Source organism: Bos grunniens, chromosome 21 (assembly GCF_055505025.1).
Source record: "Bos grunniens cultivar Pamir isolate PY7600 chromosome 21, Bosgru_T2T1.0, whole genome shotgun sequence".
NCBI lineage: Eukaryota > Metazoa > Chordata > Mammalia > Artiodactyla > Bovidae > Bos > Bos grunniens.
In genome coordinates, this window is record NC_141185.1 from 49579683 (window position 1) to 49701578 (window position 121896).

Sequence of the window (121896 nt, forward strand, 5' to 3'; positions counted from 1 at the left end):
TAAAGTGGTGCTTAAGCCAAACCGGCCTGGAAGGAAGGAGCCAGCACTATAGGAACTGCAGCGGCCCATTCTCAGAGCCACTGACCAAGGTTTTGTTCCAGGCACAGCCCCTCACCCCCAACTCTATTTTGAAAAACCCTCCCCTCCTCTCCAGTTCCCAGCTGTCTAGAAGAGAAATGAAAAGCTGGCTCTAGGAAGCCATGAGACACCCAAACTTGGCTACCCCAGACAGAGAAGACATCCCTGAGTTCTGTCCCCAGTCGTCTTGCCCTCCCTGCTAAAGGAGGAGGTCTAACATTGACAGAGCTCCCACTATGCACTCAGTATGTTCCATCATGAGCCAGCACACCAGCCCACCTTATGGATGATATTAAATCTAAGAGGAAGTGACTTCCCCAAATCACAGCACCTAAGACAAGGCAATTTGGTGGGGGGGGGGGGGGGGGGGGCGGGGCGGAATCTCTGAGAGCCCCAGAACACCACTCTCTGAGGAAGAGAGACACAGAAGAGGGTAAGAGGTTGACCAAGATGAGAGACAGAGGGGAATACCACCTGGAGGAATGGGAAAACCCCTGAAAGAGCAATTCCCAGCACAAGCTCAGGTCTCTACCAAGGCACTGCCCACGTCATCCATTCTCCCCCTGCCTGACTCAAGCTGAACTGACCCTACAGAGAATGGGATAGGAGTAAGGATGAGGTGCCACAGCCTTCCTCCAACCCCCCACCTGTCACCACCTTCCTGTCCAGGCGGATTGAAGACTCACCCTCTGTGATGGGCGGCACTGCCAGGGCGCCCTGACTGTCGCCATGGTGACGCGCATCCCACCCTGGGCCAGAGCTGATTGGTCACTCCATCCAGGCTGATGGAGGGGGGCTAAAGTCTAGGTGGGATGGGGGACCGAGACACCCCGACACACACACACACGCACACACACACACACACACACACACACACACACGAGAAAGAGAAATGCCAAGGGGGAACTGAAGGCTATTAAAATGGCGCCGCGGCCTCTACGGGGCCGCTGTTCTGGGTGCGCATAACCGGGTTGGAGAAATCCGGGCGGTTTCCTTGACCGCGCCGCGTTGCCTGGGACCTGGAGGGCGCATAAATCCCGCTGGGGCTGCTCCGGGGTTCGGGGCAGACTACTCCCTGCCTCTCCCCGACCTAGGCGTACAGGACTGCACACCCCAGCTGGCCGGATCCGCCTTGCGCACGGCACGTTCGGGCTGGGCGAGCGCGGCGGATTAGCCCTGAGCCCGCAGACCCGAGGGCGCGGGGCCCGCGCGTTTGGGGGTGTGAGGGCGGGGCGGGGCGGCGGCCGCGCCTTTAATCCCAGCGCTGCGTGTGGGAGCGGCCGGATCAGGGAATTAGCGCTGTAACTTCGGATTAGTAACGCTCGCTAAATGAGCGCCTAATTCCGACCCTTCATGCTTTTCAGCGTCGCGGCTGGGCCCTGAGAGGCCTTCTGGCCTCGCTCCCTCCGCGCTCAGGTCCCATTTCCCGGGAGGTCGGCCCGCGACCGTGGAGAGCTCCCTGACCAGCCTAGATCAGGCCTCTAGCCGCGCCGCAGCCTGATTTTCGGCGGCGCCCAGCGATGCCAGCTTTTCATTCGCTGGGCAGAGATCCCGGCAGGCATTCCCGGTTGGGAGTTCGTGGACTACTGAGAAGGCAACCCTTTATGTCTCACTCACCACGGTGGCTACCCTGATCCTTGCCCTACTAGTGGCTTGCCGTGCGACCTTTGGCGAGAAACCGGGCCTTACCGAGCTAGCTGTTATAGATGTCAAATGAAAGAGGTTAGGTAAAGAGCATCTTTGAGACACCAACCACTCCCAGCTCCCAAGCTCCATCTTTAATTGCAGTTCTCAGGCTCCCTAAAGCCTTTTTGAGTGGGTAGCGGAAACATGGGGCAAAAATGAAGCCCAAACATGGGGAGCCTAGTGGCCAGAGGAGGCTTGGGGGAAGGCCTCCCTGGGGCATGGAGAGAAGAGTCAAGAAGGGCCAAGGCCCAGCCGGCTCCTCCAGGCCCGGGCAAGCCAGATAAGGTTTGATGGGGTGAGGCATCGATTTTGACTCTGTGCTTCAGGCTTTCAGTGTCCAGAGGGGATGTCAACATGGCTCTGTTAGGGCCGGGCATTCATACTCTGGAGCGAAATCCGGCAGGTTGGCCTCTTTACGAGGGCCACTTCTTAGTGGGTGTAGGGTGGGGTCCGGGAGATTAGGATGCAGGCGCTCTCTGTCTGCCAAAGCCCCGCCATGATCCTTTCCCTGACCCAGGGGTTTGCATCAACGAATTTTCGTAATAAGCGGAAAGAAAACCGTATTCTCTCCTGCTCAGACTCCTCCTCCCCTGACCTAGATTTCAGGACTGACCAGAGGATTTGGGACCCTAGTGTTTAAAAACAAACAAACAAAAACTCATTTGAATTGTGTAGACACAGCTGTGAAGGTGCAAAGCCATCAGGCTACTAGAAAGACTAGTTCTTGCAAAACAGCAAAGGATAGGGATGGTGGGAAGGGAAGATGGAAGCCCGGGACCCAGGGCCAGCTGGCTGGGAACGGAGGCAGGAAGGGCTGTTCTGGTTTCTTCCGAAATGGGGTCACGATCATTGCACAGACTCCCAGGTGTGCTGAGAGGGGAGGGCCGACCCCAGGGATGCTGCCTGTGGCCTCCAGGATCCTGAAACAAGATAGCCATCCCCTCCCTGCCTCTTCCCAGGAAAAAAGGGGAGAATGGCCTTTAAAAATGGGAGGCAGATATCACACAGGATCCGTGAAAACCTTCTACCTGGTGATTATCTCTAGGGAGGAGGAGAAGGGGGACAGAGGGAGGGCAACTTGAACTTCCCTGCCTAATCTTTTGTTTTCTTCTTTAATTTTATGTTCAATAACTAACACATTCAAGTGGTTCATAATTCAAAAGGTGATGTAGTGGAAAGTCTCCGTCCACCATTCATCTCAGCCTCACAGTTCCTGTCCAGAGGGCTGATGGATTTCCCTTCTGTACTGTTTGAATTTTTGCATTTTACACATATAACCCATTTTCAAAAAAAATTTTTTTTGTTAAGCAAAGACAAAACAAAAAGGCTTAAAGGGATGAAAAATGGAAAAAGATTTCTGTAATTAAAAGAGGACTGGGCAGGTTCTGGGTAAGAGGATGGGAATGATAAGCCATATAAACACCTGAGGGAGATGGTCTGGGGAGTGAAGTGGGCAGAGGTGGGAACAAGAGCTGGCCCAGCTCCGCAATTCTGAGCTGGGAGACCCTGCAGGAATCACTCTAGGCCTCCTGATTTGTTTCCTCCTGTATAAAAGGGAAATAGGATGGAGGGCCATGTTTAAACAGTGGCTCAAGTTCATTCCAGCCTGCCTGTCATAGCACTCACACACGTACATTCCTAGAAAGCCCCCCAGACCATCAGGAGGTCTGAACCCACATTGGCTTCTTTCTTCTCTGAAGCATGGCAGGGTGCAGGGCTGGGTCTACAGCCACTCATCCCTGGGAGCCCGGGAGGTTCCAGGGCTTCCAGGACAAGTCAGTTGCCAGGGAGGAAAGTGACCTGGAGGCAGATGAGGACCGCAGGAGGGACCCCAGTGCTGTGTGCTGTGTGGGAGCCTGATGCCCATGCAGTGAGCAGGGGTGCATCCCCACACCCCCACACCCAGCTAAGAGGGGCTGGGAGCCTGAGTGGCCGGGTGTGCTGCATTGGGTTGCCATGGGAACGGAATGCAGATTTCCCCCAATTGCTTTTTTATTTGCTAGACATTGTAATACATCTTATGTTGCAAAGGGGTGGGGGGTTAGGGAGAATAGTGGGAAGGCGCCGGGAGCCTGCCTGCACCCTAACCACTCCGGGAAGTTGGGGAGGCGCGGGCAGGAATGGCCGAGCCAGGGCTAGTGCAGAGGTTGGCGGGGTTGAGCTCCGTCCTTCCCGCCCGCTGGCTGGCCAGCGCTCGGTTTGTATGCAGGGCAGAGCCGGCCCGTCGGGGAGGGAGGCCCCCCACCCCAGCCCCTAGCCATTGAGCGCACTCCTCGCCGGTTCTGCTCCGCTTCACGCTGCACACAGACCCCCCAACTGCACACAAAGGCAGCTGCCAGAGCCCGTGAAAAGTGATCAAATTATCAAGAACTTGACCTCACCGAGGGGCGAGGCTCCGGCAACCCCCAAGCCGTATGCTAATGACGCTCAGGGACTGACTCGTCGAATAATTCGATAAAGGGCGCATTGTTAGCGGCAGGGCAGCCCCCCTGCCCACCCTTTCACTTCTCCCCACTCCCACCCCCTACCGGCCACTGTCTCTCTCCGTCCACATTTGCTTCCCAAAATCCCCGTCCGCAGCTCCGGGAGAGGATTGTTCCAGCCTGATTTATGGGGTGAAGGCGAAGGCTGGCGCCTTCCCCGCCAGCGACCCCTCTGCAACCCCAACCCCCTCCCTTCCCCCGGCCCTCTCCACTTTGGGGTTCCAACTTCGGCGCTGGGGGATGGGTGGGGGCGGGGAAAGAGGAGGAGGAGGAGTGGGGAAAGCGGGCGAGTTCCTCCAGGGTTCGGAAAGTGTCTCGGGAGACAGCCGAGGTCAGGTACCTGGTCCGGGCGCGGCCGTTCCGCCGGGCTGGAGTCCGCTGGGCCAGCACTGGGCTCCTCCTGGGTTCCTCGGGCTGGTGGGGGCCGGGGCGGCCGGCGGGACGGGCGCTCGCACGCAGAAGTTGTGAGAGTCATTTCTACTTTCGGTTATCTAGCTTTATGACGGCTCTGTGGCACTCATACAGCTAGATAACCAAAGAGAGAAACGGGCCTCCCTTCGCCACCGCCGCTGCCGCGCCGCTGGCCCCACGTGCCGCTGCCCACCGGGCGCGGAAACTGGAGCGGGCGCCGCTCTGAGAGCCGCGGGCGCACGCGGAGAGCCGAAGGGGACCGACAGACACACAGACACACTGACTCCCAACAGCCGAGGCCGGCAGCCCCCGCCCAGTCCCTTCCACCCCTCCCTCCTTCGCCCTCCTAGAGCGTTCCTGCCCGGCTCCCCGCGCTGTGCGTCCGGGCACCGGCGCCGGCTGCCCGCTCCGACGGCTCCCCGGGGCGCACCGAGGGCACCCGCGCGGCGCGCGTCGGCAGCCCCGGGCGCCCCGGCCGCCCCCAGCGCTCTGGACTGCCAGCCCTCCTCTCTCAGGCTAATCGCCCCGCGGGGAAGTGACGTCAGTCCAGGGGTTGACCAATCACCGGCTCTCATTCAAATCCCAGCCCCCTTCCCGCGCTCCGTACCACCCAGCCTTACAATGGCCTCGGCGTTCACAGCTTCCCCTCGGCGAGCGCAGGGAGCGCCCCCTCTGCTCTCAAAAGCGCTGGGGCTCTGCGCCTGGGTGCGCACCGTCTATCCTTTCCCCCCAACTCCTTTGCCTTCCCCCAAGTCCCTGGGAGCCTGGCAGCCACCGCGGACCAGCAGAGTTAGGGAGCTATGGTGACAGGTTTTGGGGACGCGCTCGTGGGGCGTGGTGAAGGTCTCCCTAGAACGGCCGGGAGATACGCGCTTGGGAGGCCGAGAGCCGAGACTAGGCGCTATTTCACCTTTAACTTCCCTTTCCCTCCCCCACGCCCTACCCCTTACAGTCGACCCAGCCCACGCGCCTGCCGAGACTGAGTGAGAAGGGAGGGAGGAAGTAAATGTCCTGGTGCGCGTGGGTCGGTGTCCCACCCATTGGTGCGTGCCTGGCACCCAGAGGCTCCGGAGCCGTGCGACACTTGGGCCAGGCCCTGGAGCTCAGTACCAGGCTGCTGGGTCCCTCCTCTCTCTGAAAGCCTGGAAACATACAACCGATTGTGCCCGACCCCTTGGAGATGTCCTAGGCCCGAACTACGATTCTGGTTACATTTCTGTGTCAGTGAAAAATGAAAGCACAAAGCCTTGCCTCGGCCCTCCTTCTAGGACTCTCAGCACCCGCCTGGCCTACTCACTGCAAGTAGCTCCACAGGGGAAGGGGCTGCCACCCAGGACCTCCCAGAATCACCCCCAAGTAAGCCTGACACAGACCTGGAGGCCCCACTGTAGCCTTCCAGAGGTGCATGGCCAGGGGCGGCCCTTCTCACTCACTCCAGCCATCATCCCTTTCCTCCTTGATGCTGTGGCTACCCTCCAACCTTAGGCACTGAGATTCACCTTCCCACGCCAGCCATCCCAGGGAGGCAAAAGATTAAATGTGAAAAAAATGTGTTATATTTGCTCCCAGATACCCCCGGGGCGGGTAGTGAGTCCAACAGCTAGGGAGAGATTTAGCAATGGACTAGGCAGGTGGATTCTCCACTTTCAGCAGCCAACACACCAGTTTTCTCCGAACAGAGACTGCTGCCACTGAGCAGAGCACCGGGGAGGTTGTGCGGAGGTACCCATGAGGATCTATTTTCCTGGGATGCAGGGGTGCTGAGCCACTCTCAACCAGGCAAATCTCCACAGGATGTGTTCCAAACAGGAGGGCCAAAGCGGGTGGCTTGGAAAGGATTTCTTGATTTTTCTAAATATCCCTGATCTCCCTGATCTTCTCCTAAAAACATGACACATTTCCATTTTTCCAAGTTCTCAATTTTGTCAGTTCCTGTTGCCCCACCACTTGTCTCATCCTGAACCTAAATCCAAGGCAGCCTGCATCCCATTCCCATCCCAGTCCGCTTTTGCCAGACCAGACCTGGTGTTTACATATCTCCCCCCAATCCCATTTTGCACATACATCCCTTTTTTCCCAGAACGTGAACAAGAACTAGACAGAACCACAACGGGTGGAGGAACAGAGCATCTGACAGCAGCCTCCGGGAAGGAACCACCTGAATTTGGGCCTGAGACAGTTAATTCCAAAGGATTACCATAATTGGGAGGCGCCCCTTGCTTCCCCTCCTCCAGCAGCTCCAGGAACCCGCACCATCTCCCCTTCTTGGTGTGTGTGTGTGGGTGGCCTCCAGAGCCCTAGTCCTCTGGGCCACCCCAGGGTGGGAAGGGTGGGGCTGCAGAGGCAGGAAGGGGTGGAGAAGCACTGCTCACCTGCGGGAGAGGAAGGAGAGAGAGGGAGCGTGGGGGAAGAGAGCGAGAAAGGAGCCCCTCGGAGTGTGATTTAACCAGGATGCTGCACAAAATGGCTCCTCAGCGAGGCTCACGGTAACACAGCGGCGGTGCCGGAGGCCCGACTGGCCTGCTGAGGGCGAGTAGGGGCTCTGGGAGGAAGAATTAAAAGCCTGATTTAGGCTGAGTTCAGATGTGAGAGGCCACTGTCTTCAGGGCCACGTATCCACTCCCTTTCTGAGAAACTGAGTCCCTTGGCGGGGAGCAGATGAAACCAGCCAGCAAAGGTCCCAGGCCCTGCCTGAGCGGGATGCTCCCAGAATGAGCGACCCCTACACTTCACTTGCAGCTGGCCCTTTGAGCTCTGCTCCTAGGAAGGAGACTACAGAAAAATCCGACCTTGAGGGCACAGGCATTGGGAAGGAGACCACTCTGCGGGGTCAGGGCTGACCGTGTTCTCCTCAGGCTCGTGGCCGGCCTCCACGCACAGCTTACACTGGGGCCCAGGAAATGGTCCAGGTTGGAGCCCTTCCGGTGGAGGTGCATTGTGTGGGCCTGACACCGACAACTGAGGTGGCAGGCTGTTGAGCAGGCCGATTCCAAGCCCGACTGGGGAGAACCCCATCTGCCCTGGCCCGGATTACTCTCTTCTCTGCACAGTGGACTGGGTCTAGCATCTACATACTTTGTCCCACGCCAAGCCTTGGCGCCAGGGCCCCAGCACAGGCCTTATGGGGAAGCACACACTGGGGCTGACTTGAGTGCTGGGCGGGGAGATGCAGGCGGCAGTGGTGCAGCTGGGCCCTGGCCATGGTGCTGAGAAGCACCGGCCGGGTCTCTCTTGCCCCCACTCCCTTTGCCCTGATTGTCTTCAGCCGCTTCCCCAGTCCTAAACCAAGCTCCAGGGACACAAGCAGCTACCAGGAAAAAAAGGGAGCGACTCCTGAAGAGAGTCCTGTTGGCAAGTGACTCCTCAAGAGGAGGCTTCCCTCCTAGGCACCTCCCCCAAGGGCCAGAGATTCCATTTTTCATACTTGAGTCTAGCCAAAGGACAGAGAGGCTCATGGGCCCCTCACACCTGCATCTACAGAAATGCTCATTCCTGCTTCAGCCACACGTGCCCTGTAGCCCTGCAGAGCCACGCAACCCGAAAACCCCACCTTCAAAACCTGGCCCAGGCACCCATCTAGCAGCCGGCCTAAGGCAGGTGGCAGGTCCCTTGCCCATCCAGGCACTTCTGTGCACCAGCGTTCTCATATCCACTGGCAACCTCAGCTGCTAGGGCTCCGAGCCGGCTTTGGCCCAAGTTCCTGTTTCCTCTTGGTTGTTATACCAGTCAGTGTGAGGGCCCTAACCATCCCACAGGAGTGTGACCCCCACTTTAAGACACAGTGAGTTAACTGGTTACATGGAAGGAGAGCAAGCAGTCCTGACTCCAGCCAGCAGCCTGTGCCAGGCCCGTTTTACCTGCTGCCAGACTGGCCCTTATCCAGAGGCTGGGAGCCTGAGACCCACAGGGCTCCCCAAGCTCCAGCCCAGGCAGATGCAGCCACCGGACCTGACATTCAGCCTGGCTCTTGTGCTCCCTTCCTGAGCTCTGCTGGGACTTAAATAGGAGATGACATCCCTGGTCACAACCCAGGCCAAGTCCAGAATGCCCTTTTCCCACTCCCTCTGTTCCTCCTCCCTCAGGCTCAAGCTTTGATTAAAATGATATTCCTGTTGTCTGGAGTCTGGAAGTCCAACAGTGAACTGCCTCGGATGGACCCAGCTTCCTGCACCCAGGACCTCCACATCACCTTCATGTCCACGTGGTCAGCAGAGCTGTGGTGCTCTCTATGGCTGCCACATCCAGCCTCCCTTTCCTCAGCAGCTAAAGCTTAGACATCCAGGGTGTGGGCGCTGGGGTGACCCAGGAACCCGGAAACAGCCCTTCTGAAAAGATGTGGGCAGAGCAGCACCCCTCTCCGAGGTCCAGCTAGCATCTTTGATAGAAGCTCCTGCGGTGGAGCTTTGCATATTACCCCCACCTTAGTGCCCACCTGTCTCACCTTCTGGCCTCTGTTCCTTGATTGAAAGCCAGGCCTCCAAACTCCATTCTCTCCCTCTACGTAGCTAGAGAAACCACCTTTTTCAGGGTAGGGGTGGGGGGAGCTCAGAAAGGAGTTCCCTTTCAGCCCCAGCATCTGTTTTTCAGTCACAAAGAATCACACTGTGTCTTTTCGGATGCATGTACAGTTCCCATGAACTGGCTGGGAGCCACTCCCAGCTTCTTCTACCTCCCTGCTTTTCTAGGGGGCCAGCCTGGCTACCGCCCCCACCCAGACTTCTCCCAGAGAAGGCCCTCACCAGAGCCTCAACCTCCACTGGCACCCTCATTCTTTCTCAGTTCACTGGAACCCAGGCTGGAGAAGGCTGCAGACACCCCCAAACAGATCCAAGAGGCCTGCTCTGGGGCATGGAGAAGGGAACAGACCAGAAAGGGTTTCCCCACAACTTCCCATTACAGAAGGGGACAGCCTGCCATAAATCTTGTCTAGAGTGGGTGCTGTGGGTTGCAATAGTCCTTAAAATATTTTTCCAGGAAACCACTTTCTGGATTGTTTTCTGTGAGGGGGGGGGGCAGGGATAAGAAGGAAGAGGAGCTTTAGGGGCGGGGGTGGGGTGGGAAAGGGGGTGGGTCGGGGACTCCAGGGAACCTCACTTCCGAAACATTGCCTCCTCTCTGCTCAACCTGTCGGCCATCCCACAACTTCCGTCGGCCGTGCGCCCCTCCCCTCCCTGCACACCCAAAGTCCTCACCTCTGGGCTCTTCCCACTGCCCCATGACCCTTGACCTTGGCCTGGGTGATTTGTTGGGGATGGAGGGGGGCGGTCAGGCTCCAGAGGCCGATCCTGCCTTCCACCCGCAGTCGGAGCGCACCCCTCACCCCGCCCGGCGCCAACGGGAAGACTGGAGCCGCCCGTGCTGCCCAAAGGGGCTGAGCAGGGGCGCCCCAGGCCCCTCTCCCAGTCCAGACCAGCTTTCTGACGCTGCCCTAGGCGAGGCTACCGCCCTGGCGCCCGAGACCCGGCTCCCCAGCTTCACTGACACACAGCCGGCAGCGGCACTTACGGACCGGGAAGGGGGCCGGGGGCCCGCGAGGCGGCGGCGGGGGTGGGGCGGCTGCGGGGACGGCGGCTCCGCGGTCCCTGATGTGGCGCGTCCCCGGGCTCAGGCCCGGCTCCGGCCGCTCTCCGGACGCCCCGGCCCCGGCGGACGCACGGCCAAGAACCTCCGGAGGCGAGCGTGGCAGCGGTGGTTTGGGGGCTCCCGGCGGTACGCTGCTTCTCCGGCTCCTCCGAGCCGCTCTCAGCGCCGCCTCCTCGGGCGGGCACGGCCCGCAGTGACGTCAGCGCGGCTCCCCCCCGCCCCGTCCCCCCTCCCCTCACCCGGACCAGTGCGGAATGGAGGGGGCGGAGGCAAGCAGCGAGGGGCGCCCAGCCCCGCGCCCCGGCGCTTGCGCCCCCCGCCCGGCTCGCCTCTCAGCTTTTCCCGGGGAGTCGCGGCGCCATTCGAGCCCTCCTTTCCCCTCACGCCGCCTGACTCGTGCAGAGCCGACAACTGGAAGCAGCGGGCTGGAAGCCTCGCTGGCAGCTCTGAGCTCAGGGACCCGCGGAGAATGGAGAGCTGGGAAGATGGGGACGTCTCCTCTCCGGGCTGGAAGGGGACGTCTTACCTTGATCCCTACGCGAGTGTGGGTTAGGGTGAGGATATCCACGATGATAGGCCGGAGCCCCCGTGGGAGCTCAGAAGGGGTGTTTTAGCATGGGGAAACGTGTCCCGTGCGGAGCGCAGAGAGCCCTCCAGCCTGGGTCTTGCCTCTCCAACGCCCAAGGCCTCCGCCTCCTCTTCCTTGCCGGCCCGCCCGGGGCTGTGCACCTGCAAACTCCACGCGCTCGGCCGACGGCGCCCCGGAGCCGCTGTCCAAATGCTGAACCCGGCCTCCTTAGAGGCTGGCTCCTGATGCCTCGTTCCCCTCGCCCAGAGTGCTCACAGGCGCCGGCAGGGGGTTCTGGGACACCCAGCGCGGAGTCCCGGGAAACTTTGGTGCTCCACGGAGAGGTCGGAAAGCTTCAGGGAAGGAGGCGAGCGGTTAAGGAAAGGAGGGAGCCGAGAGGGCAGGCAGAGCCGCGCGCCGTGTCGGTCGCCCTGCCCTGTCGCCGAACCGCCGTCTTTCCCCGCGCGCCCTGGCCGCGCGTCCCGGGTCCTCACTGCTTGTGTGTTTCTCCCGCCGCCACAGCAGGGGAGGTCCCTGCGGCTGAACTTGTCAGCGGGTTTCACCATCCATCACAAGCCAGACAGACAGGCCAAGTTCACGAGCAACGCTGTTAACCCCTTGCAAACCGAGCGCCTCCCATAAGAAGGAGCTGCCTGGCTGGGGCGCGCTCTCTCCGATTCTAGAGGCATTCATTGCCTCCCCAAAGCTGTGGTCGCCACAGCACTTTTTTTCTTTCCCATTTCCCTCTTTCCTGAATAACTCGGGAAAAGGGCTGGAAGAGAGAAAGAGGATTTGTCTCCCCATCCCACCACCCCCAACGCATTTCCTGACCATTTTCCTCCATCATTTTGTTTACTGTTTTGGTCTCCATAATCTCTCCAGGTTCTCTTCTTCTAAATTAGTTTGACAGCAGTGTAACTGAGTGCTTTTCTAACTGACTCCCCCTTTTTCTGCTTTATGACTGTTCATGGTGGGGGGAAATGAGATTTAGAAAAATATGAGATAAAAATAATAATTGGCCCTGATTTCTAGCCTAGAGGCCTGACTTTCAAGGCAAAAGATATAGAAAAAAATATTTTCATTAGAAGAATCTCGATTGCTGGTCCTGTGGGGGTGGGGGTGGGGTGAGCCGAGATGGGGAGGGCACCCATCCTTCCTGAAACGGATGGAGAAAGGAAAACAAAAATAAGCTTTGAGGAAAGGATCATAGAGGGAGACCTCTCCAGATACATCCTGCTAGAGGAGCCTCGGAGAGAAACGGGGAGGTAGAGGGCAAGACACAGGGACCCAGAGGGAGAGGGTACATTTAGAATCTGTACTGGAGAACAAGGGCCGGGCCCAGTCACTCCATCCCCCCTGCCCCTTTGAACTCTAGCATTCAAAGTTCAAGAGAAGCTTTTGTAGCCTCTCTGGGAAGCCCAGCTCCTGAGTCTGGTCCACAGAGAAAGCCTGGGGTCTGGATCCCTGCACTGGGCAAAGACTCAGTCCTGCTCGGGAACCCTAGCTTCCTCCAGGAGAACTTTCTCAGCCTCTCCCTGCCGTCCGGCAGACTTGGTCTCCCCCCATCCCCATTTCCTATTGAATTCCTGGCGTCCGGTAGCTGGCGGCAACTAGGGCGACCTACCAACTTTTCCCCTGGGCATTTTCTCACCCCCTCCTCCACCCCCCAGTGCTTTCTTTTCTTCTCCCAGAGCTCTTTTTGAAAGGAGGCACCCAGGCCCAGAACGTGTTCTGCAGTTTAACTACTTCCAAATTCTTTGTTCAGGTCACCCCGGGACTCCATTGTCCGCTATTGAGAGCTGGGGCAGGCGCTCTCTTGCCGGCGGGCCTGAATCCATTAGGCCGCTGCTCGGGTCCCTGCCGCCCATTGAGGCACCCGCCAAACCCGGGCTCCTGCCCCACTCTGGTCCTCTCCACTCCCGCGCCCAGCTGCCCTTTGTGGAGGCCTCGGTGGAGTCCGCCCAAGGTTATATGGGTTTCTCCCCTTCCGGAGGGAATGGGCGCGGATGCAGGCCTAGTATGATTCTTGCTGACCCTGTCCCAGCCTGCGGGTTCTCACCCTGGGGGTTGCTGAGACCCTGTCGTCTGCCCCGCGGGGCAGCTTTTGAGGAGGCCGCAGTCTCGGCCTCAGGACTGGGCAGTGAGGGGACAGCCAGCACACACCACTGCGACTTCGCCACCCTCCCCTGCTCTCCTGCAACCCGAATTTCCCTTCCTCTCTTTCCTCCCAGCCCAGACCCCCAGCTTCCAGTCAGTTCAAGCCTCTCCTGAGTTAAGGGTGTGAAAAAAGGCAGCCCAGTGTTAGGGGAGAAGCACAGAAGGGCACATCAGCTCTGTCCTGCGCCCGCCTGGTGCCCCGTGTTCCCTTCGAAGGCCCGTCTCCTCAGCATGACAGGTCTCTCAGATCACTAGGAAAAGGATGAGAGAGAGATGCTCTGGTCTGAGGCATGACTTTCAGGCTCCCAGGGTGCCAGAGCGGGCTCCCCAGTGGCCTCACCTCTCCTGCCTCAGGACCCGAGGAGAGAGAGTGCCCAGGAACCCCTCTGAGAGCTCAGCTCGGTGGTGCGAGCCTGGGAATCCGACTCCGATGCCTAGGGCCTACCGAGCACTCCAGCGAGTGTCCCTCCCGGTCCTACAGGAAGGTGTTTGCACTCTGAGCCCCTAAAAGCCCAGGAGAGACTGAGAGTTCAGCTTGAACCCACGGGAAAAAACATCGAGATTCCAGAACCAGTGCCCACTAAAGAAAGGGTCGATTACTGTTAGCACTTCTTTTCCTGGCTCCCAGCCAGCCCTCCAGCCAGCCCCTAGCCTTCCAGCAGCCCCCAGCCTTCCAGCAGCCCCCATCCTACCCTTCTACTCCAGGACTATGGAGTCCCTGAGCCCAGGGTGAATAGACGCCTGGCCCCAGAGGTCACTCAAACCTCTGGCTCGACCTGCTTCGTCCATTTCGAGGATTGGCACGCCCTTCCCAGGAGCAGAACTGGAGGGAAAGCGGTTAGATGAGCTCATAGGCGGGCCGGGGATAGGAGGACCAGACCCTTCGTGGGAGAAGGGCCCGGGAGCGCAGAGGAAGAGCGCTGGATAGTGGTCTACGCAGGCCGCGGAGGGAGGGAGGACGGGTGGGCGACCTCTTTTGCACGATCTCCCCCAGGAAGCCCCGCGACTCGGACCCCCGGGCGGGGACCCCGGAGGGACGGGGAGACTTCGAGGAACCGACTGCGGCCTAGATGGATGGCGGAGAGGCCAGACTAGCGCTCCTGGAGTCTCTGCTGCAGCCCGCGCAGTGCCACCTGGTCATCCTCCTTGCCACAGGTTTCAAGACCCGAAGCTGGAGAGGCTGAAGCCCGCTCACGCCCAAGACCTGGCTATGCAATGCCAGGACTCTTGCAGGACGCAGGAGTTATGAGGATATCCCGGCCTCCCACCCTAAGCCCTCCTCCTGTTCTTTCCGTGTGTCCGCTGTCCTCCTGTTCACTGTACTGACCTCGCCGCCCTCCGGAGCGCGGCTCGGCGCGCTGTCCAACAACGCTCTCTGGCGGCAGTTTCCGGGAAGTACAGGCGCACTGTGGCCCGTGCAGGAAAGCCTCCAGACCAGCCTGATGGTTTAGGGTTGTCTCTTCTCACCCCTGGCTCCTCTAGTCTTCTCAGCCTGCACGTACATCACCCGCTCGCGTGCACCGGACCCTCTCACGGGAAACAGGCACTCAGGTAGTGGGAACAACAGTGAGGCAGCCAGTCTGCAAGCCTAAAGCTCACCTGTTCTACCTGGGACTGGGGTCTCTGCTATCCTAGCCTCCTTCAGGAAGATCCCATGAAGACCGAGGGGGATCAGGCAGTCTCAGGACTTCCCCCCCAGGGTTCTTGCAGCCAGGCAAACTGTGCTGCCCGTCACTTCCCAGCTTTCCCCTCCCCACCTCTGCAAAAAGCCTGAGGAATGAGATTAGGTCTGAAGAATGAGAGATGGGCCAAGGGAACGGTGGGACCTGTGGGCAAAGCCTGGGGTTTGGAGTCTTGAGTTCTAAGAGAGTTGGAGAGTCTAGGCTCACACCTCCAGTGGTAGGAGCATCTCTGCCCCTGCAAGCATGGTGTTCTGCTTTCTGCCTGACCATGTTTTGATAGGTTCTTGACATGTATTCAACAGAGCTGAGCTCCAACTACATGCCTCTGGGGACAAAACTCAGAGAGGGGAGGTAACTTGCTGGAAGTCACACAGCTAGAAATTGCTGGAGCCGGGATTCAGCTTCAGAAGCATGCCACCCTACCTCCATCTCTTGTCTTTCACCTGAATGATTTCAGAGGTCTCCCGGCTGGGGCTCCTCTTCAGAACTCAGCCCCCTCCAATAAGTCATCCACACTTCTGGATGAGGACCCTTCTAAGATGCCAGTCTGATTGGTCATGTCTCCTCCTTGCTCAGAATCTTTCAGAGGGTTCTGTTACTTTCAAAATAAAAGCCCACGTTCCTCAGAAGCATTCAAGCTCCCCCCATGACCTGATCTGTGACCTCTTCCCTGGGTTGCCAACACTCCCGCCATCTCAGATGTCTTCATTTCCCCAAGGCCCACACTTTTGCACCACTCACTCCCTGCATTTGTGTGACCAACCCTTCCTCTGCCTGTAATACTCCTCTCTCCTGAGTATCTTTTGGAATCTAGGCAAATGTCACCTCCTGCATAAAACCTTCTGACTCAGACATGGCTCCCTTCAGATAAAAGAACAGATGGGCCTAAGCGGCCAGTTGGGGCTACTCTCTAGTTGCAGAGTGCAGGCTGCTCACTGTGGTGTCTTCTCTGGTTGCAGAGCACAGGCTCTAGGGCACGTGGGTCTCAGTGGTTGAGGCATGTGGATTAGTTGCCCTGGTGCACGTGGAATCTTCCTGGACCAGGGATCGAACTTGTGTCCCCTGCGTTGGCAGGCAGATTCTTATCCACTGGTCCATCAGGGAAGTCCTAAGTGGCCATGTCTGCACCTCCTGCATTCTTTCTTCTCCACGATGATCCATTGATTATATCAGGCATGGCCACTGGCCCCCTGAGGCTAGTTTCTGGCCCAGGTGGAGTCTCTCCTGAGCACTGAAGTGAGAGTAGGCTGAGCAGGTCTGCATGGGCCTGATGGATGCTGCATCAGCCCAGGCAATGGGAGCAGAGACGCTGAGAAGAGAATGGAGCCAATGGACAGAGAAAAGGTCCCAGGGCTCCAGGATGAGAGAGCCTGAGACTTCTCAGAGGGTTTCCGCCCCTCCCTGGCAGGAGAGTCTTGCAATAAGCCTGCATCCATTGGCCTGATTGGCATAGGATTCTGTTCTCTGCCCCTGACAGCTTCCTGACCCAGAAAAAAAACCCTCTTGTCAAGCCTGGCCTTCCTCCCTCGTGTGCGTGGGCACGTCCTGGCAATGGGCACATCTCGCGGAAGCGGCCCTCCTGACCACCTGGCAAGAATCACACCTGGCGTAATGCGGGCGCTTCTGTTGCGCCTGCTGCATAGCGCCACCGTGTGGCAATTCTGAGAAACACAGCCTGCCGTCCACTCGAGAGCCAGCCCGGGAAAGATGTGCTTATTGATTAACGTTTAAAATGTTTTAGGGTTTGCATTTTTCAGATTTGTTCACGGGGTGAGAGTTTGCTAACAGTTAATTGAGTGAGAACAAACCAGTCGATCCTAAAGGAAATCAACCCTGAATATTCATTGGAAAGACTGTTGCTGAAGCCAAAGCTCCAATACTTTGGCCACCTGATGCAAAGAGCTGAATCATTGGAAAAGACCCTGATGCTGGGAAAGACTGAGGGCAGGAGGAGAAGGGGGCAACAGAGGATGAGATGGTTGGATGGCATCATCGACTCAATGAACTTGAGTTTGAGCCAACTCCTGGGAGATGGTGAAGGATAGGGAAGCCTGGCGTTCTGTAGTCCATAGGGTCACATCCAACACAACTTATCGACTGAAGAGCAACAGTAATTGACTGAGTGTGCTGTCCTAGCACTTTATGATTAATCTTCACAGCCATCCTTATTCCAAGAGGTTCTTTCTCTCCTCATTCAACAGATAGGGAAACCGAGGTACAGAGAGGTTAAGGCGTTTGCCCCATCACAGGTATTCAGTCAGTGGCTGACGGGATGTGAATCCAGGGTCCACGTTCTTTACCACTACATTACACTGCCTCTTAGTAATAGTTTTCCATTGTTCCACTTCCTGTTCAAATCATCCAAATGTTCTTTTAAAAAAATAAAAACCAGGCAACACTTTTTATTGTTGTTGTTTAATCGCTTCAGTTGTGTCCAATTCTTTGTGACCCCATGGGCTGTAGCCCGCCAGGCTCCTCTGTCCATGGGATTTCCCAGGCAAAGTGTACTGGAGTGGGTTGCCATTTCCTTCTCCAGGGGATCTTCCTGACCCAGGGATCAAACCTGCCTCTCCGGCATCTCCTACATTGGCCGGCAGATCCTTTACCTTATCAGACTCTGTTGTACACCTCATCTGTTTGCTCTACACGACTGTGAGCCCAGTGAGGGAAGAAATCCTGTCTCATTCATCTCCACATTTTTGCTCCTAACACAGAAGACACAGGCAGCATCTCTAACAAATTACTTTTTTTTTTTTTTTTTACTCTTTTATCGATGGCTGCTCTGAGTCCTCGTTGCTTCTCGAGGGCTTTTTGTAGGTGTGAGCAGGGGGAGCTCTTCATCGTGGTGCGCAGGCTTCTCATTGCGGTGGCTTCTCTTATTCTGGGACGTGGGCTCCAGGGTGTGCGGGCTTCAGCAGTTGTAGCTCTTGGGCTCAGCAGTTGTGGCACACGGGCTTCAGTTGCTCCCACACATGTGGAATCTTCCCAGACCAGAGATTGAACCCGTGTCCCCTGTATTGGCAGGTGGATTCCCATCCACTGTACCATCAGGGAAGTCCAGGCAACATCTCTAGAAGCTGCACCCTTCAAGAGATAAGAAGCTGCCGAGATGCTCTGCATATTTCTGCTTGTTTTCATTACTCCCGTGGCAAATTCTGGCATTTCTCTTCTAGAGACAGCAACAAGTCTTTGAATTATTGTTTGTAAATTTCTTCACGTGTTGTACTCTAGAGGAAAAGAAAAAAATCGGAGTGGAGCCTCCTTGTGGACCACGGTCTGCCCTCTCCTTCTTAGTGCATCCTGGGAGACTAGGATTATGCAAGTCAGAGATTTCAGGAACTTGATCTGCACAAACAGGAAATGGGCTTCCTGATGAGGTAGTGAGCTCCCTGTTGTTGGAGGTATGTAAGCAGGGTCAAGAGGTTGGGGGAGACAGACAGGGATGCCCTCAGGCCACAGTTCATCTGGGGCTTCAGGAACCGTGTTGAAGTTCATGTGTTAAGCATCCAGCCCGTGCAGACCCCTCCTGGCTTCATTCTTTAATGGGTTGCTGGTCTCCATCTCCTTGCTTTCATGCCCTCATTTTCTCCCTGCCAAGCCCTTGTGATTTGGCTGCCTCTCTGTCCCTTTTGGTGATTGAAGTCACCCTCTCAGCGAAGGCCAGGGGATGCCAGCCAAGGCCTGGATACCTCCCTCAGGCCTGAAACAAGGAGCCTCAGGTCCTTGCTCTGGCTTCAGAAGGAGCCTGGCAGGCACTCTTTCTCCCTGTCTGCAGACATCTCTGCCTGTCTTGGTGATTACAGCCCCCACACCTTGACAGTCCAGCTTTGACAGCTTGTAGAGCAGTCATGTTCAGCTAGGATTTCCTCCCAAGCCAGGGTCACAGTTGCATAGGTTAGGTGCTGCATTTCTCCAGGGGGTGCCATTCATTTGCACCCCAGTACTTCCCCCCAGGGTTGCATATTGCAGAGGGAGGGAATCCTATCAGAACAATGGTGGTGGTTTGGTCACTAAATCATGTCCAACTTTCCGACTCCATAGACTGTAGCCCACCAGGCTCCTCTGTTTATGGGATTTTCCAGGCAAGAACACTGGAGTGGGTTGCCATGCCCATCTCCAGGGGATCTTCATGACCCAGGGATGGAAGCCGGGTCTCTTGCATTGCAGGCAGATTCTTTACCACCGAGCCACCAGGGAAGCCCCTTTACTGCTGCCACTGCTAAGTCCCTTCAGTCGTGTCCGACTCTGTGCGACCCCATAGATGGCAGCCCACCAGGCTCCTCTGTCCCTGGGATTCTCCAGGCAAGAATACTAGAGTGGGTTGCCATGTCCTTCTCCAATGCATGTGCAACCCCATGGACAGCAGCCCACCAGGCTCCTCTGTCCACGGAATTCTCTAGGCAAGAGTACTGGAGTGGGTTGCCATTTCCTTCTCCAGGAAGCCCCTGTAGATAAGGAGAAATGTCATTAAAAAACATATATACCCAGGGTCTTCCCTGGTGGTCCAGTGGTTAAGAATCTGCCTTCCAATACAGTTTGAAACCTGGTTGGAGAACTAGGATCCCACACGCCGAGGAGTAACTAAGCCTGAGCACAACTTCTGAGCCCACGTGCTGCAACTAGAGAGTCTGTGCACCACAGCAAAAATCCTGAGTGCTGCAACTGAGACCTGATGTAGTCAAATAAATCGATAATATTTAAAATATATATATATCCATTATTGGGATATAATTACCTTTTCAGAAAAATTAAATCCTTCATTGTTTAGGCAAAACAACCATACAGAGTAAAGGTGGACTAAGTCTTCTCTTCTGATGGTTCTGTGGAGAAGATCTTGATTTTCAGTGGTGTGTGCAGCTGGCAGGGGAGGGCAGGAGATGTGTGTGTCTGTAAAAGGTGATCAGAGGGGCTTCCCTGGCAATCAGTGCTTAGGACTCTGGGCTTCCACTGCAGAGGGCCTGGATTTGATCCCTGGTCAGGGAACTAAGTTCCCTGCAAGCTGTGTGGTGCAGAATGAACCCCACCCCCAAATAGTGATCATAGAAAAATGTTGAGAAATCTGGTTGTCCCAAAGAGTGGACAAGCTCCTGGCTGACACCTCTGAGTGTCCAGCAGGAAGTGAATGCATTTTGGAGGGCACTGGACAGGCTGGGTGGGGGCCAAATGTGGTAAAAAAGCAGGGGGCCCAGCCACCAGCAGGAGAGGTCAGCCAAGGGGTAGCTTTAGGCCCCATGTAACCTCCAACAGCCTTCAATAGCCCCCCCAAAGCATACCGATAATCACAATCCTACACCGTCTAAAGGAGGAGGAAGAAAAGAACCGGCAGGGTGTTCCTGGCAGGGGTCACGTCAACCTATCCACGCTGCATCTTGCGTGCCCCACATGGTTCCAAGAACAGAGTCAGCACTTCGCAAATCAGAGTTGGTTTCCCCTGAGGCCCCCTCCTTGCGGATGGCTGTCTTCTCTTCCCCAAGTTTTCACATGGTCTCTCCTCTGCACTCTCTGTGTCCTGTCCCCTCTTCCTATCAGAACACCAGTCAGACTGGATTACAGCCCACTCTGAGGACCTCACTGCAACTTGATTACCAGCCTGTCAGGGCCAGTGTGGATTTGGGACAGAGGGGTCATCACCATGCAAAGACCATGGCCATCCATGTCCTAGGGCGTGCAGTCCACGTCCACAGGTCTTACCTGGTCACCAGGTCACTGGACTCTCTTGCTCCCTCTCCCCCGCGAGTCCCCACCAGCATCCTTGCCTGAAGCCTGGTGTGTGTGGCTCCTTGAGGGACCTGCTGTCATTTCCTGATCTACACTCACCTGTCCTCACCCTGCATGTGCTCAGAAATCTGCCATTGGCTCCTGTTAGCCCTCAAGTCCCACATTCACCCTGGAAACTGGGACGGTTCCAGGCTGACCCTGGCCCTGGTTTCAGCCTGGTTGAGAAGAGAGATTCTGTTATTTCATATTTCCCCTGTCCCGTCCCTGCTTGCTGGCCAGCCAGGGCCAGCAGTGGGCCCCACCTCACTCCTAGCTAGAGCAAGTCATAAGATGCATCCCCCCAAAGGCCTGTTTTCATCTGTCCAAAGCCCTTCTGTCCTAGAGACAGGCTGGTTCTAGATCAAGACAGATTTTATGGCATAAACCCGGGCCACATTCCCAGCAGCCTGTGCAGGTGGCATCCGTGGGTGTTTGCGTCTCAGCTAAAGGGAAAGGCAGCAATACCACCCTTCTGTGCCACTCGGGCGGCTCCCAGCCCTGCTCACGAGTTAGTCATCACCTTGGCAGAGCCCACGGATCCACATAAACCATCTGGAATGAGGAAGGCCAAGTGAAGCGAGAAATCAGTGGAAAACAGCAGAGTGTCCAGGCAGTCGCAAATATGCTTGTGTAAAAGAGTACGTGCAGGCACAGAAAAATAATCACTCGATAGTGTCAGATGACAGACAGGGGTGTGGGTGCACTGCTCACACTGAAAATGACAAATATAGCAACTTCACAAAGTGCACCCACCGAAGCGTCAGCTGTGATTATCTCCGGGTGATGGGCTTGGAATATTTGAATTCTCTTTTTTTTTGTTTGTCAGTGTGGGGGTGGTGGTGAGGACCAGCTTGGGTCTAAATGGGATTCAGACAGTCTGGGCTGGACTTGTGGACTAGGCTATTTGCATGTGACCTCTGGGAACTACAGTTCTAGTTCCGCAATCCCTCCAACCAGGATTCTTCTTCTTTTTTTAACATCTATTTGTTTATTTGGCTGCTCTGGGTCTTAGTTGGGTCATGCAGAATCTTTGTTCTGTGTGTGTGATCTTTACTTGCACCACATGGGAACAAGTTCTCTGGCTAGGGATTGAAGCCTGGCCCCCTGCATTGGGAGTGCAGTCTTAGCCACTGGGCCACCGAGGAAGTCCCCACCAATCAGGATTCTGGTCACTGTTTCTAGTGTGTGTAGGGAGTTCCCCCTCATCACCTGGCAATTTGTTGCTCACCAGCTGGGTGTCGTGTAATTCCACTCAATATGACACTGTGGAGATAGCATCAGATTCCACAGGTTAAGGGCTCGGTCCCACAAGATCACCCTCCACTGTGGGTGTCCCTTGCAAATCCATGTTGTCACCTGGGCTTCTGACCAACTGGCTATAAATCAGAGGTTTCCATGACCCCTTCCTTGGGTTTGATGAATTTGCTAGAATGGCTCACAGAACTCAGGAAACTCATTGACTCACTAGACCACTGGTGTGTTACAAAGGACATTAAAGAATGTGAGTCAACAATCAGGGGAAGAGATTCACAGGACAAGACCCTGAATAAAGGAGTCTGTGTCCTCGAAAAGTCTGGGGAGTTTGGGGCCCAGCAAGGTAGCATGTGGAAGAGTTCTGGTTCATCAACCTGGAAGCTCCCTGAACCCTCTCCTTTTGGATTTTTCTGGCAGCTTCATGGCATACGCAGGATTGATTAATGCATTGACCATTGGTGATTGATTCCTCCTCCAGCCTCACTGTCCTTCCTGGAAATCAAGGGGTGAGACTGGAAGTTCCACCTCTCTGTTCAGTGTTGGTTCCTCTGGCCACCAACTCCCCATCTTTAGAGGATTTCCAAAAGTCACTCCATTAGCATAAACCCAGTGGTGGTGGAAAGGGGCTTGTGAATGATGAGACAAACATTTATCTTTTACAGCTCTGAAGTCATTTCAGGAACTGAGATTGGCTTGGTGATGTTTGGTCACTAAGTCGTGTCCGACTCTCACATGGTTCTCACGTGAAAGCTGTGAGCCAGGAACCATGGATAAGGACCAAATGCACATTTCTTACAAATCACAACATCACAGGAATCTTCGAAAGTTTACAAATTCTATAATAATAATAGCTAACCTCATTATAAGGGTCTAGGTATTTGCCAAGCAGTTTGTTTGATTTTGATGCCTACATAACCTTGGTATGCTTATCTTACAGATGAGGAAACTGAGGCCAAGAGAAGTTGAGTAGCTCATCCAAGGTCACACAGTGCTAAGAACCCAGCTTTTAACCACTCACTCTGCATCTCCATGCTCAGTCATGTCAGACTCTCTGTGACCCCATGGACTGTAGCCCACCAGTCTTCTCTGCCCATGGGATTCTCCACGCAAGAATACCAGAGTGGGCTGCCATTTCCTCCTTCAGGGGATCTTCCTGGCCCAGGGATCCAACCCACGTCTTCTGTGTCTCCTGCATTGCAGGCGGGTTCTTTACCCACTGAGACACCAGGGAAGCCCCACTCACTCTGACCACCCTTCAGGTTCCCCCGTGGTTTTGAGAATGACCTCCCTCCATCTTCCCATCAGAGAAGCCAGGCACTCGGGGTGCCATGCTGGGGGCCAGCTGGCATGCAGACAGGCCTCAGTGAACTGACGGTGTGACTTGTCCTTGAATCCATGTGAGATGTCCCCAGAGGTTCTGAGGAGTACCTGGGGGTAAGGGCTGGGGTCATGGGTGATCTCATCCATCAGAGGGCAGAAGGAATGAAAACCACAACCACAGAAAACTAAATAAACTGATCACATGGATCACAGCCTTATCTAACTCAATGAAACTAAGAGCCTCACCAGGTAGGGAAAATCAGTAATGTCAGTAATTCCATCTGTACCCACTAGGTGCCGCCACTAGCAGAAAGAGCTTACTGCTTTATTTATTTTTTTTTTTTTCTGTTGTATGGAACTTTGTTCAGTCGCTCAGTCATGCCCAACTCTTTGCGACTTTGGACTACAGCGCACCAGGCTTCCCTGTCCTTCACCATCTCCTAGAGTTTGCTCAAGCTCATGTCCACTGAGTCGATGATGCCATCCAACCGTCTTGTCTTCTGTCGTCCCCTTCTCCCCAGTCTTTCCCAGCATCAGGGGCTTTTCTGATTCAGCTCTTTGCATCAGGTGGCCAAAGTATTGGGAACTTCAGCTTCAGCATCAGTCCTTCCAATGAATATTCAGGGTTGATCTCCTTTAGGATTGACTGGTTGGATCTCCTCGCTGACCAAGGGACTCTCAAGAGTCTTCTCCAACACCACAGTTCAAGAGCATCAATTCTTCAGTGCCTAGTCTTTTTAATGGCCCAACTCATCCTGATCCATCAGAGGGCAGACAGAATGAAAACCACAATCACAAACTAACCAAACTGAGCACATGGATCACAGCCTTGCCTAACTCAATGAAACTATGAGCCGGGCCGTGTATAGGCCACCCAAGACAGACAGGTCATGGTGGAGAGTTCTGACAAAGTGTGGTCCACCAGAGAAGGGAATGGAAAACCACTTCAGCATTCTTGCCTTGAGAACCCCATGAACAGTATGAGGAGGGATGGAACTTCAAAAATTCACAAAAGTGACACACACCTCTCATAACAAAGCAGAGGTGTATAAAGAAAACACTTCATCGTCCCCTCACCCCTTATTCTTCCCCAGGAAAGTCAGGTTGAACCTCTCCACTCTTCTCTGAGCTCCAACAAACATAAAACACAGAGGTGGAGGATTAAAAAAAAACTTTGCTTTATTTGTTTATTTACTTTTTACAATATGGGGTCATCCTGTGGTCAGTACTTTTCAGCCTTCAGTCTTCACTGAACTGTCACGGGCATACCTCTAAATTAGAGAGCAGATGATGCTCATTATCCAGTCGTCATGCTCTGTAAAGACTCTCGAAAACAGGGAAGAAGCGAAGGCTGACCCAACTCTCCTAGGGTAACGTGGAGTTGGATTCTTGCCAACCTTGGGTCACTGTATTTTTCTCAGTGGATCAATAGGTAAGTATATAGCCTTGTTTGGGGGGATGTTTCTACTTAAAGACATCTTTTTAATGTGTACTGCTGGTTCATTAATGTTGCACTCAGGGTCAATAGCTCTATGACTTATGTCTGAACAGAGCTAATTGAATGACCATATTTTCGCCTTAAGGCCCATCGCATGCTGAGTCTGCTTAGGAACACCTGATGGTACTTCATTCACCTTTAGGCTTGGGGGTTGTTATAAAGACCAAAAGGGAAAGGGGAAAGGGAAGTCGCTCAGTTGTGTCCGACTCTTAGCGACCCCATGGACTGCAGCCAACAGGCTCCTCCATCCGTGGGATTTTCCAGGCAAGAGTACTGGAGTGGGGTGCCATCGCCTTCTCTGATAAATCACATACCAAAAAAAATGCATAGATGTGAAAAAAGATCATCCTGCATAAAATACCAAAAGGACACTTGTTTGGGATCTGAGAGCTGAAAGGAGAAGGCAGAACTCTGTCTTACTGGACCTCAGCTAGAAACGCCAGCACCTGGCCACTCAGGTTCTTCTCAGCTCTGCCCATGTTGGAGAATGACTGTGAAAATCCCACAGGTATCGATCTTGGGGGTTACAAGTAAATGCTAGAGAATGGGTGAATTCACAAACACAGAATCCATGAATCCACGAGTATGGATTGTGTTTTTTTTTTCTTTTTTCCTTTTTTGGCTGCTCTGGGTCTTCCTTGCTGCGTGTGGGCTTTCTCTGGATCCAGTGAGCTGGGGCTGCTCTCTAACTGTGGCTCGCGGGCTTCTCATGGAGGTGGCTTCTCCTGTTGCCGAGCCAGACTCTAGGTGTGCAGGCTCAGCAGTTGTGGGTCACAGGCCTGGTAGTTTGGGGCATGGGATCTCTCTGGACCAGGGATTGAACCAGTGTCCCCTGTATTGCCAGGAGGTCTCTTTTCAAAAAAGAAATGTGTCTATTTGCTTTTGGCTGTGCGGGTCTTCGTTGCTGCACAGGCCTTCGTTGCTGCACGGGCTTTTTCTCTAGCTGTGGCGAGTGGGGGCTGCTCTCTAGCTGTGGCGCTCAGGCTTCTCTGTTGCAGAACACAGGCTCTATCTAGGGCATGTGGGCTCAGTAGTTGTGGCACATGGGCTTAGGTGCTCCTAGCATGTGAAATCTTCTGGGACCAAGGATCAAACCCATGTCTCCTGTTTTGGCAGGTGGATTCTTTACCACTGAGCCACCAGGGAAGCCTGGCAGGAGGACTCTTAACTGCTGGACCATCAGGGAAGTCCAGGATTGTATATTGATTAAGATATATTTTCAAAAATTTCTACAGTTCATCTGTGGGTTTTTTTTTTTTTTTTTGAATGGGAGGAGTGGTAAACAGAGAAAAAATATTGCTTACTTAATAAAAAAAAAAAAGGCAAGGGTTGGGGGAGTGGGTGAGCTTTCGCCTCCGCTATTAATTCCATTTGCCACCCTGGTCCTCCATGCAGAATTAAAGTGGAAGCAGTCGCTTCAAATGGAGGTGGCCCTTGGCTTGGGCTGTGGCCAGGGCTGAGGGGGTTGGGGGAGTGGGAGGCCACAACTCTGTCCACAAGGCACAGAGAACTCTGATGAGGGCAGGGAGCTGGGCGGTGTCCCGAGTCTTCCACTCCTGAGGGCTCAGCTGGTTGTGAGGGAGGCAAGGAGGCATTTTCTCCCCATTCCACAGATGAGCGACGGTGGTTCTTAGAGGTCCCCTTCTGCGGTCACGTAGCACTGGATGTGGCCCACCACTGGCTCAGGCCTTTCACTGTGATGCTTTCTCCCAACATCCATGGAGTCAGTGCTGCTCTGGGGCCTCTGGGGGCTAAGGGAAAGTCGCTCAGTCCTGTCCAACTCATTCGACCCCATGGACTATCCATGGGATTCTCCAGGCCCGAATACTGGAGTGGGTAGCCTTTCCCTTCTCTAGGGGATCTTCCCAACCTAGGGATCAAACCGAGGTCTCCTGCATTGCAGGTGGATTCTTTACCAGCTGAGCTACCAGGGAAGCCCTTGGAAAATTCTGGGGGCTAATAGTGGATTTTCCCCTTTCCTCCTAGGTGGGTCTGGCCTGGAGGGCCTAAGGGATTGCCCCCAAGAGCAACTGAGCCTGTAAACAAGGCCAAGTAGAGGCCTATGAACAAAAGGAGTTTGAACCCTGACACCACCTGTTGAAGCCGTGTGACCTCCAACAGAGTATGCTGGACCTCCCCAGGCCCGAGCCCTCCTCTCTAGAAGTGAGAGCTTGTGAGGTTTCACTGCAGTAACAGGGGCTGATTCCCTACTCGGAAAGGCTCTGGTTGTGTTCCCCCTTCTCCAGAGCTAGCTGGCCCAGCAGCAGGGCAGGTGATGGCAGGCTGGGGCTAGAGAAGGTGGCCAAATGCCTTTTCGTCATTTGGCCCATCCTTCTGAATGCAGTGTCCCAAGAATGAGCCATTAGGCCCGACACAGAGGGGGATGGTTTGTGTCATATCCAGGTCACACCCCGGCTCACTCCAGGGTGCAGGGCGTGGACTTTACAACGCCTGATACCAAAGCCACCAGGACACCCCCCTCCCCCACTCCCCAAAGCAGCCTGTCTAGCCCCTTTATTTTACAGAGGGCAAGACGAATCACTTACAGTTCTCTTGGCTGTAAGCACCAGAAACCTGATTCACACCAGTTTTGGCAAGACAAAGGGAAAATGTATTGGCTTTCTCAGCCAAACTGCAGAAAGGGAAGGACGACAGGAACCTGACGTCATCGGGGTCTCATCCGGCTCTCCTCTCCTATCCCCTCCCTGCAGGTCAGACCAGCTTTCTCCACACTGCAGATGCACGGCTGCAGCAGATTTGAGACCTGACCCCCTCTTCTAGCTGCCGTTTAAAGAAATTCCAGGCAAAGAGCCTGGTGGGCTGCCTTTGGTTCACCTGCCACCTTTAGATCAGTCCCTGTGGCCAAGGTGGGGTCTGCAGATCTTTACGGACCACCTGTGGGAATCCATGGCTCAAGTGGTAAAGAACCCACTTGCTCGGGTTCAATCCCTGGGTTGGGAATATTGCCTGGAGAAGGAAATGGCAACCCAGTCCAGTATTCTTGCCTGGAAAATCCCATGGACAGAGGATCCTGGCGGGCTACAGTTCATGGGGTCACAAAGAACTGGACACAACTGGACACACACACAGGCATATTGTGGGAAGCTGGGTGTGTGCTCAGGGTGGGTGTGAAGTATAGCATGGAGGGTCCTGCTTGAGGAACCATAGTGACTTGACCATTGCCTGCAGTTAAGTTGAATGTATGTTAACCATGGAAGTAAGTGAACGTTGCTCAGTCATGTCCAACTCTTTGCGATCCCATGGACTGTAGTCCGTGGAATTCTCCAGGCCAGAATACTGGAGTGGGTAGCCTTTCCCTCCTCTGGGGGATCTTCCCAACCCAGGGATTGAACTGAGGTCTCCTGCATTGCAGGCGGATTCTTTACCTGCTGAGCCATAAGGGAAGCCCTAACCATGGAAGTAGATAATAATAATATATGGAGGGGGGAAATCACTTCTTTTTCTCTTTAATCACTTCTTTCCTTTTTAGTTTTCTTTTTAGTATTATTTTTGAACAATAACAAGTTTATCATTCAACATTCAAGAGCTGGGAATTCTCTGAAGGTCTGGTGGCTAAGGCTCCACGCTGTCAACACAGGGGGCCAGGGTTCGATCCCTGGTCAGGGAACTGGATCCCACATGTCTTATATAAGAGTTTGCATGCCACAGCTAAAGACCCCACATGCCACAACTTAGACCTGGTGCAGCCAAATAAATACTTAAAAAACATTTTTTTTTTTTTTAATTCAAAAGCTACCGCAAGATTGAAGTGAAGATTCTCCCTGTGTCCCACCTGGGGGCATTGATGGCGCCAGTTTCTTGCATTTTGGGGGGAGGCGAGGAGCCCTGAGAGCTCCCCTCAGGACGTCCAGGGTGGAGGGGAGGTCACGGGGAGAACCAGGTGCCAGTGTTCGCCGCTCCCATTAGGCCCTGGATGTGTCTGCTTTCTTGGTGGCCCAGGCTCCCCAGTTGAGCCCTGGGAGAAGCGTGGGAGACCCTGGTGCTGTGGTGTGTCAGCAGCTTCCACAACGCCCTTCCCTTCCCACCCCTGCCTGCTGGGGAGCTTAGGTTCTAATTCCTAAGGCTGACCTGATCATGGCCTGCCCCACCACGGGGGCTCTTCACTGCCCTTCAGACCCAGGACTGGCAGGAGGCTGAAGCACCCAAACTGGTGGTCAGACTCTGCCATCTACCAGGTACGGGTAGCCGAAGGGACCAGACCCACTCAGGAGGCGCTGAAGCAGAACAGCCAGACCCCACACACCTCGATGGGTGAGGGGTGAGGAGCCCTGTGCCGGTGGGTAAGGGTGGCCGCCTTTGCTCTCTGATCCTGCAGCGAGGCCATCGTTTTCCCCTGGGTTCCTCCCTCTCAGACACCAGTCACACTTCAGTGACCTTGGCTTCCATTTGGGAGTCACTGAGTCTCTCTGCAAACCCAGGGAGGGGCAGCTGAGCCCTGTCTTCTCTTGCTGTGGGTCCTGGGATTACACACCCTGCCCAGGACCCCCACACTGGGGGCATAGCCCTTGTCTGGAACCACCAGGCTTCCCCAGCAAAGTCTTCTGAGTTCTTCTGTTTGCTTGAGCCAGGCCTGCCCTCCTGCCCACTTGTGTGCTCTGCCTTCCAAAAGGTCACTGGTCCCTGAGCAGAGGTGCCTCAGGCCAGGCCTTCAGCTGCTTTTCCTGCCGCCTCTCAACTCCTGTGAGTAGGGGTCAGGGGATAGGGGGTGGTTTGCTGGCACTTTTTAGGAGTAGCCCAGCAGTCCCTCTCCTAGATCCTCATGCTTGGGAACCCACAGAAATTTGTGTGAGAACTTGGCCAGAAACCTCAATGGAGCTCTTGTTGTCCTCAGAGCATGGGTCAGGCCCAGGGTAATGATGAAACAGCTCCTGCCCTCAATGCTGGGAGCCAGCGTGCAATTCCCAGAGGCCCTTGCAGCTGGGGTTCTGGCTGTAATTTATATTCTTCCTGTGAGACACACATACGAGAGGCCTGAGAGGCCAGGGAGAGGCAGGGACCGCCTTCCTGTGGCCTCTGCACAGACCAGCATGCTCTGGCTGACATGATGGCTGTCAGAGCCCAACTCCGTGTGTCACCCTCTAGTCGCTGGATTCGCATTGTGGCAGCAGCCACAGTGGTAGCCGTGGCAACACTGGCCTCCTTCCCTCTAGAATCTGGCTCCAGGTCCCCCGCTGCAGTGGTGTGACCTTGAAGCAAGTCACCCGAGACACCCACTCCGCCAGCCCGTCCGCCATCTTTATTCTTGCTGATGAAGTTCTGTACCGAATCTCCTCTTGCAAGAAATAGCCAGGGTGTTCTCTAGTTCCTACTCTGAATGATGTGGCTATGAAGGTGAAAAAGAATTTATTCTCACCGGGAGATTCATTGGTCCATGCAACAAATATTGGCCGGGCACCTTCTTCCTGCAGATTCTGTGCTGGGCGCTAGGGATGTAAGGGAAACCAGACACAGCTCTCAGCGAGCTTGTGGCTGGGGTGGGTGAGGGCAGCAGGGAACTTAAGCACCCCATGGTATGTGATCCACACCAGAGAGCGCGATGGGAGCCCAGAGGAGGGTCCTGGCATCAGTCAACGTTCAGTTTCAGGAAACAAAGGGCTTTCCAGATATTTCTGTTGTTTGTTCAGGCTCTTAGTCGTGTTTGACTCTTTGCAGCCCCATGGACTGTAGTACACCAGGCTTCCCTGTCTTTCACTCTCTCTCGAAGTTTGCTCAAACTCATGTCCATTGAGTCGATGATGCCATCTAACCATCTCATCCTCTGTTGCCCTCTTCTCCTCCTGCCCCCAATCTTTCCCAACACCAGAGTCTTTTCCAATGAGTCAGCTATTCGCATCAGGTAGCCAAAGTATTGGAGCTTCAGCTTCAGTGTCAGATTTTTAAAAATTTATTTTAATTGGAAGATAATTACAACATTGTGATGGTTTTTGCCATACATCAATATGAATCGGCCATAGGTATACGTGTGTCCCCTCCATCCTGAGCCCCCCCTCCCACCTCCCTCCTCACCTGATCCCTCCAGGTTGTCACAGAGCACCAGCTTTGGGTGCCCTGAGTTACACATCAAACTTGCACTGGTTATCTGTTTTACATACGGTAATGTATATGTTTCAATTCTTTCCCTTTCCAGATATTTTAATACACAGGGGACTTAGAGAAGGGAATTAGGTGCTTACAAATCTTAGGAAGGGCTGGAGGGTAGATTCTTAGTTGGGCCTCCGGAATGAACTTCCAGAACTGACCCTCCAGCAAAGCGACCATCCTGCCACAGTCACGGCCAGGCCGGCAATTCTGCATCACTGTAGAGCACCGAGCATCGTGGGGAGAGCTCACAGGGGTACAGCGGTAGCTCTGGTGACCTCGGGCCTCTTGTGTTCTCAGATGAGAATGGCCAGGGCCCCGTCACACTTCCTGAAAGAGGATGCAGCAGGGACACTTGGTCACTATTTGGTTTGGATCACCCCTGTGGGCTAAGCCTCACTGCATTGACATCTAGTCTCTTTCAGACCTGGCTGGTCCATAGCTACCTTGGCTCGGGTACCTGCCTGAGCTAGTCAGTTGTGGTCGGGGGAGCACAGCTGGTTTCCTGAAGGGTGGGTCTTTGGGCACGGCAAGTCTTTGGGCACCTTCTGGCAGGACCCCCTCCCCTGTGGCGGCTGACCCCACCAGCCACTAACCTGAGCTGCTTCCTGGTTCTACGCTCTAATGATTACCTGATCACAACTAACCTTGTTCAGTCACTAAGTTGTGTCTGATTCTCTGTGATTCCATGAACTGCAGCACGCTAGGCTTCCCTGTCCCTCACCATCTCCTGGAGTTTGCTCAAACTGATGTCCATTGAGTCAGTGATGCCATCCAACCATCTCATCCCCTGTCATCCGCTTCTCCTCTTGCCCTCAGTCTTTCCCAGCATCATGGTCTTTTCCAGCACAACTAACCTCTGCCATTTTAAAGTGTTTCTGGGACAAAGCAGGGAATAAATAAATAAATAGCCACGCCAGTCCAAACTGAATGGCACATTACAATTACCAAATATGTCCATCATTTCCCCCGAAGGACAACAGACAGAATCTTCTCTCGAAACCCTGACAATTAAATGCCAAGGCAGGATGACCATTTCCTTCCAAGAGTGGGGTACTAGAGATGTCCCCCTACATGAGAAAACCTGCTCTCAGAGTCTTGCTCTCATTTTTCCCCCATTGAATGAATACCTTGTTTGTTACTGGGATGGAATGGGGTGTGTCCTCTTTTAATAGGAGAGCAAGACTGTCTCTACAAAAATTCTTGGTGCTTGGAATTTAGCCCAGTATGACCCATAAATCCCATTACTGGGCATATATACAGAGAAAACCATAATTTAAAAAAAACATATGCACCCCAGTGTTCATTATAGCACTATTTATGATAGCCAGGACATGAAGTGAAAGTGTTAGTTGCTCAGTCGTGTCCAACTCTTGGCAACCCCATGGATTGTATTCCACCAGGTTCCTCTGTCCATGGGATTCTCCTGGCCGGAACACTGGAGTGGGTTGCCATGCCCTTCTCCAGATCTTCCTGATCCACGTCTCCTGCACTTCGGGCAGATTCTTTACCATCTGAGCCACCAGGGAAGCTTTGCCAGGACATGGAAGCAACCTAAATGTCCATCAGTGGAGGAATAGATAAAGATGTGGTTCATATATACAATGGAATATTACTGAGCCACAAAAAGGAACAAAATTGGGTCATTTGCAGAGATATGATAAACCTAGAGACTGTTATACAGGAAGTCAGAAAGAGAAAAACAAATATTTTATGTTAATGCATGTATGTGGAATCTAGAAAAATGGTACAGATGCTCTTATTTGCAAAGCAGAAGTAGAGGCACAGACATAGAGAACAAGTGTGTGGACACTAAAAGGGAACACAGGGTGGGAGGAGTTGGGAGACTGGGATTGACATATCTACAGTATTGATAGGATGTAGAACATAGATGACTAATGAGAACCCTACTTGATGTTTGTGATGATCTAAATGAGAAGGAAATCCAAAAGAAGAGGGGATATATATGTATATATATATATAACTGATTCACTTTGCTGTACAGTAGAAACTAACACCACTTTGTAAAGAAACTATACTCCAAAAAATTAGCTTAAAAAAGTAAAAGAGTTCAATCCAACATACTCCTCAAAGGAAATGTCTCTGCAAGAGAGAAATACACATTTCTTTTAATACCACAGCTTATATTTTGAGCATAAAGTCTTTAGAGACAAACTAATGGCAAGAAACGCATTTGCCGTCTCCGGCGGGCAGGTGGAGTGGCCACTGCGGGTCTAGGCTCTGTGCTGTTCTCACCCTGCAGGGGACACTGCTCGCCAAGCCAGGCCAGGCCAGGATCTAACAGATTAGGACGTGGGATTCGAAATTTTGCAGCTGGCAAAACATGCCACGGGGCCTTTGCCAGGGCTCCGAGCCCATGGATATTTCAATCCTTCAGGAGCTGAGGGTTTTGCCCTTCTCTGTCTGGAAGGACACATGGCACTGATGCCATGGCCCCCAGGGTGGATCCTTGTGGGGATTTTTTTTTTTCCCCAGCGATTTGTAGAACTGTCACTTCCAGAAGTTGGCATTTGTTTAGTATGTGAAATATGTGTAAGGATGCTAATGTCTGTCAGAGAAGGCAGTTCAGTTGCCTTTCTGGTGGTGTGTACATGTGGATTGAGATGCTTGGAGCTGATTAATATTATCATTATACATATATATATGAAATGAAATTATCTTGTTGACCCAGAATGTCCTCTTTATCTTAAACTAAGATATGTTAACTGTCTCCTTTCTGCAGAGTGTTCATAACATTTCATTCTTCTGATGGAAGAACTTACTTTCAGGAGTGTGTTTTTTTTTTTTTTTAAGGATTTTAAAAAATAATTTTATTTTTGTCTGTGCTGGATCTTTGTTGCTGTGAGGCATACTCTCTAGTTGCGGTGCGCGGGCTTCTCATCACGGTGGCTTTTCTTGTTCCAGAGCATGGGCTCTAGGGCACAAGGGCTTCAGTAGTTGCAACGAGTGGGCTCAGTAGTTGCGGCTCCCGGGCTCCAGACCGCAGGCTCACTAGTTGTGGCACACGGGCCTAGTTGCACGCGGGATCTTCCCCAATCAGGGATCGAACTTGTGTCCCCTGCATTGGCAGGTGGATTCTTTAACTACTGAGCCGCCAGGGAAGCCCTCAGGTGTGGGTTTTTGTAAATCAGTTGAATTTCTTACTGGTGTTTGTTATTTTTAAATTTTATATGTTAAATTATAATTCAATGTATTTTAATGTATAAATTAGCTATTATATAGTCGTATATGTTGAAATTATATTTATGATGTGACAATTTTCAGCTTATGGTAGAAATAAATCGTTTTCTTTCTGAATGCTTCTCTGTATCAGAGATAGCTCCAGTATCACAAATCGTTGTGCAGCGAAGGTGAAATTAACAGCTGCAGAGCACATTGCAAATGGAAGAATCTTGTGTATTGGCCTGGAGAAATTTACTTCAGTGAAATTTAACTAAAGATATTTTTTAAAAAAAGCTCAATCATTTATTCAGCAAGTATTTAATGAGTGCTCAAGCTTGCTGGTTGCGACCACTGAGGCCCTGTGCCACAACTAGAGAATCCATGTGCTGCAACGAAAGATCCGACATGATGCACCAAAACCCTGTAACTGAGACCCGAAGCAGCCAAGTAAGTGATTATTGAAAACAGTTACCCCTCTGAAATATGAAGCACATTTTGAAACTAGCCTATGCCTCTCATCCCGATTTTTACACCCATGCCAAGGTGATCCCACGTGTGGTAGACAGAGACCTGGGACTCCACAGGAGCTGACCCCAAATGAGCACTCGACTCCCTTTACCATGTGTTTTTGGTAGAAACAGCTCAAGAGAGATGGTTGCCTTCTGCCTTCTGAAGCCTGGTAGTGAAGGCCTTGTTATTTCAGGGACAGACGCCCCGGAGGTGCTCATAACGCTGGTGCAGCTTTTACAGAGGTGCTGACGTAAGAATAATCACATGCTGTATTTTGTGAGCGATTACTCTGGGCCGGGCTGTGTTCTCAGAGCTTTACACTTAGAACTCATCTGACCCTCACAGCAACTGCATGGTGCTGATGCTATAACTGTCCCGTTTTACGGATGAGGAGGTTCATGAACTGCATAGTAAATAATATTTGGTTAAGACACCTCCCCTACCCACTGCTTCATCCTGGTCCTCTCGTTCAGCTCCTTGCGGGGGGATCCCACTGGGTCAAGCACAAAGGAGGAAGTCTCATGAAAAATATTGCTACATTCACATGTAGTACACAATGCTATCTTTAAAATGAATAACCAACAAGGACCTACTGTATAGCACAGGGAAGGCTGCTCAATATTATGTAACAACCTAAATGAGAAAAGAATTTAAAAAAGAGTAGAGACATGTATAACTGAGTCATTTTGCTGTATACCTGAAACTATCATGACATTGTTGATTAACTATATCCAATATAAAAGAAAAAGTCAAAAAAAAAAAAGACCTATATCACTCAGATACAAATGTAAAATGTTTTTTAAAAAATAAACTCACATTTGCTTTCTGACAAATATCAGAAGGGCCGCTATTGCTGTGACCTGGGGTCTTATGCCAGTCATTCTGGGGCGGGCTAGTAGCAAACCCAGGATCAGGGCTGGCTTTCTGTCTTTTCAAACTCGCTTTCTTGCTTGTGGGGGCTTTAGTGGGCTCGAAGAAATGCCTGGTGGGTTGGGAATCATACGGTGCTTGGGTCCTAAGCCAGGCCCTGCACTGACTGTATGATTTTTGGATAAGTGAGTCAACCTCATACTTATTACTGGAGACTTTCTTTTCTTCCTCTGGTTCTCTGAGATGACCTAGAGGGGTGGGATGGGGAGAAGGGAGGGAGGCTCAAGAGGGAGGAGATATATACATAATTATAACTGATTTGCATTGTTGTAGGGCAGAAACCAACACAACATTATAAAGCAATTTCCCTGCAATTGAAAAAGAAATTTTTTTTAAAAGCAGAAAGACTGGGTATTAAAAAGAAAAAACAATGAACATCAACCATACCTTTCTAAGATTCAATTAGTCCAACCCCAAATTATTACTTTAATATAAATAATATTAATATAACTATTATAGTAATATAGTCATGCTAATAAAATAGTTAATATTGAAACAAACTAGTATTGTGTGCATGCGTGCATGCTTAGTTGCATCCAGCTCTTTGCAACTCCGTGGACTGTAGCCCACCAGGCTCCTCTGTCCATGGGATTCTCCAGGCAAGAATACTGGAGTGGGTTGCCATGCCCTTCTCCAGGGTATTTTCCCAACCCAGGGATAGAACTCAAGTCTCTTATGTCTCCTACATTGGCAGGTGGGCTCTTTACCATTAGTACCACCTAGGAAGCCCCATAAATATAGTAAAAAGAAAAATCAAATAATAATAGTACCCATGTGCTAGTGGTAAAGGACCCGCCTGCCAATGCCAGTTAGACATAAGAGACTCGAGTTTGATCCCTGTGTCTGGAAGATTGGCTGCAGGAGGGTATGACAACCCACTCCAGTATTCTTGCCTGGAGAATCCCATGGACAGACAAGCCTGGTGGGCTACAGTCCATGGGGTCAGACAGAGTCGGACACCACTGACTTAGCACACACATCAATAGTACCAAAGGGGTCATTGAGCAGATGGAAGGAGAAGCTACTCTAAAGCGTTTAGCTTGGTTCATTTGGCAGTGGTAGCTTTTGTTAAAGGTAGAACAGTGATAGTTTCTCTCTGAGGCAGAAACTGCTGAAGCTGGGCTTGGCAAAGATGACACAAAAAGGTCATCAGGAAGGAAGCTCCCTAGAGGGACCGTGGAGGAGAAGGCAGTGACCGGAGAGTCCCTTAGTCAGCAACAGTGATGCAGAGTCGCCCCAGCCTGCATCTCCAGCCTCAGCCTGTGTCTGGCCCACAGCCTAGGAGCAGGGGTCCTCAGCTTTCAGGGTTAGTGGGTGGTCACTGAGTAATACAGCAGAGCAGGTTTCCCTGGGTTCAAATCTTGGGGAAGCTCCACCACTTACCTGCTGTAGGGCTTTAGGCTCCCTACTTTATCTCTCTGGGCCTCAGTGTCCTCATCAGTAAAAGGGGATAATAACAGAATCTCTATCCTAGGGTTAATGCAAGGATTAATTAATTTAGATGCCACAACCTGACATCTTAATATGTGCTAGTAGTTATTACCAAGCTCCAGCCAGGTCCTGGAGCAGAGCATCCAATGAGACACAAGGTCAGTCTTCCTGGGTATTTAACAGCAGTGGAAGGGGAGATTAAAAAAATAAAATCAGCTTTTGTTACACCTGAGATTCGTGCTTTGCAAGAAAGTACAGAGTGTTTCCATCTGGGCAGGGGGTTCCTAATGAATTTGTCTCTTGCTCTGTGGGAGGAGAGGTCCAAGAAATTGTAGGGAAATGAATGTGGTTTCTCAGGTATTACTCCCTTGGACAGCAAGAAGATCAAACCAGTCAGTCCTAAAGGAAATCAACCCTGAATATTCATTGGAAGAACTGATGTTGAAATTGAAGCTCCAATACTTTGGCCACCTGATGAGAAGAACTGACTCAATGGAAAAGTCCCTAATGCTGGGAAAGATTGAAGGCAGGAGGAGAAAGGGATTACAGAGGATGAGATGGTTAGATGGCATCATCGACTCAATGGACATGAGTTTGAGCAAACTCCAGGAGATGGTGAAGGGCAGAGAAGGCTGGCATGCTTCAGTCCATAGGGTCACAAAGAGTTGGACAGGACTGAAGCTACTTAGCACAGCACAGTATATATACTAAATACATCTAGAACAATGTATAAACAAGGTTTCTTTTCTTTCTTTTTTTTTTTTTTTTTACAAGGTTTCATACTTAAAACTAAAGAAAGGGGAAATGTATGGGAGGATCTAGGTTCAGTGCTACTGTGCAGTCTTCAAGCCTTGTTCTGGGGCTTCTCACTGCTTCCCTGGGCGCGATCAGTTCACAGGACCAGCGGGGCAGCGTGTTTTCCCCCTTGTTCAGTGGCTAAGTCGCATGGGACTCTTTCTGACCCCATGGACTGCAGTGCACCAGGCTCCTCTGTCCTCCACTATCTCCAGGAGTTTGCTCAAATTCATGTCCATTGAGTTGGTGATGCTCTCTCACCATCTCATCCTCTGCTGCCACCTTCTCCTTTCCCTAGATGTCCCCAAACCACACCCCTGAAAAATACCGAAGTCCCTTGCTCAAGTCAGTCAGTTCAGGGTGTCCTGGCACACCTACGGCCTAGGAAGTGGGGGCCGACTTTCTGCGAGGCCTGAATTTTGTCCCTAATCAGCTGTGTGTCTTCAGGCGTGTCTCAAACCTCTCCCAGCCTCACTTTCTTCATCCGCGCGGCCGAACCTCCAGGATCCAGCCTCCAGGCTCTCGTCGTCTGCGTGGGCCTGATTCTCTGCAGCACTTTACAGTATATCAGAGGCACGTGGAGCAACAGGCGGTGGATTGCAGACAGGAGACCGCGAAGATGGAAGGCTACCTCTGGTGACTCCTCGGGCCGGTGGGGTGAGCCAGAAGCGTTGGCTGCGGCTGCTGCTGCTAAGTCCCATCAGTCGTGTCTGACTCTGTGCGACCCCATAGACGGCAGCCCACCAGGCTCCTCCGTCCATGGGATTTCCCAGGCAAGAGTACTGGAGTGGGTTGCCATTGCCTTCTCCATAGACGCGTTGGATGAGAGCTTAATACCCGGCGACAGATTCGGCTTCAAGGGAAGGCAGTATTTTTACTCATCAGAATTGTCCAGGATGAACAGAGGGAAGGGGCTTGCCTTCAAATGTGAATCTCTGTGATTCCCACGTATCAGTTCAGTTCAGTTCAGTCGCTCAGTCGTGTCCGACTCTTTGCGACCCCATGAATCGCAGCACGCCAGGCCTCCCTGTCCATCACCAACTCCCGGAGCCCACCCAAACCCATGTCCATTGTGTCGGTGATGCCATCCAACTATCTCATCCTGTGTCGTCCCCTTCTCCTCCTGCCCTCAATCCTTCCCAGCACCAGAGTCTTTTCAAATGAGTCAGCTATCCGCATCAGGTGGCCAAAGTATTGGAGTTTCAGCTTCAAATCAGTCCCTCCAATGAACACCCAGGATCCAGTTGATTTAAAATCGGAGTTCCCGCAAAGGATGCTCCTGCTTCTCTACCAGTGTGGGGGTATGAACACGGATGGTACCTTTTTAGAAATGGACCACCACTTCCGCTCACCTCCATGTAGCTGTAGCAGGTAGAGGAACAATTTCACAAGGACACTGCCGGGTGGGATGTGGGTGCAGTTACTTCTTCAGATCTGGGTGTTCCCAGACATGAAAGAGGGGTGATAATCCGCAACAGCGTTTCCCTACGGTCCTATTACTTGAATTCCTAAGAAAGGATAAACCAAAAAGCAACTTTCCCCTTTGCGACCGCGGCAGGACTCGAACCTGCAATCTTCTGATCCGAAGTCAGACGCCTTATCCATTAGGCCACGCGGCCGCCCGCTAGCTAGTACTCTTTGGACAATCTAAAAAGTATTATTACCGCCCACCGGCTTGCCTGGGACTAACCCACCTGCTTCTTGAGCAGGGGAGGTCGGACCTTGATTCCCAGAGTTCCGCAGGGGAAGGTCCATCCGGAAGTCCTTTTTCCCCCCTACGGGCGGACCGGTCTACTTGTGGCTCTCCTATTGGTCGCGCTAGGAGTCTCCGGCCTGCCTCTTGGGTAGCCGCGGGACCTAGCAGGGTACAGACGGGAAGTTGCCCCTGCCTGTGAGGCGGATCGTTCGGGTGGAGGCCACAGGCCACCCCGAGGCTGCACAGGCCGCGCGGAGGGAGCCGGGGCGTCGCCAGCCTGGGTTCGGGAGCCGCAGACCAGAAGGCACCGGGCGGACTGAGGTTTCCGGCGGGTTCGGCGCAGGGGGGCGGGCGGCCGGGTCGCTGAGCGGCGGCGCGGCCCCTCCCTCTCCAGTCTAGGAGCGCGGCCCTGGGCTGGGCGGAGGCTCGTCCCAGCGCGCACCGCGGCGCGGCCGCCGGGCTCAGGCTGGCGGCCGAGGGCCCCTGCGGCGCGCTGGGCCAGGGCTCGGGCGGGGGTGGGGGCCCCGCGGGACTGCGGCCCCCTTGGCGGGCTCGAACCCGGGCACCGGCCCCTAAGGGCGCTAGGCCCTCGGGCTGCGGCGATCGGGGGGCACCGGCAGCCACCGTTTGCTGAGCACTTGCCGAGGGCCGTGCCCCGCGGCAGGTTCGCCCTGTGTCACCCGAACAGCAGTCCTGTATGACCGGTAGAACCCAGTCACCCCATTTTACAGAGTAGGGAAATGGGGGCCTAAGCCGCCTGCCCAAGGTCAGACGTCTCGGAAGAGCTGGAGCCGGGATTCAAACCCTGGTTGTCCCCACCAGAGTCTTGCGCTCTTAACCACTACCGTCTTCTTCTCTGATGAACTTAACGTGAACCTCGGTTTTCCGAGGGGTATTGGTATTTCCCAAGGTTGCTTGATGATCAACTGAGAACATGCACCTAAAGGCGCTAGTCACCCTGCTTTGGGACGCAGGCAGTGCTCGCGGAAGGAGGGCTGTTAAGATCGCACGTGCTCTGCATGTTGGTAACACTGTACATCTGTCTCCTTTAGGATTTGTGGGTGGAAGGCAGGCATGGTCAGAACCATTTCCCTGGCAGGAAAGCGGAGACAGGACGTGTCCCTCTCCACGTCTCTCAGCCAGTGAACGCTGCCAAGCTGGAGCCCAAAGCCAGGTGTCCTGACGCCCACCGAGGGGCTCCCTGCACCCACCATGAGCCGCCTGCTCTGGAGGAAGGTGGCCGGCGCCACCGTCGGGCCAGGCCCGGTTCCAGCTCCGCGACGTTGGGTCTCCAGCTCCGCCTCCGACCCCGTCCCCAGCGACGGGCCGCCGTCGCCGCAGCCAGTGCCATCCTCGGTGGGCGGGCAGCTGCGGCACAACCCCTTGCACATCCAGATGCTCTCGAGAGGGCTCCACGAGCAGATCTTCGGGCCCGGCGGGGAGAGGCCCGACGAGGCCGCGGTGCGCCGCAGCGTGGAGCACCTGCAGAAGCACGGGCTCTGGGGGCAGCCAGCCCCGCCCTTGCCCGACGTGGAGCTGCGCCTGCCGCCCCTCCTCGGGGGCAGCCTGGACCAGCACTTCCGCATCCTGGCGCAGAAGCAGAGCCTGCCCTACCTGGAGGCGGCCAACTCGCTCTTGCAGGCGCAGCTGCCCCCGCGGCCCCCGAGCTGGGCCTGGGCGGAGGGCTGGACCCGGTACGGCCCCGCGGGGGAGGCCGAACCCGTGGCCATCCCCGAGGAGCGGGCCCTGGTGTTCGACGTGGAGGTCTGCTTGGCAGAGGGAACCTGCCCCACGTTGGCGGTGGCCATATCCCCCTCGGCCTGGTGAGTAGGGAGGGGCCAGGGTCAGGGGACTTGAGCCCTCGAGGGGGGCCCCCACTCTGTGTCTGACGGGTGGGTTTCCAGGGACTGTGGACTCAGTGGTGAACTGAAATCAGCTCGACCCCAGCTTTGATAGAGCTTACTTTATGGTGGGGAAGGTGTGGGTGGTAAAGGACACCCTAGCAAGTGTCAGGTGGTGATGGGCTCAGCAGAGTCCCAGTAACATGTACTTGAAGCTGACTGGGAGACCATTTGAGATTACCTTGATTTGATGCCTTTACCCCTTCCCCTAATAGCTTCCTGAAAAGTTAGTCCAAGACATTTGAACAGTGTTTCTGTTTGGGGATGTCTGGTTATTTTGGGCAGGAGAAACTTCCCTTTGGTGGGAATGTCCCAGGCGGTATAAGACACTTAGTGTCCCCAGCTGCTCTCTTAAGTGCCAGACCAAATCCCGCTGCCCCCCCATTTCAGTTTCCAAATACCCCTCCCCTCAGGTGACACCTTGCTGATCACCCCTAGTTGAGAAACACTTCTTCCATCTCCCAGCCTCCCAAGTAGGCCTGCAGGCATTTTGGTCCCCCAAATGTATATTCAATCACTCTTTTCTTTTTGAGTAACTTTCTAAGTGCTACCCAAGTTTCTTTTTCAAACAATGATGGCAGTACTGTTTCTCCCCTTTTTTTATTCTTCATTCCAGGATTAAAATACTATTTACAACCTTAATGCTTTCAGGCATGGCCAGCAAAAAAAAAGTTGGCAGTTTCTTTATTCCTATTGGAAGCTACATCTTTGTAAAGAAAGCTGCGAAATGTTAAATATGCAGTTGAAAATGGTGAAAACATGGCTAAATAGATAAGGTAGGCATTAATGGCTGAAAAGAGCAAAACCAGATGATTCCTTATTGATTAGTTCCAGTTAAGATGAGAATCTCAGAGCTTACTATGTAACTTGATGGTCAAACTAGAGGGAATACTCTCCATCATTTGAGAAAGTAAAGTAGGCTGTGGTGGCTGAAAGGAAATTAGGAAACCAGTGATAAGAACTGTTTTTTGATCTTTCGGTCATTCTTGGCCAGTTTACCTCTAGTCCCCTTTTTCTTTTCTCTTCTTCCTCTCCTGACGTTTCACCTCTTTCTCTTCCTGTCCTTTCCATCATCCTCTCATTCTCATACCATTCTTGCCAGTGGTACTGGGGGGCACCGCTCAGTTTGCCTGGCAGTGGAAGTCATTACTGAGGACCGGGCTCATACAGGGCCTTCCTCCTGGGAGCCTGACTGTGGTGGGGGCAGAAGGCTGGGGCCCTGACAGCAGCCCACTTAACTTTGGCATATCCCTGGCACCTGGCTGTCTAACGTCAGATGCCTGAGCAGCCCGCGGTTTCCAGTGGAAGGGAGAAGCCTTGCACAGGCCAGAGGGCAGCTTTCCCAAAGGCTGCAGGTGAGGGCTTTGGTCATGAGACCGGAGGGACACTGCACAGGCTGTCAGTGCCAAGCTGAGGCTCACAGGGAAAGTGTAGTGTTAATGGCGTTGGTTCTGACTCATCTTAAATATGCCAAAGGTGTTTGCATTTTGGCTTTCTTCTTTTTTATCACAAAAATTTGACAAGATGGCTCTCATGCACAGCTGCAGACCCAGATCTTGACACCAGTCTGGCTTTTTATTGCAACCAAAGTCCCTGTCATCCCTGCAGCCTCTGATATTTGACATCCTTCAGCCTTTTCTTCCGTGTTATTAAGGGCTTTGACATGCTGAATTGAGAGGGAAGGAGGTTGCAACTCGAGTTCCTGAGCATTTTCCCATCATTTGGGGTGTGGGTTAGATCTCACCAGGTTTAAAATTAGGAACCACTTTTTGCTGGTAATGCTCTCCCCGAGAGAAACTAGTTTTATGTTTGTCATTAGCTGTTGTGACAGATAACCCCTCCTCCCCTCCATAAGGGACACAGGGAGCTTGCTTGCAGCTGTGGTGGCCACACAGGTGGCCTCGTCACTCACTTTGGTGCTGAGTGGCCTTGACCCTTTGGCGTGATCCATGGTTCACAAGAGGCTTTTTGCTCAGTGGCCGTTTCCCTACACTTATCCTTGTGGATCTTGAGCAAACTCCGGCCTTTTCCCGAGTCAGTGTCAGGCCCCCAACAGACAGCACTCACCCCCTGTCCACCCCACCCCCCAGCTCTAGCACGTACTTCTAGAACATGTGCATACATCTCCTCCTTTCTGGCACTTTCCCTGGTCTGTCACTGGGGGTGGTTGCTCAGAGGCCCAGCACCTTCTCCAAGGTGCATGACTTGCTCTTTGTCCTTCGGAATCTTTCCAGCCGTCAGATGATTCATCCTGTACCTGTGTGCAGCGTTTGTCTTTTTTTGTTTTTTTTTTTTGCCACTTTCAATTAAAAAAAAATTCCACTTTGGGTCCTATTATAATTGTCTGTCCCCTTTATTAGCTCTTTGAACATGAGCTGTTTCATGCTCATAGATGTGAGGGGTTGGTAACATTCATTAAGACATCTCAGAGCCAAGCACAGACTTGGTGAGCCCCAGACCTAACAGACATCTTGATGGCCAGGCTGCATGCCCGTCTGGGACACCGGGGACTGTGGCGCGTAGCTGCCTTCCTCTCTGTGGAGGTGGAGAAGTAAAGAAGGCTTTGTAACTCCTCCTCACTCCCAGCACGGCCCCTGACAGCACCCCACCCGACCTCCAGCTCTGTGAGGGTTAGGAGACCTTGTCCCCAGCTGCTAGCGCAGGACCTGCATGTGGTGGAAGGTGTGCAGTGGGGCTTGAGGAGCGGGGCGTGCACGTCTCTGGGCTGAGCCTGCCTGCCTCTCACCTCCTCAGGTATTCCTGGTGCAGCCGGCGGCTGGTGGAAGAGCGTTACTCTTGGACCAGCCAGCTGTCGCCGGCTGACCTCATTCCCCTGGAGGTCCCTGGCAGTGCCGCCAGCCCTGCTCAGCGAGACCGGCAGGAGCGGTTAGTGGTGGGGCACAATGTGTCCTTCGACCGAGCCCACATCCGGGAGCAGTACCTGATCCAGGTAGGGATCCTGGGGCTGACTGCAGGTCCTGGCTCGGGGTGGGCTCGGAGCCCGGCTTCCAGTGGCTGGGGAAGGACTGCGTGTCCTGGCTAGTGCCTCCATTGCCTTTGTAGCAGCTCCAGGGCCCCCTGCTGACCAGCCCTGCCCGTGGTCCTTGTGCCCAGCTCTTGGGTCCCCAGCATCCCTGGCACAGGACCTGAGCTGTCACAGTACTGATGGCCCTTGTCTGTATGCGGCATTTTAGAGCTTGACCTGGGCTTTGGAGGCCGTGGGCCCCACAGCCTGGGCAAGCGTCCTGCCTCAGCCACTGGTGAGCAGCATGTGCTTCTTGACACCCCTGAGCCTCAGTTTCCTCTTTTGTAAAAAGAGGGAGATAGCAGAAGTTGCATCAAAGGATTGCTGAGAGGGTTTGAACAGTGCACATGTCAGACACCCAGAACCATAGTGTGGCACTTCCTGAGTTTGTGGAAAGTGCCCCAGGAGAGGTGGGGCAGGTGGGAGCAGCCTTGGCCTCCAGCTGCAGATGCTGAGGCTCAGACAGCCTTGTTAACTTGGCCAGGGCCTCATAGCTGGTGAGTGGCAGGGCGGGGCAGCCAAGCCTGATAGCTCGGAAGGCTTGGTTTAGGCCCCTCTGTTCCCAAGGTGCCTCTCAGCGCTGTTGCTGGGAAGGGCCTTGTGTTGGGACTGAGCCTGGCCTGTGCCTTCCAGGGTGGCTAGGATCTAGAAGGCAGGCCCCTCACAGGTGGAGGAACAAGCACCAGCAAGTTTGAAGACACTGCGTCTTGAGCATCTAGCTGTGTGCTGGGAGGGGGGCTATGGTGGGGCTGGTGGGCTGAAGCACTGAGCTGGGGTAGGCAGGCCCCTCCGCTGCAGCCTCTCCCTACTCCTCAGGGTTCCCACATGCGCTTCCTGGACACCATGAGCATGCACATGGCCATCTCGGGGCTGAGCAGCTTCCAGCGCAGTCTGTGGATGGCTGCCAAGCAGGGCAAGCACAAGGCCCGGCCCCCTACTCAACGAGGCCAGAAGTCCCAGAGCAAAGCCAACGGCCCACCGGTGAGGGCACAGTGGGCGTGGGGGGACCCCGTCACAAGCCTGCCCATCTGGCTCAAGGCCACGCTGACCTGCCATGTCCCTCGCTCTGGCCCCCAGATCTCGTCCTGGGACTGGCTGGACATCAGTAGTGTCAATAACCTGGCAGACGTGCACGGCCTCTACGTGGGGGGGCCTCGCCTGGAGAAGGAGCCCCGCGAGCTGTTTGTCAAGGGCAACATGAAGGACATCCGTGAGAACTTCCAGGTATGGCAGGGGGTGGGGTGCTCCGGGGGTGCGGGCAGGGGCAGGCCCCTAGAGGCCCTGGGAGTGTAGCTGTCACACCTGACCCTGGGCCCCAGCGGCAGTAGTGGGATGACTGCCCACCCTGCGCCTTCCTGTCGCCTGTGCCAGGACCTGATGCAGTACTGTGCCCAGGACGCGTGGGCCACCTATGAGGTTTTCCAGCAGCAGCTTCCACTCTTCCTGGAGAGGTGAGGGAGTGCCCCTCTGGGAACCCCTGGGGGTCAGTGGGTTCCCGGTGGTACCTGGGCCCATTGTAGCCAGGTGCTGCTGGGCCTTTCTCAGGCTGGGGCCCTCAGCCTTTCTGGCCTGAGAGCACGGAGCTGCTCTGTCCAGGGGTGGCCACCTGGGCCTTGGGCTCTCGGGTGTCTACAGAGTCCTAGAGGAGAGGTCCCAGGCTGTGCTTATTTCATGGTCTGCTCAGCGCCCTCTCTGAACCCAGATCCTGAGCCACGGGCTTCACGTCCATCTTGGTTATGTGTCCTAGTGAGTCAGTCTGATGATGCGGTCAGAATTGGAAGCCTCAGCCAAACCCGGTTCTGATCTTAATTGTCCGGTCCAGCTCATGTGACCTTGGGCAGGGCAGTTGGTTTCTCTGAGCCCTGGTGGTCTTGTCTGTGAAGCACACACAGGCATACTTGACTATCCAGTTGTGAGGCTCTTGTGTGACACTTTGTGTGTGTGGAGTTGTTAACGCAGCGTCTGGCTCCTGGTCATTACTCAGCATGTGGCAGCCACCTCCATTTTTGTGAGCTGTCATTCCCACATTATCCCTGAAGATGGAATGATATCCCTATTTTATAGATGAAGGAACTTGGGCTCAGAGAGATGACATCACTTATGCAGGGTCTCATGGCTGGGAAGTAGGAGAGAGCTGGGGTTTAAACCCCTGTCTCTCTGATGTGGGTGGTTGGGTTGAGGATTGCCAGGCCGGCTCAGGGCTTGGGCCAGAGCCTTGCCTCCCGTGGTCATTTATGGCAGCCCTGGTGTTTGTCCTGAAGGTGTCCCCACCCGGTGACTCTGGCTGGCATGTTGGAGATGGGTGTCTCCTACCTGCCCGTCAACCAGAACTGGGAGCGTTACCTGGCGGAGGCCCAGGGCACCTACGAGGAGCTCCAGCGGGAGATGAAGAAGTCGCTGATGGACCTGGCCAACGACGCCTGCCAGTTGCTCTCGGGAGAGAGGTAGCCAGGCCCTTGGGTGGGCAGGGTCCTCCTACAGGGGCCGGGCAGTGGGAGGCCTGGCCTCTGGCGTGGCCTTAGCCCTGCCCTGGTGAACTGGCTGTGCAGGTACAAAGAGGACCCCTGGCTCTGGGACCTGGAGTGGGACGTGCAGGAGTTCAAGCAGAAGAAGGCGAAGAAAGGGAAGAGGAGGGAGCCGGCTGCAGCCAGCAAGTTGCCTGTCGAGGGGGCTGACGCCCCTGGGGACCCCAGGGATCAGGAAGGTGGGGAACATGGGCGGGAGGCGGGGAAGGGAGGGGCCCTGGGAAGGGCCTGGGACCCTGGGGTCCCTTGGCAGTGGTGGCTCCAGCCTTCCAGAGAAGAACCCACGCCCCCTGCAGTGGAAGCACAGAATTCGAACCACTGGACTGGACCGCTGGGCAGGTCCTGGGAGGGTCTTTCTGAGATACCCTTCCCTGGTCCTGATTGTCCTCCCCACCCTGTGCAGACCCCGGCCCCCCCAGTGAGGAGGAGGAGTTCCAGCGAGATGCCACAGCCCGCACCTGCTTGGAGCAGCTGAGGGGGACCACAGAGCTCCTGCCCAAGCGGCCCCAGCACCTTCCTGGACACCCAGGGTGAGCCCTTCCCCTCACATGTCCAGAAGCCACCCTATCCCTCCCTCCACCTCGAGACACCCGTATTCTGGGCCCCAGCACAGAGGGTAGTATGCGTATGCGCCCCTGCTAACACGCTGCCATCTGTTCCTGCCATCTTCCTGTCCTGCTGTCACCCCTGGGTCCCTGGGCTTGTTCACTACAAGTGCACTAAGCACCTGCTGTGTTCTGGGCCTTACTGCAGCCTCTGAGGGGCAAAGAGAAGCATAACTCCTTTCTAGTAGCTTCTTCCTGGGAGGAGCCAGCCTGCGCTGGAGTTGATATCCATCATGAGACAGGAGAGTCATCAGTGTCGAGGCAGAACCTAAAACTCTGCCTGGTGAAATCAAGGAAGGCTTCCTTGAGGAGGTGACCTTCATTCTCACCCCACAAAGTGGCAGAGATGGGAAAATAGGGGCATCCAGACTGAACAGCAAGGGGCCAATTTTGTGTTTCCCTGAGAGGAGGCCCCCTTAAATCTGTGCCCTGAGTGCCTCACTTGCCTAGCTCTGGCATTGGCTTTGGTGAACAGCCCGTGAGGGATGGAGCACTGGGGGCCCTGGTGTGCTTCTGGAGCAGCAGAGGTCGGGTAGACCTGTGCGCTGCTCTGGGCAGTTCCCCTGGTGAAGTGGAGCTTGGCGAGGAGTCTTGCCCTTGGCAGTGTGTATGGGTCCTGGAATAGGGAGCTGACACAGGATCTGTCCTTGGGGAATATTTGAATTATTCTAGGGGCCTCCATGGGGGTCCTGGCTGAGTCCCAGTGGGAGGGGGTGGTAATGTCAGGCTGAGGTCACCAGCAGGCCTTGGGATGGGTGGGCATTGTCACGGGTGGAGAGAGCCTTCCTCGTTACATGCTGTCCTCCCCTGACTGCTGTGACGCACTCTCTGCTGGCGGTGTAGGTGGTATCGGAAGCTGTGTCCCCGGCTCGATGACCCTGAGTGGACCCCTGGCCCCAGTCTCCTCAGCCTCCAGATGCGGGTCACACCTAAGCTCATGGCGCTGACCTGGGACGGCTTCCCTCTGCACTACTCGGAGCAGCATGGCTGGGGCTACCTGGTGCCCGGGCGGCGGGACAACCTGGCTCAGGTGTCGGCCGGCAGTACTCCCACGTCGGCTGGGGCGGCCTGCCCCCACACGTAAGGCTCTGGCTCGGGGAGGAAGGGGCTGGCATCTCGGGACCCTTCCCCTTGTTGGAGAGGCCAAGCCCAGCTCGGGCTAGGGTGAGGAGCCTGAGTTGGAGTGTCTGGCTTCTAGTTCTTTTTTGATGGCAGTCTTTCTGTCCAGGCCTCCGAGCCCTGTTGAGTTGAGAGCGTGGGGTTGGAGTGGGAAGGGCTGAGGCCCTGCTCAGGAGCCTGCAGCCCGGCTGTCCGCACAGGAACACGTAGAGGGCGGGCTGGAGGCTGTTGAACGTGACGGGTCTATGGACTTCGTGTGCCTCCGTTGAGTATCATTTATCGAGCACTGGTTATCTTCTGTGTTAATAAACCCATTACAGTGCTTCCTCGTTTGTTCCCCAGGCAGCCGCATGAGACAGGGTGGTTATCTTCATTTTAGAGCTGGCAGAAGAAAAGGCCATGGGGAAGTCTCTTGTCTGAGAGCCCAAACCCTTGAGCCTTTGACAGGCAGGTGCTGGGGAGAAGCCATAGTGCGTGAAGTGGCCCAGAACTGAGGGCCCTGGCTCAGCAGGGCATTCTGACCCTGCCCGCCTGTGGGGCCTGAGGACAGAGGGATGGGGGTCGGCCTGCGCCTGTGAGCTGAAGAGTGGGTGCAGGAGCCAGCCTGGGGTGGGCCTGGCCCTGACTTCCCGCTGCCCTGCTCCCCACATGCTCTTCTCCCGAGTCAGCCTGGGCCTCGAAGCCCAGCCTGCCAGCAGCGTGCTGTCGTTCTCAGCTTGTCCCTCGCTATCTATGAGCTGGGGAGAGTGCTGTCCATTCCTGCCTCAGGGCCGCTTCTGGGGACTGAACAGGGAACGGTGGAAGGCACCCGGCGAGCGGCCTGGCCCGGAGGGGGCCCGCGGTAATCAGGCTGCGGCTGCCGTTCTCTGCACAGAGCCATCGAGTCCCTGTACAGGAAGCACTGTCTTGAACAGGGGAAGCAGCAGCTGGAGCTGCCACAGGCAGACCTTTCCGAGGAGTTCCTGCTGTCCGACAGCGGTGCCATGTGGCAGACGGTGAGGGCGGCTCTGGCTCCAGGACGGGGCAGCCTCTGGGTGGGGGCCGGGCGCCAGGGGCACTCATCTGCTCACTCACCCCAGAGTGGGGCTGGCGGACGTGGGCCAGCCCAGCCCCCTGCTTTACTCGCTTGGTACCTGGGCCCCTCCAGGTGGAAGAATTGGGCTGCTTGGAAGTGGAGGCCGAGGCAAAGATGGAGAACTTGCAAGAGGCAGTCCCAGGTCAACCGCTAGCTCCGGTGAGCTGGGCGCCTGCTCAGGGCTTCTCTGGGTGGGTGCTGGCTGGCCACGTCCTCCTGTTGCGCCCAGGTAGTGCTTTCCCCCTCAGTTCCCAAGGTTTTGGGGGGCTGGGAGATGACCACCATGCCCTTAGGCAGCCCCACCCTTGTTGGAGGCCAGAGAGGGAGCCTGAGACCGCATGGCCATCCTGTCTTTTCCCAGCTGCATGCCATTTCAGGCCCTTATTCCCACCCCTACCCCATGGCCCTCGCTGAATGCAGGTGCTGGAGCAGGGCCTGATCTAGGTGTGTGGCCCCCACAGACTGCTGCTGGTGGCCCCAAAGCCAGCCAGCCAGCTTATCACCATGGCAACGGACCCTACAACGACGTGGATATCCCTGGCTGCTGGTTCTTCAAGCTGCCTCACAAGGTGTGTGTGCTGGTTCACACCCTGTTTCGTGGTGTCCTGGGGCACATAGTAGGCCTGCAGAGTGACTCAAACCAGGAGACGGCCTTGCTGTGGGAATGCCAGGAGTAGAGGGGCAGAGCATGATCTCGGACAAAAGTTGCCATCTCTCTGAGCCTTTGTTTTTTTTCTAAAAATTGGGTGGCAAGGGGCCTGATGGCAGAGTTAAATGACATAAGGCTAGAAAAAAGAGAAAAATGACATGGGGCATCTCTTTGTGACCCCATGGACTATAGCCCGCCAGGCTCCTCTGTCCATGGGATTCTTCAGGCAAGAATACTGGAGTGGGTTTCCATTTCCTTCTCCAAGGGATCTTCCCCACAGGGATTGAACCTGGGTCTCCTGCATTGCAGGCAGATTCTTTACCATCTGAGCCACCAGGGATGTTTTCGAGCCTTTTTCTAAAAATTGAGTGGCAAGGGGTCTGGTGGCAGAATTAAATGACATAGTGCGAGAAAACAAAGATCATCGCATCCGGTCCCACCACTTCATGGGAAATAGATGGGAAAACAGTGGAAACAGTGTCAGACTATTTTTCTGGGCTCCAAAATCACTACTGATGGTGACTGCAGCCATGAAATTAAAAGACGCTTACTCCTTGGAAAGAAAGTTATGACCAACCTAGGTCGTATATTCAAAAGCAGAGACATTACTTTGCCGACAAAGGTTCGTCTAGTCAAGGCTATGGTTTTTCCAGTGGTCATGTATGGATGTGAGAGTTGGACTGTGAAGAAGGCTGAGCGCCGAAGAATTGATGCTTTTGAACTGTGGTGTTGGAGAAGACTCTTGAGAGTTTCTTGGACTTCAAGGAGATCCAACCAGTCCATTCTGAAGGAGATCAGTCCTGGGATTTCTTTGGAAGGAATGATGCTAAAGCTGAAACTCCAGTACTTTGGCCACCTCATGCGAAGAGTTGACTCATTGGAAAAAACTCTGATGCCGGGAGGGATTGGGGGCAGGAGGAGAAGGGGACGACAGAGGATGAGATGGCTGGATGGCATGACTGATTCGAGGGACGTGAGTCTGAGTGAACTCCAGGGGTTGGTGATGGACAGGGAGGCCTGGCGTGCTGCGATTCATGGGGTCGCAAAGAGTTGGACACGACTGAGCGATTGATCTGATCTGATCTGGGCGAGAAAAAAGAGAAAAATGACATAGAGCATGTCAGGGGCCTAGTACCACATCTGGTGACTGATGGCTGTTACTGGGAGGGGAGCTGGGTGTGTGCCTGCATGTGAATGTGTGTGTGTTTGCGCCCATGTGTGTGTGTATGTTGCAATCAGGGATTTGCCCCAGACTGCTCTGCTGGTGGGGCAGTCTGGGCTCAGTGTTGGGCAGTGCCTTGGGCACTGGGGATCGCAGCACACCTCCAGGCCCCGCTTCCTCTGCTCTCCGCAGGATGGCAACAGCTGCAATGTGGGCAGCCCCTTCGCCAAAGACTTCCTGCCCAAGATGGAGGACGGCAGCCTGCAGGCTGGCCCAGGAGGCGCCAGCGGGCCCCGGGCCTTGGAAATCAATAAGATGATCTCATTTTGGAGGAACGCCCATAAGCGTATCAGGTGGGCCGTTGGGGAGGGCAGAGACTTGCTGCTATGCGTGCCTCTGACCAGGTCACCGCTTTCCTGGGATCCCTTCCCCTCCCCCCTCCCTACCCCCCCAACCCCGGGGCCCTGACAGCCTGTACTACAGCACAGGGCTTGCCCGGTCTGGAGGCCAGGCTCTCTGTGGTCCTGTTGCCGTGCACCCACGGACCAGGCTCTTTCCCTCTCCAGCTTTAGTTTCCTTGTTATGTAAGAAGACTAGTACTGTAGGTCCCTGAAGGCCCCTCCCAGCCCTGTGAGGCCCCTTCTGTGAAGGGCTAGTGGCCTGTAAGCTGTGTTGGGGGCTGGGTCCTAGGCCGGGAATGGCAGATGGATCAAAGTCTAGTTCCATGGTGGAGGTGGCTGCCAGCAGCACGCTCCTGTGAGAAGAGTCTGGCAAGGGCTGGTGACGTCTGCCCTGAGCGTGGAGGAGGCAGTGGTGGCAGGGCTGCAGCGGGGTGCCTCACGGTCACCCCAGGATGCAGGCAGAAGTGGCCTCAGCTGCCTGGCCATCTCCTTGAGGGCTTGTGCTTCTGAGTGGTAGATGGCAGGGCCCAGCCCGAGTCAGGTCAATGGAGAGGGTTGAACCGGCCGGGCACAGAGGGCACGCAGCAGAGCAAGGTAGTTGAGAGCCGTGTCGTGAGGGGGTGGCTCCTGCCCCCATGGCTGTGCTCAGCAGCGTGTCCCCACAGCTCCCAGATGGTGGTGTGGCTGCCCCGGTCTGCGCTGCCCCGGGCCGTGACCAGGTATGTCCTACTGGGGTTGTGGGAACAGGAAAGCTGAGTGAGGCGGGTCCTAAGACCAAAGCCAGCTGTGGGGATTCAGGTCCTTCCCCCCGACACCCCCACAGGCATGCCAACTACGATGAGGAAGGCCGCTACGGGGCCATCCTGCCCCAGGTGGTGACGGCTGGCACCATCACTCGACGGGCTGTGGAGCCCACATGGCTCACTGCCAGCAATGCCCGGGTACGTGTTCTTTGTACGTCTGGTCTCCCTGGCCTTCCTCTCCTGTCTTGAGAAGCTGGGGTTGCAATGAGCCTGTACTAAGATCTGAGTCTGGCGGGACTCAAGTCCAAATCTGGCATCACAGCCCCTCCATTTGTTGGGCAGATAAGTTCTGGGCACCAGCTCCTGGCCAGGCATGCGTGGCACAACTTTTGTGGAGTCTGCATGGGGCTGAGTGTGAGCCAGGCATGGGGCAGGGGATCTTTACCTGGAACTAGCAGAGCTGGCTGCATTCCCTAAAACCATGCCTTTGGGAAGGGCCACCACATCTCAGTCTAGTCAGGCCCCGGGGTGAGCAAGAGGAGTCTCACCAGGTACCTACGTGGGGTATGACCTCCCTCTTCCCACAGCCTGACCGCGTAGGCAGTGAGTTGAAGGCCATGGTCCAGGCCCCGCCTGGCTACGTCCTCGTGGGTGCCGACGTGGACTCCCAGGAGCTGTGGATCGCAGCTGTGCTGGGAGATGCCCACTTTGCCGGCATGCATGGTGAGCGGGAGCCAGGGCTGGAGCAGAGTGGAGGCGGCCTGATGCCTGGCCGGCGGAGCCGCCTCTCTCACTGTCGCCCTGCCCCCCAGGCTGCACAGCCTTCGGCTGGATGACCCTGCAGGGCAGGAAGAGCAGGGGCACTGATCTGCACAGCAAGACAGCAGCCACCGTGGGCATCAGCCGTGAGCATGCCAAGATCATCAACTACGGCCGCATCTATGGGGCCGGGCAGCCCTTCGCCGAGCGCCTGCTCATGCAGTTCAACCACCGACTCACGCGGCAGGAGGCAGCTGAGAAGGCCCAGCAGATGTATGCGGTCACCAAGGGCCTCCGCCGGTGAGTGTCCCCCCTTCCCTACCCCTGGGCCTCAGGCTTGCTTTATTGTCTTTGCTGCGCCTGTCTTTTTGACCTTCCCGTTGCCTGAGCCCTCATACGGCCTCTGACCTAGCTCTAGGTGGGTTGTCCTTCGGTTGTGATGTTTGCTCGCTTCACAGTCCGTTTTCCTCATAGCCGTGAGTTATCACTGAGTGGTTGCAGGGTGCGTGCTCTGCTCCTGCAGAATAAACAGTAATGTGGGGGTTGCAAACCCACATGCTCACAGGGCATGAGAGCAAGTGAGAGGGGGAGCAGAGTGTTGTCCAGGGAGGTGAGAGGGGAGACGGGGTCGGGAGGATGCTCTAGGGTAGCGTGTACTGGCGGAGGCAAGGCAGTGACAACAGACATGGCTGGGTCTTAGTCGTGGAGACCTTTGAAAGCGTCATGGTGTGGACTGAGGGGTGGTGGGGAAAGCCTGTTGTACCTGTGAGCAGGTGAGTGACATGACTGGCCAGCAGGGGACTAGCCTGGTGTCGTCTGAAGCCGCAGTGAAGCTGTGAGTCTAGGGCAGCAGGGACCGAGAAGGGTGAGCCAGGCTGGCTGTATGTCCTGTCTTCTGCCTTTCTAAATGCTCTTCCCACCCTCACCCCAAAATGCAGGGTGATAGCCTTTGCTGCCTGCTGGACTGACATGACACCTGTTGGTCACTGGGCAGTGCAGGGTTGAAGGTTTAGGACAGTAATGGTCCCCTGTCCTTTATCGGGCTACCTTCAGGAAGCCCACAGAATCCTGGGATCCTGTCTAGGCTCTGTTTCTGCCTGCTGTGTGATCTCAGAGTCACTTAGCATCTCTGAGCCTTTTGACCCCAGGGCGGTTGTGGAAATGGAGTGGAGTTGAACACGCCTAGCCCAGGGTTTGGCACAGAATAGGCATTCCCGTGGAAATGACGGTTGTGACGCTGCCCCCCAGGTACCGGTTGTCAGATGAGGGCGAGTGGCTGGTGAAGGAGTTGGACCTCCCTGTGGAGAGGACCGAGGACGGCTGGGTTTCCCTGAAGGATCTGCGCAAGATCCAGAGAGAAGCTTCAAAGAAGTGAGACCCTTCTGTGTGTTCATGTCAGTGGGAGGGTTTGGGCTTGCCCGGGGAGAGCTGGCGTGCTTTTGCCCTGATATGGTGAAACACAAAGCTTGCCCTCTTTGTTCCCCAGATCGCGATGGAAGAAGTGGGAGGTGGTTGCTCAGCGAGCCTGGATGGGGGGCACAGAGTCAGAAATGTTCAACAAGCTGGAGAGCATTGCCACATCTGACATACCGCGTACCCCGGTGTTGGGCTGCCGCATCAGCCGGGCCCTGGAACCCTGTGCTGTCCGCGGGGAGGTATCGCCACCCTCGGAACGGGGCAACGGGGGCCTCGGAGGGCAGGGCTCCTGTGCCGCCTCCTGCTCAGGAGGGAGCTGCTTGTGGTCTGGCCCTCCTCACCTGTGCCTTCCCTCCCCAGTTTATGACCAGCCGAGTGAACTGGGTGGTGCAGAGCTCCGCGGTGGACTACCTGCACCTCATGCTTGTGGCCATGAAGTGGCTGTTCGAGGAGTTTGCCATTGACGGGCGCTTCTGCATCAGCATCCACGATGAGGTTCGCTACCTGGTGCGGGAGGAGGACCGATACCGCGCGGCCCTCGCCCTGCAAATCACCAACCTCCTGACCAGGTAGGCAGGGCCCACGGCTCCTCCGGCCTGAGCGTCTGTCAGCTACATGGGGCTTGGACCACACTGAGCACAATCTGAATTTTCATGCCCCCAGGAATAAGTGTTTCCACTTTTATCTCTGATTTTTAAAAACTACGAAGTCTTAAAAAGACTGGCTCAATATTTAGAAAAGATTTTTGGAGACTGAAAGTGTTGTATCGCCAGACTAGATCACTGGGGTGGTCAGGAGGTGGGAGGGGAGTTCTCAAACTGTGCTCCCCTTGGAATACAGCTTTGTTTTGAAAATCAGATGACAGGCTTTTCTCCAAGTATCTCAGAAAATTGAGGTACTTTTTCATTTGTAAACATTTATTCTTAAGTGCCAAAAGTTTGCTATTCTGTTAGTAAACAGAAAACATCGTTAACAGGGAAGCTCAAGTATACATATTGAGTTAATTTCCTTGTAGTAAAATCCCTAGTTTATATGATTGTATTAACTGATGTTACAGTTCCATGTTGATCTGCCACTAAGAACCAGTTTGGGAACCATGGCCTGTCCTGATTAATGGGTATATAATGAATGTTTACAATGATCAATACTGCTGCCCTCGTCTTCTGACCAAAGTGGGAAAAAAGGTGTGTTTTGAGTCCACAGTTGTACGCGAGTGTCTCAGCGGGAGGTGCTGGCCCATCAGCTTTCTTCGCTTGCACAGAGCCGGCTGGGCAGGCCCTGCAGGCCACCTCCTGGGAGATGGGTCTTGTTCATAGCGGGGGCGCGACTGCTGCAGGGGATCGGGTCTCTTTCAGGTGCATGTTTGCCCACAAGCTGGGTCTGAATGACCTGCCCCAGTCAGTGGCGTTTTTCAGCACAATCGATATTGACCAGTGCCTCAGGAAGGAAGTGACCATGGACTGTAAAACCCCTTCTAACCCAACTGGGATGGAAAGGCGATACGGGATTCCCCAGGGTGAGCACAACACCTTCCTTCCTTATTACACATGGGACGGGAGGTGGACTAGAAAGTGGTCTCAGACAACAGAGGCTTGGGGACTGGAGGGTAACCCCTATCTTGGGCTATGTACTGGGCTGGTTCGGTTTATAACGGGCCCTGAGTCCAAAGTGAGCATAATGTTCAGATCACAAAGGCATGTGTTTCTAGAAAGATGTTCCTAGTAAACGAAGTGTTTGACTCCGGTTTCTTTCTTCTTTAACCACACACACACACACAAAAGATTTAAACGAGATTTATTTTAAAGTCACAGTGGGTTCTTAGGTGACAAAATTATGCTCTGAATGCCAAACAAATTAGAAAGCTTAAAGTCTATTTAAAATGTATCTAAGACAAACATTTTATAAATAAAGAAAACAGATCCTCCCCAAATATGACCCTACCATTCTTGGCAATCCTTTTTGACCTTAACATTAAGCGTTTCTCACTTCTGACTGCTTCGTGAGGGGGCATCCTAACGAATTGCACTATTTTTCAGGTGAAGCGCTGGATATTTACCAGATAATTGAACTCACCAAAGGCTCCCTGGAGAAATGAAGCCAGCCTGGACTATAGCCCTGCCTGGAGGCTCTGTATTTGCTCCCATGGAGCTTCATTGGGGCAGTGCAGGCTCCTAAAACTCAGGCTTTCAGCTCTGCTTTTTGCAAAAGGGCTGGCCTGAGGCCAGCCATTTTTCAGTAGCAGAGCCTGCCAAGAATGATTGCCTCTAAACTGAAGGTGCAATTGAGTTCAGAACCAAGATGCCAATGTGGTGCAGGCAGCAGGACAAGGGGGCATTGTTGCTTGTTGGGTAAAAAGAAAGCAGAAGCCCCAAAGTTCACATTAACTCAGGCATTTCATTTCCTTTTTCCTTTTCTTCTTGGCTGGTTCTTTGTTCTGCCCCTCATGCTCTGATGCAGTGCCCTAGAAGGGGAGAGAAGTAACGCTGTAACATGAGAAGCCTGTTCAGAGGCAGTGGAAATAAAAACAGAAATCCTTTATCTTCTCATCAAAGCCTGTGTTGGTCATGCTTTCTCCCCCGTCCCACTCACGGGAGGTAACTGTTGGAGATGGGGGCAAGCTCTGCAGCAGAGCAAGGTGGTGCTGACTCCTTCCCTTTGGACTTCTGTAATGACGCAGGGAACACGGTGACAGAGAAGGGGCATCAAGATGCTGCAGAACTCCCCTGAACTCAAATGCCAGGGAGGCAGAGGCAGTGGACAGGGCCAGGTGTATTATGGCTTAGAGTGTGGTAAATGGAAGAATGTAGATTCAGGATTTTTTGAGAAGCTAGAAATCCAGGGTGGTTGATGTCAACTTCCAGTTTATCTTGGATATATGTAAGGTGATAGAAATTCTGGGCACCAGAGGTAAGGAAACACTGGGTTCTGCTTCAGAGATGCTGTAGGGCTCATAGCGTGCTGTTCCTCTCCCTTTAGTCTCAGCAGAGGGGAAAGGAGGCTAAGAAATGTGCTGACCCTCATTCAGAGTAGTGGCCCTACTTTGAATGACAGCATGGTAGAAGAGGGAAAAACTGGTTTCTGAGCCAGAGTGCTTAGGCTCATAATTTTCCAATGGTTTAAAAGGTTATGGGGAGAAGACCCACAGTAAGACCTTGTTTTCAACATTCCCTTTCTGGAAATGTCCACCCTAAAGGTATACAAGCCTGGGAAACTTCGGGGATGGTTCACCGTTTACAACCTTTCTCTTGAGAATGCTTAGTTTCGTCTTTGACCACCTTTTGGCTCTTTCTCTGTGGCTGCTCCCTGACAGGCTACTGACAGCCAGCCAGGAGGGCAGCTGAAGCCTCCTGCACTCTAGTCTGAGCAGGCACTGACCTCTTCATTTTCATCCTCCTCCTGCCGAAGAACCACGTCCAGGATGTTTCCCTTGATCTTGAAGTCTCGTGAGGTGCTGAGCTTTATATGCTTCATCAGGTTCACCTGGGACAGGATTGTAAACACAGGCACAGTTTGCCACCAATAAAACCTGCCCAGGACTGCCTAAGCCATCCCGGATAAACCCTTCAGTTCCTAGAGAAGCAAGTACACACCCACTAGACTTCACATCAGGTCCCCTGTGTCAATGTTTGGCTTCAGGCCATCAGATCAGAAATAGCAAAGAAACAAAAGAAACGCAGTCGCCTCCCCCCAGTGCAGTTGTGTTGCTTCAGTTTGCCAGGTCCCCTCACAGGCTAAGTGGAAATCAGTAGAAAAATTACAGAATATGCTTACCTTTGACCTCTTAGAAAGGTGGATGAGAAATTTTTCATACTGTTCAATGGCAAAGATGAGATTAGGAATTGGCTTGGTTTCCCGAAGAGCTCTGGCCTACAGGGCAAAGAAGAGAAGACCTAAATTTGGGGTTCAGGGGTGGTAAAGTGCTCTGAAACTGCCTATAGCAGAACTGCTTGTGGCTTTGAGGGAAAGAGAGTCTAACTTCCAATGAAATGCAGTTTTACTTATACACCAGTCATTAAGATTTTTTTTTGACAGTTCAGTTTCATCAAAGGACCTAAATGCTAATGGAGATGGCAATTAATCCTTTCTACTTGTAATTCCTAAACCTGTGTTTTCTAGAGGCTGGCTGAGGGAAGGGCCGTGGTGTGGGTGTCTGGCTGCCTCTCTGACTTGGGATTCTTGTGATGATGAGCCCCTCTGCACTGGCTCTGCTTCCGCTCTAGTCTACAGATGCGTTTTCATAGCTGCGATTCTCTCTCCCCTCAACTTGAATTGTAGCTTGTAGATCCTTCCATATGTTTCTTATGCATATAGACATGTTTTTATATTTTTTAAACTACAAATGAAGACACTTTACATCTTTTTTTTCTTTAACATTATCTTAGAATTCTGTATCTGAACATTTAGCTTTGTATTTTTTCATGTCTGCATAGTTTGTTCTACAGTATAAATATACTGTAAAAGCCAGCCCTCTATTGTGGGCATCTTAGTTTTCCCAGTATTTCACTTTTACTTACAACATTACTAGGACTGAATATACACAGGCCTTGACAATAGAGATATTCTACAAGTAGAATTGCTGCATTAAAGACTGGTGCATGTGAACAGTTATTGCTAAATGTTCCCCTTGAGAGAGGACTCAATTCTTACTTTGCCAGCAGTACCCTGGAGAATCCACTTTCCGGCACCAATCTTTCACATCCTTTAAGGGGCACCTTTTGCACTCACTAACTTTTCCTAAAATCAGCTCCTTCCCAGTGGTTATCCTAAGCTATTTCTATTTTTGAAGAGTTCAAGATTTCCTGGTACTTCCTGAATAGAGCATATACAGAGGAAAAAGATGTTCCATTTGAACAAAGTCCATGAGTTGAGAAGCAGCCATACACAAATAAGCACATTTTCCCCAGCTTTACTGAGATGTAATTCACATACCAGCCATTTACCCATTATATTGCATGCTTTTTTGTGTGTGTTTCTTTGTGCATTCACAGAGTTGTATAACCATCACCATAATTTTACAGCATTTTCACACAACCCACCTGCACAAGAAATCCTATACCCATTTTAGCAGGCACCTTCCCAGTTTCTCTAACATCCCCCTAACCACTCCTGCTCCCCAGTTCTAGGCAACCACTAATCTTTTTAGATTTGCCTTTTCTGGGCATTTTATATAAATGGATTCATATAACACCTAGTCTTTGTCCGACTGGCTTCTTTTACTTAACGTATTTTCAAGGTTCATTAGCAACCTTTTTTTTTTTGTTGTACTGCACGGCATGCAGGATCCTAGTTCCTTGACCAGGGATCAAACTGGTGCCCCCCTGCAGTGGAAGCGCAGAGTCCCAACCACTGGACCACCAGGGAATTCCCAGTGGCCACGTCTTGGTCACTGTCAGCAACTTACGATGGCTGTGGGGCCGGCAGCGGTTTTCTCCTTTTCTCCGGTACATTTTAGGCTCCTACTGTGCTTGTTCTAAAGAAAAGGAAACAAGTTCTCTCATTCCTGAAGGTTTTTCTGTAGAGCTACCAGGCTAGTGGTAATTTTCTAATACGATGATTATAGCGATAACGGGAGAACTCTTAGGGGGCCAAGTCTGGGTGAAGAGATTCTCCTGAAGCAGATGCTGGGCAATGGGAAACATTCTGGGACACTTCATAATCCTCAGATATTTTCCCGCTTTTTGTTGTTGGGAGATTTACAGTCTTGCTCTTGGATGGGTCTATCACAGGGAAGTGAGGTTAGGACCCACCGTTATTAACACTAGGGCAGCCAAGGGACTCATGAGCTACAAAGAACTGTCAAGGGGGGAGTAGGACTAGGTGTTCACTACTGGGATATTCGCTAAAAGGGCTAGAGAAAAGATAGGAAGCTGGAGAGGTTGTTCTCAGAGCCATGTGTCTCACATGACAAGTGGTTACAGGCTCCAGGACGGTTTAAAGGTCATAGAAACACTTTGTTTCCCTATGTTGCAGATAATCAAAATAAAGGGCTCCTGGAGAAAGGAACAATCAAGAAGGGGACCAGGAAGTACAGGATTCTGATAAGGCAGGAGAGAAGGGACACGTGAGGCAGAGACCACCCAAGTGTGAGGCACACAAACAGGAACCTTTTACTTGAAGGGGAGTTCTGTGCCCTCTAGGAATGACAGACCACGGCCCATGGGACAACTAACAGTTAAAAACAGAGGCCTGCAAACAGAGAGAAATCACACTACTACAGCCATGTGAGAGAGAGGAGGCTTGGTTCACATGGCATGTTCTGGAAAATAAGAAAATGTAGGGATCCCAGAGATGCTGGTGTGAAGAAACTTATTTTTGGCCCTGGAAGGCAGGGTAGAGGGTGAATACTTTGTAGGGGAGGGGCAGAGAAGCAGCACAGGTAGTAGAACTCATGTGACCAAATGGGAAGTGAGCCATCTTCCTAAAAGTTGTACCCCAGATGGGACCTTGTTGAAACTCCCTAAATCAATCCCAGCTATGGCCTGTTTCTGCTGATTCAGGCAGGACTAAAACTGTAGTGGGAAGAGAAGTATCTTTTAAAGGTATACAGTCCTGAGCAGGATGCTAAGCTACGGGTTTTGGAGCAATGGCTTTCACTGCTTTCTTCTCACTGAGATCCAAGGCTATGGGAAAAAAGGAGCTAAAAGAGAATAAGCAGCTCTTTGAAAGATGTGGCAAATGCAATCCAGATTTCTAGATAAAAGTTGGAGAGAGTTAATGGAACCTTGGGCTCTTGACTCATTAAGCACATCTCACAAAGACAAAAAGTGCCTGTGGATCAGCTGATTTGTCAAATAAGGCTTTAAGTCAAACACAGATTGAGAAGGGGAGAAATATCCAAGGAAGAATACATAAACCAGTTTTTGTGTAATGTAGAAAAAAAGATAGTCTGGAAGGTGCCTAGTGATAAGCAGAAGAAAAGCTTGAGAATGGGTCAAACACAAAACCCCAAACCTCCCAGCATTTTACAAGTCAGTGAGTGTCAAGTATGCTTCCAGAGCAGGGGCTGGCCAACTACAACCAAGAGGCCAAATCCAGCTCCTGCTTGTTTTTCAGAAGTTTCACTGAACACAGCCAAGCTCCTTCATTGTATATTGACTATGGGTGCTTTTATTCCACAACGGCAGAGTTGAGTTGTGACAGTGACTCTATGGCCTGCAAAACCCAGAGCATTTACCATCTGGCCCTTTGCAGAAAGTTTGCAGACCACTGTCACGGAGTCAAAGAACCCAGTTCGAACCTCAGCTTTGCCCCTTTTTCTGGCCGTACCACACAGCACGTGGGATGTTAGTTCCCCAACCAGTGATCAAACCCACGCCCCCTATATCAGAAGCTCGGAATCTTAACCTTTCTGTTTTTGGCCTTATGTCTGACAGCTTGGGAAATGATGCTCTAAGGTCATGTTCATTTTATTGGAACAGCAAATATTTAGAGAACACCTGCCTGGTGTTGTGTTAAGCACTTTCCACAAGTTACCTCATTTAGCCTCACCATGCCTGCTACTACTTCACTCACATTCCCAAAGGAGTGGGTTTGGAATCACCCAGAAATAGACCAAGTCACTGAGCCTAAGGATGCATGTTTCTCCTCTGCTCCAAGTGCAAGCATACCAAACACTTTTTCTCTCTAAATCAAACTTAGTGATCAGTCCCCTGGGAATACAAGGAGTCCTTTCTCACTTGAAGATACACTGTGATACAGACAATCACTTACCTGTACATAAGAAATAAACGAATAGCATAGAGGGGTCAGATGTGAACCAGACAGCTTCACCTGCAGCAAAGGAGAAAGAATTCAGTAACTGTAGGAATAAGATGCTTTCCCCATTCCTAGGAAAGGCATTCTCAACTCACCAGTTTTTCCATATTTTTCGGAATTCCTGTGGAGGGCTGATACACCTGGAGATACTAACAAAAGATTCCAAGATTCAGTATTAGGCAATGGCAGGACACCCACTTCTCTCAAAGGTTTCATAAAGTTCTAGGGGAAAGCGTTGGAATCTTACATGCATGCATACTCAGTCATGTCCAACTCTGTGACCCTATGGACTGTCGCCCACCAGGCTCCTCCATCCATGGGATTTCCCAGGCAAGAATACTGGAGTGGGTTGCCATTACCTACCCTGGGGGATACTTTCCAACCCAGGGATTGAACCTGCATCTCGTACGTTTCCTGCATTGGCAGGCAGATTCTTTATCACTGAGCCACCTGGGAATCCAGATTTAGAATGCTATTCCTACACAGATGTCCCATGAAACTACAGGTAGTGACTCAGTGAGCACATGGTGTATGACTATTGCTCTGGCTGGAGAGAGGAAAAGAAAATAAGCTACCCAGATTCGTGCAGAATCTTAAGACTCCAGGCTTCCTTTTTTCCCTCCCCTAAGCTCCAAAGCTTCCCAGACAGGAGGCAATGAAAGATTTAAGTTTCTGACTTGTTCCATTTATTGCTTTAAAAATCCTTCAGGGTGATAGTCCCTGAATCTAGAAAGCCAATGACTTTGCTGTTTTTCTTTTAGAAAAAGCCAATAAAGATTATAGAGGTTCTCCGTATTTCTACCACAGAAGCTAGTTAGCCACACACTATAGCCAGAGCGGCACCTTCTCAGAAATGGCAGCGCTGCTGTTTGGGTACATGGTGTGAGGCGGTCCACCATCTTTCTTTGGTTGTCCGTGCCTTCCTAAGTAATGTGGGTCATTGCTAGAATCGGATCTAAATTACGTAGTTCCTAGCACTCTTGAATGTCTGCTGAGAATCAAAATACTGCAAATACAAAAAAAGTTTCTTGTTAACGGATACTAAGAAGCATTAACTTAAACTCAGGGCAAGTATACCTTGTATTTTCAAAAAATAAACTTATTCCCTACTCGTGTACCTGACCTGTGAGGCATTTAACACCTACTTGTTAAAGGACAAATACCCTTTCGGTGTCCAGACTGGTCTGAAATTGTCTAACTTTTTGTGTAATTGGAATCAGATTAAATTCTATAGCTAAAGTTTAGACTGAGTCTTAGAAGGTGTTTGAAAAGGCATTTATACTCAATTATACTCAATTAAGAGGCATTTACATTCATTATACTCAATCATATGAGCAACATGCTCATATGCTAAAGAAATATGGAGCTCTAAAAACAGATTTAGAATTATGCCTCAACTGTTATTTCCAGGCCTGTGGAGTCACCTGCCATCTACTGGTCAAACTGTGACTTGCAGAGATGTAGACATGGGTTCTGCCCTGGGGTGTTCAGCACCAGGGGCAGTGTCCTGGCTGGGTGGGGCAGAATGATGGTGGTGACTGACTCTCCGATACTCACATATTTGACAAGTGCTGTAAGAGTGGTGTACATTTTGCCAAGGTCCTTTAACAAGGTGTCCACACAGCTGCCTGATGGCAGGGCTGTCTGCACCAGCTCGTGGAAAAATGTGAGCAGAGTTCCCAACTGTATGATGGTGGTTTTCTCCATGGGATGGTTTGTTAGGGCTGCCTGAGAAGAGGCCTCTTCTGAAAGGAAATGAAGTTAATTAGCACATTCAAACCCAACTGACCTTATTTTCTAGTTCAAGTCAAAGAGATTTAGAAACCAACTAAACATCATTAACTAGGAAGTCTGGATGCAGAATACATTAATAATTATATCTTCTACTTTCATTACTTAGGAAGTCTAGCACAAACAAACAGACAGAGCTCAGGGGCTCTGCCTTTATGTCTCTTCCAGTTCAGGTTTTAGTTGGCTTTGCTTTGATCACAATTCCTGGAACCCCTCCCTCAACCCATGTTACCTGGTATGATTTTTTGATTTGCTTGTCCCTTAAGCTTGGTGATCAGCCAGTCCACTTCTTCTAGGACCTTCTCAGCTTTACTCAGAACAAGCAGCTGTGAAAGAAAAAAACGCCTGGCATGGCTCACTGCACACAGCTGCTGGTGTAACATGATAGCCACGGCCACCAGTGGGCGGGTTAGAGGCCTCAGGACTTTAGCCACTGTAATTCACTCCTCACAGGGAATAAAATGGAAGGGATGACAAGGCTATTTCCCAAGTGCCAGGGATCAACACTTACACAGACAGTAGGGGCAGCTGTTTTCAAATTCACCAATGCAAAGTTGTTTGTTTTCTCCACTTCCACATCCTGGGAACGGAAAGAGAGGTGAGATGTAATGACAGTAAGGCTGTTCCCCTGGCCTCTACTCCCAACTCAGGGCTCCATACTGAAGGCTCACTACAGTACCTCGTCTATGTCTCCAAGAAGTCCATGGATATCCTGGGACAAGTCACGCAGCAGACCAACAGGACTCTTACACGAAACATGGAGGTTGAAGAGCAAACTCAGCATGCCCTTGCAAAAGGAGGCATCCTCTAGGAGTAGGAAGGAAAGAAAACTCAGTTATAACCCAAGTCAGTCCTGTAGCGGGTGGGGGTGGCCTGGCTGGAATGCTAGCCTGTCATGTTTCAGGCACAACATCCCCATGCTGCACACACTCCAACCCAGGCAGCGGGTCCACAAAGGTACACTTCGACCCACAGGTGCAAATGAGGGGGATGTTTCCCATTTATTAGTCACTGTCAACATATAACTAGCATACGGGTCAAGAAATATCAGCACCCCAGGACACTCCCCTCCTCACCAAGGAAACTGTCATTCTGCCTTGTAACCTCATATCGAGTTTTGTCTGATTTTGAACTCGATCTAAGTAGCACCATGCAGTAAGTCCTCTGTCTGTGTCTGCCATCTGCTGAGTGTCGTGTGCGCCGGACTCCTCCATGTCACGTGTCAGTGGAGTCTGTTCACTCCCACCGCCGTCCAGTGTCCCACTGCGCGCACAGTGCAACCCCTCGACCCATTTGACTGCTGACAGACGTCTGGGTTTGGTTTTGCCTATTAGAACAGTACTGCTGTGAGAATTTTCCCACCTGCTTATGCTGGGAGTGGAACTGCTTGATCGTAAGCCTATGTTTAATTTTAGTAGTTAAGTATTGCTAAATAATTTCCCAGAGTGGTTATACCAACTGACACCTCCAGCAGCAGTGAATGAGAGGTTCAACTGCACTGTATTCTTACCAACCCTTGGGGCTGGTTTTGTGTATTTGAAGTTTTGGATACTCCGGTGAATGTGTAATTTTCTAAATGTTGTTTGGTGCTGATGATTTTATATAAACCTGAAAAAGGAAATATGGCAGGAAACTTACCGCAACTGTTTTCCGTGCAAATCTTAGATGTCCAGGATAACATCTGCACAAACTGGAGATCATTAGGATATTATAGAAACATTCAAAAGACAGACCTAGGTGCTATCAGACTAAGAGAGCTCTAGGCCTTTGCAAGTCTAAACAAATCACCTACTAAAACATATGCCTGGATCTAAAGTGGTACTCTACTGAAAAACAGCATAAAAGTAAGTCCAAAGTTACGAGCTGAATTACTGATTCTTTTCTTAAATATAGCCTATGATTCAATTCTCAAATGCCCTCATTAAGGGCCAAAGGTCCTGGGGTCTGGGCTGTTATTTGAGCTTCCCTGGCCCCTCCCACCACAGTTTGGGGCTAAAGTGCCCTTCTTCCTCTTCCCATGCCCAGCACTCTCTGCATCTGAGACATCTTTAAGAATACTAAGCTAATAGAGGCATAGGAGAATAAGATCCTGGCCACAGTGACAGTCAAATTAGCCTTTAGGAACCAAGAGGCCACAGGAGGTTAAAAGGGAGCAGGGGGAAAAAAAAGAAAAGGGGCAAAAGAAAAGAGTTGGGGAAGCTTAAGGCCTTGGACTAGTAGGTCATGTTTCACTAGACACACACTCAGCTTTCTGCTTCAGCAGTTATTTGGGATAGGCTTCTAGCCACCAAGACACTGAAATGCAGTGATGTTTAAAGGTAAAATGACCAGTAAGAATTCAGGTTTTGATCTGTCAGGGAAAAAAAACTTCAGAGGCTAAATGAAAATTCTCTGTGAACTGATATAAAAATATTTCCCAGAATACAGTGATTACTGTAGAATACAGATGTCCAGAATACAGTGTTAAATGTAATAAATAAATAAAGCAGGATGCTGAAAAAGCTTTTGTGTGAAGAGGGTAGGGTTGAGCATAAGAAGCTATATTCATATTGCTGTACAGGAATAAAAGAATTCTTTACACAAGACACTAAAAGATATTTAGCTACTGGGGGAGAAGAACTGAACAGATGGAGGACACGGATAGAAAGGTGACCATTTCCTGCAAATTTTTTTATAATGTCTGGTTTTCAAATCATTGAACTTTATTACCCATTCAAAGTTAAATTAAAAAATTTTAGACACACTACCCGAAATTATGAGGGGGTGGTAAAATTTTAAAAATTTCTTCTTTATATTAGCCTTTCCAAATCTATTTTCCTTCAACTGTCCCCATGTTCCAATTCCCTGTGTTTCTTTCCTAGTCTTGGGCTCCTTGCAGCAAAAGTAGCAATATGAAAGAATGAAGCTGAAAGTAAAGTGGGGATGCGTTGTTCCGATCTAGGATGAAATAAGTAGCAATGGGGATTTTCTTTGGGCTACCTGGAACTAAGACAACAAGAAAATGAAGTTTGCTTTTTCAGTGCTCAAATGTCGTAACATTCCAGGCTATAGTCTGGCTAGCTCTTCCTAAAAGCAAGGGCTTACACAAGGAGGCCTGCACCTCAGCACTCTCAACTTGTCTCCCCACAGGTCAGGAAATAGATGTGGGAGGACCACACAGCCCTAGTCTCAAGAACTCTCTTTATCATCCTTTAGGGAAATTACTCCTGAATGGAACAAACCCACAGAATATGGCTTCTCTTATTGCACATGTGTGAATGCTCATGTGGGTACATATATTCTTCGTGTACATGTGCAAACCCAAGCACATATACCTAAAATCTATCTGGGTAGAACAGATTCTCTTTTAGGACTATAATTATGCTTTCTGACTTATCACCTTTTGTTGAATATCCCCCAAACTCAGAATCAGCTAATTTTGATGAGAAGGTTAACTGCTGAATGTCAGCTACCTTGATAATTAACATACTTTCATCTTAGAAGGGGGTAGGGAAACACAAGAAGGTTGAAGGCCCCACAGATAAACAAGACTTTTTTTTTTTTTTACAGTGCTTATTGTTTACCCTTGACAGTGGCCAAATAAACAAAAGCAGTTAACTACGTCATGGTAGAAACACTATGTACGGGGCAGGGGTGGGTGGAGGTACATCTTACAGATCTTATATTAATTCAGGAGCATAACTGGATACATGATTTTAAATAAGCCAGATTTCAAGAGGACATTTAGTTGTACACTGTAAGATGTAGTATTCTGGCCTTCTGGGGGATGCAGAGTGGGACTGATTGGTGCTCATACCTCAGCAGAGATGGGCTTCAGCAGCTTGGACAAGCTGGTGAGAACAGTGGCCAGAAGCAGGGCTTCTTTGCTCTTAAAGTCTTCCTCTTGGCTGCTAAGTAAATTCAACAAGGACCTCTGAGAAAGGACACACAGAAACATTAGCAGACATGATACTAGCAAAGAGAAGAGACATCCAGCCAGAGATTCCTAAGGCTGGGACAGAAATGACTCAAAAATACCAAAAATCCAAGAGGATAAAATCTGGAAATAAGACCTGGATTGAGCAGGTAGTCTCCTACCCTTTTGTGATCAGACGTCTGAGTGTTCTCTTGAGCGCTATGGACTCCTCAAACCCCTGCCACATGTACATTAGGAATGAACTGTGCACCCAGTTTTGTTTATTTTAGGCTGCACCACACAGCTTGTGGGATCTTAGTTCCCTAACAAGGGACAGAACACGGGCCCAATGAAAGTGCTGTGTCCCAACCACTGATCGCCTGGGTGGTTCACAACTTCCTGAGGCCCATTCACTGACCTGAGGGCTAGACCATACCCCAGCACTGGCATTCCCTACACACTGTCCATTTCCTTTTTCTTTGTTCCTCTCTCACCACCCAAAACACTGTCTTTGGTCCGTCAGTCTCTTCCCACTATGTAAGCTATGTGAGGGTAGGGTTTTGTCTCTTATTTCTTGCTAGAACTTCAGCACCTGAACAGTTCCTGGCACATGATACGAACATTAAAGAAATCCTCTGGGATAAAAGATCCTGATACGTGACAGCTAGTGGTTAGAACCATCTGACAGACAAAGCCAAGTTACACTCCCTGCACGAGTGGGCTCCTGGCCAGCTCTTTGTATAATATCAGCTCAGTGATTCTTAGAGGCAATGAGTGCTGTAGATTGGGGTGGCTTGACACACATCCTTCCTTGAATGATGCTTTTAAATGCATTACCTTTCATTCTCAGAGCTGTCAAGTTGCCTGAATGATGACCCAGGAAAAACTGCTGTCCTACTTGTGGACGGTCTGCCTGTTCCCAGCTGGCCTGGTAACAGTCCCTTTCTGAGGACCCTCACAGCAGTCTCCTAGGTGTCTCACCTGAAACTGACGGATCTGGAAAGCTGCTCTCTCACTGACACTGACTTCCTCCTCTTCTTCCTCCTTATCTGTGGCATCTAGGAAAAGGAAAAGAACGCTATCTGCTTTGAAAGGGGCTTGGTTATTTTTTTTTGCCAAGCTAAAATTTTAGGAGGCCAAAAAAGCCTGGAGGCAGCTTTAATTATATTCCTAACATTCAGCAGCTTCTTAAGGCTATATTCAGTTTCCCAGTCCCATCTGTGGTTAAATGGAATCCAGTAAGTGCCGATTCTGAATCCACTAGATGTCACTCCTTAGCCACACTGGGACTCTTCGCAGGTGTCCTCTGCTGGGCTAACAACTGGAATTGAGAGGTTTGGTTGAGAAAGAGAAACTCAGATCGAGCCAAGTTATCAAAACTGAAATGCCCACCCAGAGCCTTGAGAAACTGATGACACTTGGGCTGGTAGAACTGCTGCACGGCACTGAGTATCTTCTGTATGCCCTCCAAGCACAGCAGCGAGATGTTCTTTCCTTTCTCTCTCTTTCCCGACTCTTCCACTGAGGTAGGGATTGAAGTGTATCTCCAAAGCAAGACCCTGGGGAAAAGTGATTTTTAAAGTCAAGTTCACTGAGATACAATTTACATACAGTAAAATTCCCATCCTGTAACTGTATGGCTCTGCTGACTCACTTCCACAGTTGTGTACTCATCCCCCTCAATCTAGGTATTTCCATCACCCCAAAAGTTCTCATGTGCTCCTTTGCAGTCAGTTCTTTCTCTTTGATTTCCCAGGCAACCACCGATCTGTTTCCTGTCCCAGCGGTTTTACAATTCACAAACTATCATATAAGAATGGTATCATTCATTCTGTAGCTTTTGAAGTCCGGCTTTGCTAACAGCATGTAGCTCTGAGGTTCACGTCTGTTGTTGCACGTACTGGCAGCCTGTCGCATTTCACTGCTGAGCAGTATTCCAGGGTATGAATACGCCACAGATTGCATAGTCACCGATTTATCATCTTTAGGTTGTTTCCAGATTTTGCTATTACAGGTAAAACTACTATATACAAACTTTTATAAAAACATCTGCTTTCATTTCTTTTAGGTAAATACCTAAGAGTGGAATGGGTGTACCGTAAGATAGGTGTGTGCTTAACTTTTTAAGAAACTGACAAATTATTTTCCAAAGTGGCTGCACCATTTTACATTTATGTCAACAGTGTATCAGAGTTTAAATTCTGGGCATCCCTGGAGGCTTAGTGGTAAAGAATCCACCTACCAATCAGGAGACCTGGGTTTGATCCCTGATCTTAGAAGATTCTACATACAGTGGAGCAACTAACTACTTGAGCCTGTGCTCTAGAGCCCGGAGCTGCAACTACTGAAGCCTGTGTGCTCAAGAGCCCGTCCTCTACAACATGAGAAGCCACGGCAACGAGAAGCCCGTGTACCTCAACTAGAGTAGCCCCCTCTCACTCAACTAGAGAAAAGCCCGCACAGCAAGAAGACCCAGGGTAGCCAAAAATAAATACATAAATAAACATTAAAAACCAAAAAACAAAGAGTTTAAATTCTTCCACATCCATGACAACACTTTGGTATAGTCAATCTAAACTTTTAGGCATTTTAATAGGTGTTTACATTGAGGAAACCAGAATTGAAAGAGACACGTGTACCCCAATGTTCATCGCAGCACTGTTTACAATAGCCAGGACAAAGAAACAACCTAGATGTCCATCGGCAGACAAATGGATAAGAAAGCTGTGGTACATATATACAATGGAATATTATTCAGCTATTAAAAAGAATGCATTTGAATCAGTTCTAATGAGGTGGATGAAACTGGAGCCTATTATAGAGTGAAGTAAGTCAGAAAGAAAAACACCAATCCAGTATATTAACGCATATATATGGAATTTAGAAAGATGGTAACAGTGACCCTATATGTGAGACAGCAAAAAAGATACAGATATAAAGAACAGACTTTTGAACTCTGTGGGAAAAGGCAAGGGTGGGATGATTTGAGAGAACAGCATTGAATCATGTGTATTATCATATGTGAAATAGATCGCCAGTCCAGGTTCGATGCATGAGACAGGGTGCTCAGGGCTGGTGCACTGGGATGACCTTGAGGGATGGGATAGGGGGAGAGGGGGCGGTTCAGGATGGGGAACACATGTACACTCATGGCTGATTCATGTGAATGTATGGCAAACCACCACAATATTGTAAAGTAATTAGCCTCCAATTAAAACAAATAAGTAAATTTTTAAAAGAAAAAAAATTAGGTGTTTAGTGATATCTCATTGTGATTTTAATTTGCACTAACCTAGTGACTAATTATGTTGATCACCCTTTCATGTTCTTATTTGCCATCTATATATCTTATTTGGTAAAGTGTCTGTTAAAACACTTTATCCATTTTCTCAATTTGATTGTTTTCTTAACAAGTTTGAGTTCTTTATATACTCTGGTTACCAGTCCATCATCAGACACGTGTTTTGCAAATATTTCCTGTTAATTTGTGGCTTGTCTTTAAATTTCCTTAGGAATGTTTTTCAAGGAACAGAGTTAAATTTAAAAAAAATATTGATTGTGCTTCTGGTATTATACCTAGGAAATTTTTTACCTAAAACAAGGTTGTAAAGGTTTTTCTGTCTTCTAGATGTTTTACAATATTTGGTTTTATACTTATGCCTCTGATTCATTTCAATATTTGGTTATAACATGAGAAATGGATCAAAGTTCAATTTTTTTTCACATCAGTCGCTCAGTCGTGTCTGACTCTTTGTGACCCCATAGATTGCAGCATGCTAGGCTTCCCTGTCCATCACCAACTCCCAGAGCTTGCACAAACTCATATCCATCAAGTCGGTGATGCCATCCAAACATCACATCCTGTCTTCCCCTTCTCTTCCTGCCTTCAATCTTTCCCAGTATCAGGGTCTTTTCAAATGAGTCAGTTCTTCACATCAGATGGCCAAAGTATTGGAGTTTCAGCTTCAGCATCAGTCCTTCCAATGGATATTCAGGACTGGTTTCCTTTAGGACGGACTGGTTTGATCTTGCAGTCCAAGGGACTCTCAAGAGTCTTCTTCAACACACCAACTGATTCAAAAGCATCAATTCTTTGGCACTCAGCTTTCTTTATAGCTCAGCTCTCACATCCATACATGACTACTAGAAAAACCGTAGCTTTGACTAGACAGACTTTTATTGGCATAGTCATGTCTCTGCTTTTTAATATGCTGTCTAGGTTGGGCATAGCTTTTCTTCCAAACAGTGTCTTTTAATTTCATTTTTTCACATATTCCTGTACAATTGTTCCAGAAACACCTGTTTGAAAAGACTTTTCTTTCTCCATTCCATTGCCTTGGCACCTTTGTCAAAAGTCAAGACCATACTTGTGTAGATCAGTTCTGAACCATCTGTTCCACTGATTCTGGCAATAACTCACTATCTTAAATACTTATTTAATGTTCTATAAATATTGATTAAAGTCAAGCTGGATGATAGTGTTGTTCGAGTCTTCTACATCCTTTCTGATTTTCTATCTAATTCTACTGATTACTGAGAGAGGTAGATTATTATTTGTGTATTTCTCCCTCAGTATTACCATTTTTGCCTTAAGTATTCTGAAGCTGTTATTAGGTGCTATTAAGTACATATACATTTAAAACTGTTCTGTCTGCTTGATGAATTATTTAGTCATTATGTAATATCCCTTTTTATTCCTGGTATTAGATTAACATTTTATATGTGGCCAACAATCCACACCAAAACAGGACTAGGAAAAAACCCCAACATAGTGAGTGACTGCACTTCCACCTTTGGGTATGCCGAACTTCAAACCACCTTTCTCCCTACCCAACTTCAAACCACCTTTCTCTCCCCACCCCCGTCGTCGATTTCCTCTCTTGGAGATGCCACAGCAAGTGGAACAGGTCTCTAAGGGTGTGTGGGGCTTACCGAGTTATGTCACAGAGGTTCTGAAAGACCTTCTCTGGGTTTTGGCCATCAGGGCCACTCACATGCCCTGTTTCCTTTAGCTGCTGGACCTTCATCAGAGCCACATTCACTGCGTAGCGCATGAACTCATTGCTGGACCTCAGAACAGACAGGCTCTCTTCATGACTCTGGGTACTGTCCCTAGACAGGAAAAAAGAGACAGAAAGATTCCCCTGCTACTGGGACTTGAAATTACGTTTTCTAGGGACAGTTCACAATAGCACCCAGCCAGTTCTAAAAGACAGACTCCAGGCAGCCCACACCAAGAGTCACTGCCAAGGCTGTCTTTCTACAAATATTATTCTCAGCGTTACCTCCCTTTCTCCCCCTTCCCTCAATCCTTTAACTTTGATGAAATTTAAAGGTCAATCTTAGTTAACTTTCTGTAATGTTTTTTTTGTTGTCACCCCCACCTTTTTTTTTAAATTCAAGCTTTTCTTTCCCTTCTTTTCATGCTACTTAGGTTGATTTCTTGGAATCTATCCTATCTTTTCATCCACTAGTTCACTGTTTCTGATGTTCCCTTTAGTAATTCAAAGCATCTCTTTAAATGCCTATGTGTTCTGCTTTCAAGAAAATTACAACCCCGTTGACTTACTTTTTACTGTATATATGCTAAGAATTGTGAATCCAAACTAGGTAATATCAGTGACCCTCAGTAGGTGTTTTTAACCCTCACCTTAAGGCTGTCTTTAAGCCCTGTGTTAGAACCTTACCTGAAAAGAGCTGTGAGAAGATCAGACACAAATTTCATGGACAAAAAACTATCGGTTGGTCGGTTGGCCATTTTTGTTTTGCCTTTACCAGATTTTTCATTAAGGATGTCGGAGAGCTTCTTGTAACACATAAATAAGCTCAGAATTGTTTCAAACTTAGTCTTACTGTATAAAAGGAAAGAGTCCACCAAGGACAGGCATCAGAATATTATGGTTTACTTTCAAGACAGTAATAAGGAAATCACAATACTTCTTTAGATGTCATACTTTAGACCCAATATTACAAATGAATCGATCTTCACTATTAACACAGTACTCCTAGGTAATACCCAACTGGGTCATTTCTTTTCCCCCTTTATTTGTATCAGTCATTGCAGAGAATGAAAGTTCAATACTACCACCAATCAAAATTTCTCTATTAAAATCAGGGGTTGTTATGTTCAAGGTCTGGGGAATGTTCAGTAAAGTAAAGCCTGATGGAGAGACAAAATTCACGAGCCTGTTTGGCATGTGCTTGGATGTTCCCTGGTAGAAAGAACATAGTTTGGTCTTAGGCTAGAGGTCCATCTAAGAGTGTCATGCGCTGTAGTCTGTTCATACCTAGCCTATTGTTAGTGTTAAGAAAACACACTCCCACACACAAAATGAACTACAAGTAGAGTTAGAGTATACCCTACCTGAAATTACTTATGAAGAAATTATATTCTATTAGAACCTCACAAATTCCCATAACAAGAGAAGCGCAGATATTATTTTTGATGCCAATACCAGTGCTCTGAGAAAAGTCTGCTGATTTGTCCTAAAAGACACAAGATAAAAATTAGTAAGCTACTAAAAACCTCCATTACTCAACACAGCTTAGACTTAGCAATTACCAGTTCGAAGTCCTCTAGTTCACTCTTAATCATTCTATTCGTAATCGACTCCAACATATCATCTAAGTATTGGTAGAACCCCTCTTCCTCCTCCTCTTCTTCTTGCTGTAATGGTACCACTCTGCTCTTATACCAGGCCAAACAGTGTTGAATACAACATAGCAGATAATCCTGTAGAAGAAAAGATAATAACTGAATATTCTTGTTAAAGGATAACCTATCAAACTGTTGATAACTGACAAATAATCCTTATCTATAAGGCTAAATAAAGTTATTCATTAGCATCACAAATTAAGTCAATCTGGAGTTAAAAACAAAACAAAACAGAAAAAAAGAATGGAACTAACAGAGGCATTGTTTTCTGGCCTTTCCCAAAGACAGTGGTTTCACAAGTAGCTGACACCTAAGAATGTAACATCAAATGTGCTATCTCTGATCTGGTACAAATACCAAGGAGCCAGGTTGTGAAATTAAATCCTCTCCAGCACCTTTGCCTGGAAAATCCCATGGATGGAGGAGCCTGGTAGGCTGCAGTCCATGGGGTCACTGAGTCGGGCATGACTGAGCAACTTCACTTTCACTTTCACACACTGGTGAAGGAAATGGCAGCCCACTCCAGTGTTCTTGCCTGGAGAATCCCAGGGACAAGGGAGCCTGGTGGGCTACTGTCTATGGGGTCATGCAGAGTCAGACACGACTGAAGTGACTCAGCAGCAGCAGCACCTTTGGGTCCCAAAGGCTATTCCAAACATATGGATTTAGGTTAAGGGAATCTTTGGGAGACCACCATAGCTTCTCTCTAGGCTGAGGACATCTGTTGTAAGTCACTCAGGAGTTTCAGTTTCTTTCTTCCCGCTAGATGAGAATAGAAAACCAACTGTCCCAGTTTCTCTGAAGGTTCAACAGAATGCCAGTTCTAGCTCAGCCTAAATCATACACTCCAGACTAATGAAGCAGATCGCCTGGGTTCACCTGCTTCTGGGTAACCTCCTTCTTCCAATTCTAAAGTATATCTGTTTAGTACTTGCAATCAAAGAGCCATTAATGGGAGGTAAAATGCTCCTTGGGAGAAGTGATAGATGCCTTGATTATTAGTCAAGTGTTGATATGCAGATATCTCACCACCAGAACCAAGGTGGTGATGGGTCAGGGAAGAGTCAAGAGTAAAAATTCACTGGGAGTACCAGGTGTTTCACAGAGAAGTCATCTCTTTCTGAAGCTCAACCATATCAATAGGGCTGGTAGTTTTACTTAAGAGTAAAAATAATGGTTATGGGAGGAGGAAAGAATGGCTCACCAGTGGTTCCTGTAGAAAGACCTGATCTCCTTGGGTCAGAATACAAGCTTCTAATTTCAGAGGAGGCAGTACATCAGGTTCTGGCTCATAGAACTGTTTCAACTGTGTATGGGAAAGAAAAAGACATCACGGTTCATGAATGCTTTTCACTTTTTTAACTGGTCAAGCTAATGGCAACTTTAATGTTTAATGCTTTCTAAGACATTGTTTCCCAACTGTCCAAAGAACACTGCAGGAAAATCTGTTGCTTTGGCTCAACCCTGTCCTTCCTTTGCCCTTGCATCAGGCAGTGCACTGACTGACACCTTTCCTAGTCCACTTCATCACCTCTCCTATAAAACACCATGCTCTCTCACACCAGTTCCTTAATTTGTATAGGCTATCAAGCACTTTCAGTACAGCTTGGTTAATAAGAATAGAGGCTCCAGAGTCAGACTGACTGAATCTAAAATCCCAGTACCACTACTTATTAATTCAAGAAAGGTAGATGTCTTGGTTCCTCATCTGTGAAATGAGGATATTATTAATATAAGCATAAACATTTGTATACGATTAAATGTGCTAACACATGTAAGGAGCTTCAAATACTATTTAGCACATAACAGAGCTCAAAAAAAGTTAGTTAACTCAGCCATAAAAAAGAATCAAATGATGCCATTTACAGCAAAATAGATGGACCTGGAGATGACCATACTAAGTGAAGTCAACTGAGAAAGACAAATACTATATGATATCACTTATATGTGGAATCTTTAAAATGATACAAATAAAACTTATTTACAAAATAGAAATAGATTCACAGACCCAGAAAACAAACTTATGGTTATCAAAAGGGAAAGGGGGTGGGGAAAGGATAAATTAGGACTTTTGGATTAGCAGAAACAAACTATTATATATAAAATAGATAAATAAGATCCCAGTGTATAGCACAGGGAATTATATTGAATATACTGTAATAACTCATAATGAAAAAGAATATATATGTAACTGAATAACTTTGCTGTATACCAGAAACAAATACACTGCAAATCAACTATACTTTCATAAAAAAAAATGTTAATTGCCATTTTCCTCTTTTTAACTTTTGGAGTCTATATAATTTTATTGGTCCACATACTAACCTGAGTTGGGAAGCACTGCTCTATGCTTTCAGTCATAACTTGCCATGTTAATGTGCAAATGTAGATGGACTGATCATTAGTTTGAAAGATAAAATATAACAAGATATAAATTTTATATAAGATCAGGTCCAAGGTCCACTGAAAAACTTTTGATAGTGTAAGACCTTCCAATCATTTCTCCACTTCCAAATGGAGCTTCTTTAGCAGAATTAGCACAAAGCAACGGCATAAAAAAGGAGGAAGAGCGAGAGGGGACGAGAAGTACCATTTATAGCAAAATGGTGGGCTAGGGTTTAGAGAAACCCTCGCAGTAAAGAATAAAAAACACTGCATTAAAATTTTTATATAGATACATTTATTAAATAGATAGCTAAGATAAAAGGAAAGTAAAAGAAATCATGAAATTAAAGACAGAGCCTAGGGTCCGCATGGGGTTGTATCAGAGATTATATCTAGATTGTATCAGAGATTGTATCTGAGATTGTATCAGAGACCTTCACAGAAAGCTGGAATTCTCAAAAGCAGATATCCTTAGTGGATGAACCTAAAAAATAAATCCACCACATGGAGGAAGATAGTGAGGGGATATGTACCTACCTACCTACCTCTGACTTCAGGTGAAGGGGGAAAAGTCTTCTCAGGGACTTTCTAACCATAAGTTAGTTAGCTGAGGCTAGAATTCACATGACTTCAAATATAGGGTTATTTTAGAGTTAAGACTGTCCAAATCATTAGACAATATAGCTGAAAGTTTAAAGAAAGTGTTTAACTTTGAAACAAGTAAGGGGGGAAATGGAATAAAGGAAATTTCAAATTTTACAAAAACCAGAAAAAGAGGGAACATCCCCAATCATTTTACTAAGCTCATACTAAACCAAAGAAATTCAGTATGAAAAATGAAAATTATAGGCCATTCCTTCTTGTACAGATGTATGTATGTCCTAAATGGAAATCAAACCCAGTAGTGTATAAAAAAGGTAATATAATCAATTTGAGTTTATTCTAGGAATGCAATGTTTTTTTAAAAGATCAAATAATATAATTCATCACGGTAACAGATTAAAGGAGAAAAATCATATGGTCATCTCAATAGATACAGAAAAACATCTGATAAAATTTAACATGCATTCAAGAGTAAAACAACAGAACTGAAATGGCAGAAGAAAGTAAACTTGAAGACAGATTATGAGAAAATATAAAATCTGAAGAAAACAGTGTAAAAATATTGAGGAAAAATGAACCAAGATCTGTGGAACAGTATCAGGCATTCCAATATACATACCACTGAAGCCCCAGAAGAAAAGGAGAGAAAGAGGGGATAGGAAAAAATAATCTGATGAAATAATGAATGGACATTTCTCAAATTTGGTGACAAGCATCAACTTAAAAGATTCAAATAGCTTAATCAACTCCAAATAGGAGAAACACATGCTTCAGCTCTTGAGCCAGATCTGAGTTCAAATTCTAGCTCCATCACTTATTAACTGTGAGACCTTGGGCAAATTAAATTACTTAACCTCTTGGAGCCTTAAAACATACATCTGTAAAATGGAACTAAGCAGTTATTTCACAGGGTTTTGTGAGGACTAAATGAGATCATCCACCATATACCATTCATAAATTGCTTGCCCCTCTGTAAGTGCTAAACATTAAGTACTGTTGTTATTACTATTAGTACATAATAGTCTCTTGAACTCTCTCAACATATATTAAAAAAAAATATATATATATATCATACAATGAAATATTATTTAGCCATAAAAAGGAATAAAGACTGATGCACCCTACAATATGGATGACCCCTGAAAACATCATGTTAAGTGAAAGAAGTCAGTCATAAAAGACCACACATTGTTTGACTCTATTATATGAAATGTCCAGAATAGGCAAATCTATAGAGAGAAAAATAAGACTGATGATTGCTTAGGGGTAGAAGGTTTGAGGAAGGATGGGAAAATTAAAGGGGGGGGTAGCTAAACGGTGTGGTTTTTTATGAGAAGATAAAACGTTCTCAATTGACTGGTGATGGTTGCACTTTGTGAATTCACTAATTCAAATAAATGCTTAATAATAAATGCTGAGAGTAAAAAGGTCTTATTCACATTAGAAACTCTTCAGCTAAATTCTTCTCATCTTGATGGTCCTTTGAAATATTTCATAATTTGCAGCTTTTTAAAAAAGCTGAGAAATATAGAAAATAACCTAAGAGACACTCATGAATATGTCACTCAGATTTGAGAAATGTCAATATTTTACTGTTTTCTCCAAATCACTCTTCTTTATCAGAAATAAACATAACAGATACTACTACTGATGGCCTTTGTATAAATGGTTCTACAAAATGCCCTTCTGACTTAGGATGTTAACTGAGAAGGTTAATTGTCAGACAATGGCAATATGGTAGACAGATAAACAGTGATTAAAATAAAACAACATGAAATAGCATCATGTACCCTAGGCATGTTTACAACGTACCAGTGGACTACTTAGGAATTATTTTATATTTTGAAAATTATTAAAAATGTCAATTACTTAATGCCTTGGTACCTGTTCCCTTATATCCATGAAAATATAATTTACCTGTGAGAGCAGAGTTTGCATGACTGAGTTAGCCAGCTGAGAATTCCTTCGAAGGACATCATAGAACCCCTAAAAGGAATCAGAGGACAAATAAGCTCTCTATCAGAGTCACTAGTGATTTGCACAATCTTAACTTTAAAATAACTTTGTGTTTCTTTACCTATTCTCAGCTCTCTGAAAAAAAGATGGAGGCCGTATATGCTAGAGGGAGAAACAATTCAGAAAGTTTAGGTTATTGGCCTACGCTAATGTGAGATCTCTGACAATGAGAACTGGATTATAAACTGACCATAATCCTCACAACTGTTAGACATCAGGTCTCGTCTGGCTTTGGGGTACTTTTCCCTTTCCCAGACCTCATTTTTTCCTCTTATCATACATTAGCAGCCTTCCTTTTTAGGGCACTCCCCTACTCTCCAGTGATTCAAAAGTGCCTCCTGGACCTAAGCACCCTAATGTGAATGACTATGACATTTCTTCCCATCCAAAATTTCCCAGTCTTAGTTTAAAACTGCTCAGATTAAAATCCTGGGGACGCTTTTCTTTTTGGAACCTGAGACAGAGGTTATACAGTCTACCAGTGAGAAACAGAAAATGAGAATTGACCACCCCCCCCCATTTTTTTTTTAAAAAACAAAGGATGATCAGCCCTAATAAGTATTAGGATATTTTATAAAAGTATAATGGTAATAAAAAGACAACTGTGTTCCTGGCACAAAAATTACAGAAAAATAAAGGCATAGCATACAAACAGAAAGACTCAGTACACATGAAAGAGGCAATATATTATACCTGAAAAAAGAAATGGCTAATCTCGGAGGAGTTGGGTCTTTATATATTAATATAAAAACTGCAGAAGAATTTAGTTAAACAAAAGCATTAAAAAAAATAAAAGAAAATGCTAGTAAATATTCACTGGAAGGATATGGACTCCACACAAAAGAGACAGTAGGTATCTCAAAGGTGAAGATTACAACCAAACTGTAAAATCTAAATTTCTAGCTCTAAAATGATTATCATTAAAAAAAAAAAAGCAAATGGCAATCTGGCCTGTACTTACAACAAGTATGACAAAAGGTATTTATGTTAATAATACGTAGAGTTTTTTACAAATCAAAAGTACTAACTTAAGTCTTTGATGAATAAATGAATACCAATATCCTAACAGATTTAGGACTACGAGACATTACAAAGTAATTTTTTAAATTGGGAGCTAAATAAGGGTTGAGGATTTCTTCTTTTTAATACAGATGACTGTGGAGAAGAGTTAACTTAGTAGTCTGAGACTGCTATCCTTGGTAAGGTCCGCTTCCATGGAAAGGTTAGCCCTTTGGCTGGTGGCTGTGAATCTGGCTGATCAACAGTTTCTTATACTGATATAAAACTCCCAAAACAATGAGAAGCTTACTGTGCCTAAACTGTATAAACAATATAGTTTATGTTCTTAAAGAGGAAATCTGGTTTCCTGAGGACTTTCCTCTATGAGCCTCTTGCTTGTGCTATTTTTTGCTTTGTATTCTTAACTATAATCTTAGCCATGAGAACAAATACATTCTGTTTTATGACTCCTAAAGAAATTTTTAAATAGAGGTGGCTTTGGGGACCCCCCCGCCAGTACAATTGTTCCAGCATTGTTTGTTGAAAAGACTATCCTCTTTCTATTGAATTACCTTGGGATCTTTGTCAAAACTCTACTGACCAACTTTATACTTTTCAATTGTGCTGTTCATCTTAGAGGTGCTTACATGCCATATAACTTGTAGAATCAACTTCTTAATTTCTACCAAAAAAGCCTGGGATTTCACTCAATTTACAGATCTTTCTGATACTTAAAAATATTGACAATATTGATTATTCTATTCTGTGAACACTGCGTATCTTTCCAATTACTTAACTCTTCTTTAATTTCTCTCAGTGATATTTTGAGGTCTTCAGTGTACATATCCTGCATATACTTTGTGGAACCTCTCCTTAAGTATTTTTCATCTACTATAAATACTACTTTCAATTTTGAACTGTTTGTTGCTAGTAAGCAGAACTATAAGTGACTATTACATGGTTACTGATCTTGTATTCTACAACCTTACTATATCATTTTTTGTAGACTCTTTGGTATGGTCTATGTACACTATGTGAATCAAGACAGCTTTACTTCATACTTTCAAATCTATAAGCCTTTATTTCTTTTTCTTGCCTTGCTGCATTGGATCAGACCTTCACTTCAATGTAGAACAGAAGTTTTGTGAACAAATATCCTGTTCCTGACCAGAGGAGAAACGCATTAAGTTCTCTCACTATTTAAATTAGATGTAGGATTCATAGACCCCTTTTATTAAATTGAGAAATTTCCCCTCTAATCCTCATTTGCAAAGAGTATCTGCGATTTTTCATCACAAATGTTAAAACAAAGGTATTCTTAATCATTAAAAAAAAAAATTCACTGCTTGACAGCATATGCTATAGACCTGAAAATGTTGTATCTTTAACCCGCCAATGTGGTCATTCACAGTGGTACATTACTGTCAAACAGTCAATGTGGTACAACAATATTCATAGTGAAAAACTGGAAGCCACAAAAATGCCCCCAAAATAAAAAAAAGTTAAATAAATTACTGTATACAAAAAGAGCACTTTTTAGCATTCAAAATTATGTGGCAAAGAACATTTAATAAAATAGGAAATGCTTACAGCATAATATTAAGAGATAAAAAGCTAGAGAAATCTATGATTCCAATTTTGTGTAAGTATGCATATGAGTGGTAGGACTAGTAATAATAAAAAAAAATTTTTTCTATACTTTCTATATTTTTTACAATAAACCTGAAAAATCCAATGTCAGGTGTGGTGCTTGGCAACTACAGTAGCTCAATAAATGCTATTTTAAAAATGCCAAATGAAAGTATAGCTGTGCTCTGAAATGACTTGCACTTAATCTACCTGCTAGATTACCTAATGTTCTCCATCCTATAAAATATGTGTGCTGAAGCACAAAGCATACTAAATGCTAGAAATTGTACTGCAGTCTCCCATGACTGCAGACTTTTGTTCCACTGGCTGAATTATATCCTAATTACAAGTCAGTAGTAATATTTGTTCCATTCATTTTTTGCTAATTGTACTGTCATTACGTAATCTACTCAAGACATTCTGTAAACTGTTGGAAACCAAGAGCAAAATGACAAGCTGTCTGGGGGAATTCCCTAGCAGTTCAGCGGTTAGAACTCTGCTCTTTCATTCCTGAGTGTGTGTGTTCAATCCCTGGTCAGGGAACTAAGATCCCACAAGGCATGCAAGCATGGCCAAAAAAACCCAAAACCCACTAAAAACACAAACAAAAAACCCCAAGAAGTTGTTTTTATGAAAACTAAGTTGAATATTTTGGAAATATTTAATAAAAGTAAATCTGTAAAACTGATTTCTGATGGATTGGGGGAGGGGTAAGACAATTCTAAAAACAGAAAAAACTAAACACATTTAGAAGATTTCTCTACTAAGACTAATCTGGAGTATTTTTCATACTCAAAAGCAAAAGAACTTTTCCTTAAAACAAAAGGCTGGTAAATTAACAGTACATTTAAATATTTCAAATGAAAACATTTAACATGTTTCAACTATTCTTTATGCTTCCTCACCTTCAATGAATTTTTGGCCAAGCATCAATAACTACTAGTCCTCACTGCACTAAATAAGAGCATATCTACTGTACTCTGGTAAGAAAAATTATTAAAATTAAAAGGATCAGTGGAGTTGGGGAGTGGAGTACTACATCTCTTTCACCCTATTGATTTACCTCATAAAGCATGAGTCGAACATCTGCCTGCTGACCTAAGCATCTCTTCAAACTATCCATGATCTCAAGGCAAAAGGTCTCATTGGCAACAGAATTGTAACGGCTATGGATATCCACATGGACCTGAAAGGAAGAGAGGTCAGTTCATGAAGATCTTACCTGAGTAAGTATTAATAGTTCCATTAAGGAGTAAAATGAGCTGGTATTTTTGGTTAAAGAACCTTACATTTAGCTTTCCCCATATGGCAAAACCCAGGGCTGAGGCAGACACTATAATCATTATCAAGCCATGATAAGTATCTTATTCTATTTTGGAATAAGAATTTTCAAGCACTTAAAAAAAATTAACTTACTCATTCCTTAAGATTTTCCTTGGCAATGTGGTACAATATTCCTAAGTCACCTACTTAGGAAGGCACACAGATTATTTCATGCCACTAGAATTTAGTAGTCATAATAAACTTAATTTTACTTAAAAGGCTGAGAATTGAGCTCTTCTGAGGGTTCCATGAACTCCTGAGAGGTTTAGAGGCAGGTAGTTTTGTTTAGATATGGACATGACAAAGAATAATACTGCCTGTTTGATTTACATAATAATTTCAGCAATTATAGACCAAGAACCCTAATCCTTATTTCAGGCATCTTAGTGAGGTAGTTAATACTGCTGCTGCTGCTGCTAAGTCACTTCAGTCGTGTCCGACTCTGTGTGACCCCATAGACGGCAGCCCACCAGCTCCCCCATCCCTGGGATTCTCCAGGCAAGAACACTGGAGTGGGTTGCCATTTCCTTCTGAGGTCAAATCCTAGTTCTACACTTTACTGGCTATATCACTTAGGGCAAATTATTAACCTCTCTCTGTCTCAGTTTTCTTATATTTAAAATAGGGATATTAGCCATTCATAAATGATATCCAGTGTTCCTAATATTTAATCTATGGCATAAGTTATAAACAAAAGTGGTGAGCTGTTGTAACAGCAATAAAGGATTCCTAAAGAAACTGCTATACAGATGTCTCTTATTTACAAATCATATTAGTACTGAATTTAAATGACAATTTTACTGCTGCAAAGCCTAGATTATCATATTATTGTAAAAAGCTTTGTTTTCTTAGATTACAGGTTTTATCAGGTGTGCAAATAAATAAACTATTAAAACTGAGGACAGTAACAGTATTTACCTAGAGAACTGCTGTGAAGGTTAAATGAGAAAATAAATGTAAAGCACTCAGAACAGTGTCTAGCACAGTGTTGTCCATTAGAAACACAATACAAATTACAAATGCAAGCTGTATATATAATATTAAGTTTTCTAATAGCCAAATCAAAAGAGTAAAAAGAAATTGGTGAAATTAATTTTAACATTTTACTTAGCCCAACACAGCCAAAATATTATCTCAACACATAATCAAAATAAAAAATTATGATATATTTTACACTTTTATCTCACACCAAGTCTTCAAAATCCAGTGTGTTGTTTTATATATACAGCACAACTCAATTTGAACTAGCCACATTTCAATCAACATACAGTTCAAGAGCCAACTTGAAGCTAGAGGCTACCATACAGCAAATTTGCCATCAGTAAGTGATGGCTGATATTATCATCATCAGATCCTCAGTTTCAGGATCATCTGTACAACCAGAACCCGAGTAAAAAAATCTTTACATCATCAACTACTGCATCAGTACACACATGATAAGCTGGTGTGAAAAAAAGTCCTTACCTGGCTAACACCAATAGACTGGCTGCACTGAGAAGACGACAAGCTGCCTAAAACTTTGAAGTTCTTCAATAGCAGTAAAAACCCAGCAACTGCAGATTTTCGGGCATCAAGCTGGCTAGCTCAGGAATAGACAGAGAAGAAGTTACCAAACAGTACTGATTTCACAGGAATAAGCTTTTGTGTCAGAAAAATCCAGTTAGTTTTATACAGAAAAAGAATGTGTATTAACAATGAAGAACAGAGCAAAATAAACATACTAAACAAGGCATAGCTGTTCACATCAATTAGGAAGGACAGGAATTCAGCTGAAGTTTTTATCTACTTAACCTCATGACACCATCTCTACTCTTCTCTATCCTGCTGACAAGCCTTTGTGGGCAGTGAGAACAAGAGTCCTGAGAGGCTGCACAATGAGTTGATAAGTCAAACATAAGTACTAAACAACAAAGGAAATTGTTGATTTTCTGAGTCTAAAGGAGACTTCCCTTCTACTTAGAGGAGTGCAGTGCTTGGCACCTTGTAAACCCTCCATCCAGAGAAACCATTCATCTCACTGAGACTACAACATACAATGCTGGCCTATCACACACGCTTCTGGGAAAGGACTAACAAAAACTGTCCGCTCTACAACATGGAGAAACAGCATTTGGCTGCTTACTAGTTGCTCCTCTGAATACCCATGAGTGTACTATAATATGGACAATGTGACAATAATTTGGTATTTTATCCTTAAAGTAGCAAATTCTTTCCACAGTACTCATCTCATAATCCCTTTAGGAGATGGTACTGTCATCTCGATCGTGCTTTAGAAATTTGCATGACTGCTGTACTAGAGGTGACTGCAGAGAGGACTTTAGGTAACATTAGAGAGCGTCATTTCCTAGGATCTCAGGGGATGCTACATACCTGGCAAACATGGCTTTCCGAAGGACAAGTATCAAGGAGTCTCTTATTGACATGCTGACTTTGAGAAGGGGCTGAAAGAGGAAGAATCAGTGTTAAAAACAGCAATTTGTTTATTAGCCTTAGCACATTTCTATTCAATACTGTCACCATTTGGCTTAAGAAAGCTTGGTTCCATTTTATAAACACGCTGCAATGTTTATTGCACTTAGTAATAAGAAGAGTTAATACTAATGCTAAATTGAAACTAGTTGTGAATACCTTTATATCTATTGTCTTCAATTAATAATTTCCTAAGAGCCTTTCAATTACTTCACTGACTTGAAACAGAATCAAAGGAGAGAGAATAGTACTATGAAGAGGGGATAAACTTGGAAAATAAACCCTAGCTCAGTGCTTCTGCTCTTTTAATAGAAGGTTCTGTCTTAGAATCAAGGGAAACAGGATTTCTTATACATACGTAATTATGAAGAAATACATCAGACTTCCACTGCAACCTTGTTCATGAGCTGCTTAGGAGTCAAAAGACTTACCTGCACTGCCTTCAGCAGTCCTTGTACGGTTTGAACGGGTAGAAAGGACAAATAGTCAAAAGTTTCTGTAACTTTAGATGAACAACTTTGAAGAACTAATGGTGAATACTTGATGATATCTGAAAGTAGGTCTGAAAAATGGAAGCTATGATCAGTTGCCTCAAATAACTAAAGAGGTTTTAAATAAAAGGAGCATAAATATAGAAAAAGAAATGATAAAAAAGTTTTCTGCTCCTTTCTCAAATAAGGCAAGTAATATACATTTCTGCTGATCCTATATACTGTAAGGTCAATGGTAACCAGATACTTTTAAAAAATTTTATGTCTAAAAGGAAGGAAGAAACTCATTATAGTGCCTGAACAACCAGCACACATTGTCTTCATATTTCCAAGCTGAAATAAATCAATAAATATTTATGAATTTTTATTATAAACAAGCATAATTATATGGTCCTACAAGGAATATACAGAAACACAAAACACGGTCTCTCTTCCTTCAAGAATGATAATTTAGATGAAAATCAAGAAAAAAAATTTTTTTTAATTTTATTTTTAATTGGATGATAATTACTTTACAATATTGTGCTGGTTTCTGCCATACATCAACATGAATCAGCCACAGGTATACTTATATTCCCTCCCTCTGAAACCTCCCTCCCATCTTCCAAGAAAAAAATATTTTAAAAGAATGAAAGAAGTAACAAAATCATATCAAGTATCTAATAATTCCAAACACTGTTCACTGTCTATGAAACAGTAGAGAATTTAAATAGGAGTGTAAAGAAAGTGATCATTATGGGATGGTATGCTTTAGGTGAGCAAAGAGGAAAAGGAAATTTAAGTTATATTCTAAAGAATGCACAAAGAAACAGGGAAAAGTCCAAGTAAAAGTACAGGAAGGTAAGTGTAAGACATATTCAAAGGATGGTGGGGAACTCTGTGGAGGTGGGGTGAAGGATTCAGAAAAGTAAATAATGGAAGTTAATGCTGGAAAGTGAGATTCAATCAAATTGTCAGGGACTTTTTTGTTTTTTTTTGGCCATGCCATGTGGCATCTAGGATCTTAAGTTTCGAAACCAGGGATGAACCCAGGCTCACATCAGTGAAAGCACCAAGTCCTAACCACCGGACAGCCAGGGTGCTCCATCAAGAACTTGAAGTAAGAGGATAAAGACCTGGTAATTTATGAAACAAGGTACTGGTGATTTCTGGGTGACAGACAGATGTTTTGGGAATACTGTTCTGGTAGCAATTTGCAGGGTGAATTGCTGCAGAGAGAAAAGAAAGCAGGGAAGCCAGTTAGGAAGCTGCTGCAGTAGCCTAAATGGAAGGTTATATAAAGTTGGGAATTAGACAAATTGATGTCTGTGTGTGGCAGGGAGGGTATAAAAAAGAAGATAAAAACCATGAGGGAAAGAATGAGAGAACTTAGGTACCAAATGTATTCCAGAAGACTAAAAGAAATTCTAGCCTCTGGGACTCAGACATCCATGTTTCAGCTAACAGAAATAGGGACAAAGAAAGAGGTTGTTCGAAGGAAACAGTATTACATTTGAAATAAAAGAAAAAAAAAAAAAGCTAAATGGAAACAGCTAGCAGGAATGAAGGCACTCAGGCACTGAACTAAGCAAATAGTCCTGACATAAAGATTTGGGAGCCATGCCCACAAAAGCTCCCCCCCACAAAAAAAAACCAAAACAAAACTGAAATCGTGAGAACAGAGGTGATGATATCTACAAGTAAGAGAATGTATAAAAAGAGGAAGAGACACTTTCCACCACGATGGAGTAACACTAACCAGTTATCTTCACTTTAAACACCTACAACAAAACAAGCCAAATTACATAAAACAACAATTTTCAAACACTAGATAATAAGCAGTACACAAAATGATCCCTGAGAGAGGGAAATACATGAGGAGAGGCTTATAATTGTCCCATGTTACTGCCTGGAGAGCTTCTAGACAGGAACACAGAGAAAAACTCAGAAGCCAGTGGTCTTCCTGAGTTAGAGACAGAGTTGAGAATTCAGGAAAGCCAAGGCAGCTAGCACTAGAAAGGAAAGGGCTGCAGTGAAAGCACCCTGGAGATGTGCAGGGGGCTCTCCTTGCATGTGAGCTGAGTGCTCCTCAGCATATGTATGTGAAAAAACAACCTGAGTGAAGCTAAAAGTTACTGGCAAGGAGTAGGCAAATCCATTCTCTGAGGTCATAAAGGGCAGGAAATAGTTCACATTCACAACACCCACACTGTACACACCTCATAATATACAAGGAACATTGCCTTAATTGCAGCATCAAGTTAGCCCTAGATTAAAAGCTGAATGGTCTTTCATTACACAACACAGAAATAATCATCAAAAGGATTAAATACTTTCCAAGAAACAAGTGAAAGTGAAGTCGCTCAGTTGTGTCTGACTCTTTGTGACCCCATGGACTATAGCCCACCAGGCTCCTCTATCTATGGAATTTTCTAGGCAAGAGTACTGGAGTGGTTTGCCATTTCCTTTTCCAGGGGATCTTTCCAACTCAGGGATCAAACCCAGGTCTCCCACATTGCGGGCAGACGCTTTACCATCTGAGTCACCAGGGAACTTAAAGCTCAAGAATATTTGAAGGAAAAAAAAATCCAGCAAATCAACAATGTGAAACTCATAAAGTCTGCCATCTGATCAAAACTTATTAATGATGCAAAAAGCAGGAAAACACAACTCATGATGAAGACGACATAAATCAACAAAAACATATCAGAAACAACACAATGATAGAATTAGTAGACCAAACCTAAATAACACACTTCTAAATAACCCATGCATTAAAGAACAAATCACAAGAGAAATGAAAAAGTATGTGGAACGGAATGAAAATAAAAAACAAAATTTATAGGATGCAGCTAAAGCAATGTTTAGATGGAAATTTACAGTGTAACGCCTGTATTGAAAAAAAAGAGAAAGACCTCAAATTAATGACACATGCATTTAACCAAAGGTAGCACAGACTAAACCCAAGGTAAGAAGTGGAAAGGACCCAAAAAAGCACACAAATCAATAAAAACTAAAAACAGAAAAACAACAGAGAAACTCAATGAAATGAAAAGCAGGGTCTTAGAAAAAAATCAATAAAATTGATAAACCTCTTGCTGCTGCTGCTAAGTCACTTCAGTCGTATCCAACTCTGTGCAACCCCATAGACGGCAGCCCACCAGGCTCCCCCGTCCCTGGGATTCTCCAGGCAAGAACACTGGAGTGGGGTGCCATTTCCTTCTCCAATGCAGCAAAGTGAAAAGTAAAAGTGAAGTCGCTCAGTCGTGTCCGACTCTTCGCGACCCCATGGACTGCAGCCTACCAGGCTCCTCCATCCATGGGCTTTTCCAGGCAAGAGTACTGGAGTGGGGTGCCATTGCCTTCTCCGAAACCTCTTGCTGGTAAACACAGTATTCCAATAATACTATATTTTATGGACTCTGAAATCTAAAATTTTCATGTATCAGAAATATTCTTCTATTGATTTTTTTCACCCACTTTAAAAAAGCAAAATGAACCCAATGCAAGCAAGAGGAAGGAAATAATAAAAAGCAAAATTTGGTGAAATTGAAAATAAAAAACCAATAGAGAAAATTCAAACTAAAATCCCATTCTTTGAAAGGCTGTAAGCTGACAAGTTTCTAAGCCAGATTGATAAAGAAAAAAAGACAAATCACTGATATCAAGAATGCCTGAGTTTGCAGATGACGTGATTTCTATGTAGAAAATCTTGAAGAATTGCTGAAAAGCTACTAGAACTAATAAATGGGTTTAGCATGGCTGCAGGGGATAAGGTCAGCATTAAAAAAGCAACTATTTCTACATGACAACAGTTAGCAATCTACAAATTGAAAAATTTTTAAATACTATTTACAACAGTGTCAAAAAAATGAAATAGGGATCAACTGACAAAAGATACAAGATACACACACTAAAAATATAGAACAGTGTTGAAAGAAATTGAAGACCTAAATAAATGGAGAGATATACTGTATTCATGAGTTAGACGACTCAATATGGTTAAGATGCCAATTCTCTTCCACATTAATCCATAGATTTGAGGCAATCTCCATCAAAACTTGAGCAGACTTTTTATAAAACTTGACAAACTGATTAGTAAATTTACTTGGAAATATAAAGGACCTAGAATAGCCAAAATTATTTTGAAAAAGAACAAAGTTAAAGGACTTACACTATTGATTCTAAGACTCAATATGAAGCTATAGCAATCAAGACATAACATAGCTCACTGGAATAGAAGATTCCTAAAATAGATCCACACATTATATAGTTAGTTGATTTCAATAAAGAAGCCATAGTAATTCAATGAAGGAAAGATAATCTTTTCAAAAAACTGTGCTGGAACAATTGGATAGCTATAAGCAAAAAAACAAACTGTTATATTATACCATACACAGAATTTAACAAAACTGGATCATATATTTAAGTACAACAGATGAAAATATAAAACTTCTAGTAGAAAATATAGGAGAAACCTTAGGGACCTTGGATTTGGCAAAAAAATTTTTTAAATACATGACACAAAAAGCAGCAACTATACAAAGAAATTGATGAACTGACAAAAATATTTGCTCTTCAAATGACATTGTTACAAAAATTAAAAGTCAAACCACAGACCAGGAGAAAATATTTGCAAAACCTGTATCTGACAAAGGATTTGGAAAAATTTCAAAATTATGCTGAAAAAACTAAACCAAAAGGAAAAAGAAAAAAAAAGGTACATATTGTAGGATTCCATTTACACAAAATATTTAAAATTTATAGTGACAGAAAGCAGACCAGACTAGATAGGTCAGGGAAGGAAAAGAGAGATGCAAGAATACATCAGAAAAAGGCACCAGGAAACATTTCTGGGTGATAGATAGGTTCATGGTCTTCCCCAGTGGCTCAGCAGGTGAAGAATCTGCTTGCAATGCAGGAGATAAGGGTTCAATACCCAGGTTGGGAAGATCCCCTAGAGGAGGGCATGGCAAACCACTCCAGTATTCTTGCCAGGGAAATCCCATGGACAGAGGACTCTGGCAGGCTATAGTCCAGGAGGTTGCAAAGGGTTGGACATGACTGAAAACTTAGCGCCCACACAGATATGTTCATCTTGACTGTGGTAATGGTCTCCATTTCACGGGTGTACACACACACCAAAAGTCAAACTGTTATACTGTAAATATGTGTACATTACTGTACCTCATTGTATTTCAGTAAAGCTGAATGTAAAGAAAGAAAAAGTAGAATGAAATGTCAAGTATAGAACTTTGGAGAACCTTGACATTTAAGGATAGAAGAAAGAAAACCAATCTCTAAGAAGAAAGAAAAACTGATCAAAGGCAGGATAAAAGATGCAAACTATTACAGTTATCAGAGAACTTCAGGAGAGTTATAAATAGTGTAGAATGAAAAGGAAATTAAGGAAGTTGATGATTAAGATGAGTGGATTTAGGCATTAGGAAATATGTACGAAAAAAACAAAAAATTCAGAGGTCACCAAAGAGACCAAAGAGGTCACCAAATGACCACTGGTCACTCTGACCAATGAAGTCAGAATGTCAAGGGTTAAGAGAGTGGGAGGTCAATAAGTAGACAGCAGAAGGACAGGACTCACTTGACAATTATTAAAACAAAAAAGAGAGAAAGCTGATGCAAAGTAGAAGTTTCACTCATATGCTCCTTTCCTTCTTGACAACCATAGACAATATAAAAGAATTTATTTTTACTGGCATCATAATCAAAGATCTTGCATTAATCTACTATATCATTCAGGTTTTTTCCCAGGATCCAAAGCATTATGACATTTAAATAAAAATATTCCTGACAACTTTTTCCACCCTTTCAAAGTTCAATACCTAAGAAATGATTGATGGGGGAGGATGCTCTGGTAACAACCCTGTTGAGGACCTGCTCCAGAATTTCTTGTCTGATCATCTCATGGATCTAAAAGGAGCAGAAGAATCAATAAAATATTCCTTGGTGAACTTCAGCTTACAATTGTATTAATACCTATTAGGCAGAATAAAGAAAAGTTTGAATATGGGTAAAACTGGACTGCTTATTTCAAAGACAAACATTATGCGAATCATCTGGAAAGAATCATTGAATTATCATCCTGTACTCAAATGATTCATTAACCAGGCAAACTTTTATTAGCCTTATAGAGAGATCATATGAAAGTACTGCTACATGTAAGGTCCAGCAGCAAACAGGAATAATTCTACCTAGGTATCTACTATTAGGTCAACGTCCATATTTCTGACAGTATGCACAACTTTCATATTAAAATTTAAAAGCCCATAAAAAAACCCTGAAAATCTAGAAAATCTTCAATAACCCTGTCCTCAGTTTCTAGAAGCAGAGTAGTTGCCTTAAAAAGGACCTGTTTTGAATTTTTACTTGAACTTTAGCTAAATTTCATACCTGAACTTGATTACTTTCGGTAGAGACTGATTTCTTTCAGACTCTGGATTAATAATTTGATTATTAGTAAATTCTATGTTCTACAGATACCGTGACAAGGCCAACAACTGTGTGAACCAAGTAGAACCTTGATTTAAAAAAAAGACTAATTTTAAAACAAAAAATATTAAGTCTCTTATTCTAAGAATGTTTTAAAATCAGATTACTGTTAAAGAGTCATGTGTATCTAACATACAACCCTCAAGGACTATTATATGGTATTCACTTTACTTCTGGATCAGAACATCAGATTTACATTTAAATTGACCTCCAAATAACACTGTTAGCAGATACTTTTGGTATGTAGATACACTGAAGAATGGATGTCAAGATGACTTAGAGAAATCACTAGCAAAGCAAATTTGTTTAGCCTCAGATATGATCTTATTTAGATTGAGATAACAATCGTAATATGGTAATGAATTAAAAGAATATGAATTTCCCATTTGGGGTTCTTCAAAAACAATAAACCAATAGGCATGATTCTTCAAATTTGATGTTCTACAGCGACCTAAAAGATTATTTTTTGTATAAGGGTATAAAAAAAAATTCAGAAATGATTTACTGCTGGAGGAAGAAGAGGAAATCATAAGGAAGCTAACCTATATTCAAACTTCTAAGAAATGGTCAGAAAGAACAGAAATTAGAATAGATGAAAAACTCAGATAAAGACTGAGAAAGTATTCATCAAACTGCATCTATTAATGTTTCAACTATTATCCCAGTTTCTGTTCTCAGAAACTGCTACATACTCAAATTGCCCAGTCCCCCAAACTCCCAGGTGAATGTCCTATTTGTAGTATAATACAACAAAATGAGGGAATGGTTGCTGAACTCGAGTCTCACCTTGAAAGTTTCCAATAGGATATTAGCTCCCAGCTTACAAGCATGCTGGTTTGGCATTCTAGAAAGACCTGAGCTGGTTTCAGCAGTTTTTCCATCAAGAATCTTCTTTGGCCCATAGGAATCCATTAAAATGAAGCCAAATTCTACCAAGCCCTGAGTAACATGATCCCAACTATGAACACTGCAGGAAAACAAAGTTTAGTTAAGAAGAAAAACTTAATAAAACACCTTACCTCTACACTCTTTGCCATGTTACACATTTCCCAAACCTGACCTGTATAACCAACACCCCACATGAGTCTTTCCTTTTCATGTACCCTTAATCTGGCAAAATTCTGAATTTTTGGAGGAACAGTAATGGGGAATTGGTAGGCAAGCAATCTCTACCGACAGATCACCATGAAAATCCAGAAACTATGGAACATGAAGCAACATATGGAAGAAACTGGAATATTTCAGTGTACAGATCATTAGAGATTGCCACTCAAGATTTCATGACTACATTTTAATTTCTGCTTCTACTATTCCCCTCATGCCAATAACAACACATATACATATGCTTACAAGTTTGTCTTCCTCTCTAGATTGAGATTCTCTATGGTGGAGAGCACACTGTAGTCATATTTTTGCTCATAGAGCCTAGCACAAATTCTGGCATATAGAAGGTACTCGGTAAATATTTATAATAGGAACATTTATATTCATATTTATTTCATATTCATATTTATAGTAGGAATTGGTCTGATGAATGACTGGATTTCAAAAGCATGAAATAAAACTACAACCAACCTTTGGAAAGCAAGAGAATCCCTGGTGATTTTATACCACTTAATGTTACCCACTATAGTGGAAATCATGTTTATAATAACCTTTATATCATTACATCTACCTGCTAAACAGCAACAAATTATAATGCAGCATTAAAGAATGAAAGAGTTGTGAATAGATTCTCATAACATTCTGACAGATTTTAACAACAGTCACACTCTGGGGATCTGGGATCAAGATAATAAAATGAGTACATGCTCCATTTTTCCCAACCTGAATACTTACAAATGACAGAAAAGATAGATATAACTGTGTGTGAATGTCTATATGTGGTGCATGCATACAATCCATGATAACGTGGAAAAATAAGAGGTGCTTTGACTGTCTAGAAATTATGAAGAATCCTTAAAAAATGAAAGTAATAGAAGGAAAAAAGAAATCATAGACAGCATTATGCAGACTGAAAGGGTGCCTCCAAAAGCGGATGCCAAGGGTAGGTATGCTGGGAACTGGAAGGAACCCTGGGGCAACTTTTGTGGTGACTGGCTAGGATACCCCTGGATGAAGTTCAGTACACATCAACCTTCTCCACCTTTTTCTCCAAGACCTCACTGCATCTGGGGCCTGAGAGGCAGAGCAGCACTCTGAGAGGATGACAACATGCTGAAGGATGAGGGAGACACCATACCTAGAAGATCAGCCCCTGGTACATCCTACTGCTACCCTCGTATCCCTGAGGTAGAGTGTGTTAAATAAATACAGCACTCTCAGACAAACTAATGGGGAACGTCAAATATGATAATAAGGAAATAAGTAATCACCAAATACAAGAAAATAATACGACCAGGAAAGAGAAGCACCAAACTCAACAAAGAGAACCAATCCTATGGGAAAAGATTAATGGAACAAATAGAAGATTTTAAAAGTCTAATGAATATTCTCAGAGAAGAAAGACTATTGCAAGAAACAAAAAATAAACTGTTATGAAAAAACAACCAAGTGGAAATTTTGGAAATAAAAAACATGATGGATAGAGTGAAAACCTCAGCAGATGGCCTAAGAATAAAATGCACAGAACTGAAGAAGTAACTAAAGAATGAGCTCAGGAATTTTTATTTTATTTTGGCTGTGCCAGGTGTTAGTTGTGGCATGCAGGATCTAGTTCTCTGATTAGGAATCAAACCCAGGGCTCCTGCATTGGGAGCATGGAGTTTTAGCCACTGGACCATGAGCAAAGTCCCAGGAATTTTTGTAGAACTTGACACAAAAAGACAAAAATACATAAAGTATGAAAGAAAAATTGAGACATAGTATACAGAGCAAGATATTCCAAGAGAAAAAGGAGAGAGTACTCAAAAAAAATGAAGAAAAACATTTCAAGAGGAAATACATGAATCCTTATAGTGGAAGGGTACATTAAACACCAAGCAGAAATCAGATGGGCCAAAGTATGAGATTCAAAAGATAAATGCAAACAAAGAAACCAGTAAAATAATGAAGTCTAAGTAAGTATTGCTTGTTAGTAATAATGCTGAACAAGAAGGAAGTGGAGAAATTGTGCCCTAAAGTTCTCATTTTGGAGAGAAGAGGCAGTTACAATCCATTTTGCTACAAAATGTCTTATCTGTAATGTGAAAGAGTTCATATGTGATTGGTACAGATGGGAGTAAGTACAACCTAGAAGTTGTATTGGTTCATAGTGATTTTTTTCCTAGTACATTAATGTTTTGCACCTTCAGATTATCTGCAGGTAAGCACAGAAATTGTCAACAGAGCTAAATACAGCAAACCAAAACCACAAAAAAAGCATGACTCAGTAAAGAATATTATAACGGCTGATGTATACATGTATACAATGAAATACAACATTAACCATGAAAATAACAACCAGGATGGTAACCAGTTTTTTTTCTATTTTTTCTATTTTTACTTCTGTATTTGGTTAAAGATAGATTTGCCTAAAACTGCTCGTCAGTTGTCTAAAACTACTAATTCAATTCCATCCATCATTCCCAAACTCCAACAGTTACAGTAAAAAAATCTGTTTTTTATTTACCTAAAAAGCCAATGAAGACTTAGACCAACAGAGCAGTAATAGTACTAAAGGAGCCGACTTCAGTTTCATATTCTTGCTAACAAGGTGGCCAAGAAATCAAGCCTTGGGATTTTAGAATCTGTTGATACAGGGGAAGTCTGCTTGATCAATTTTAAGGGATTTAAACCTTGATATGTGAAGTCAACAACTATAGTCAACAGTTTTCTCTGATGGGCCATAAGTATGGTACCGCACTGCATTTTCTAGCACTAAATAGCTTAAACCTTATGGTTCATAAACTTACCTATTATTTACCACTTCCAAGATCATGGTTGAAATACAACATTCATTAGGAAATAGACTCTGAATATATTTTGAGCCTTGGAGAAGCTGAAGATCCTTAAAGTTTTTTATAACTGAAGACTTTAAAAAGTCAAACACCTAACATAATGAAAGAAATAGGAAAATGAAGCAAAAATGTATAGCCCATACTAGAGAATCTTAACCCTGTAACTGTTCCTACTTGCTGCCACACACTCATATCCCTATAACTGTTTCACTAGATGAGCATGACGCAAAAATTATAACTTTCAGTGAGAACTTAAAAGGAGCTGAAGACATGCCTGACTTGAGAGAAAAATGGCTAAAAATCAATATTACCCACACCCAGGGAAACACGTATGAGAAAAAAGGGTAAAGGATTTTATATTTTCATTCTTGCAAATAATATTTCTAAGAAATATTCCTTGACCAAGTTGAAACCTATTCTCATTAATTTCAACTTGGTCAAGGAATATTTCTTAGAAAGCTACAACATAATACGACTGCTATGAATACCCAGCTAAACTTGCCATTCTTGCTACCTGGACTGTGTGATGTTCCCACTGCTATTCCCATCTCAGCCTCTGGCTTGCCACATAGTTTGAAACAGAAGTATAAATCAAGTATCTGAAGAAGTCTTCAAGCAGCTCCCAGAGAAGAGTGTGGGCCTACATTCTTACAGGGGAATTTGCTGCTGGCAGGATGGGAGTGAAATTATTTAGGAAAGGATAAACAGGCTCTTACACTCCTTATCAACTACAGAAGGAAACCAAAAGTCACTCATAAATACCTGTTCCTCAAATCTTTGTATTCTTGTTACAGAGAGCAAGAGGGCGATGCTGAAAGGACAAATACTGCTGAAATCTCCTTGCTGTGTTGCCTAGAACAGACAAACCAAAAAGAAGTCATAACTTACATTTGAAAAATACAACATATTCTACTTAATAACAGGTCCTTAAGTGGATCAGAAACCTAAACCTAAGAGCTAAAACTATAAAACTTTTGGGACTTCGCTGGCAGTCCAGCAGTTAACTCTGTGTTTCCAATTCAGGGAGTGCAGGTTCAATTCCTGGTTGGGGAACTAAGATCCCATATAACACAGTATGACCAAAAAAAAAAAAAGCCTACAAAAACTTTTAAAAGGAAACACAGCTTGGTATTTTAAATCATAATTTTTTCACATGTGAATTGAATAAACTTGGGGGAAGTAATGTATAGCTTACATTTGGAAGGATAGAATTTGTTTATATATAAAGAACTGGAAACAAGAAAAAAAAATAAAAGGAAACACAGCAGAAAATCTTCAAGAGTTCGGATTAAAGATTTCTCAGATACAATGCCAAAAATATAATTTATGTAAGTAAAAAACTGATAAACTGGGCCTCATTAAAAATCAAAACTCTGGTGCTTCAAAAGAAACACCATTAAGAAACAAGCCACAGACTGAAAAAAATATTTGCTAATCACATACACGATAAAGGACTTGTACCCATAATATACAAAGAAATCTTAAAACTGTGTAAGCCATGCAATCAAAAGATGGGGAAAAGATTTGAATAGACATTTCATCAAAGATTGTTGATGTTGCTGTTCAGCTGTTAAGTCATGTCTGACTCTGCAATACCAAAGATATTAGAATGGCCAATAAGCTGTTTTATAGCTATCAGAATAGGTATAAAAAAACAGACAGTAACAAATGTTGGCCAGGATGTGGGAAAAAAAGGAGTCCTCATACAGTGCTGGTGGCTATGTAAAATGTTGTAGCCACTTTAGAGGACAGTTTGGTAGTTTCTTTAAAATATAAACATGAATGTATTACAAAACCCAGAAATTCTACTGGTAGGTATCTATCAAGAGAAATGAAAACATATGTCTCTACACAAAGACATGCATTTGGATGTTCACAGCAGCATTAGTCCTAATAGCCAAAAAGTAAAAACAACTGCAGTGTCCATCAACTGGTGGACATCTAATCAACGGACACACACACACACACACACACACACACACACACACAGTGGAAGACCATTCAACAACAAACAAGAATGAAATACTGGTAAATGCTACAACATGGATAAAAACCTTGAAAAATTATGCTCAATGAAAGAAGCTATACACAAAAGATTATATATTAAGTGATTTCATTCATATGAAATGTCTGGGAAAGGTAAATCTATAGAAACAGGCATGAAGGATCTTACAAGGTGATGAAAATGTTCCACAACTGAATTATGATGATGGTTGTTGCACAACTGGGTAAACTTAAGAAAAATCACTGAATTATACTTTAAAATGAGTGTATTCTATATTACATAAATTGTAACTCAATAAAGTTAAAAAATAGGTTTTTGAGCCCTAAAAGAAATGGCAGACAACAAAAGAAAAAAATAAATCAAAGATGAATAAAAGAGAAAACCAAAAAACAAAAATAAAACAGTAAACAAATACAAAGCTTGTTCTTTGAAAAGAACAGTTACTAGAAACCTAAATAAAAAAAGAGTATATAGACACAGAGAAGATAAAGGAGCTTTAAAGGCTACTTTTCACATTTGGTCTTTAAATATCTTCTCCTACAAAAGGGACCTGAGGCTCCTTGGAGAAATCAGATGCAATAAGGAAAGCACAGGTGTGTTTTGGATAGCTTACGCCATGAAGTGCTCAAAGACTAACATGGCCATGTTAGAAGGACACATAAGCCAACCTCAGGGATCCAAATGGCCAAATATGGATCATTCTGGGTACTGTTTATGAGTACATGGAATTTTAAAAGGTTCATGGTTGCATAACAATATTCAAAAAAAAAAAAGAGGGAGGTGTGGGGCTCTTTTCACAGAAAACCAACTAGAAGGAATGACCAATAAAAACTTCTGATTTTAATTCTACCATTTTGCAACTCCCAGTATAATTACTGATTTAGGACAAGAATCATTAATAGATGGGAAACCAAAATCCACTGTGTGGAAGATTGCTAAGGAAAGGATTTTCACATGTCTCAAATTATGACCCCATGGATTAATTTCTAATTACAAAGGGAAACATATATCTTTGCAAGTGAAGAAAACTGCTGGTCCTTGTCTTAATAAAATGATTTGGCTAAGACTGCCTGATACTATGAGCCTTTTGATGTGATGCAATAGAATTAAAGCCTCTGGGACAAATCTAGCTCACCACCTTTTTTTGTACAGCCCATGAGCTAAGACTGCTTTTCACATTTTTAATTGTTGAGGGGAGAAAAGTCAAAGGAGTAATAGTATTCCATAACACATGAAAATTAAATAAAATTAAAACTCAGTGCCCATATAGTTTCACTGGCCCACAGCCACACTCATTCATTCATGTGTTGTCTCCAGCTGCCTTCTTGCTACAAGAGTAGTGTAGTGGTGACAGAGGCCATGTCATCCGCAAAGCCTGAAATAGTTTATCTGGTCCTTCAGAGAAAGTTTGCTGACTCCAACAAGAGAAAAAACACAACAGCACTTGAGACATATTCTCACCAAAAATGTTTAACTTGAATCTAATCATGGGGAGACAATAAGACAAATCTGACAATATGAGACACAAGAAAACTGGGCAGGATTCTTAAAAAAATTCAATAAAAAGGTATTAATCCTTATTCTTATGAGACACATGTGGACATATTCAGGCACTGAAGTGTCAATATTTCTTCTTTTAAATGGTTCAGAAAAAATATACTTGAGAGAGGTGAGATAAGGTAAATGTAGCAAAATACTTAAGAGTTCAAAACATTTCTAATTTTTATCTTACTACTTCACAAATATTTAACAATGACTTAGCTTCACAAAACTCCATGATTTACTATGAGAAAGAGACAATTTCCCCAATTTGCAAATAAGGAAACAAGTCAAGAGTGAAGTTCATATAATAATGGAGCTAAGGCTAAATTTTGAATTTCCTACAGAACAGTCTTCATCTTTAAACAAACAAACAAACAGAAAAACACTAGAACACTTAAGGTCTGGTTTTAAAAAGGGACTTGCTTAAAAATGTAGTGGTATCATGTATCTTCCACTTTCAAAGTTAAAAAAGAGACCCTCTAGACCCAGGGTCTTTCTATAGTATTTCTATGTATTGGTTTCCAGTCATTAAACGGCATAAAAAGAGGCTTGAGTTCAAACGTCCTTGTTTCATAGAGATCCTGGATCACCTTAAGAGTCTGGTTACTACCTTCAAGTGTCTCAGGAGTTCTCTGCCTAGCTCAAAATCCAACTTGATGGCAAACACAATATGTAGAATAATGGTGCCTTCCACGTGACGAAGTTCATCCAATGGTACAGTAATAAGATCCAAGTACCTAAAAGATTCAACAGAAAGGTTTGAGCTATAGCTTGACCAAGAGACAACAGTGCATTTGCTCATATGAACGAATAGAAAAACTCAGGCTGAACTAACAGGATCACTGGAGGCAGGCAGAAAGTACAAAATCTACTTATTCTTTGCTCCTTTTCATGAAACTTCCTGAATGAACTGTCTATGGTCATTATTTCCACTTGTTTACCTCTCCCCAGTTAAATCCAACTCAATTAAGCTTCTGTGCCCTCCCTAACCTCCCTTCCAATGCTATTTGATTATCCTTGCAAGGGCTACAAATGACCTCTACATTGTCAAAATCAATACTCAAGTCTCACCCTAATTAAAGCCTCAGTAGATCTGACACAGTTAATCCCTTTCTTTCTGGAAACATGTTCTTCTCTTAGCTCCTGGGGCACTGTCACTGGCCTCAAATTATTTGTGCTGGCTCATCCTTCAAGTGGTGGAATGCCTCTGAGAGTTCAATCTTGGGTTCCTTTTCTCTTTTCACAACTTCCCCAGGGACCCTAAAGAGCCTGCAGGCTTCAGTCCCTTCCAATCTGTATCTCTGGTCCCAACCTCTCCCTGAAACTCCAGACTGCCTGCTCAGCACCTTCATATAAGATACTAATACATATCTCAAACTTCCATGGTAAAAACTGAGCTTCTTCTCCTCTAAACCTGCTTGTTCTGTCAGTCTTTCCTGACTCAGTATACAAGAACAACTTCTCATCAACTGCTCAAGTACAACAACTTAAAATTGTTATTCCAGGTTAGTAGATTGAGATAGGATTAAAAGCACAAATGCTGCAGACAAATTGCTTGCATTCAAATCACAGCTCCACCAATTTATGGCTATATAACCCCAGGAAATCCCTTAATTTCTCTGTGCCTTGGTTTCTCCATGTATAAAAGAGAGACAAAATGGAGTTGCTGTGAAGTTTAAAGTGCTAAAAAACAGTACTTGGCACACAGCAAGCATTCTACAAATATTTGCTTCAAAAACTCTTTTCCAGCCATACCGTGCTGTGTCCTGCCTTTGGACTAACTCTTCCACTGAGAATGTTTTTTTCCTTGAGCTACATATTATGGCTCTTATCCTTCAGGCTTCAGGTAACACAGCACATTCTCAGAGGTTTCCCTGACCCCTCAACCTAACGTAGCCATGCTGTCACTGTCACGTCATCCACTTGAAACGTATGCATAGCCCTTTCCACTCTAATACTTTTCTTGTCATTTCTTTTCTTTTCTCATTAAAATTTCTCCATGAGAGCAGGAACTTTGACTGGTTCATCACTGTCCCAGGTCCAATAGCTTCTGGCACAGAGTAAACACTTAATAAATGCCTTTGAAGTCTATAACTACAGAGTCATTATTGCTGTTTTCCAGGAAAGATTAAAATAAGAGTTGAGGAGACTACACTATTTTTTAACTTTATTACTGAGCAGCTGAGGGGAAGGTAGGGACTGAAGAGTTAGATAATGAGATGATGAATTTGGAAAAATGATTTTATTTCTATACTCTTTGACTCACTCATCACCACTTTGTTCCTCATTGTGTTGCTGATCTAGCTTGTTGAAGAAAGCTATGATTCCTACCAAGACCCTCTTCCGGCTTCCCTGAAAAAGAATAAAACAAAATAAATAAGGGCAAGTTAAACTACTTTTCAACTTAAAGAATTTTCAAGTATGAATTTAAATAAATTATAAGCTAGACTCACACTAAGAATTTATAGAACACTTTCATAAAAACACTTTTTGAAACAGAGTTTGAAATACATCTTAATATCAGACTCTAAGGGGCCTACAATCCACCCTTTCAGAGCTCTTCATCCCTCTTCCTACCACACACACGAGACCAGAGATAACACACATTCACTCTGAGGACCATGACATTTTTAGTAGACCAAATTGTCATATGTGAAATGAAAGTTTCTATGTCCTAGTACATAAAATAAAGAGTATGAATAAACTGAATGGTAATAATTGGTCATTACACCAGAGTTTAAAAAAATATTTTATTTATACCTTTGAGGAGAGAACCAGAAGTTGATAGACCAAGGGTGGTATTTCTTGAAGATTCAATTTGGAGAACACCTTCAACACTTTTTCCACCACAAATTCCACCTCTTCTGTAGTCAGAGGGACAGCCCTGTGGATCAAAGATTCTAAAGGTTAGAGACCAATTTGGGAGATATCAGAATGTTGTTAATTGCGTCTTTTGATTTTTCTCTAATGGAGAACCTTAAAGGAAACCAATAATCTTTCCTCAGCAAAGTTATCTTGGAAATAAAACATCATATACTTTAAATAAGAAATTAAAGCAAAAAAGGGTGGGGGGAAATCTTGTAACAGAAAACAGAGGTATCAATACTCTTACTCAGGAACAGTGGTATTTGAGCTTACTACATTTCAATTTCTAGCAGGTAAGTTCTCACAGCAGGATTAAAAAAGAAGGGAATGATGATACTTACTTGAACATAGAGGTGAGTTGGATTACATACTGATGATCCCATCTGATTAAAAATGAAAAAGAAAAGTTTATGTTGTTTTAACTTATTTACATGTTACTTTATAAAATTAGCAAGGAAGAAAAGAATTAGGGCCATTTCAAGTTTGATTTGCTGCTACTGGGAAATAACATCAAAGAAATGACATTTAAAACAATGAAATAACAGCTTTTAACCTACTGGACTGGCACAATCAAAGCCTGATGACATTCAGTGCTGGTGAGATTTTGGTGAACAAACACTTCACATACTATTTTGTGGAACATACACTGATATAATCCTTCTGGGAAGACAAGTTGGCAATACTACTTACCGACTTTAAACATGCACATAACCAAAGAGCCACCCAGCTTACTATTAGGAATATATCCCATGTACATGCTTATAAAAGGTCACCCAGACATAAAAGAATGTTAACTGCAACATCTTTTATAATAGCAAAAACCCAAATAGCCAATATTATTTACTGGCAAAAACTAAATAATCTAACAATTAGAGATTAGCCAAATATTAGAATACTATGGAACTATTAAAAAGAATGATGTAAAGTAGTATATGCTGACATGAACATATGTGTTAAATGAAAAATGCAAGGTACATTACAATGTAGAATGAATAATATTTTGTGTAATTAAGAATAAATGGATAAACATACCTGAGCTGATACATGCTTAAAATTATTTCTGTAAGAGACCTTATGAACCATGAAAGCAGTTATCTCTGGTTTGGATAATCTAGTTCCTTTCAACATATTGAAGTATAATCACAGTATTATGTAACTTAGTATTCTATTCATTTCAGGCTATATATATAAAAACACGTATTAAGGATTTACTATATATATACATATATACACAAAGATCTTTCATCTTCGCTATATGTCTTTATATATTTCATTTTTAATGGGTATAAATTGCATGGAGGGGCTCTTTTATAGCTTACATACCACAACTTACATATCTCTATTATTGTATCCTTAAGCTAGTCACAAATTTCTGTATTGAAATGTTCATGTATGAAGACTTTCTTATACAATGCAGTTTTTCCTTAGCATAGACACTTGTATTTCAGGTTTAAAGATACAAATATCAGGCTTAATGATAAAAATATCACTTATATATCCCCCCCGCCCCAAAATAAAAGATAGTGGCAAGGTGACTTTCTAGCCTTGAAGACCCTGGGACTCCAAATAATACTATAGGGCTAAATTGCTGTGTTAGGATGACAGTTAAGTAAGTAGAGACTATATGTATAATGTTAGAATAAAGAATACAGCAAATAACCTCTCTCAAAAACTCATCACAGACTAAATGGTTTTATAGTGGTAAATCATAAACAAAAAAATGGACTAAAACTTCAGTGATATAAATTCCCAAAATAATGGTATTCCTTTTTTTGGTGACTTATAGTCCTGAGAAAAATTCTTCATATTATTAAGGACTTACCTGCCAGAACAGAGGGTGTTAATCAACTGCTTCTTACATTCTTCCCCACTTAGTTCACCTAGAAATGCAAAATACACTGAAGAATAAATCCGATTAAGTGAAGAAAGAAAAAGCCACTGAAATTGGAAGAAAAATTACCTTTTCCATAAGTCAGATTTTCCTTTTTGGTACCAAGGGCAGTGAGAATGATGGGTAACAGCTCCAAAGATTTTCCGTTTGTTAGCTTGCCTTCATTGATAGCACTAACAAACTCATTGGCTAATTCAACCAATAACTGTCCCGGAAAACGGTGAACCTAAAGTTCATGGGGTTAAAAAACATTCAGCAGATATCTAGATGTTTGATACCTCTTCAAAAATCAGTCTTTTGCTGAGTTGACAGAACTGGCATTGAAGCCCAAAACGGGTTCTAAAAGTGATTCAGGGAATCATTCTGCTCTGGTAAAGGATTTCAAAAGGTCAGGATCTTCCATTAGTTCCCTGATGTTCTTAAATATTCCAGCTCTTGAAAGAGACACATGTCCATGATACTGGAAACGTAACATAAACATCTAGGTGGTTTATGGCTCATTCATCGGCTATTTTGTTTTAGAACGGTAGTTCTTACTTGTAAGTAGGAACTATGGTGGGTCTGAGACGTTTACATTTTCCCTCCCTCAACATATAACCAACCCCGCTCCAAATTCAACCAAAACCAAAACAGTTTTGTTTTCCATCTCACCTCCAGCATTAGCAATCCTGTGATTTCAGATGCTACTTCTTTCTGTAAATCCCCTGATTCCAACAACTGGATACAACAACTGTATATCTTAAGTCTCTTAAGAGCTCCAGCTTCCTCAGAACAGGGTAAACCTTATCATTTTCAACAGGTAGCACAGAAACAAAGAAAGAAAAAAGGAAGAAGTCTGACAAGGTTGAAGGGCAAACAGGAATAACAAACAGCTTTGCAGTTGAATACAGAAACAGAATTATCAAAATACTTACTATGGTACTTAGAACAGCCAATATTTAGGAGCTTTGAAAAAGTTTTTTAATTTAGACAGAAAACTGAAATACCAGTTTTTCTGTACACTTCCATCCATGCCATTAATTTTTAAAATAATTTTATAGTGCAGAAGAAGGAACACCTTCTAATATTTCTTAAAGCTTTTCGGGATCCAATAACCCAAATTAAGTAACATACTTCAAAACATCATCACTGAGTGAAGTCAGCAGGAAAAGAGAGAAAAATACCTTGAGGTGAATGGGAAGAAAAAAACACATTCCAAAAGTTATTGAATACAGCTAAAGTAGAGCTTAAAACGAAACCTACAGTTGTAAATACCTACATTAAAAAAGATCTCAAATCAATAACCCAAGCTTCTACCATAAGGAATTATAAAGAGATGAAACTAAAGTCAAACCAAGTGAAAAGAATATAAAAATAAAATCAGACATAAATGAAAGAATAGAATAATAAAAATCAAGGAAACCAAATCTTTTTCTTTGAAAAGATAAACAAAGTTGAAAAATCTTCAGACTGACCAAGAAAAAAAGAGAGAAGAATCAAATTACTAAAATCAGGAATGAGAGTGGCATTACTACTAATCTTGCAGAAATTAAAAAAAAATAAAATAAAGTAATACAATAAACAACATATGAAATGAATAAATTGCTGTAAAGACACAAAGTTATCAAAATTGACTAAAAAAGATAATAGAAAACCAGAACAGACTTATAAATAGAGACTGAATTAGCAATAAAACCTCTTCTACAAAGAAAAGTCCAGAACCAAATGGCTTTACCGGTGAATTCACCAAACATTTAAAGAATTAACAGCAACTCTTCCAAAAAAACAGAAGAGAAGGTAACATTTCCAAACTGAGTCTATGAGGTCAGTATTACCTTTATACCTAAACCAGACAAAGACCGGAGAAGGCAATGGCACCCCACTCCAGTACTCTTGCTTCGAAAATCCCATGGGCGGAGGAGCCTGGTGGGCTGCAGTCCACGGGGTCTCGAAGAGTTGGACACGACTGAGCAACTTCACTTTCACTTTTCACTTTCATGCCCTGGAGAAGGAAATGGCAACCCACTCCAGTGTTCTTGCCTGGAGAATCCCAGGGACGGGGGAGCCTGGTGGGCTGCCGTCTATGGGGTCGCACAGAGTTGGACACGACTGAAGTGACTTAGCAGCAGTAGCAGACAAAGACATTCTAAGAAAACTATGAATGATATTCCTTGTGACTACAGATGCAAAAATCCTCAACAAAATATTAGCAAACTAAATTCACCAACATAAAACAAAGACTGTACTCTCTAACCAAACTGGATTTAACCCAGTAACCCAATACTGGTTCAATGTATGAAAATCAATTTCATATACCACATAAATAGAATAAAGGATAGAAGTCACATGATCACCTCAGCAGATACAGAGAAAGCATTTGAAAATTTCAGTACTGTTTCATGATTAAAAAAAAAAAAACACTCAACAAACTAGGAATAGAAGGAAAACTCCTTAACCTGATAAAGGGCATCCATGAAAAAACCACAGAGGTTAAAGTGTCTGCCCACAATGTGGGAGGCCTGGGTTCGATCCCTGGGTCGGGAAGATCCCCTGGAGAAGGAAATGGCAACCCACTCCAGTATTCTTGCCTGGAGAATCCCATGGACGGAGGAGCCTGGTGGGCTACAGTCCACAGGGTCGCAAAGAGGTCGGACATGACTAAGTGAGAGACTTAACTAACTTAACATCATACTTGCTAATAAAAAACTGAAAGATTTCCCCCTGAAATCAGGGAAAAAAACAAGGATGTTCACTCTCAGCATTTCTATTCAATACTGTACTGGAGGTTCCAACTGAGGTAACTAGGTTAGAAAAATAAAAGGCATCTAGATTGAGAAAGAGGTAAAGTTACATCTATTTGAAGATGACATAATTTTGTTTATAAGGGCTCCACAAAAAAGAAACTACTAGAACTAATCAGCAAGTACAGGAAGGTTGCAAGATATGAGATCAATATACTCATCTACTGTGTTTCTATACACTAGCACTGAACAATGAGAAGATTAAGAAAAGAATCTCATTTACAATCACACTCAAAGAATACTTCAGAATAAATTTAATAAAAGTAGTGCAACACTTGTACTCTGAAAAGAACAAAATATTGTTGAAAGAAATGAAAAAGAACCTAAGTAAATGGAAAGATATGTCATGTTTATTAATGGAAGACATATAAAGATAGCAATACTTTCCATAGATAGATTCAACATAATCCCTACCAAAAACTCAGTTTCCGTTTTTGCAGAAATTGACAAGCTAATCTTAAAATTCATATGAGAACTCATGAGACCCAGAATATCCAAACTAATTCTAAAAAAGAAAACAGTGGAGGACTTACACTTCGCAATTTTAAAGCTTACCACAAAGCTATTCTAATCAAGACAGTGTGGTGCTGACACAAAGAGACACATCTCGATCAAGGGAATACAACTCTGAGTCCAGAAATAAACCCTCGCATCTATGGGCAATTGATTCTCAATAAAGGTACTATGGTGGTTCAGTGGCTAAGACTGTGCTCCCAATGCAGGCGGCCTAGGTTCAATCCCTGGTTATGGAACTAGATCCCACATGCTGCAACTAAGACATAGCACAGCCAGATAAAATAAATATTTTTTAAAAAGAAGAAAAAAATGGGGAAAAATGAAGCTGGACTCCTACCTCACATCATATACAAAAATTAACTCAAAAATGGATAAAAGTTTTACATGTAAAAGCTAAGATTATAATCTTGAAAAGAAAACACAAGAAATCTTTTCAAGAAATCTTGAAAAGGTATAAATCTTTGTAACTTTGGATTAAGCAATGATCTTTTAGATAAAAACCAAAAGTGCAAGCTACAAAAAATTAATTTTTTTTAATTAAAAAAAAAATCAAAATTTAAAACTTCATGCATCAAAAGATACCATTAAAAAAATGAAAAGAACCTAAAATGGAAAAAAACTTTGTGATTCATACATCTAATAAGGGACCTATATCTAGAACATTTAAATATTACAACTCAGTAATAAAAAGACAATCAATTTTTAAAAGGTCAAATAATTTGAACACACATTTCTCCAAAGACATACAAATGGTCAGTAAGCACAAGAATAGATATTCAATATCATTAGCCATCAGCAAAATGCAAATCAAACCCACAATTAGATACCCCTTCACACTCACCAGAGTGGCTAGAATGAAAAAGACAATAACAAGTGTTGACAAAGGATGTGGGCATTGGGAATTCTTATTCAATAGTGATGGAAACAGGATGCAGCAGCTTTGGAAAACAGCTCATCAGTCCTCAAACACTTAGACACAGAGTCACCATGCTGCCACTGCTACTAAGGCGCTTCGCTTGTGTCCAATATGACCTAGCAATTCTACTCTTAAATATTTACCAAACAGAAATGAAAATGTTTTACACAAAAATTTGTAGCAGGATTCATAATTGCTAAAAAGTGTAGATAACCTAAATGTCCACCCATTCATGAATGGAAAAGTATGATCTATTCAGATAATGGAATATTATTCAACAGATAAATGAAATACTGATACAGGTTACAACATGGACGAATCTTAGTAACCTTACAGGAAGTAAAAGCAGCCAGTCACAAAGGACACATACAGTATGATTCCACTTTTATGAAATATCCAGAATAGGCAAATCTATAGACAGAAAGCAGATAAGTGGTTTCTTAGGGCTGGAGTGGATCAGGAATTTAGGAGGTGACAGCTAAGGAATGTAAGGTTTCTTTCAGGGATAATACAAATACTCGAAAATTTTGACAGGCGTGCATCTTGGTGAATATATTAAAAGCCGATGAATTGATATTTTAAGTGGGTGAATTTTATGATGTCAATTACATCTCAATAAAATAATATATACTTTAAAAGGGTGAATTTTTTAGTACATGGATTATATCTCAATTTTATAAAACGTATCATTAGCTAACTATTGGTCCTTCACAGCACTGATTTAACAGGATTAAAATAGTTATGAGGCAGTTTCCATAAATATTCGATAATTCATGCTAATTTGAAACTCAGATTTCCAAATCTATGATTTTAAATAAGGTAAAAATAAGGTTAGTTACACAAGTGGGAGCCATGATAATCTGTTCCCAGTTTTACTCTTATTACTTTCACTTAGTATACATAGGCAGCAGCTCCTGATTCTCTGTTACTTCCTGGTCTCAGATATTTCTACAGAACAGTCATTTAAAAAGTTTCCAAATTTTAAATATGTGTTTTTGAACCCTTGCAAGGCAAGACCCAATTACTTGAGGGGGTAAGAAAAATAAACCAAGTTAAAATAACCTCCTAAGAGTCTAAAGCCACTTTTAATTTGTGCTTATAGAATTTTATTCTACTACAATTTATAAAATGATTGTGAGTTACAATCTGCCACAATATAAAACTGGCCCTTGTTCAAGATACAGAAACAAATATTCCCCACTGGGAATTAAGCATCTCTAAATAAGTCAACTAAGGTATTCCATTTCTTTAACTCAGAGCTCCCTAGCCTCTTGTTAAACACAGATTAAGTATTAAACATTGCCGTTCTCCACAAGCTTAAAAGCACAAGTAAACCAAACCGTATTTTATGAAGTACAACCTTTACAGGTTCTAAAACTAGCAATACAATCTCAGATAGCCACTTCTACCTGCCTTAGAAAAATTATTTAAGTCCACAAGATAGTGCTATTGATTCTGTAAAATCCCCAAAACAGAAAAGTTTCAGCGGGGCTTCAAGCAATACAAAGAGTAGCAATAGGAGCCAAAAGTAAACAAACATACCAGTGAACCCAGAGAGAGAAGAGGCATTATTATTACCTTTGAAGATGGCTTTCAGCAGTGCTCCAGCAGTTTTTCCTCTCACCGCCTGATTCTGAAGGAGGTCAGTCAGCTACAAAGAACGGAAGGAAAAGGTACAAGTCTGGCAACAATTTCCCTATTTGAATGACCTAAACTCCCAATATGAAAAACGCTCATCTGTCAGAATCATATCTTTCAGAAACTCCAGGCATCAAAAATAAGATATGTGTTCACATTATAGAGGGTGGATCATAAGATGATACTGGGTGGTCAAGATGAAATTTATTCATACGTTCATTCTACAAACATTTATTAAGTATTTAATCAGCACTAGGTATTGAGCTATGTTCTTGGGGATATACATTCATTCAACAAATACTCTGAATATGTTCCTCTTCCTCAGCATTAGGTATACAAGAATGAACAAGACAGACACAGTCTGACTCAGTTTACAGTAAGACAGAAGCAAAAAGGATAACAGGAAAAAAAATCAGAAAAAGAAATGGTTGAAAAGACTGAAACAGATAGTAATTGAGGAAAGGGAGGCAACTTCCGCTAGAGTAGTCAGGGAGAAAGCTTCTCTGAGGTGGAGGACATTTCCATATAGAGAATTGGAGGATGAGAAAAAGCTGGTTATGCAAAGGGGGAAAAGGAAGACACTTCAGATGAAGGCATTGTTACACGCAAAGGTCCTGAAGGAGCAAGGCGTTTGGCAAGTTGGATGGCCTGAAAAAAAATTTTAAAGACCAATTTGGATGAAAAGTAGTAAGGAAGAGTGGCACAAGATGAATTTCGAGAGAACCAGATGATAAGAATCTTGTAGGCCATGGTAGGAAGTTCAGATTTTTGTCGAAATGCAACAGAAGTAACTAAAGAGAAAAGAGGAGAGGGACATGACAGATGTTTAAAAAATAAATCAGTCTTCCTCCTATGGCAGAAACTACACTATAGAAGGGTTTAAGAATGAACTAGAAATACGCTAGGAGATTGCTACAGTGATCAATAGAGAGATAATGGCCTACACTGACGTCATCAGAGAAGTCATGAGCTGAACTGTGTTCCCCTGCAAAATTCATGCTTAAGTTCTAATCCCCAGCACCTCAGAATGTCATTTTATTTGGAAACAGGGTCATTGTAGGTGTAATTAGTTAAGGTGAGGTCACATGGGTAGGCCCTAATCCAATATGACTAATGTCCTTAGAAGAATGGGAAACTTGGGACAGAAACACATACAAAGCAAGAACGCTATGTGAAGATGAAGGCAGAAACCACGGGTGGGTGATGCAAGGCCAGGAATCTCAAAGATTGTCAGCAATCGACGAGAAGCTAGGCAAGAGGCGTGAAACGGATAGTCACAGCCTTAGTAGGAACCAACAACGCCGACACTGTGATCCTGGACTTCTAGTCCTCAGAACTGTAAAAATAGCTACTGTAGTTTGAAGTACTTTGTAAGATGAAGTACAGGTGGTCCCCAACTTAAAACATTGGATCAACTTTGATTTTCAACTTTACAGTGGTGCAGAAGTGATACACTTTCAGTAGATACTGTATTTCAAATTTTTGCCCTTTCCTGGGCTAGTGATCAGCTTTGGGATCACAAGGATAAACCACCAATACACTTAAACCATTCTGCACCCATGCAACCATTCAGTATTTCACTTTCAGAACAGTATTCAATAAATTACATGAGATATTCAAGACTTTATTAAAAAACAGGCTGTTGGATGATTTTACCCAACTGAAGACTAATATTAAAGTATTCTTGGCACATTTAAGGTAAGGTTAGGCTACGATGTTTGGTAGGTGTATTAAATGCATTTTCGATTTACGATATTTTTCAATGTATATTTTCAACTTAAAATGGGTTTATTGGGATATAACCCCACCTTAATTTGAAAATCAGTACACTGAAGATATATTTGAGAGCTTGATCAGGAGGACTTTACTCGGGTCTGAATGTTTATGTCCTCCAAAATTCATGTGTTGGACTCTTCAGACCCATTGTAATGGTATTTGGAGGTGGAGACTTTGCCAGGTGAATAGGTATAAGGACGGAAATCCCACAAATGGGATTAGAGCTCTTATGAGAGATCCCACAGAGCTCCCAGGCTCTTTCTACCATATGAAGGTACAATGTGAAGCCTGAAATCCAGAAGAGAGCGCTTACTTGACCATATTGGAACCATCATCCAGGACTTTTGGTCTCCAGAACTATGAGAAATAATTGTTGTTATAAGTCACCCAGTCTACTGTATTTTGTTATAGCAGCCTGAATGGACTAAGACAAAGACAGATTTCCTCATGGTTTAGAAGTGAAATGGCTGTGGTGATAAAGGAAAAAGAAAAATTAAGGAGAACTCAAATTTCTGGCTTAAGCAACTAACTGGCTAGATGGTGACACCATTTACTGACATGGTGAAAATTTGGGATTAAGCAAGCATCTAAATCTTCCAGAGGGCTTGTTAAAACAGAGACCCTCACTTGCAGTTTCTGATTTAGCACATCTGATGTGGGGCTCAGAACTACTATTTCTAAGATATCCAAGTGGAGATGTCAAGTTGATAACTGGATATGCCAAAGTAGAGCTCAGAGAGGAAAGAGGTCAATGGGAACATGTAAGATCATCCAGGGAGAAAATGTAAAGATAAAAAAAGCACAAACATTCAGTGATTAAGCAGCAGCAGCCAGAAAAAACTGAGAAGATGAGGTTGATAATATCCAGACAAAGGACTACCACAGAAGCCTTCTACATGTGCCTGGTCTTTCTGACTGGAGTTTCTCTCTCCCTTCTTAAATACTTAATAAGGAAGTAGCTGACTGCTCCGCCTGGAACCTCCAATAGCCCTTGACATAACCCTTATTAGAGGAGAGGTTCCCAACCAGGGATTACCCCCTTACCTCCACCCCAGGCAGGGTATACAGGGCAATGTCTGGAGACATTTTTAGTTGTTATAACTGGAAGGGTGCTGTCACCTAATGGGTGTAGGCCAGGGATGCTATTAAACATCCTACAATGCTTAGGACAACCTCCCTCAATAAGGAATTATCCACTCTAAAATATACACAGTGCCAAGGCTGAGAAACCCTGACTCTTCTTGAAAAAATTCAGTTTTAAGAGAAGGCAACATGGCATACGGGAAAAAAACTGGCCCCAGAATCAGAAGACCCAGATATGAATCCTCGCTTTGCCATATATTAGCTTTACAACCTCAAGTTATCTAACCTGTTATGCGTGTCTAGTCCCTGCCTCAAAGCACTGCTAGAAGGGTTACATTAGATGACAGGCAGAGAGGACCCTGTGCAGTTCTAGTGCACAGCAGGTTCCAAACAAATGCTGGCTCTCTCCCATTCCTCCTGTCCTCTATTCCTGTTTCGTCCTCCTCCCTCTAGTTACATGATCTGCAGTCTTAGTTTTTGACCTTATTCAGTTACCTTTTTACTGCATTTTAAAATGCAAAAGTAAACCAAGTGTGTGTTAGTCACTCAGTCATTTCCGACTCTGTGACCCCATGGACTGTAGCCCGCCAGGCTCTTCTGTCCACGGGATTCCCTTAGGCAAGAATACTAGAGTGGGTTAGCCATTCCCATCTCCAGGGGATCTTCCCCACCCAGAGACTGAACCCAGGTCTCCTGCATTGCAGGCAGATTCTTTACCATCTGAGCCACCAGAAAAGCCCCAAGTAAGATTAAGTATCCTTGCTATATTGGAAGGCTTAACATTTTTTCTTTTAGTGGACAGACTGGAACTACCAAGTTAATGGCACCGTGAAAATAGATTTTTATAAGACAGGACATTCCTCATTTTCTGTTGTCTGATGCTTCCTCGTGAGTAGACTTGAGTTTACGCATTCTTGGCCAGAATACAAGTGATACTGTGTCCTTCTTGGAGTATTACACCTGGAGGCATGTGATACCATCTGTCCTTCACTGGTAGTATGAGTCTGATCACCCAGTCAAATGTGTTGCCTGATTTTCCCACTTTATAATTATTTTTTCCCCTCCCTTTGCAACCAGTATGCAGTTTGTGGAAGTAACTTTAAGACCATGCAAGTATTGTGTTCCTCATCTCACTTTCTCTTGTATAATGAAAAAGCCCAGCAGCAACCTCTAATATCAGGTTCTCAAAGTCAGCATCACCAGGTATGGCACATCACAAGCCCAGTGATATAACACACAGTGAAAAGGCATGGAGCCATTTCTGTGGTCTTTTTGCTAAGGATGCATGTCCTGAGTCCAATCATGAGACACATCAGACAGTCAGCAAAATAATGGATCAAAACTCTTCAGTGTTCTCAAAAGACAGAGAAAGACTGAGGAGCAGTTGCTGATTGCAGAAAATCAGGGGAAAATAACAATTAAGTGCAGTGTAGGATCCTGAGTGGGATTCTGGAACATAAAAAAAAAACGGGTATCAGTGAAAAAACTACCAGGTAGGGTTCAAATACTCTTTAGTCTCACTAAAGGTACTGTACAAATATTAACTTCCTGGCTTGTAAAATTTTACTGAAATTATTACGTAAGATGTTAACACTGGGGAGAGAACTATACAGAAACTCTACTATTTTTACAACTTTTCTGTAAATCTAAAATCAATTCAAAATAAAAAGTTCAAAAAACTGCTCCCTGGATTTAGCATCCACTGCTGCTTCTGCCTGATCCAATCTTGATCATGACTGTTGCCAAATGACGATTTTCTAACTTTATGGTAAGCAAGAACCTTTCCCACCATTTATTTTTTTTTTATCAATATGGACTCACAGATTTCTTTATATTTCAGTGGTTTATAATTCATAACTGAACTTGATTATTTTGATGTTCACATTTCACCAATGGAAGCCCCTTCAAGCTGTCTTTATCAGGAAGCTTTCCTTATGTATATACATACATTACGTAATATGTGTGCTCTAAAACAACTTGTGTAGCACTGGGACTATCTAGATCTTACCTCTGATTTCTAAAGGTTTGGTAGAAGCCTCCTGAAAAACTATCTGGGCCTGGTATTTTTGTTGAAGTATAACTGCTAACTTTTTTTCTTTTATGAAAATTGATCTGTTTAAGCACTCCATCTCAAATTGGGTTGATTTCATTAAACTGTATGTTCCCAAGAAATTATAGTTGTATAAATGTACACAAATGCCCTTACTGCTAAGCCACTTCAGTCATGTCCGACTCTGTGCGACCCCATAGACAGCAGCCCACCAGGCTCCGCCGTCCCTGGGATTCTCCAGGCAAGAATAGCGGAGTGGGTTGCCATTTCCTTCTTCACTGCAGGAAAGTGAAAAGTGAAAGTGAAGTCACTCAGTTGTCTCCGACTCTTAGCGACCCCATGGACTGCAGCCCACCAGGCTCCTCCATCCATGGAATTTTCCAGGCAAGAGTACTGGAGTGGGGTGCCATTGCCTTCTCCAAATGCCCTTAAGTAGTCCATATCTCTTCCTCTCCCCCATTTCTTTACATCTGTGCTGCTGCTGCTGCTCCTAAGTCACTTCAGTCGTGTCCGACTCTGTGCGACCCCAGAGACAGCAGCCCACCAGGCTTCCCTGTCCCTGGGATTCTCCAGGGAAGAACACTGGAGTGGGTTGCCATTTCCTTCTCCAATGCAGGAAAGTGAAAGTGAAGTCGATCAGTCGTGTCCAACTCTAGCGACCCCATGGACTGCAGCCTACCAGACTCCTCCGTCCATGGGATTTTCCAGGCAAAAGTACTGGAGTGGGGTGCCATTGCCTCCTCTGTTACATCTATGAGTTGTTATCAAATAAACCCTTGTCTCCTAAGGTGAGTGGGGGATAGATGAAGCGGCAGAATTAACTCTAACATGTCCCTTACATCTCTCATCATGCCTGGCATCTACTTTTGGCAGAACTTGCTTCCCAATACTCACATCATCTTCTTTCAGGATTTGAAGAAATTCCTGTAGGCCATCTGCTGTTTTTTCTGCTGCTAGAGATAAAATTTTCTGGTCCATTGTTGCACAAACAAGGAACTGAAAAGGAAAAATGTCAAGAGCTGGATAAAACTCCCAAAAGTAAACAAGTTTGATTTTTTCCCTTCTCTACTTGTTAACTGAGTATTTCAAATATGTTATGTACACAATGAATACTCAACAGGCTAAGGACTACCAACTGTAGGAGTAGGTGATTCTTAACCAAACCAAAGAATCTGGAGAATCCCCTGGAATTTCCTTATTAGAAAGCTGTAGTCAAATTAAGTCGTCTCATAATTCAATTGTTCACATTTTCTTTTTTTTTTTTTAAGTATCTACCCATTATGCTACCTAGAACAAAGCTGTCATTTAACAGTATTGCAAATATATACTATTATCTACACATACACAATAAATGAATAAAGCAATAGCACTGTAAACACATTTATACCAATTAAACGGTACAAAAATAAATGAGAAGTTAACAAGGCTAAGAAATAAAAGTGTGCTCAAACATCAAGCAGGCTTCCTAGCAAAGGAAACCTTGAACTGGAATTTAAAGATTAAATGTAGATAGTCACCAGAACCACATGGTGTACATTACTGGGGAGGAAGGTACTGTCAACAAAGGCATTCATAAGAGAATGTGAAAAACTTACTCGGGGAAAATGAGTACGTAGCCTGAGGTAGAGAGTTCAACTAGGGGAGCAGTGAGAAGGAAGGCTAGTAAAAGGGAGGGGCTAAGCTGTGCAAGATCTCAAATGTCGAATTAAGGAAGTTAGGCCTTATTCTGTAAGTAATAGTGACAAAAAGTTCTGGAGTAAAAGAGAATCTGACAAGACTGAAACAGTGTTTGAGGAAACTAAATATGTCATCAATGCGCAGATTAAAGTAGGGAGGGAATAAGGAAGAAGAGCAGAGGCTAAGAGTCTACTGGGAGCTATTTTAGTGGTAGTGACAAAGGCTGGTGTTGGGGCCTGACTCTGGAGACTGCAAAGGAAAGGGTGAAATGGAAGCACATTAGGCAGATAGGATTTAGTGAGCAGTGAGTAGCTATGGGAGTATTACGAGAAGAGGGCAATGCAGACTGGTGGAAAGAAAACCTCCTCCTGTATTTCCTGCTGCTTTCAATCTCCCTAAATTATACCATCATCCACCCAGCTGCTGAAACAAGAAACCTGGGCAACATTCTTAACCACTTCACCTTCATCCTTCACATCCACTACCAAGTCCTGTGTCCCCAAACATCTCTCAAGTCTACTTCTGAGATTCACTACTGCCACATTATTCCAAAGTCACCATCATCTCTCACCTAAACTACTACACAGCTTCCTAACTCATTCCCCACCCAGCAGCTAAAATGTCTTTGAAACACAAACCAGATTTGTGATTCATCCTCATCTTAAAAACTACTCGGTGGCTTTCCATTATTAGTCCAAAATCCTGACGTCAGGATATAAAGGTTTGGTTCAGTCGCTCAGTCGTGTCCGACTCTTTGCGACCCCATGAATCGCAGCACGCCAGGCCTCCCTGTCCATCACCAACTCCCGGAGTTCATTCAGACTCATGTCCATCGAGTCAGTGATGCCATCCAGCCATCTCATCCTCTGTCATCCCCTTTTCCTCCTGCCCCCAACCCCTCCCAGCATCAGAGTCTTTTCCAATGAGTCAACTCTTCCCATGAGGTAGCCAAAGTACTGGAATTTCAGCTTTAGCATCATTCCTTCCAAAGAAATCCTAGGGCTGATCTCCTTCAGAATGGACTGGTTGGATCTCCTTGCAGTCCAAGGGACTCTCAAGAGTCTTCTCCAGGTCTCCTCTCCTTCGGGAGAACGGAAGGACGCCTGCAGCCTACTCTAGACACCTCATCTCAGATTCACTGCAGCAAGTGGAACAAGCTTGGATTTGATTCCTTGAGACCCAGGAAGATGTCTGACCATCCGCATCCCCATCCGCATCCGCATCAACATCAGCATCAGCATCACCATCAGTGCAAGGAGCCCTGCCATCCACCTCCAAAAGTGTGCCCACCCAAGTGCCATGAGTCTTGCCCACCTCATCCATGCCCACCTCCACTAAGCCAGAAGAAATGCCCTCCTGGGCCACCATGCCCACCAAGCGAGCAGAAGTGTCCACCCAAGTGGAAGTAACAGCACCAGATTTCATCTGGACCAAGAAACAAGATCCAGGCTCTCCCATTGTCCTCCCTTTGGCCATGGTGATGGATTGTATCTTCCTTAATCTCCCTCCTGGACTGACAGCTGGCAGAGAAAAGGCTTGCTTCCTGAAGCTGACACCACGTTGTTGGAAGAGCAGCAGGATCATCGCTTGATCTCTCTTTGCCATCTGTGTGTCTGTATCTGCACTGTGATCTTGACCCCATGAGCAATTAGCGTGTCTATTCTTTGCTTCTCCAATAAAGCATATTCATAGTCCAAAAAAAAGAAAAAGAGTCTTCTCCAACACCACAGTTCAAAAGCATCAATTCTTCGGCGCTCAGCCTTCTTCACAGTCCAACTCTCACATCCATACATGACCACAGGAAAAACCATAGCGTTGACTAGACAGACCTTTGTTGGCAAAGTAATGTCTCTGGTTTTGAATATGCTATCTAGGTTGGACATAACTTTCCTTCCAAGGACTAAGCGTCTTTTAATTTCATGGCTGGTCCATGTTAATTCCTTTTCATCACTCTATATTCCAGCTACACTGAACTGCTCAGTCCTTCAAACCCCCAAGTTCCTCCTGCCACAGTCAATTCCACATGATTTTCTGTCTGGAACTTATATAAAAATAAATACCCCTTCTTTCATCCCCTGCCCACCGATCTTTTTATTGTTAATTCCTAAAAATCCTTCAGGTCTCAGCTCAATCCCACACTCCTTTACAAGCTCAGTCTAAACACTCCCCTATTACATTCTTTCAAGGCAACTGTAATCTCTCACCATCACCACACTTTTAACATTACACTTATTATTAGATTAAGAATTACATCTCCCACTCCATTACAAACTCCAAGAGGGCAGGGGGCCACCTCTGGTTTTATCACTGAATCTCCAAGACTTAGCACAGTAAGCTCGTAATAGGTGCCCAATAAATATTTGTGGGGAAAATGACATTGATCCTCACACCAGTCCTCTGAGGTTGGTGCTATTACTCCCAATTCAGATGAAGATCATTTGAGATTCAGAGAAATTAAGGAACGTCCCCCAAAGGTTAGAAGGCTAGTAAGTTGCAGAAGTAGAACTGAAACCTAAGTCTGTCCAATTCCAGACCCCAAAACCCATGCTTTTACGTACTACTGGGGACTCTTACCTACGATTAGCCCCTCTATTAGGGGCTGAATGGTAGAGGATTCAGAAAAGGGATATCAACCAAAGAAACGTCCAGCCCTAAAGGGAAGATGCTGAACTCCTTCTATTTCAGCAGGTACATTTGCTAAATTAGTCCTAAAACCAGAATTGAGTAGCACACAGATAGGTGGCTGTTAAGTCCCTGTGCGGATAGCAGACTCCTTGTCCAAAGGCCCTGAGGTTAGTGAGGCACCACGAAAGGGAGACGCCGCGGGTTTAGCACCCGGGCTTCTCGGAGAGCGAGAAGTAAACACAGAGAAACTATAAAACAAGGCAGCTGGGGATAATCGCTGTGACCGAGCTACAAAGGCGAAACGGGTTTAGAGAAATGTCTCAGACGTAGGAGCTGAACGCTGATGGAGAGGAAGAATTTAACGAGAGGGCCAAGGCTGTAGGCCGCCCGAGGAGCAGGAAACGCTAAAGGCCACAACGGGAGACGCCAGGGCACAGACTCTTTCGGGCCAAGGAAAAAGCCAGAACGCCATTCGGAAGGGGCGCCGTCCTGTCCTCCCAGACCCCTTACCTCCCGGGAGCTGAGTCCCTCCTCCCCTGCGACGCGCGAAGCTCCTCTAGCCGGTCACTTCCACTTCAACGCAGCCACTGAATTCCAAAAAACCCGCGCAACCTGCCGTTTCCGTCCTTCCGTTACCCTGAGCAACGGGTCCCGCCCCCTGCGGCTTATTTCCGTTACCCGGGAGCTCGTGCTTGGAGCGTACCATTAAGACAACTGGGGAGGGGGGGGAGCTGTGGAATCCTCGGACGTTCCCACTCAAAGTGGGGGGGGGCACAATCTCTGAACGCTAATTCGGGACCTCAGAATGAGCAGGGGAAGTGTGGCCCGGGCATAGTCACCACGATGTCCTGACCAGTTAAGGCTTTCCTATGTACTATTGGGGAAAGGGTCAGTGAGAGAGGCAATGAATCAAGTAATGCTTTGTTGCATGGGAAATGCCTGGAAGGCAGAGGAAGGCTCCTACTCCTTGTGCCGTAAGAGGTGCCAGTTGCCCCTGTAAAGGAAAAATAAATGTTGCGTGCAATTCCTGTTCTTCAGGAATCAAGTCCGTAGCCCTGCAGTCTCCGGTCTCAGTGTGCCTGAAGGGAAAACAGGAAACGTTCTGTGTTTTGAATGTACTGATCCTTAGATAGTGAAAATGCAAATCTAAGGAATAATTTAAATGAACCTAGATTCCTGCATTCATTGGAAGGACTGATACTGAAGCTCCAATACTTTGGCCACCTGTTGCAAAGAACCGATTCATTGGAAAAGACCCTGATGCTGGGAAAGATTGAGGGCAAGAGAAGAAGTGGGTAACAGAGGATGAGATGGTTGGATGGCATCTCTGACTCAATGGACATGAGTTTGAGCAAACTCCAAAAGATATTGAAAGACAGGGAAGCCTGATGTACTGCAGTTCATGGGGTTGCAAAGAGTTGGTCACTATTTAGCGACCGAACAAGATTCTTGCATCTTCCTACACATAGAAGAGCATTTAAATCATTATCTTGAAATGGCTGGGTTTTTGTGTATGATCAGTTATCTTTTGATGTTCAATTTGATGGATGGATTTCCCACCCATCCACCCACTGCAAAAAAATCTCATATATA

General features: G+C 46.0%; 2 protein-coding genes and 1 non-coding gene across 18 annotated transcripts; 1 reads left to right on the forward strand and 2 right to left on the reverse strand.

Annotated features, from left to right (window-relative positions):
• Window positions 1-38971: 38971 nt before the first annotated feature.
• Window positions 38972-39044, reverse strand: TRNAR-UCG (transfer RNA arginine (anticodon UCG)). The gene has a single exon. It is a non-coding gene; the product is annotated as a tRNA-Arg (tRNA).
• A 248-nt stretch (window positions 39045-39292) lies between these two features.
• Window positions 39293-57052, forward strand: POLG (DNA polymerase gamma, catalytic subunit). 8 transcript variants are annotated; one of them, XR_015150073.1, is made up of 24 exons: window positions 39293-39442; window positions 40174-40944; window positions 43777-43972; window positions 44864-45028; window positions 45125-45271; window positions 45419-45498; window positions 46309-46491; window positions 46597-46751; window positions 46976-47102; window positions 48021-48257; window positions 49171-49291; window positions 49444-49530; window positions 49833-49940; window positions 51375-51535; window positions 52249-52302; window positions 52407-52524; window positions 52914-53049; window positions 53139-53385; window positions 54334-54456; window positions 54572-54740; window positions 54862-55070; window positions 55559-55685; window positions 55857-56017; window positions 56538-57052. XR_015150073.1 is itself a non-coding variant. In XM_086364613.1 (23 exons), the coding sequence occupies exons 2-23, from the start codon at window positions 40334-40336 to the stop codon at window positions 56594-56596; spliced, it is 3654 nt and encodes a 1217-aa protein (XP_086220739.1). In that variant the 5' UTR covers window positions 39293-39442; window positions 40174-40333; the 3' UTR covers window positions 56597-57052. The 8 variants fall into 8 exon arrangements, 5 of the variants coding, with proteins under 5 accessions (XP_086220739.1, XP_086220742.1, XP_086220740.1 ...); XR_015150074.1 differs by lacking the exon at window positions 55559-55685 and having other exon boundaries at window positions 49792-49940; XM_086364613.1 differs by lacking the exon at window positions 55559-55685.
• Window positions 56279-121023, reverse strand: FANCI (FA complementation group I). Of its 9 annotated transcripts, none has more exons than XM_086364607.1 (38): window positions 120814-121023; window positions 116896-116997; window positions 111033-111105; window positions 105894-106024; window positions 105312-105468; window positions 105174-105231; window positions 103693-103734; window positions 103247-103370; window positions 102753-102838; window positions 101097-101223; window positions 97702-97791; window positions 96895-97031; window positions 93788-93968; window positions 92335-92422; window positions 86453-86583; window positions 85923-85993; window positions 85017-85131; window positions 83293-83415; window positions 79503-79571; window positions 75802-75903; window positions 74505-74675; window positions 74307-74428; window positions 73630-73794; window positions 72875-73054; window positions 69335-69501; window positions 68924-69000; window positions 67844-67960; window positions 65686-65728; window positions 64727-64854; window positions 64559-64627; window positions 64280-64373; window positions 63814-63998; window positions 62352-62405; window positions 62212-62271; window positions 59903-59971; window positions 58273-58368; window positions 57877-57981; window positions 56279-56962 (listed from the first exon to the last, which is right to left on the reverse strand). In XM_086364607.1, exons 2-38 carry the CDS (start codon window positions 116977-116979, stop codon window positions 56882-56884), a joined length of 3972 nt encoding a protein of 1323 aa, XP_086220733.1. In that variant the 5' UTR covers window positions 116980-116997; window positions 120814-121023; the 3' UTR covers window positions 56279-56881. The 9 variants fall into 9 exon arrangements, with proteins under 9 accessions (XP_086220733.1, XP_086220732.1, XP_086220731.1 ...); XM_086364606.1 differs by having other exon boundaries at window positions 63814-64001; XM_086364605.1 differs by having other exon boundaries at window positions 65686-65737.
• Window positions 121024-121896: the final 873 nt, after the last annotated feature.

Excerpts from the sequence above, each read along its gene's own strand:
- FANCI (XM_086364604.1), bottom strand. The coding sequence starts at position 116,979 with ATGGACCAGAAAATTTTATCTCTAGCAGCAGAAAAAACAGCAGATGGC. Across the intron at positions 103,735-105,173 it reads AACACCCTCTGTTCTGGCAG|ATGGGATCATCAGTATGTAA; the intron begins GTAAGTCCTTAA and ends ATTTTTAATCAG. Across the intron at positions 75,904-79,502 it reads TGCAAACTCTGCTCTCACAG|TTGAAACAGTTCTATGAGCC; the intron begins GTAAATTATATT and ends TCCCATACACAG.
- POLG (XM_086364613.1), top strand. The coding sequence starts at position 40,334 with ATGAGCCGCCTGCTCTGGAGGAAGGTGGCCGGCGCCACCGTCGGGCCA. Across the intron at positions 53,050-53,138 it reads CCACTTTGCCGGCATGCATG|GCTGCACAGCCTTCGGCTGG; the intron begins GTGAGCGGGAGC and ends CCTGCCCCCCAG. Across the intron at positions 55,071-55,856 it reads ATCACCAACCTCCTGACCAG|GTGCATGTTTGCCCACAAGC; the intron begins GTAGGCAGGGCC and ends GGTCTCTTTCAG.